The following is a 144,179-nucleotide window of genomic DNA, read 5'->3' as shown; positions in this document are numbered from 1 at the left end:
TTTCGCCGTAAAGCCTTTTTGAAATCGGACAATGTGGTTGGATTAACAAGAAGATCATCTTTAAAATGGGATATAGTAGTTGTATGTTTGAGAAATTTGAATTATGAGATTTTTGTTGTTTTGAATTTGCCGCCCTGCTATTTCACTGGCTGTTGGCTGTGTGTCCCGCGGGTGGGACGCTAGCGTCCCACATGTCCCAGAGAGGTTAATTGAAATGCATTCCAGGTGACTGCCTCATGAAGCTGGTTGAGAGTGTGCAAAGCTGTCATCAAGGTGGCTACTTTGAAAAATCTCAAATATATTTAGAATTGTTTAAACTTTTTTTGGGTTACTACGTGATTCCATATGTGTTCTTTCAGAGTGAGTAGGTGTGTCCAAACGTTTCACTGGTACTGTGCAAACATTTTGCAACCAATATTTATACACTGCTCAAAAAAATAAAGGGAACACTAAAATAACACATCCTAGATCTGAAGGAATGAAATAATCTTATTAAATACTTATTTCTTTACATAGTTGAATGTGCTGACAACAAAATCACACAAAAATAATCAATGGAAATCCAATTTATCAACCCATGGAGGTCTGGATTTGGAGTCACACTCAAAATTAAAGTGGAAAACCACACTACAGGCTGATCCAACTTTAATGTAATGTCCTTAAAACAAGTCAAAATGAGGCTCAGTAGTGTGTGGCCTCCACGTGCCTGTATGACCTCCCTACAACGCCTGGGCATGCTCCTGATGAGGTGGCGGATGGTCTCTCTCAGTATATACACTGCTCAAAAAAATAAAGGGAACACTTAAACAACACAATGTAACTCCAAGTCAATCACACTTCTGTGAAATCAAACTGTCCACTTAGGAAGCAACACTGATTGACATTAAATTTCACATGCTGTTGTGCAAATGGAATAGACAACATGTGGAAATTATAGGCAATTAGCAAGACACCCCCAATAAAGGAGTGGTTCTGCAGGTGGGGACCACAGACCACTTCTCAGTTCCTATGCTTCCTGGCTGATGTTTTGGTCACTTTTGAATGCTGGCGGTGCTTTCACTCTAGTGGTAGCATGAGACGGAGTCTACAACCCACACAAGTGGCTCAGGTAGTGCAGCTCATCCAGGATGGCACATCAATGCGAGCTGTGGCAAAAAGGTTTGCTGTGTCTGTCAACGTAGTGTCCAGAGTATGGAGGCGCTACCAGGAGACAGGCCAGTACATCAGGAGACGTGGAGGAGGCCGTAGGAGGGCAACAACCCAGCAGCAGGACCGCTACCTCCGCCTTTGTGCAAGGAGGAGCAGGAGGAGCACTGCCAGAGCCCTGCAAAATGACATCCAGCAGGCCACAAATGTGCATGTGTCTGCTCAAACGGTCAGAAACAGACTCCATGAGGGTGGTATGAGGGCCCGATGTCCACAGGTGGGGGTTGTGCTTACAGCCCAACACCGTGCAGGACGTTTGGCATTTGCCAGAGAACACCAAGATTGGCAAATTCGCCACTGGCGCCCTGTGCTCTTCACAGATGAAAGCAGGTTCACACTGAGCACATGTGACAGACGTGACAGAGTCTGGAGACGCCGTGGAGAACGTTTTGCTGCCTGCAACATCCTCCAGCATGACCGGTTTGGCGGTGGGTCAGTCATGGTGTGGGGTGGCATTTCTTTGGGGGGCCGCACAGCCCTCCATGTGCTCGCCAGAGGTAGCCTGACTGCCATTAGGTACCGAGATGAGCTCCTCAGACCCCTTGTGAGACCATATGCTGGTGCGGTTGGCCCTGGGTTCCTCCTAATGCAAGACAATGCTAGACCTCATGTGGCTGGAGTGTGTCAGCAGTTCCTGCAAGAGGAAGGCATTGATGCTATGGACTGGCCCGCCCGTTCCCCAGACCTGAATCCAATTGAGCACATCTGGGACATCATGTCTCGCTCCATCCACCAACGCCACATTGCACCACAGACTGTCCAGGAGTTGGCGGATGCTTTAGTCCAGGTCTGGGAGGAGATCCCTCAGGAGACCATCCGCCACCTCATCAGGAGCATGCCCAGGCATTGTAGGGAGGTTATACAGGCACGTGGAGGCCACACACACTACTGAGCCTCATTTTGACTTGTTTTAAGGACATTACATCAAAGTTGGATCAGCCTGTAGTGTGGTTTTCCACTTTAATTTTGAATGTGACTCCAAATCCAGACCTCCATGGGTTGATAAATTGGATTTCCATTGATTATTTTTGTGTGATTTTGTTGTCAACACATTCAACTATGTAAAGAAAAAAGTATTTAATAAGATTATTTCTTTCATTCAGATCTAGGATGTTGTTGTTTAAGTGTTCCCTTTATTTTTTTGAGCAGTATATATATATATATATATATATATATATATGAGGACACAGCCATCCCAGCTCTGCAGATTTTAGATAATTTGTTTGGTACTGTCCATATGTAGCTTGTTTTTGATCGCAGGTCCAGGAATGGCTGAAGAAATGCAACATTTACCTGGAGCACACTCTGCAAATAGCACTGCTGGGTGATTTGAAAAGTTATAGTCAATTGATAATATAATAATAACAATAATAAAGTTGAAAAATATATGGCAAATAGAAGAAAATAAATGGATGATGTTAAGAGATAGATGAGAGGGGTTGTGTGGAGTTGAGAGGTAAAATATAGTTTGTCAATAAAATGTACAGTGCCTTTGGAAAACATTCAGACCCCTTTACTTTTTCCACAATTTGTTACAACCCTATTCTAAAATGGATTAAATTGCATTTTTTTCCTCAATCAACACACAAGGACAAAGCAAAAACATATTTTTAGAAATGTTTACTAATTTAAAATACAACTGAAATATCACATTTACATAAATATTCAGACTCTTTACTCAATACTTTGTCGAAGCACCTTTGGCAGCGATTACAGCAACGAGTATTCTTGGGTATGACACTACAAGCTTGGCACATCTGTATTTCGGGAGTTTCTCCCATTCTTCTCTGCCTTTCCTCTCAAGGTCTCAGCGTTGCTGCACAACTATTTTCAGGACTCTCCAGAGATGTCCCATTGGGTTCAAGTCCGGGCTCTGGCTGGGCCACTCAAGGACACAGTGGCTGGGCCACTCAAGGACTTGTCCCAAAGCCAATCTTGCGTTGTCTTGGCTGTGTGCTTTGGGTTGTTGTCCTGTGTGTAGGTGAACCTTCGCCCCAATCTGAGGTCCTGAGCCCTCTGGAGCAGGTTTTCATCAAGTTTTCATCTATAGTTTGCGCCGTTCATCTTTTCCTCGATCCTGACTAGTCTCCCAGTTCCTGCCGCTGATAAACATCCCCCACCATGCTTCACCGTAGGGATGGTGTCAGATTTCCTCCAGATGTGATGCTTGTCAGTCAGGCCAAAGAGTTCAATCTTGGTTTCATCAGACCCGAGAATCTTTTTTCTTATGGTCAGAGTCCTTTGGGTGACTTTTGGCAAACTCCAAGAGGGCTGTCATGTGCCTTTTACTGAGGAGTGGCTTCTGTCTGGCCACTCTACCATAAAGGCCTGATTGGTGGAGTGCTGCAGAAATGGTTGTCCTTCTGGAAGTTTCTCCCATCTCCACAGAGGAACTTTATCAGAGTGACCATCGAGTTCTTGGTCACCTCCCTGACCAAGACCCTTTTCCCCCGATTGCTCAGTTTTGCCGGGCGGCCAGCTCTAGGAATATTCTTGGGGGTTCCAGACTTCTTCCATTTAAGAATGATGGAACCCACTGTGTTCTTGGGGACCTTCAATACTGCAGAATTATTTTGGTACCCTTCCCCAGATCTGTGCCCCGACACAATCCTGTCTAGGAGCTCTACAGACAATTCCTTCGACCTCATGGCTTGGTTTTTGCTGTGACATGTACTGTCAACTGTGGGACATTATATAGCCAGTTGTGTGCCTTTCCAAATCATGTCCAATCAATTGAATTTACCACAGGTGGACTCCAATCAAGTTGTAGAAACATCTCAAGGATGATCAATGGAAACAGGATGCACCGGAGCTCAATTTCGAGTCTCTTAGAAAAGGGTCTGAATACTTATGTAAATAAGATATATTTCTGGGGTTTTCTTGGGATAAATTAGCAAAAATTTCTAAAAACTGGTTTACGCTTCGTCATTATGGGGAATTGTGAGTAGATTGCTGAGGATTTAGTTTTAATTTCATCCATTTTAGAATAAGGCTGTAACGTAACAAAATTTGGAAAAGTCAAGGGGTCTGAATACTTTCTGAAGGCACTGCATACAGGTTCAGAACTTTTGTGAAACAGCACAGGTAAAAATATATGGCAAATAGAAATCCAACTGCAGGGTTTTCAGAGATAGATGGGGAGGGTTGAGGGTAGTTGAAGGATGGGATTAAAAACAAACAAAAGATAACTATTGTAAAATACATTGTGTCCGTAAAATGTATATAGTATGTATAAACTGGAAGTAGAAGCCTAAGTGTTGTTGTCCATTAGTTTACTCCAATTAGGGGAGGGGTGGTAGTGTTAGGGTAAAATAATAAACAAAAAAAATATTTTTTTAAACAATGGCATATGTGTTTCTTACAATCAATTAATACATTTTTTACGATGGTATTTATTTTGGTTGATAACAACACTGTGCCTAGGCTACAGGTGGTGGCCGAACACACACTCTCGGCTGGTACTTGTAGGTTCTGAAGGCCAGCGGTCCTAGTGTTAAGGTTAGGATTGGGGAAGGGAAGATTCTTAGATCTGTACCTAGGGGAAACTTTGTCCCAAGGCCAATCTGCTACATTGTAGTTCACTGGCACATTGAGTTGAACTTTTCTCTGCACTGTCAGTTCACAGCAGCTGTTTCCTAAAATGTTCATATTGTTTCCAAGAATCAAATGAAACACTCATCCGATCACATTGCCAGTTCACTCAGAATGTTTACAAGACATGTATGGTTTTGCGTCAATATCCAAATACAATGTACATCAGCTCACTACCGGTGGGTGGATAAAAATCACAGTGGAAGCCTAAAAATGCCATATTACAACCTGTGTGTTGTGATAATTGCATTGTTTGCTCTATAACCTGTTAGTTAATATGGCTTGCCACCTTGATATATACAGTAGACCTAAGGCCAACACAATAAGAAGACACTGAATAAATTCAACCACACCTTTGTTTCATCACAAAACCTGAGAGCAACATCTTTTCGGTAAAGTCCACAAAGCATATTGCATATAACAAACAGTTACATGACCTACAGCATGGTCAATCAAGTTAATGTTTCTGACATTTTCAGACTACTAAACAACAACTATTGATTTAGATGTGTGTGTGTGTAAGTAGAAAAAACTGTTGACTCACCCTACTTGTAAAGAAACACCAATACCATCCTCCTCTCTTTCATGTTACCAAAACGGTCTATAACTGTCATATAGTGCACGCTTTTAGTTTTTGTTGTCCTTGGCTACCTGGCTAAAGTTCCTTTCATAACAATGAGCCAGCTAGTTAACATTAGACAACTACATCTAGCTACATATTGAACTTCCATCCTTTCAGGCCATGGGCGCAATGTATGCATTTATGGTTGGATCAGAATCAACGTTACAATCATTGGCTAGCACGGAGAATTATGCCGGGTTTTTTTTGGTCCAAATCCCTATCTCCATCCATGGCTAATTTAGGAAAGGGACAATTTTAGCTAGCTAGCTAGCCCGGAGGACAACAACACAACGAGATGCAACAATTCACGTTTTTTCTATCAATGATGTTTGGCTTTTGATGTGACTGGTGTGAAGCCAAATCCTGGTTTCAAATTACACTTTTTTTTTGTGTGCCAATTGAGTTCACTGAGTTTGGCTCAAAGCTGATTTTTTTATTTTAAAATTATTATCATCATCATCATCATCAAGGGAGGCCAAATGCTCGCTGGCTTCTCTTGCATTCAATGCTATGGGCGGCAAAGACATCATACTCTTTTTAACCAGACAGCATTATATAGATGGGCTACACATACAGAGACAGGGGGGCGCTGTTTTGCTTGTTCAGATGCTTTCTCCAATGAGATACTGTACATTCAGCCTCTTGTGAATTGAAGGAAAATTATGAAACACAGAGAGACATTTGGCCTCCCTTGATAAATAATTGTATATGTTTTTGTTTTTTTATTGGTACATTTTTTGGGGAAGCCTGGCTTTCCTTGGCATCCATCAATACACACCACTGCATCAGCTTGCAATGTATTGCTTTAAATTCATGCCACTGCTTTTTATTTATCCTCATGTTTTATTCTTATGAACAACCAAACTGAGTTTAGAATGGGTTAGTGATGGTCAAGCCATTTGTTTTTTTTATTGAATAGCAAAATGCTCTAATGTCAAACATTTTTTTCATGTTATTTCAATAAACATTGTAGATAGATCTCTGACAAGTTATACATTTTACAAAGGCTATTTTTAGAATTGTATCAAGAAAAAGAAAGAGAGGCGTTACAAAAGTATTAAGACAAGGAATAATCGGTTAATAGCAGTTACAGTCACTGGTCAAAATGAAAGTAATTCAAACTATTGCAGTGAGAAAGCAACCTTGTGGGTGTGGGAGTTTAAGTGGTAATTACACTGAAGGAACAGCATAAACTAGACCAATCTGCAAAATGACAAGCTCCCCCGAGAGGACTTATTTAGAAACAGATGTTCATTGTAAACAGGTCAACTCTACACAATATACACTGAACAAAATTATAAAAGCAACATGCAACAATTTCAAAGATTTAACTGAGTTATAGTTCATAAGTGAATCAGTCAATTTAAATAAATAAATTAGGCCCTAATCTATGGATTTCACATGACTGGGAATACAGATATGCATCTCTTGGTCACAGCTATAGTATCTTAAAAAATAAAAAAGGCAGGGCCTGGATTAGAAAACCAGTCAGTATCTGGTGTGACCACCATTTGCTTCATGCAGCGCAACACATCTCCTTCTAATAGAGTTGATCAGGCTGTTGATTGTCGCCTGTGGAATGTTGTTCCACTCCCCTTAATTATAAAAAAATGTGTAACCTTTATTTAACAAGGCAAGTGAGTTAAGAACAAATTCTCTTCAATGGCTGTGCGATGTTGCTGGATATTGGAGGGTACTGGAACACACTGTCAAACACGTTGATCCAGAGCATCCCAAACATGCTCAATGGGTGACATGTCTGGTGAGTATGCAGGCCATGGAAGAACTGGGACATTTTCAGCTTCCAAGAATTGTTTACAGATCCTTGCGACATGGGGCAATGCATTATCATGCTGAAACATGAGGTGATGGGGTGGATGGCAAGACAATGGGTATCTCTGTGCATTCAAATTTCCATCGATAAAATGCAGTTGTGTTCGTTGTCCGTAGCTTATGCCTGCCAATACCATAACCCCACCATGGGCACTCTGTTCACAACGTTGACATCAGCAACCGCTCGCCCACACGACAACATACACTTCTCCAGTGTGCCAGTGGCCATCGAAGGTGAGCATTTGCCCACTGAAGTCGGTTACGACACTGAACTGCAGTGAGGTCAAGACCCTGGTGAGGACAATGAGCATGCAGATGAGCTTCCCTGAGATGTTTTCTGACAATTTGTGCAGAAATTCTTTGGTTGTGCAAACCCACAGTTTCATCAGCTGTTCCCGGTGGCTGGTCTCAAATGATCCCGCAGGTGAAGAAGATGGATGTGGAGGTCCTGGGCTGGCGTGGTTACACATGGTCTGCGTTTATGAAGCCGGTTGGAGGTACTACCAAATTCTCTAAAATGATGTTGATAGTAGAGAAAGTAACATTCAATTCTCTGACAACAGCTCTGGAGGACATTCTTGCAGTCAGCATGCCAATTGCATGCACACTCAAAACTTGAGACATCTGTGGCATTGTGTTGTGTGACAAAACTGCACATTTTAGAGTAGCCTTTTATTGTCCCCAGCACAAGGTGCACCTCTAATGATCATGCTGTTTAATCAGCTTCTTGATATGACATACCTTTCAGATGGGTGGATTATCTTGGTGAAGGAGAAATGCTCACTAACAGGGATGTAAACAAACGTGTGCACGAAATAAGATTTTTGTCCATATGGAACATTTTTGGGATATTTTATTTCAACTCATGAAATATAGGACCAAAACTTTACATGTTGTGTTTATATTTTTACATGTTGCGTTTATATTTTTTACACGCTTGTTGCATGTAAGCTAAAACAGGAAGAACCCAGTCCAAAACCAGAAAACTCAACAAACAAGTTTGTTCTTCATGTACCACTATAAGAACATACTGTGCTTTGCTTTATTTGCCCACTGATTAAATGCATTTGATAAACAATAAACAATGAACGACATCCAGACACCTGCTTGCCTACAGCTCTTTCCTGCTTTGTGCACGAGTACACATCTCACTATTTATTCTGGCTTTATTTAAACTTCAGGTCTCTACCATTTTCTCACTACAACATGACAACAGTTTCCCAATCGTAGCCTAAATATGAAACACTCGCTATCGTAGTCAGACAGAAGTTGAATGGGTTAAAACATAGCATTCAACAAACAACTCGATATCTTCTCAATCGAAAATAGCACACAGGCAGGGTGGAACAAAATCACAGCATTTCGGGGGGAGCTATCTTTTCAGCACCACAGAAATGACATGCAGAGTAGGCTACATGATCTTTGCAGTGCTGCTATGAGATTTCACTGTTTCCAATGTAAACCCATCGCGACGTTGCAAACGACTAAAACTTTTGCAAATGTCATAAATCAGTACGTTCACTAAATATATTCAATCACGTTTGTCGTGCCAATATTAATTATTTTCAATGGATGTTCATTATACAAGACGAGGAGACGCGTTATTGGCCTACTTACCATCAATCGCCATGATGTTCTGTTTTGGATTCAACCAAAGTGATCGTTGAAGAAGGGGAGAGGCGCAATGTAAGCGAAAGGGAAGGGGGTCACTGGATGGTTGGTGTATCACGAAGCTTACCTTCTGTTGGTCTACTCCTACTCACCGAGACTGAGGCCCAAAATCTGTTTTCTCCAGCAGGTGGCGTTGTTTCGCCCCCAATGCAAGGGTTTTTGAATGGAAGTCAATGAAAGTGTGGAATTTGGTCAACAAAAAATGTAATTTCTTATTTGCTACGTGAGGCTTAGTTGATCGAATATAATTTTCGTAACGCTTAGGTTGTTACACGTGTACTGATATAAGTAGGACACGTGACATCCCGGCAACTTGGAGAAAACTATTTCACATCGGAGCTGTGCCTTTTGTTCACACACGTGTCTACCCTCTCATTGGACCATTTTAGCCAACCTGCTCTCGCCTCGTCCCGAGAGCAGGAGAACATGTATTTATTTAACCTTTATTTAACCAGGTAAGACCCATTGAGGTTAAAAACCTATTTTGCGAGGGCGACCTGGCAAGAAGGCAAAACATGTATACAGTGAGTGGAATTAAATTATAGTGGATCTCAAATACATTTCCAGATAAAAAATAAAGGTTATCTTTTGTATATTCGGCAGCTTAAAAGTCAGCCCATTTAAGCATGCAATAAAAAAATAACATATCAATGTTATGACAATAATTAATACATTCACGATCTAAACAAACCAGCCCACTAAAATAATGTATCACTTTGAAAGCAATATAGATGTTATTGAAAACACAATCAACAGGTTCATAGGCTACCACCATTGTTAATGTAATCCAGTCTGTTTCAGATCTAGTGTTGGCTACTGTGATTCCTACAAATGTGACAAATGATGGTTGCTTTTAGATTACAAATAAATTATAGACACACAGAATGATTCAAATTAAAACTTCACAAAGGTGAAGAATGAAACATTCATTTTCACACACTAGGCATCATTGTTAATGAGAGTAAAAAAAATCTATTAATGAAATAATTTAGCTAGCTACCAAACAAACTTTCCCATACTGATGTACTAAAATACCAGCCTGAAAAGCCCATGGCTTTGTATAGGCATGTTCATTCAACGTTTTGTGTGGTATATCCTAACTGGAAAGAAAGTCACTTTTTATTTTCCCCCATACAATCCTACCCATTAATTTGAGAAAATCCCCCAGCCCAACGTGTTACAACTATCAATGGCAATGATGGTATCGGGACAGACAGTACGTGTTACTATCAGCAAGTTCCCCTCTCCTGATGGGCACTACGGGGGTTCCTGGAGGTTGAGTCGCCGCAAGATATAATATATAAAATGATTAATTAAATGAAAGAATAAAAACAGTCTTACTGCAAATCCTTGTCATTATTCACTGCATAACTTTAGTCAGGGGTTTGCTACATCACTTGCACTTGAACAGGTTTAGAGGAGGGTTAATATATCAGAGGTCACAAAAGTAAAATGCATGCTTTATTCAGATAGATGGTTGTCTCCAACTACAGAGTTGTGCTGTGAACTACAGGTAGCCATTATTCATGGAGGGCAGGGTAACCCTAACACTACTGTGAAGACCAGGGGTACCTACAGGGAAGAAAATACAGACAGAGAAAAGTCAAGTGGTAATAAATTCACGAGTCTTACCAGGTACCATGAGTCTCTCAAAATCCATTCTCTCCTCCATCCTCATCTCTGTGACCAAGAAATCAAAAATCCAAATCCAATTTTATTTGTCACATACACATGGTTAGCAGATGATAATGCGAGTGTAGCGAAATGCTTGTGCTTCTAGTTCCGACCATGCTGTAATATCTAACAAGTAATCTAACAATTTCACAACAACTACCTTATACACACAAGTGTAAAGGAATAAGAATATGTACATAAAAATATATATGGATGAGCGATAGCCGAACGGCATAGGCAAGATGCAGTAGATGGTATAGAGTACAGTACATACACATATGAGCTGAGTAGTGTAGGGTATGTAAACATTATATAAAGTGGCATAGTTTAAAGTGACTAGTGATACATTTATTACATCCAATTTTTTATTATTAAAGTGGCTAGAGATTGAGTCAGTATGTTGGTAGCAGCAACTCAATGTTAGTGATGGCTGTTTAAAATCAATACCTTGACGCAATATGCAATATGTAAGCTAATCAAAATGTTTTTTATAACATAAAGGTATATTTTCTCTGTCAATAATAGAGTATTTATATCAATCAGATTATGAATAACATGACATGTCAGGTTCAGTTGATTGTGGCTGCTTTCACGTTGGCCTCGCGGTACAAAAGCAGACTGACCAACTCTGCCTGGCTCTGGAAGCAGAACAGGGTCAGTGCCTTGTGGCGGTTGGTCTCGATCTGAGCCTTGAGGTCTGAGCCCATGTCCAGTGGCAGCTTGACTGCAGGGACGTGGCCAGTCATGACAGCCAGCCTCAGAGGAGAGATACCCAGTGTATTTCTAGTCCTGAAAGGAAACAAATACAGTGAGAGAGGAACACAAGGAGAAGGGGAAACAAGTGGACAAGGGTAATTATACACAGAGAGACAGGAAACACAGGGATATATACACCAGGAATAACAAGCGACACCTGGAGGGGGAGGAGACAATAACAAGGACAGGTGAAACTGATCAGGGTGTGACAGTACTCCCCCCTAGGGACGCCACCTGGCGTCCTACCTGGGCGCATACCTGGTTGACCGGGGTGTTGGAGGTAGAAGTCGGTGATGAGGGCTGGATCCAGGACATCTCTAGCGGGAACCCAGCACCTCTCCTCCGGGTCGTAACCCTCCCAGTCAACCAGGTATTGGAAACTCGAACACCCAGGAGATGTCTCACCGTGAATGCCGGATGGCCATCAATGACACGGGGAGGGGGGGTGGGCCTGGGGACAGAAGACAAAGGACTGTGAGACACTTGCTTAATCCTAGACACATGGAACATAGGGTGAATACGGAGGGTACTGGGTAACAAGAGACAAACAGCAGTGGAACTAAGGACTCTAGAGATGGGAAACGGACCAATGAAACAGGGGGACAGTTTGCGGGACTCTACACGAAGGGGCAGGTCCCGTGTGGACAGCCATACCCTCTGCCCAATGCGGTAGCAGGGAGCTGGAGTCTGGCAGCGGTCCGCTTGTTGACGATACCTGGAGTTGGTTTTAACCTCTATGGGCTAGGTAGGACGCTTGCGTCCCACCTACTCAACAGCCAGTGTAATCCTGTGGCGCGTTATTCAAATACCTCAAAAATGCAAAAACTTCAATTTTTCAAACATATGACTATAGTAGTGTAGTAGGATTCAATCTTAGTCCTGTATTGATGCTTTGCCTATTTGATGGTTCGTCTGAGGTTATAGCGAAATTTCTTATAAGCGTCCGGATTAGTGTCACGCTCCTTGAAAGGGGCAGCTCTAGCTTTTAGCTCGGTGCGGATGTTGCCAACAATCCATGGCTTCTTGGTTGGGATATGGACGTACGTTCACTCTGGGGGTTATGTCGTCAATGCACTTATTGATGAAGCCGGTGACTGATGTGGTATACTCCTCAATGCTGTTGTATGAATCCCGGGACATATTCCAGTCTGTGCTAGCAAAACAGTCCTGTAGTGTAGCATCCGCGTCATCTGACCTTGCGTCATGCCTATAATTTTGTGAGATTGAAATTCGTCCACGGTCATAATCATAACCAATGTCAACCCTCGTCAATTATGTTACATAAGTAGCTAGTAAAATTATTTACGGTTGCTGAGGTTATAATGTTGGAAAAAAGGTACAAATGTGAGGCTTGGTGCTTAACAAGTTACACAATTTAGCAGGCGCTAGACTAACTAGCTAGCCAACTCCAGTCATGTGCTAATGCTGGTAAACCTAGCTTTAGGTGGCCTGGTTGTAATGTTGTAACTTGCTGTTCAATAGCCGTATCTACGACTAATAAGATAAGAGGTTTTTACAATTGAAATACAAAAGATCTCCGATTGTAAAACCCATTCTATTTTTAGTCATAGATATGGCTGCCAGTAGTTATTTAATTAGTTAACTTAGCACACAGAAAATTTGTTAGATTTCCCCACACTGTAACACAATAGTATGTTAGCCAGCATTACAAAATATGGGTTTAAGTAGATAAACTAAAGTTACTTACTTAGCTAGGTACCGTATTTTTCATCTGCCCTCTTGGTGATGCATTCGGCTGTAGCGTAGCTTCTAACGTTAGCCAAATCCCACTCTTTGTTTCGAATCCTCTTCACTATATTCCGGTTTAAAGATTTATGACTGAATATCACCATCTAGCTAATAGATGCTCCGTTGTCGAATTTGTGGAGATAAGAGGAATCATTTGAAGCCATTGCATCTGGTCAGTTCTTTCAGTTTTGCCCAAAGAATTGTTGTTGGTGTCCACCTCCTTTTCAAAAAAGCCCGCCTTTGGGGAGGGAAAGAGTCCAGAGCACGAAGCATCGCCCAACACAAGTTGTAGTCTTCCAGAGACTGGAAACAATGTGTCCGCTTGTATATTTAGCAATGAATCCGGCGATAGGAACATCAGTGAAAGACGTCCAATGGCTCTATTGAACAAGGACAACCATATCTACACCCACAAAAACATATAGTGCGATCAGTATTACTGAGAGCCTTCGCGAAATGCCACAAACAGGACTACATTCATAAGGTGTATCATTCAGCGAGCGAAGTCCTGACCTGCCTTCCTCCTGGGCAATTATGTATGAAACACATCTCACTGTCCTAGAAATGCCCCAGACATGATGAAAACAAGCTTAGATTCCCCCAGGGTGAAATTCCCCTTTAAGGTTTAAAACATGGCCTTTAATTTCATAATATGGACACAATCTACTTAAATTCTAAATCAAGCAAACAAATGATCTCAAATGAAAAGTCTAATGCAGTGCCAATGCCATTGATTTAATCATGTAATGTCTGATGGCATTTCTCATTGCATTTAATTATTGTATCTATGTTGCTTTATGTGTAGCAGACATGAGTCGTGCTCATGGTTTTGTGATGAGGTAAGGCACGTGCTACTTCCCTTCCCCCGCACCGTCCTTATGATTGTGCCATTGATCTTCTCCCAGGCACCACACCACCTCAGGGTCGTCTATATTCTCTATCCAGGCCGAAGACCAAGGCTATGGAGGAGCATATAGAGGAGTCTCTGGCTACTGGGGCTGTCCGTCCGTCTGCATCTCCTGCCTGCGCAGGGTTTTTCTTTGTGGAGAAGAAGGACAAGACCTTGCGTCTGTGCATTGCCTACCAGGGACTGAATGCCATTACGGTTAAAAATCGGTACCCCCTACCACTCCTCTCTTCGGCTTTTGAACCTCTCCAGGGGGCCACAATTTTTTCCAAGCTGGACCTTAGGAATGTCTACCACCTGGGTCGGATACGCGAAGGGGATGAGTGGAAAACACCCTTCAACACAGCCAGTGGACACTATGAGTACCAGGTCATTCCGTTTGGTCTCACCAACTGGTCAACACTGTCTTCCAGGCTTTGGTAAACGATGTGCTCCGGGACATGCTAAACCATTTTATGTTCGTCTACCTTGACAACATCCTGTTTTTTTCCTGGTTGGCCCAAGAACATGTTCTTCATGTCAGTCAGGTCCTTCAGTGCCTCCTGGAGAACCAATTGTTCGTGAAAGCCGAGAAGTGTGAGTTCCACCACTCTACAATCGCCTTTCTGGGATTTGTCATTGCTGAGGGTAATGTTCAGATGGATCCTGGAAAGGTGAAAGCAGTGGTGGATTGGCCTCAACCTATGTCCAGGGTGCAGTTGCAACGATTCCTAGGCTTTGTAACTTCTACTGCCATTTCATTCGGGGTTACAGCACCCTGGCGGCCCCACTCTCTGCACTCACCTCTCCCAAAGTACCGTTCACATGGTCTCCAGCTGTCGATAAAGCCTTTGTGGACCTGAAGCATCGGTTCACAACAGCACCCATCCTCATCCATCAGAACCGTCTCAGCAATTTGTGGTAGAGGTTGATGCTTCTGACGTTGGATTGGGGGCAATCCTGTCCCAGCAATCTGCCCAGGACCAAAAGCTTCATCCCTGTGCCTTTCTGTCCCATCGTTTCAATCCTGCAGAGAGGAACTACGACGTAGGCAACTGAAATGGCCACCCAGACTATTTGCATTGACACCCCCCCGCCCCCTTGGTTATTACACTGCTGCCACTCACTGTTTATTATCTGTGCATAGTCACTTTACCCCTACCTACATGTACAAATTACCTCAACTAATCTGTACCCCCGCACACTGACTCAGTACCGGTACCCCCTGTATATAGCCTCATTATTGTTATTTTATTTTATTACTTTTAGTAAATATTTTCTTAACTCTATTTTCTTAAAACTGCATTGTTGATTAAGGGCTTGTAAGTAAGCATTTCGTATTTGGCGCATGTGACAAATAAAATTTGATTTGAAATAGGATTCCAAACATGTAAATAACAAGTATTGCATATCCAGCAAGCTAGCTAGCTAAGTTAACTAGCAAACAGTGAGGAGAAACAATACTATAACAATTTACTATTCTAAATCTAAATATTTGCTAGATCGACATCGCTGTAGGTAGATACTGACTGCCTACCTACCTAGGCTCATTTGTATGGTCTGGTCACTGTGCAAAGTTTGATGGTTATGCCCTATTTCACTCTATTAGGCTGACCACCAGTTCTCTTAGCTACAGATTGTTACACCAGATAATGTTGTTTAACCAAAGATTTTTGGTATCCATAGGAGTTACAGGATAGTTACTGTTTGGTGTACCACAGAGAATTTTCAACCAAACTTAGCAATGCCGTCTTTGTCCTTGATTCTGGGTAACAGGAGTCTCATAAAATGTCTGTGTCCAGTTGCAGGGGCTCGGTTTGAATTTAGAAATGTATTAAAATAAATATTTTTTTGCGCAACCATCGTGTCTATTTCAAGTCTGTGTCATCATGACATGCAACACTTTGGGGTGGACACCAACCTGTCTCAAACAATGAGAGAAGGCTTGAAATTGTAACGCCCTGGCCATAGAGAGGGGTTTTTGTTCTTTATTTTTGGTTAGGCCAGGGTGTTACATTGGGTGGGCGTTCTATGTTAATTTTTCTATGTTTTTGTATTTCTTTGTTTTGGGCCGTGTGTGGCTCCCAATCAGGCACAGCTGAAGTTCATTGTTGCTGATTGGGAGTCACACATAAGTAGCCTATTTTGCCTTTGGGTTTTGTGGGTGATTGTTTTCTGTCTCGTTCGTTTTTTGACCAGACAGGACTGTTTGCTATCGTTGCTGGTTTGTTTATAGTGGTTCATTTGATTTAATATTCATTATGAATCCACAACCTCCGCTGCATCTTGGTTTTCTTGCAACGACAGCCCTTACAGAAATAGACAAGATGTCGGGAAAAATCGTGGTGTAAATCACATTATCTGGTGTAACAATCTGTACCTAGTTCCCTGTAATTGTGTGTCTCTACCCCCGAGACCCACTCAGACACTGAACTAGCTAATATTCTTGTTGAATACCCAGTTGTCCTGAATTAGCGTTAAGTAGTGTACACTTCCCTGTATTTTAGAATTTGACAGATAAACAAACATATCTGAAGGTCTAGCATCTGTTTGATGCTACAGAGCCCTGTACATGCTTATAGAAATATTTTCCGTGTATCCATAAGGGCATACACATTTCTATGATTGATAGAAAAGATCCATATTTATTTTATGGTGGTTGTAAATAAGGGCTCTCCTACCCTGTTCCTGGAGAGCTACTGTCCTGTAGGTTTTCATTCCAACCCTAATCTAGCACACCTGATTCTAATAATTAGCTGGTTGATAAACTGAACCAGGTTACTTACAACTGGGGTTGAAGCGAAAACCTACAGGAGGTTAGCTCTCCAGGAATAGGGTTGGAAGCATGATCTCATGCTGACCCACACTGGCAACCCAATTCAGATTTTGTTTCTCACAAATTGTTCTTAATCACATCAGATATTTTTCAGAACTGATCTGACTGGTCAAAAGACCAATTAGTGAAAGAAATATCATAATTGGGCTGCCTGTGTAAACGCAACCATAGTCCTTTATCTGGCTTCGGCAACTGGATTCGGCATGGTAGGCTGGGGAAGCTTAAACTCTTTGTGCTTATGGCGAATGGGCTTGTCCTGTCTGCGGTAAATGGCCAGCTGGATAAGACTGCCGAAAGTGGTGAAAAGTCTTAGGAAGGCAACTCTTACACAGTATGATTTGTTGTGTGTAGGATATTGAGGATAAATGGCATCTCAATTGCTCTCATACAAAACAATACATTTACTGTCTAAGCACAACCCTGCACAACCAAAGAACTGTCTGTAAACCTCCCCCAGCCCATTGACTTTGACAGATCATTTTTGTCAATAGTACCCCTTTGCAGGGTAATTTTGTAGACATGTCTTTGTATTGTGTTTTGAGAATCTGCAGAGAGAAGAATGAGGTGATAGTGCCATTAGTTGTAGTCTTTAGTGTATACCTTTCAGTGTCCCTTGCAGGTTTCTGTCCCACAATCGTGTTGTGCTCCATAGCCGCAAGGTGTGTCCTCTCCCTCATGCTTGAGTACTCAAATTGCCCCCGCTTTGGGGTATTTTTCAGCAGGGCGCTGTCTAATGACTCCAGATATCCAGAGTTGTACAACAAGAAAAGATAAGAAGAGAAGAGGGGTAGACTAAATTGATTACATGTTCTGGAAGGTACTCTGTGGTCCTCAGGCTTCCTCTAACACCTGTAACTCCATAACACAAACCATACAAACACTACCCAATTGAAGTTTATACCATGCTTACTGTAAATGTAGCTATCTTTGCCGTCAACTTGGATTTTTTTTTGCCAACTTACCTTCACCAGAGCTAGGGGTTGGAAGCGCATGTTGGTGTAATCAGATTCGGTACCACGTACAACAAAATACAATTTAACCGCTAATTGTATTGATCTCTATTACACCTGGCTATCTAAGCAGACCTAATTTGGATATTTCAATATTGTCAGCTTGCTGTTAGCTAATTAGCATCACTAAATTTGCAGCAAGATTGCTAGCCAGCTGAGGCTGGCTGAGAACCACCTACCCAACCATAGATGACTTATACACATTCATCATTGCTACCAACAGACAAACAGCTTTATCGGCAACTATATTTTTAGTAACAGAGTGTTTTCCAGACAAGGGTAGAATAGATGGCTACCCAATTGAGATACCAAATAAGAGTAGCATTACCTAGCTTACGTTAGCTAACGTCAGTCAAAGATGTTTACTCTAAAGGTAGCTACCAGTCTAGCAGTAACAACCATGGCATAAGTGAAATTGATTGACAGTGTGTATACCAAAAGATAGCTATACGAGCTGATGGCTTTCAGAGTTCAATTCAGGACTGTAACGTTATCTAGCTGGCTAACTTAGCCAGACAGTCCAACTAGGCTAGCAAGCTAGTTAACCTTAGGTTACCTCTAATTTACTATATTCTGTTTTGCTGTGAAGGAAAAAAATGGTATCGCATCTGTCACGTCCTGACCAGTATAAAGGTTATTTGTTATGGTAGTTTGGTCAGGACGTGGCAGAGGGTATTTGTTTTATGTGGTTCAGGGTGGTGGTTTATTTAGTAGGGCGTTTGATTTATTATTTCCGGGTTTTGGTTTATGTTCTATGTTTTGTACTTCTATGGTCTTTCTGTGTTGGTATATTTCTATGTTTAGGTTAATGGGGGGTTGGACTCTCAATTGGAGGCAGGTGCTTTCTCGTTGCCTCTGATTGAGAGTCCTATATATGGGTAATTGTTTGGTTTAGTGTTTGTGGGAGATTGTTTCTTGTTTTGCCTGTGTGAGCATGACAAGACTGTTTTGTTGTTCGTGAGTTCTTCGTTTTGTTATTTTGGTGTTCGCTTTATTTATAAATAAATACAAGATGAGCATCCACATTCCTGCTGTGTTTTGGTCCTCCATTCCCGACGACAACCGTTACAGAATCTCCCACCACAAATGGACCAAGCAGCGGAGTAAGGAGCAAGGGGAATTCAATATGGACTGGCGGGAGAAGTGGACGTGGGAGCAGATTCTGGCTGGAGAGGGCCCATGGAGGAAGTCTGGTGAGGAGCGATGCCAGTTCTGCGCTCGAGACCGCCAGTACACCTCTACGGTCCAGTGCGTCAGCCCAGTCCGACTCGGCCTGTTCCCACTCCCCGCGCTAGCCCTGAGGTGCGTGTTCCCAGGCTGATACCTCCAGTACCAGCAACACGCATCAGGCTTCTAGTGCGTCAACCCAGTCCGACTCGGCCTGTTCCCGCTCCCCGCACTAGCCCTGAGGTGCGTGTCCCCAGACTGGCACATCCAGTACCAGTACCACGCATCAGGCTTCCAGTGCGTCAGCCCAGCCTCGAGTGTCCGGCACCAGTGTGCGGTCCAGAGTGTCCGGCACCAGTGTGCGGTCCAGAGTGTCCGGCACCAGTGTGCGGTCCAGAGTATCCGGCACCAGTGTGCCTGCGACCCGGAACTGAGTGAGTCAGTTGACGATCCGGAACTAAAAATGATTAACTATGTATTTAATGAGTCTGCCTACAGTGTGGAAAGGAAGAGGTCTGCCTACGATCCGGAACAAGGGGAGTCTGCCTACGGCCCGAAACTAATCAAGTCTGTCTGCATTCGGGAGGACAGTAGGCCGGAGCCAGAACCACCTCCTGTATAGGTGGGTTGGGGAGGGGGGGTGTAGCACAAGTGCCGTCGGTGACGGCAGCCACCCTCCCTTCCCTCTCTTTAGTTTAGGGGGATTTTTGTGTTTTTTTTGTTGTTTTTTGTTTATTTGAGGTGCATCCGGGGTTTGCACCTTTAGGGGGGGTACTGTCCTGACCAGTATAAAGGTTATTTGTTATGGTAGTTTGGTCAGGACATGGCAGAGGGTATTTGTTTTATGTGGTTCGGGGTGGTGGTTTATTTAGTAGGGCGTTTGATTTATTATTTCCGGGTTTTGGTTTATGTTCTATGTTTTGTACTTCTATGGTCTTTCTGTGTTGGTATATTTCTATGTTTAGGTTAATGGGGGGTTGGACTCTCAATTGGAGGCAGGTGCTTTCTCGTTGTCTCTGAGAGTCCTATATATGGGTAATTGTTTGGTTTAGTGTTTGTGGGAGATTGTTTCTTGTTTTGCCTGTGTGAGCATGACAAGACTGTTTTGTTGTTTGTGAGTTCGTTCTTTTGTTGTTTCTGGTGTTCACCTTTATTTAAAATAAACACAAGATGAGCATCCACATTCCTGCTGCGTTTTGGTCCTCCATTCCAGACGACAACCGTGACAGCATCACTTATCAGCTGTTGAAATGGATTCACATTCATTTAGCCTGAAAATCCCTCTGATAATCTTTGGTCACCATATAATTCTTAATATCCTGGAAGGATATTGACCTCATCCCGTCAGTAGAGGATACCTGGTTGCTCTTTAAACGTACTTACCTCACTATCTTAACCTCTATGGGCTAGTCCACCTACTCAACAGCCAGTTGAATCCTGTGGCGCGTTATTCAAATACCTTAGATATGATATTACTTCAATTTTTCAAAAACATGACTATTTTACACCATTCTAAAGATAAGACTCTCGTTAATCTAACCACACTGTCCGATTTCAAAAAGGCTTTACAACAAAAGCAAAACATTAGATTATGTCAGCAGAGTACCGAGCCAGAAATCAATATCAGTGTGGATGACGGATCACCAGCTCAAGCTGAACCTCGGCAAGACGGAGCTGCTCTTCCTCCCGGGGAAGGACTGCCCGTTCCATGATCTCGCCATCACGGTTGACAACTCCCTTGTGTCCTCCTCCCAGAGTGCTAAGAACCTTGGCGTGATCCTGGACAACACCCTGTCGTTCTCCACTAACATCAAGGCGGTGACCCGATCCTGTAGGTTCATGCTCAACAACATTCGCAGAGTACGACCCTGCCTCACACAGGAAGCGGCGCAGGTCCTAATCCAGGCACTTGTCATCTCCTGTCTGGATTACTGCAACTCGCTGTTGGCTGGGCTCCCTGCCTGTGCCATTAAACCCCTACAACTCATCCAGAACGCCGCAGCCCGTCTGGTGTTCAACCTTCCCAAGTTCTCTCACGTCACCCCGCTCCTCCGCTCTCTCCACTGGCTTCCAGTTGAAGCTCGCATCCGCTACAAGACCATGGTGATTGCCTACGGAGCTGTGAAGGGAACGGCACCTCCATACCTTCAGGCTCTGATCAGGCCCTACACCCAAACAAGGGCACTGCGTTCATCCACCACTGGCCTGCTGGCCCCCCTACCTCTGAGGAAGCACAGTTCCCGCTCAGCCCAGTCAAAACTGTTCGCTGCTCTGGCACCCCAATGGTGGAACAAGCTCCCTCACGACGCCAGGACAGCGGAGTCAATCACCACCTTCCGGAGACACCTGAAACCCCACCTCTTTAAGGAATACCTAGGATAGGATAAAGTAATCCTTCTAACCCCCCCCCCCCCCCCCCTTAAAATATTTAGATGCACTATTGTAAAGTGGTTGTTCCACTGGATATCATAAGGTGAATGCACCATTTTGTAAGTCGCTCTGGATAAGAGCGTCTGCTAAATGACTTAAATGTAAATGTAAATGAAATAATCAGACACCCATTTTTCAAGCTAGCATATGTCACATAAACCCAGAAGACAGCTAAATGCAGCACTAACCTTTGATCTTCATCAGATGACACACCTAGGACATTATGTTATACAATACATGCATGTTTTGTTCAATCAAGTTCATATTTATATCAAAAACCAGCTTTTTACATTAGCATGTGACGTTCAGAACTAGCATACCCCCCGCAAACTTCCGGGGAATTTACTAACAATTTACTAAATTACTCACGATAAACGTTCACAAAAAACATAACAATTATTTTAAGAATTATAGATACAGAACTCCTTTGTGCAATCGAGGTGTCCGATTTTTAAAATAGCTTTTCGGTGAAAGCACATTTTGCAATATTCTCAGTAGATAGCCCAGCCATCACGGCTAGCCATTTAGACACCCACCAAGTTTAGCCCTGACCAAAGTCAGATTTACTATTACACAAGTTTGATTACCTTTGTCTTCGTCAGAATGCACTCCCAGGACTGCTACTTCAATAACAAATGTTGGTTTGGTCCAAAATAATACATCGTTATATCCAAATAGCGGCGTTTTGTTCGTGCGTTCCAGACACTATCCGAAATGGTAAATCAGGGTTACGAGCATGGCGCAATTCGTGACAAAAAAATTCTAAATATTCCATTACCGTACTTCGAAGCATGTCAACCGCTGTATAAAATCCATTTTTATGCCATTTTTCTCGTAAAAAAGCGATAATATTCCGACCGGGAATCTCCGTTTAGGTAAACAGAGGAAAGAAAACAAAGCTTTCGGTCGACGCGGGCACGAGCCTGAGTCCCACAGTACTGTAACCAGCCACTAACCAAACGCGGTACTGTTTTTCAACCAGAGCCTGCAAAGCCACGATTCCGCTTTTTGCCGCCTTCTGAGAGCCTATGGCAGCCGTAGGAAGTGTCACGTAACAGCAGAGATCCTTTGTAATGGATAGAGATGGCAAAGAAGGCCAAGAAATGGTCAGACAGGGTACTTCCTGTACAGAATCTTCTCAGGTTTTGACCTGCCATTTGAGTTCTGTTATACTCAGACACCATTCAAACAGTTTTAGAAACTTTGGAGTGTTTTCTATCCAAAGCCAATAATTATATGCATATTCTAGTTACTGGGCAGGAGTAGTAACCAGATTAAATCGGGTACGTTTTTTATCCAGCCGTGTCAATACTGCCCCCTAGCCCTAACAGGGGACTACATGTAGTGTATATACATTTCAAGTTACAGTATTTCATTTATAACACTTTTAATGTCTTCACAAAATAAGGGTACAAATCAATATTAGGGAGGTGTCCTTAATGCTTTATACACTCTGCGTACAAGGTCAGAGTATTTTAAATCTACCAATTGGGGCTGAAAAAGGGCCGAATATGTGTATTTAGCCTACATGGCTTTCTTTCATTGATCCCTAATATTCTGAACTGTTCTCTCCATATATTCTATTGAGTCTGTTGAGAAAATTCTAATTAAAGATACACAATTTTAAGGGAAGTCTTTAGGTAAATATGCTGAAAACCCTATTCCATGAAAACTCCACAAGAAAATCTGCTGGCAAGCAAGTGGGAGGGTTTTCAGCTGTTGAATTAAATGTATTCAACGCATGCAAGGAAACCACACCTGCAAAGCATAAGTCTGAATACCAACACCTGAGAAGTGCATAGGAAAGGCGTACATTTCCTAATTCTGAATCAGACCCTTGGTAAATATTGAAACAAAGGTGCAACCTGAAATTAGACAGCATCAGATGCTGGGTTTGTTCCAGTTTCTACCCTCTCCGTGTTCTCTGTCATATTTGTATTCATAGTCTATCACTAGGAGAAATTAACAATGGATAACAGAAGAAAAAAAAACACGAAGCTATGCTCTCTCGAGTCTCTCTGGCATGTCCAAATTCAAATGGATAACCTTTGTCACAAGGAAACAGAGATTGTACTGCATAGGCTATTAGGTTAATTAATGGGCACATCTCTGAGCAACACTGGCAACCTTAAAAAACATGCCACTTTGAGAGTAAATAAACACTGCAGTCATGTGGTTGTGATTAACTTGAGTGATATGAAAACAAGAACAGAGTCAGATGTAGATATTTTTTATATTGGTGTTTTTGTTGTGTAGATGTAGCAGTTTGCTGTAATTGAAATCAAGAGCAACATCCTTGGGGCAGGGTGAGCCCATTCTTTCTAGAGACACATTTTTGCAACTGATAAGAGTACGCAGATTGGATACAGTGGTATTTCTGGCCTGGCTGTGGCCTGAGGGACAACTTGGACAAAGTCAATGGAAAAATGTATCAGCTATTTACAAGGGGCCTGTCATGCCAAATAATGTCCCCAGGCCAAAAAGTGTCCCCCTCTGCGTCACAATGGGATTCAATAAACTACTGTGTTACCGTCCGTTGCTATATCAACGGTGTGATGACCTAATAATTAGAATTTTGGAGATCATTACAGCCTAAATTATGTTATTTTCATCATCGCTATGCAAACAAGGCTGATTTCCGTGACAATTTCGCTGTTTAAACAAGTTTTGTTTAGCTAATAAAATGAAAATATTACTTCGAACTACTTTTGGGTACCTTGTTAACATTACAACATGAAATCCATGTCTTAAATGATGCTATGTTTCGGGCAAAGACAACGTTATCTACTTGACACACTTGTTACTTACCTTACAGATCAAAAAGTCAGATAATTTCCACTCCGTTCATATGCAAATCCATTTGATTCATACACTGGCTTGTCTGGCTGTCATGTTTTTATTTTAACCTGCCCTTCCATTATCTAAACTGAAATAGTATAATTTCAGTCATACTCTATTAGGATACATTTTTTTTCTATCCCGCATAGCTCATTAGTACACCCTTGTGGTTGAATATATGTGTATCTATTGTAGGTCCCAGGATACAACAATGAATAATTTGGAACAAATAAATACCATCAAAGGAAACCTTACAATTTACAATGAAAACCAACCTGGCAATATTTTATATTTTTTTGGTACAGTTGTGTCATTAATTTATTTTCAGATTTTTTTTGTACATTCACATGGCAATCATAGACTAAAATACTGAATTCTGGAGTGTGGAATATAGAGGAGGTGGTTGCTGTGTGGGTGGGAGGTTCTGCCGGTCACTTCTCAACAGGCAGCCAGTCTTGGAAGGGGGAATTGAAGAGGGAGACGGCAAAGTCTGGGTACTGCTGCTCACTTTGTTCTGAGTGTTTGCAGTGCTAGTATTTTTAGTTAATCTTTCTATCTCATATTACGTGCCCAGTATGATAGAGCCAGAAAAATATCAGTGTTAGGGAAACTAAAACTAGCTTCAGGTTATTTTGTGTGCAAAGCAAATAGTTATTATCTGAGATTTTTTATATTCACTTTAACAGATGGTGACCCCAGCTAGGAGTGAAAGAACAGCGAGGTTCCCAGGTCTCTCCTTCCTTTCGTTCTTCTTCCAAACCAAGTAATTTGATTGGATGTCGTAGCACTTGCTCCTGTTCTGGTACCTCTCCTTCTGTTTCTCCTGCACCTTGTTGATGTTCAGTCCACCTTGACTGATAACAGGAATACATGCAATTATACTTCATATTACAAATACATTTCTTACATATCTCTTGGAGGGCCAGAAAATAAATTAACAGCGGACAATCATTTTAACCTGGTCAAAAACCTCCACATGCTTCTCAGTCCGTGCCTGAAGGTGGTCCTCGAAGTCGTTCTAATCTGATTTGACAACTTCCACCACATCAGCTGGGGTTTCAGTGATCTGAAAGTACATTATACAAAAATAGCAATAGACAAAGAACAACATTAAGTCAATCACAAATTTGAAAGACTATATGTAATAATTGTACATAAAAAATGTAATTGCATTGTTTACCTCAGTCAACAGCTGCGGCTCCTGTCCGTAGAGAATTACCTTCAGGTTGTTTGCCCACCCTTCCTGGTACCAATCATGGGACTTGCCCGTGGCAGTCTTGAGGGTCTGGTTGGTCCATTCACCAAACTTGGAGGGGGTAGGAAAGCAATATCTATTGACAATCTAAGATATTGAAATGTCTGATTATGTACCATGGAAAAATTAAAATAAATTGTAAAAAATAAAACAAACCATTGTTGACAAAATATAACCTATATCATCTGTACCTTGTTCCACACACACACACACACACACACACACACATTATATAATATTGAACACTGCTGTGGTCAAATAAAGCAACCATTACAAAACAACTTATCAAGGCAAAATTTGCATTGGGACACTTACCGATCATGTGCCATGGTGAAACAATTTTGATGGGCTTCAACTCCGGCGCCAGTCTTCACCCTCTCAAACTTCTGGCAGGCTAGATAGGGTAATGACCTTTAAGCAAAAAGTGACAAATTGAAACATTGTGTGCTCTCTGATATGACATTCATTGAAATCATAATCATTCCATTTTGAAAAGAAGGTTGACGATATCCGATCCTCGTTTGCTAAGTCAAACGACACCGCTGGTCCTGCTCACACTGCCCTACCCTGTGCTTTGACCTCTTTCTCCCCTCTCTCTCCAGATGAAATCTCGCGTCTTGTGACGGCCGGCCGCCCAACAACCTGCCCACTTGACCCTATCCCCTTCCTCACCTCGCTCATCAACTCATCCTTGACTGCTGGCTACGTCCCTTCCGTCTTCAAGAGAGCGAGAGTTGCACCCCTTCTGAAAAAACCTACACTCGATCCCTCCGATGTCAACAACTACAGACCAGTATCCCTTCTTTCTTTTCTCTCCAAAACTCTTGAACGTGCCGTCCTTGGCCAGCTCTCCTGCTATCTCTCTCAGAATGACCTTCTTGATCCTAATCAGTCAGGTTTCAAGACTGGGCATTCAACTGAGACTGCTCTTCTCTGTGTCACGGAGGCTCTCCGCACTGCTAAAGCTAACTCTCTCTCCTCTGCTCTCATCCGTCTAGACCTATCTGCTGCCTTTGATACTGTGAACCATCAGATCCTCCTCTCCACCCTCTCCGAGTTGGGCATCTCCGGCGCGGCCCACGCTTGGATTGCGTCCTACCTGACAGGTCGCTCCTACCAGGTGGCGTGGCGAGAATCTGTCTCCGCACCATGCGCTCTCACCACTGGTGTCCCCCAGGGCTCTGTTCTAGGCCCTCTCCTATTCTCGCTATACAGCAAGTCACTTGGCTCTGTCATATCCTCACATGGTCTCTCCTATCATTGCTATGCAGACGACACACAATTAATCTTCTCCTTTCCCCCTTCTGATAACCAGGCGGCGAATCGCATCTCTGCATGTCTGTCAGACATATCAGTGTGGATGACGGATCACCAGCTCAAGCTGAACCTCGGCAAGACGGAGCTGCTCTTCCTCCCGGGGAAGGACTGCCCGTTCCATGATCTCGCCATCACGGTTGACAACTCCCTTGTGTCCTCCTCCCAGAGTGCTAAGAACCTTGGCGTGATCCTGGACAACACCCTGTCGTTCTCCACTAACATCAAGGCGGTGACCCGATCCTGTAGGTTCATGCTCTACAACATTCGCAGAGTACGACCCTGCCTCACACAGGAAGCGGCGCAGGTCCTAATCCAGGCACTTGTCATCTCCCGTCTGGATTACTGCAACTCGCTGTTGGCTGGGCTCCCTGCCTGTGCCATTAAACCCCTACAACTCATCCAGAACGCCGCAGCCCGTCTGGTGTTCAACCTTCCCAAGTTCTCTCACGTCACCCCGCTCCTCCGCTCTCTCCACTGGCTTCCAGTTGAAGCTCGCATCCGCTACAAGACCATGGTGATTGCCTACGGAGCTGTGAAGGGAACGGCACCTCCATACCTTCAGGCTCTGATCAGGCCCTACACCCAAACAAGGGCACTGCGTTCATCCACCACTGGCCTGCTGGCCCCCCTACCTCTGAGGAAGCACAGTTCCCGCTCAGCCCAGTCAAAACTGTTCGCTGCTCTGGCACCCCAATGGTGGAACAAGCTCCCTCACGACGCCAGGACAGCGGAGTCAATCACCACCTTCCGGAGACACCTGAATCCCCACCTCTTTAAGGAATACCTAGGATAGGATAAAGTAATCCTTCTAACCCCCCCCCCCCCCCCCCTTAAAAGATTTAGATGCACTATTGTAAAGTGGTTGTTCCACTGGATATCATAAGGTGAATGCACCATTTTGTAAGTCGCTCTGGATAAGAGCGTCTGCTAAATGACTTAAATGTAATGTAATGTAAATGTAAATTTCAGATATCATAGAATGTGATTGATAAACAAAAGGCAATTTCACTTGCCCAGCTGTCTACCTCCTTGACAATTCTCCGTTGGAAGAAGCGTTGGTTGATTTTGGCAATCATACGCTTCACTCCGAAATGGCCTGCATGCATCCTCCTCCTTAGTAAAAATCACCCTCCTGTGTGGCTGGCCATCCTTCTCCCGTAGGTACATATGATTGCCTAACAAGTTGGAAGAGAATTGTTGAAATACTCTAAGTACATTTGTACTGTTGTCTTTCTCTCCATCTCTCTCGGTCTGTCTGTCTGTCTTCCACTCTCTTCCCACCTCTCTCTACATCTCTCACTTTCATCTCTCTGTGTCTGTCTAGCGAAGACACCTCGTTAAGGGCATGTATAATTACCATAATTGCTTACACCTATCCATTTGATTGATCAGGTTTAATTTATAGCTAGATACCTCAATATGACAGATATATAACTATATCAGTGGACACCACTGAGGGGAGGACGGCTCATAATAATGGCTGGAATGGCGTCAATAGAATGCTATCAACCACATGGAAACCACGTGCTTGATACAATTCCATTTACTCCATTCCAGACATTATGAGCCATCCTCCCCTGAACTATATGTATAGCTAGCACCATTAAGATGACCAACTAGCTAGATGGAAAATGGTTGTTGAAAAATGGTTGTACATAGATAGCTAAATCGGTCCAGTTATCTAATAGAAGTTAACTGCTTAACGTTACCCTGCATTTTGAATTTATCTGAATGGTCCGCCTCTTGTCGAGATCAGTGATGCAGTCATAGTACTTAACCTGGTTGGAAAGATACATTAAACTGTCCTCGAGGGATGCCATTGAAGTGCAAGCTACATACAGAAAGCTACAATAACAGTTACTGTAGTTGGCTAGCTGACTAGGCAGGCTGAGGTAAATAAGTACAGCAGCTAGCAACGTCAATCTAAAAACAGCTTAAATTATTTATTCCTATTTAACAATATTTTCTTATTTAAAGACAAATATATGGTAAAGAAAGTGTTCTATTTCCAGTCTTTTCGGTCCTCTGAAGCAGCAGGTAGACAGGTTGTCGCCGTCAAAAACACCGTCCTTGGAGAGCAATTCTGAGGTATTAATTTTGCGCGGACTGAGCGAGTGTTTATGAAGTGAACTAGAACTGCCCGCGTACTCCTTCCTTCGTGACCGCTACGAGTAAAAATAGAGCCAACCAGCATAGCAACGGACGCTTTGGTTAATGACATAATCCGGTCAGTGTCTTTTGCAAATTCTAGCAACACTCCTAGCAACAGAAGCTAGAACTCATCGAATCCCATTGTGACGCAGGGGGGAACACATTTTGGCATGAAAGGCCCATTAAAAGGTTATTCACGTCGGATAAATGTGGTCTGATATGCAGTGTTGCCAACTCATTTTCAGGGTAAATTGCTAGAGGCAGGTTGATTTGTTGCTAAATGACGTTGTGACGTCATTGCGTGATAACGTAAAACTGCGTCTTTACGTAGAACACAAAATAACGTTACTTAAATTGACTGGCCATCTCAGTGAAAAATATGATTTGACATTTGTTCAGGTACAGACTCCCACTCTTTTCTGTACTTCTGGCTGTACAATTTTGATTGAGACATGTTGATTGATGTTGTAAGTTCTGTTCAAGATCAAACATTCGTAACCAACTATATTCATTGGGTTTGGCTTGACGAACCCGTACTACTGCTGCTGCAGTCATCCAACAATGATTTGCAATTTGCTGAAATTGCTGCTGGCCTGCTGCTGCCTGTGCACGAGCTGAGCGCCTGCTGCTCACTCACAATGGGTCACTTTTCAAAAGTTGCTAAAAGTTAAAAATACATTTTTAAAAGTTGCTAAAAAAGTTGCCAGGGTAGTCTGAAAAGTTGCTAAATATAGCAACAAAATTGCTAAATTGGCATCACTGCTGATAAGTCCTCACTGAGCTCTGCATGCTGTTCTCACTTGTATGCGCACACACATGCACAGAAAATGAAAGGACAAACATCATAGAAGTATATAGTACCCAAATGTTCCTCAACGGCAACAAAGCCATAATGGTAAAATATTAATCTCAAGTAAATCTCACAATTGATTTTATATGTTTATTTCATACACAGAGGTATAATATAAATATAGATATATTATTGTGCTATTTATTTCAAAACTGGCAAGACATCATTTGTGTTGAACAGTTCAGGTCGACCTTGACTGTTTATGCAGTTTTAACAGACACAAAACAGTCAATATTGGGGGCAATTACATTTTCAGTCAGTCCTTTTACTGAACACATCAAATTGAAAAGTGCCTATCGTTTTCCATTGGGATATTTGAATTTGTGAATTTAATTTCAATTAATCTTTTGGACAGACCAGAAGTTAAATGGAATTGACCCCAACCATACATACAGTGCCCCCATAAATATGGTACTGAGAAAAGAAAACACATCTGCACCAATGCAGAAATTGCATAATAGTCCATATTCAAACAGTTATTGTTATTCAAACAAACAAAGTAACAAACCGGACAGTTTCACAGTGTATGAATGAACAGAGTCATGGTGTGTTAATGTTATTCTTTTTCACATGCTCTTGGGTGGCCTCCTTCAATGAGAGTCAGAAAGTAAAGTATTGGGCGAACAGCTCCTTTTGTTCCTCCGATTCATTTGGTTCCATGGTTGCCTTGTCAGTCTCAGGAAGGCTGCATGAGAAGGTTGAAACGACAGCAGTTACACAATGCCAAACACAACAACAAAAAGTTTCAAAGAGCCAACACAGAGTTTAATGAACACACTCAACATACAGTACATTCCAGAATGCAATGCAGCTACGTAAAGAGGCTGCATATAGTCTTCATAACACTAAAAGTGCATTGGCTCAAACCCTTTGGCTTTCTTGATCCAAAAATCACTTACTTCACCTTTCCACAATATTGTCCTTAAGTATTTTCAAAATGTAGTTTCTTATTTCTCAGTGATGGTGCGAATCAAAGCCAGACAGCATTCCCTCTTTTAACAATAGCTATTAGAGTAGTGAGTGAAGTCTAAATATGACGTGTATATGTAACAGTGTAGGTTCCGTCCCTCTCTTCGCCCCAACCTGGGCTCGAACCAGGGACCCTTGCACACATCAACAACTGACACCTCACAAAGCATCGTTACCCATCGCGCCACAAAAGCCACGGCCCTTGCAACGCAAGGGGAAACCCTACTTCAAGTCTCAGAGCGAGTGACGTCACTGATTGAAACGCTATTAGCGCACACCACCGCTAACTAACTAGCCATTTGACATCGGTTACATATACACAAGCAAAGTGTCATAGTTACATTCATATAAACGTAACTATGGCTGAGGCAGAGTGAGTGTGATGCTGCTGAATAAATGTCAGCTAATCAGGCAGCGTACAGCCGTGACGCAAACATCCACTCCCAATGGAAGGCAGACCCATTTAAGCAGCTTATTCATATTCAAAGCAACATGCTAATGCCCATGATAGCGTTCAAAATAAACACTGCCATCCATTTCCTCTGGGTCTGGGTCTCCCCTGACAATGGGCCTAATTGAGCACTAGCATCCATGGTGTCCAGCCGATGTTCTGACCATGGTCCTGAATCCACCTGTTGTGTCTGTACTGTAGATCGCTCCTTTGAGTGGGAGTTGTCGAACTATCTGATAAGTTGCTTATTTCATGAGGTTGGACTGAACACTTAGGTCTCTCTCTCTCTCTCTCATTTTTGTGTGGCTTACTTCGTGTAAAAAGACAGTTTGGTGCAACTTCATTCATAGGAAGAAAGAAAATGTATTAGAGCAATGCATGATGGGCACTGCCTTTTTTTTGTGTCCGACATTTATTTCTATAAAAAATAAAAACATGTTAACAACCCAATATTGATAATCAACCATCATGGACATTTTATTAATTGTTTCATTCTGTGTTGTTACAGGATTCAACCCACATAATGCATAGTACATTTAATAAAAAATAATAATTGACCTCAAAAAGCACAAATCGCTCAGCACTAATTGAAGCTTTGGTTGTTATGTACAGTGTCTTCAGAAAGTATTGAAACCCCTTGACTTATTCCATATTTTGTGTTACTGCATTAAAAAATGTCTTAAAAAAATAATCTTACCCCTCTACACACAATACCCCAAAGTCAAAACATGTTTTTAGAAAACTTTGAAAAGTTATTGAAATTAAAATACAGAAATATCTCATTTATATAAATAGTCACACCCTGAGTAAATACATGTTAGAATCACCTTTTGCAGCGATTACAGCTGTGAGTCTGTCTAGGTTAGTCTCTAAGAGCTTTGCACACCTGGATTGTACAATTATTATTATTTTTTATTCTTCAAGCTCTGTCTAGTTGGTTGTTGAGCATTGCTAGACAGCCATTTTAAAGTCAAAACTGTAACTAGGCAACTCAGGAACATTCAATGTCATCTTGGTAAGCAACTCCAGTGTGTATTTTTCCTTGTGTTTTAGGTAATATTTCTGCTGAAAGATGAATTTGTCTCCCAGTGTCTGGTGGAAAGCAGACTGAACCTGGTTTTTCGCTAGAATTTTGCCTGTGCTTAGCTCTATTCAGTTTCTTTTTATTTAAAAAAAACTCCCTAGTTCTTGCCGATGACTGGAACGAGCAAAATCACTGAAGCTGGAGACTAATATCTCCCTCACTAACTTTAAGCACCAGCTGTCAGAGCAGCTCACAGATCACTGCACCTGTATATAGCCCAAGCATACCCATAACATGATGCAGCCACAACCGTGCTTGAAAATATGGACAACGACCCAACACGTCTTTGGACACTGTGTTAACTAACCGCCAGACGAGCTTCAATGCCATACAACTCTCTTTCCGTGGCCTCCAACTGCTCTTAAATGTAAGTAAAACTAAATGCATGCTCTTCAACCGATCGCTGCCCACACCTGCCCACCCGTCCAGCATCACTACTCTGGACGGTTCTGACTTAGAATATGTGGACAACTACAAATACCTAGGTGTCTGGTTAGACTGTAAACTCTCCTTCCAGACTCACATTAAGCATCTCCAATCCAAAATTAAATCCAGAATCAGCTTCCTATTTTGCAACAAACCATCCTTCACTCATGCTGCCAAACATACCCTCGTAAAACTGACTATCCTACCGATCCTTGACTTCGGCGATGTCATTTACAAAATAGCCTCCAACACTCTACTAAGCAAATTGGATGCAGTCTATCACAGTGCCATACGTTTTGTCACCAAAGCCCCATATACTACCCACCACTGCGACCTGTATGCTCTCGTTGGCTGGCCCTCGCTTCATATTCGTCGCCAAACCCACTGGCTCCAGGTCATCTATAAGTCTTTGCTAGGTAAAGCCCCGCCTTATCTCAGCTTACTGGTCACCATAGCAGCACCTACCCGTAGCACGCGCTCCAGCAGGTATATTTCACTGGTCACCCCCAAAGCCAATTCCTCCTTTGGCCGCCTTTCCTTCCAGTTCTCTGCTGCCAATGACTGGAACGAACTGCAAAATCACTGAAGCTGGAGACTCATATCTCCCTCACTAACTTTAAGCACCAGCTGTCAGAGCAGATCACTGCACCTGTACATAGCCCATCTGTAAATAGCCAATCCAACTACCTCATTCCCATACTGTTATTTATTTCGCTCCTTTGCACCCCAGTATCTCTAATTGCACATTCATCTTCTGCCCATCTATCACTCCAGTGTTTAATTGCTATATTGTATTTATTTCACCACTATGGCCTATTTTATTGCCTTACCTCCCTTATCCTACCTCATTTGCACACACTGTATATAGACTTTTCTATTGTATTATTGTATTATTTGTATTATTATTATTGTATTATTGACTGTATGGTTGTTTATTCCATGTGTAACTCTGTGTTGTTGTTTGTGACGTACTGCTTTGCTTTATCTTGGCCAGGTCGCAGTTGTAAATGAGAACTTGTTCTCAACTAGCCTACCTGTTTAAATAAAGGTGAAATAAATAAATAAATATAAATATATATATATATATATATATATATATATATATATATATATATATATATATATATATATATATATATATATATATATATTAAAACTCCTCCAGGCTGTAAGGGCTATGTAAGGGCTATTTGACCAATAAGGAGAGTGATGGAGTGCTAAATCAGATGACCTGGCCTCAATAATCTCCCGACATCAACCCAATTGAGATGGTTTGGGATGAGTTGGACTGCAGAGTGAAGGAAAAGCAGCCAACAAGTGCTCAGCATATGTGGGAACTCCTTCAAAACTGTTGGAAAATCATTCAGTCGGTGCGCAGTGGGTGAGGATGCTTGTTGGAAAAGAGGGTAGGTGTCAGAAGGATCTGGGATAGGTGACATTAATATATATATATATATATATATATATATGCACATACAGTGCCTTCAGAAAGTATTCAGATCCCTTGACTTTTTCCACATTTTATTACGTTACAGTCTTATTCTAAAATGGATTAAATAAATAAAAATCCTCAGCAATCTACACACAAAACCCAATCATTTCATTTTTTTTTTTACACAAGTATTCAGAGACTCTAAATTGAGCTCAGGTGCATCCTGTTTTCATTGATCATCCTGTTTCTAAAACTTGATTGGAGTCCACCTGTGGTACATTTGATTAATTGGACATGATTTGGAAAGGCACACACCTGTCTATATAAGGTCCCACAATTGACAGGCCATGTCAGAGCAAAAACCAAGCCATGAGGTCGAAGGAATTGTCCGTAGAGCTCCTAGACAGGATTGTGTCGAGACACAGATCTGGGGATGGGTACCAAAAAATGTCTGCAGCATTGAAGTCCCAAAGAACACAGTGGCCTCCATCATTCTTAAATGGAAGAAGTTTGGAACCACCAAGACTCTTCCTAGAGCTGGCCGCCCAGCCAAACTGAGTAATCAGGGGAGAAGGGTCTTGGTCAGGGAAGTGACCAAGAACCCGATGGTCACTCTGACAGAGGTCATGAGTTCCTCTGTGGAGATGGGAGAAACTTCCAGAATGACAACCACCTCTGCAGCACCCCACCAATCAGGCCTTTATGGTACATGGAGTTTGCAATCAGCCCACTTGGAGTTTGCCAAAAGGCACCTAAAGACTCTCAAGACCATGAGAAACAAGATTCTCAGGTCTGATGAAACCAAGATTGAACTCTTTTGGCCTGGAGGAAACCTGGCATCATCCCTACCGTGAAGCATGGTGGTGGCTGGGGGGATGTTTTTCAGCAGCAGGGACTGGGAGACCAGTCCGGATCAAGGGAAAGATGAACGGAGCAAAGTACAGAGAGATCCCTGATTAAAACCTGATCCAGAGTGCTCAGGACCCAGACTGGGGTGACGGTTCACCTTCCAACAGGACAACGACCTGTTTGTGATGTACTGCACACAGCCAAGACTACGCAGCACACAGCCAAGACTACGCAGGAGAGGCTTCGGGACAAGTCTCTCTAGGTCCTTGAGTGGCCCAGCCAGAGTGGCCCAGCCAGAGTCCGGATCCAACCTGACAGAGCTTCTTGAAAGGATCTGCAGAGAAGAATGGGAGAAACCCAAATACAGGTGTGCCAAGCTTGTAGCGTCATATCAAAGAAGACTCAAGGCTATAATCATTGCCAAAGGTGCTTCAACAAAGTACTTAATAGTGAAGACATCAAAACTATGAAATAACACATTTGGAATCATGTAGTAACCAAAAAAGTGTTAAACGAATTAAAATATATTTTAGATTCCTCAAAGTAGGCACCCTTTGTCTTGATGACAGCATTGCACACTCTTGGCATTCTCTCAACCAGCTTCAAGGAGGTAGTCACCTGGAATGTATTTCAATTAACAGGTGGGCCTTGTTAAGTTAATTTGTGGAATTTCTTAATGCGTTTGAGACAATCAGTTGTGTTGTGACAAGGTAGAGATGGTATACAGAAGATAGCCCTATTTGGTAAAAGACCAAGTCCATATTATGGCAAGAACTTCTCAAATAAGCAAAGAGAAACGATAGTCCATCATTACTTTAAGACATGAAGGTCAGTCAATCCGCAAAATTTCAATAACTTTGAACGTTTCTTCAAGTGCAGTCGCAGAAACCATCAAGTGCTATGATGAAATTGGCTCTCATTAGGACCGCCACAGGAAAGGAATACCCAGAGTTACCTCTGCTGCAAAGGATAAGTTCATTAGAGTTACCAGACTCAAGCCCAAATTTGACAAGAAGAAGGAAGGAAGAATCCCATCTCCGACAACCGTTGGTACATCTGAAGTAACTATTCTAACAAACACTTCACTACCAGAGAAGCTTTTACAACAAGGACATTCTGACCTCTGGTGGACAACTAGAGCCTTACACCCATCCAGCCCTTCCTCATAGAAGGATTGATTGGTTTCAACAGAGAGATGACAAAGAAAGACATCTCCGTGTAAATATATATATTGCATTTCTTATCTGAATGAGCGGTGGTTCATGTGCGAAGTATTACTATTCGTAGGTTCTAAATGTATCCAAGTGTTCTCGCTTTGTCTCGCCCTCTCTTTACCTACCCCTCCCTCTCCATATGTGTAACAAGCGTCATATATTGTCAGTCCACTACAGACCTGTTTCATTGTATTACGTTTCTAACCAATAATCTATACCTTGTGTGTGTGTTTATGTACTCTGTGTTATTATTTAGTTAGTAAATAAATAATTAAGCCAGTTTGTGTATTGCTGATTCATCAATCAATCAAATGTATTCATAAAGCCCTTTTTACATCAGCCGATGTCACAAAGTGCTATATAGAAACCCAGCCTAAAACCCCAAACAGCAAGGAAAAACTCCCAAGAAAGGCAGGAACCTAGGAAGACACCTGGGGAGGAACCAGGCTCTGAGGGGTGGTTTGTCCTCCTCTGGCTGTGCCTGGGTGGAGATTATAACAGTACATGGCCAAGATGTTCATAGATGACCAATAAGGTAAGGGTTCTTGCAGATATAAAGGATGTGACGTTCAGAATGAGACTAACAGTCATCACATTAGCCATAGTCACATCACGACACGTGACATTAAAACTTGAAACAGCCAAGCTTCCTAACTCCTGATTGGTCAGTTCAGTGGAGCCAGATCCTTATCATTCTTTCTGGCTGTTGGAGAGGTGGAGGGGTAGTTGAGTGAGATGGGGCCTTTGATGGCATTGCCTCTGGGAGCCTGTCAGTCTTTTGCCTGTCAGCTTTTGACATTATGAGAAAGAGTGAGAAGTCCTACCTGCAAGATATTTTGTGAATAGTGCTATAAAAGTATTTGAAGAGGTCCTAATCTCAAACACTGATAAAAACATGACAACATTATTGTCTACACTAAAGAATGGGATTTTGGTCATAAAAATGCATATGCATGAAAATAAAGACTTTTCATTTTGAAGAGAATGCTGGACACTAGGGGACACCTAGGCCTTGTTATGGATAAACGTCTATAAAGATAGATTGGTATAAGATATCTGCTCCATTTTTAGGGCACATGTTGGCAAGATGTTGGGGAATCACTTGAGGGAATTATTGACCCACCTCAGTGTACAGGTCAATAAACATACTAGTTGTTTTGTTATGTTTCAGTCTTCTGTGATGTGTAATATTGTGATGCAAACTCAAAATTCAATACATTTTAACTCTATATCTGATATGGTACAGGTGTCTTCTTTAATTAAGCCGGCTCTGTATGACCCTGATTTAGCCCTCTGCAGTAAAAGGTTAATGGAAGGGTGATCCTTGTTACAATTGCTGTTACCGGGTCAAAGCCTTTTTATCAACCCTGGCATTATGTGGATTCAATGGTAGTGGCAGCTTGTGGTTACATATAACAGGGTCATATTTTAGTTTGATTTATTAACCTGGTAATTCACAGGTGACTTTAAAATGTGTAATTACATTAGTTACATAGTGAAACAAGAGAATCTGTAATAATATCAGTAGTTACACATGTGGGATAACATTAAGCAAGTGAATGTGTAATTACACAATCCTAGTTCCAATTGTGCAATAACTGATTCCACAACAACCCCATTACCATGTAGTTACATAGTAAAATCGATGTAACTACTATGTTGTTTACACAGTTATTACTGTGTTACTTACATAGTAATAGTGGCAGCTTAATGTAAAGTTTTACCAAATATGGTGGTGTATCTTTGATGTGATGGGGCTGTTTTGCTTCCGCTGGTTCTGGAACCATGTTAAGGTCAATGGCATCATGAACTTTACCCAGTACCAGGACATTTTTATTTATTTTTTTACATTGGATAAAAGTAGAGACTCAGAGCTAGAAAACTGTATAATATACACTACAATTGAGGAACAATGGGAAAGTAATTTTTCTTTGAAAATCGATAAACTTGTAACCTCACTTTTGAGAAAATGGCACTTGAATGTTTCGGTACACCTACTGGAGACCTCTTCTTTGTCTACACCTATTCAGCATCGTTCACACCCTCTTAAGCCTTAGACCCACACATCTCTTTATTAAGGATTCACATGTGAGGCCATGTGCTAAACAGTGAGTATGGTAGTGTACTAAACAACCAAAGATTTCAAGACTCAAGGCTGGTTTATTCTACATCTATCGACATGTCTATACAGTTGTGAAATATAGCTTATGGTTGTGAGTGTGATGAAGTAAAAGCAGATCATTCTACCGGAAAATGTTAGAACTTGGACACTGTCTCGTTGGCCTAACGTTATATCCTAATTTGGCTTAGGTGCAGGTCATGTTGTTCGTTATATTACACTATATAAATTAAAATCTAACTTATTTGTCACATGCACAGAATACACAAGGTGTAAACGGTACAATGAAATGGTTACTTGCATAGTGGAGTCTTTTGTTTACATTTACATTTTAAATTTGTGTCATTTAGCAGACGCTCTTATCCAGAGCGACTTACATACATTACTTACATACTTGCATACATTTCATACATTTTTTTCTCCGTACTGGTCCCCCGTGGGAATCGAACCCACAACCCTGGCGTTGCAAACACCATGCTCTACCAACTGAGCTACACGGGACATGTAGACATGTAGCTAGCTAGCACAACAATTAACCATAATCCCAACTCATAACGTTACTACCCTGCATGAATCTACAGGTAGCTAACACTAACCAAGTAGGTTCAATGTTAGCTAGCTAGCTAACATTAGGCAATAACTAGCAATGCAAATGGCTCTGAGATACGAACAATATTACTACACGGATCATACATGTAATGTCAGCTAGCGAGCCAGCCAGCCAGCCAGCTAACATTAGCTAGGTCGCTAACAGTATGCTTTAACAAAATTACAAATGTATATCAGAAAATGTTGCTAGCTAGACTCTCCTACCCGTACACATGGATGAACGCTTCTCCCTCTCTGTCACATATGCCATGGTTGCCCTTAGTTTGAAGATATCATCTGGAGACAGGTGTTTTATATAACAGCCTTCTGTGTTCTCTTTTTGATTCCCTCCGCATTTGCAATCAAACGCCTGAATTTTCTCTCCTTAGCTATCATACTCTGCTTCCACCGGGCATTCCACTGATTTCAAAACTCGGTCCTCCAAAAAGTGGAGCGCCTTAGCAACACTTTTGCAGTTCTTCGTGATATCTTAAAAAAAAAGCTGTGTTAGAAAGGATTACCTACACATACTGAGCAGCTCATGTTATAGACAGAAGCGTGATACATGGCAGACCAATCCGAACTGATCTCTCGGCATGTCCAGCCCAACCATTATCTCAGCCAATCATAGCTAGGGAAGGTTCCTTCCTTTTTCCGTGGCTAAACCAAATAGGCTTGTAATTTAACAATTTCATTCATATTTACAGATGGCATACACGTTTGTTATTAAGGCACAAGAAAATTCACCTGCTCCAGAAGGCATTTCTGCCAAAACAATATATATGTATGATCAAATGACTCTCTTGTGAAGTAGTGATGGGAACCATCTGCTTAGTTTCCTGAAACAAGTTATAAAAAAAGCTCAGTGCCGTTATCCTTGCAAGGGGAGGGTGCCGGAGTACTGAAAAAAGGGGTGCCAATAATTTGGATCCCTATCTTTTTGAGAGAACAAAAATATGACTCTCTTTCTCTAAGCAACTGTATTAGTATAATATAATCTAACCCCCCCTTTTTTATATACATAGAATATAGGTATTTTTTGTTCATTTTTATCAAGGGTGCCAATAATTTTGGACCTGACTGTATATTATGTACCTATGTACATTATATTAAATATCAACCTTAAAGCAAAAAACGTATCAGTTGTGGATCAGTTGTGTACAACTATTTTATGTATGCCTTTTGGTATCCATACCAGATTCAATCAGTATATTGTTGATCAAGTTGATCAGTATATTGGTGTATCTAATTGAATTAGTATAAACTGAGCAGGTGGATAACTAACCTTGATGAGAGGGTTAATGACTCCAACATTAGGACTAGTGTTGAACACTTTGTTGAAGCCAGTCTCTCTGTTGACCAGCTCCAGCTGATAAAACTTCTTGTCATCCTACAAAAAAAACAGGAAAGACTGGTCAGTTCATGTCTGTAACAGAAGGACCACTTTGGAAACAAGTGTTTAAATTACTGCTTTGAAGTGGGGAACCAATGGACATCTTGTTGTATTATTTCATACCCAAATAAATCAAATTCAACATGTGAGTCAGAGGACTGACATGGATAGAATGGGACCACACTTAGAGCCACACTAAGGTACCAATTTAAGTCAATAAAATAAATGCCAACTGTAGGTTCACTTAGATTGTTTCTGCTGTATTTTATGGTAAAGCTGTTCCTCTGGCACATAATGTATTGGATATTGACAGGAATCCATGCCACACCTATCCTTAAAATACAGTGTTAATATTCTGAGTTAACCCTCAGTGATGATTTCCTTTATCTGCAACTGATTGAATTGAGTTAGGTCCCTTAAGTGTTTGCATCAGTACAATGTGTTGTATCATTCACAGGGAATAAAACCTTGAAGTTGGAATGTTGGTAAAATCATTAGAAGTTGTAAGAAGGTAAAATAAAGTCCACTAAAAGGAGGAAATCTTAAGGTAAAGTGTATATAAACTTAAAGAGAGTTTAATGATTTCAGCTTTCTTTTTTGTTTATTTTATTCCCTTATGACCATAGAAGGTGCAAACTCTTAAAACAATACCCTCTGATTTGTAGCTTGATCGTAGATATTCAAATTCTAAAACTTTAGTCAAGAAATCCTATAGTCACATCTTGGCCACAAATGCTGAGTGGGTATTTTTCTATTTGTTTGATGTGTACTTGAAGCATGAAATTCAGATATTACATACATTGAAATAAATCACAAGGGTTAATAAAAATCAATGAATCATGGCATACAATCAAAGAATGTCAGTGCTTGATCATGGTTTGAAGGTCTCATTATGAGTGTCAGTGAGAGGGCATTTGTTTAGTGAGTGATGGAGCTAGCTGGGGGGATTCATGTTGGTGCCTCTTTGGCTTTTGCGCTATCCGTAGTTGGTTCTCAAAATGTTTCTGGTAGGTTCAGAAACTAGCGCTGCAGTCCAATTCTCTCCCTTTCTCAATGAAGTGTGCACCCATTCACTCTCCCTCATGGACTCAATAGCATTGGATAAGTGTGTACATGGGCTAGATACATTTGAAGTCAGAAGTTCACATACACCTTAGCCAAATACATTTAAACTCGGTTTTTCACAATTCCTGACATTAAATCCTAGTAAAAATTCCCTGTCTTAGGTCAGTTAGCATCACCACTTTATTTTAAGAATGTGAAATGTCAGAATAATAGTAGAGTGAATTATTTATTTCAGCTTTTATTTCTTTCATCACATTCCCAGTGGGACAGAAGTTTACATACACTCAATTAGTATTTGGTAGCATTGCCTTTAAATTGTTTAACTTTGGTCAAACATTTCAGGTAGCCTTCCACAAGCTTCCCACAATAAGTTGGGTGAATTTTGGCCCATTCCTCCTGACAGAGCTGGTGTAACTGAGTCAGGTTTGTAGGCCTCCTTGCTCACACATGCTTTTTCATTTCTTCCCACAGATTTTCAATAGGATTGAGGTCAGGGCTTTGTGATGACCACTCCAATACCTTGACTTAGTTGTCCTTAAGCCATTTTGCCACATCTTTGGAAGTATGCTTGGGGTCATTGTCCATTTGGAAGACCCATTTGCGACCAAGCTTCAACTTCCTGACTGATGTCTGGAGATGTTGCTTCAATACAACCACACAATTTTCCCACCTCATGATGCCATCTATTTTGTGAAGTGCACCAGTCCCTCCTGCAGCAAAGCACCCCCAAAACATGTTGCTGCCACCCCCGTGCTTCACGGTTGGGATGGTTTTCTTCGGCTTGCAAGACTCCCCCTTTTTCCTCCAAACATAACAATGGTCATTACTGCCAAACAGTTCTATTTTTGTTATATCAGACCAGAGGACATTTCTCCAAAAAGTACGACCTTTGACCCATGTGCAGTTGCAAACCGTAGTCTGGCTTTTTCATGGCGGTTTTGGAGCAGTGGCTTCTTCCTTGCTGAGCAGCCTTTCAGGTTATGTCGATATAGGACTCGTTTTACTGTGGATATAGATACTTTTGTACCTGTTTCTTCCAGCATCTTCACAAGGTCCTTTGCTGTTGTTCTGGGATTGATTTGCACATTTCGCACCAAAGTATGTCCATCTTTAGGAGACAGAATGCGTCTCCTTCCTGAGTGGTATGACAGCTGCGTGGTCCATGGTGTTTATACTTGCTTACTATTGTTTGTACAGATGAACGTGGTACTTTCAGGCGTTTGGAAATTGCTCCCAGGGATGAAACAGACTTCTGGAGGTCTATAATTTTTTTTCTGAGGTCTTGACTGATTTCTTTAGATTTTCCCATGATGTCAAGCAAAGAAGCACTGAGTTTGAAGGTAGGCCTTGAAATACATCCACAGGTACACCTCCAATTGACTCAAATGATGTCAATTAGCCTATCAGAAGCTTCTTTAGCCATGACATCATTTTCTGGAATTTTCCAAGCTGTTTAAAGGCACAGTCAACTTAGTGTATGTAAACTTCTGACCCACTTGAATTGTGATACAGTGAATTATAAGTGAAATAATCTGTCTGTAAACACTTCTTGGATAAATTATTTGTGTCATGCACAAAGTAGATGTCCTAATCGACTTGCCAAAACTATAGTTTGTTAACACGAAATTTGTGGAGTGGTTGAAAAACGAGTTTTAATGACTCCAACCTAAATGTATGTAAACATCTGACTTCAACTGTATTTATTTCTTACACCATGCTTTTAAATCCATGTGGGGGAGTGAACGAGGGTGAGAACTGCCAAGTAAAGATTTATAAAGATTCTGTCATATACGATTTCAGGACCATTCATGACTACGGACATTTGTTTTTCCAGACCATGTGATCTAACCAGGGACCTAGTTATTGCTATAGTTGACTATTTAAGCTATAAGGCATGAGGGGGTGTGGTATATGGCCAATATACCACGGCTAAGGGCTGTTCTTAACCACGACGCAACGCGGAGTGCCTGGATACAGGCCTTAACCGTGTTATATTGGCCGTATACCACACACCCCCGAGGTGCCTTATTGCAATTATAAACTGGTTATCAACGTAATTAGAGCAGTAAAAATCGATGTTTTGTCATACCCGTGGTATACAGTCTGATATACCACGGCTGCCAGCCAATCAAATCAGCATTCAGGGCTCGAACCACCATGTTTATGAAACAGTATATACAACTTAGAGCCTATCAGGACATATTTCATTGTGGACAATTAGGTCATATTTGGTTGAGACCTTGATCAATGAAATATTCACCCACTCAAGTAAACAGGGAAAAGTTTGTTGAATTCCCAATATGTTTTCACAATGCTTTCAAACCATCTAAAAGCACAACCAAATTCCAATGGAAAAACAATGTCTGCTCCTGTAAGTCTCTTTGGATAAGAGTGTCTGCTAAATGACTAAAATGAATGGTTTAGTTGTCACCTAAATGTGTTATCACTGCGCTTTCAACCATTTAAAAGCACAAAGTTCAAATGGGAAAACAATGTCAGATATTTGATTTACTTATACAACAACTGAATGTGTTAACACTGTTCTTCATCTAATAGCACAACCAAATGACCTGTACGACCTGTAAGTGATGAATCTACTGCTTGGATAGTTCGATCTGTGCCACTGGCTTAATCCTATTCTTTAACTTCGATTTTTGGTTGAGTTAGAGATGTGAATCCAACACATTATTTGTTGACCTGTCGTCAAGTTAGTAGACTATTCACTGTATTGCAAAAGTTATACTGAATTGTGTTTGGTTGTCAACAAACCAAATATCAACATTTGAAGGAGATGTACTGTATCTACTGATTGGATAGTTCCATCTATGCCACTCACGTGGTCCTATTCTTTAACCTTCAAGAGTTAGAGACATGAATCCAACATGTTAATTGTTAACTGCTATTTAGGCCGGGACTCAATCTGATACGCATTATAGCGCCCTTGACATTTAAAGGTAATTTCCATTGCATTTACCGTGAATGCGATCTCCATGAATGTCAGGGAAAATGCCTTTAAAATCCGAATTGTCAACTGTACAACATGCTGTGCTATAAATTAAAATTGTGGCCTGACTGCATTTGTTACGGACCATGCGCCCCTCACGTGGATGGCTGGTAAGAGAAACAATAACAACCGAATAGCCAGATGGTTTCTTGCTTTACAACCGTTCTCTTTCCATGTCATCCACAGGGCCGGATCGAGGAACGGGAATGCAGACGCGCTGTCCCGACGCGACCAAGACGGTGCGTCTGGCGCCCGACCCTCCGGTCCAGTCCTGAGGGGGGAGGTATGTGGAAGGACCACCAGAGGGCAGGCTGGGCTCACGGATAGTAGCCCAACAAGGCATGTGAGACAAGGTAACCAGAGTCAATTAAGCACAGCTGACGGTACTAATGAGATATTCTCTTTCCCCTACGAGAGAGGAGGGAACCAGCAAGAAGGGGGGAAGATAAACTATCTCTGGAGAATGGCTACGGAGAGAGAGGTGCTATCCAAGAAGATCCATTAAGACGGTGACGAATATGTGATTGTTGTTATAGTTTAAAGATAACCGTCTTGTGTTCCTGTGTCATCTAAAGAAGAAGATGTATGTTGTTCCTTGGGAGATTCTCATTGATTGTGTTGGAGTGTTTGTATTGTCAGAAATCCCTCAATAGAGAACTGTGTTGAATCAAGAAAACCTACTCTGGACTCGTTTATTCCACTTTTCCGCTTTAGAGTGACACCAAATGACTTGGTCCGATCACATTAATCTGATTCTTAATTAATTTACATTTGTCACTCAAGATGTAATCCGCAGTAAGGGGAATCAGTGCCATTGGCCGCCATAGTTGTTTTTGTTGCCGAGCTGAGGAGCGTCACGCAGCATGGCAAAATAAATTGCAGTACATATCTTTTCTTCTATCACGGGTGATTCAATGATGTCCGAGGGGAAAAAAACGTGTTTGTTGTTGTAATATCGCAAATGGACGTGGCAGTTTCACCATTAAGGGGATACCGAGTCAGTTCCATAACTGTAACTGGGCCCATCTAGCATTACACGTCAACGCTGTTGCCCATAGATAGATAAGCTAGAAATGTTTTAATAATTTCAATAACAAAGGGCACACAACAACTTTATATTTCCTTTGTCACAAGGGGAGATGAAATCTAACATAAAAATCGTCAACCCTGTCAGTTGAAGTCACTTTTTTAAAATGTATTTTTTATTTTACCTCTTGAGATGGGAAAATATGTTTGTTATGAAGTTGAACATGTGCTCTTTGTGACAGAATGTTAAAATTAGGTGAAATTTTTATTTTTGACAAAATTAAAGGACCCAAAAGTTACTTGTGGAATAACTCAATAATGTAAAAATAATGTCCAGGGAACATACTTCCACAACCGCGCCCAACCAAATGGAAATTACTTTATGTTCCGTGAAGGTTTCTTGTTAGTTGACCAACCACCACCCATTCCCTGAGAATTACTTTTCTACTGAATTCTACTGTGTCAGGGGCAGATCTGAAAAATGGAATTGTGTAATTGCATGCAACTATAATAGGATTAACTGGATGGTAGCAATGTCAATGTCTCCCCTAGTCAAATGCATTTAAAGTCACCATGAAGTGAATTTGCTGTTTATTTTGACCCAATGTTCAAGTGAAACCTACGCCCTTGAGTTGACCACCCACCACCAGTTTCTTGACAAGGGCCTCTCGCTCTGTCACCATGTCCTTGAGCTCAGCAATGACCTGTAGGTCCTCATGACGACTCTCTCTGTTCCGAAACTTATCTTCTGTCCCCTCCAATCTAGACCAGGGTGACACATCAAAACATAAAATCTGCATTAGATAACCATAAAAGTATCAAATTGCCTGGTAGACGCCACACAGTACCTTGTATGGCATCTAGATGGCGCACACATTGAAGTTATCTAAATCAAATCAAATGTGTTTATATAGCCCTTCATACATCAGCTGATATCTCAAAGTGCTGTACAGAAACCCAGCCTAAAACCCCAAACAGCAAGCAATGCAGGTGTAGAAGCACGCAGGTGTGTAGGTGTAGAAACATCTAAATTAGGTCACTATAGATGGCATTAAGTATGTAAGCAGAACAATGGGGGAGGATCTGTGTATCAACATTTCAAGAGTGGCATAACATTCTAGCACGCGTCATCGGATAAAAATTTAATTTGAGGTGAGATCCCTGGCTTTTGATTGCTCACACACACACACACACACACACACACACACACACACACAGTGCCCTTACAGTATCTGGAGGGCAGAGATCTTGTCCTTCAGTAGCTCCTGGGCTTTGTTGAAGTCTGAGAGCATGATCTGAGTCTCTCTATGGTGAACAGCATTCAGCTCCCCCAGCTCTCTCTCATGTCTCTTTGTCAGGTCCTGTTCATGAGCCCTGAGGCACAGAGAGAGAGACAGAGGTCAGTCACATATCCCCAGTGGCTGAATGTAAACAAAGCTTGGCAGCCAAACTATGTTAAAATGAGTCTCTGTACATTCTCCAGTCAATAATGATGAGTAAATAATTAAAGCAAGCTAAAAATAACAATAATGCATTTATATAACAGGCACTCACTCCTGTGAGATTTTTACCTCTCTTCCCATATCTAATCATGGAATTTATCCAAACACAACCTTTCCCCAAATCCAAACTGCAATACAGTCTCTGCTTAACTGGTTGTGGATGTTGTAGAATTCAAGTGGAATAAAAGAGGGATGTGTATGTTAGTCACCTCCAAAAGATACACCTGCCATGTCCTGGGAAATTGGACTTTATTTATATCTTGAGAGGAGGGTGTCCTAATACTGTAGGATTGCCACAATCACGTCAATCATTCTAGCCACAGAGCATAGCATTATGCCAGAGATAGAGATCTTCAGTTATCTCCGGGTACATACAGTGCATTTGGAAAGTATTCAATCCCCTTTCCTTTTTCCACATTTTGTTACCTTACAGCCTAAAAATGATTAAATTGTTTTTTTCCCTCATCAATCTACACACAATACCCCATAATGACAAAGCAAAAACAGGTTTTTAGAATGTTTAAAAACAATGTAACCGTATCGCCTAACGTGAAAACTGTGTACTTTCAGCACATCTAAGGGTTATTTGAAACACATATCTTGCATTGTTTGCTATTGGATTAACTGGTAGTTAAAACGACTAAATTGAAAAGATATCATTGTGTTGTGGTGATTAAACCAATGTTCTCATTACATTTCACAATAAACATATTTTGAATCAATGGTTGTGTGGTGAGAGATGTTTACTATTCAAATTAACGCACAATGACAGGCTTTCAATGAAAGACTGGCTGTGTTACAAGTGTGATCAGTTTAGAGTTTTGTACTACGAGTTAGGAAAATGTACCACATATTGAAAATAGTACCAAAGCCATGATCCCTTATTGATGTCATCTGTTAAATCCACTTCAATCAGTGTAGATGAAGGGGAGGAGACAGGTTAAAGGAGGACTTTAAAACCTTGAGACAATTGAGACATGGATTGTGTATGTGTGCCATTCAGAGGGTGAATGGGCAAGACAAAACATTGAAGTGCCTTTGAACGGGGTATGGTAGTAGGTGCCAGGTGCACCGGTTTGAGTGTCTGAAGAACTGCAACGCTGCTGGGTTATTCACGCTCAACAGTTTCCCATGTGTATCAACAATGGTCCACCACCCAAAGGACATCTAGCCAACTTGACAACTGTGGGAAGCATTGGAGTCACCATGGGCCAGCATCCCTGTGGAATGCTTTCGAAATCCTGTAGAGTCCATGTCTGACAAATTGAGACTGTTCTGAGTGCAAAAGGGGTGCAACTCAATATTAGGAAGGTGTTCCTAATGTTTTGTACACTGTGTGTACGTTAACTAGGCACTACATAATTTTGGTTCAGTAGTTATCAGTTTTGAGCAGTTTGATAAAGTCATAGTTAACAGTATTGTTGACAAATGACAAGAAAATCATATCAAAAGTAAAGTGAATATTGCATTTTGAAAAAAGCAGATCCAAATTGAAAGAGTGATTTGGTGCAGTGAACAAGTGACTTTGTGAATTTGTTTGTTGTACTCACTCAATTGAAAATGTGCTTAGAATTTTGAATCATGAGCCATTTTGATTATCTGTTTAGATTTTTGTGCTTAGAGTTTTAAAAATATACCACTTAAGCACCAAAGTGATTGGGGAAAAAACAGTAAATCACACCTCACATGATAATGTGGGCTCTTGAAAAATATAATACTATTTTTCATGTCAATCTAGCATTTCTAAGACCATGAGGGTCCACATATACTGAGAGGTTTGGAAGACCTGGGTACTCCCTCACTCCCTCAGGAGTCACTATAAATAGATGCCAGTTAATGGGTCTCAGTACCTGATCTGCTGGTTGGCCTCGCTGCGGACTCGGAGAACCTCTTTTCCCTTGAGCTCCAGCTCTCTGGTGAGGGTGCTGATGGTCTCATTGAGGGAGTGGATCTCGTGGTCCAGGTCTGTGATACGATTGGTTCTGCAGGACACCTCCTGCTGCAGGTCTGATATACTACCCAACAGGTCCTCCTCCTGGTTTTAAGTCAGACAAGATAATGCAGACAATCATAATTGTTGGGGTGACAATTCCAATCTAATTCAGTCAATTCAGGACTAGAATTGAAATTCCAATTCAAGAATGAAAAAAATGCCACACTTTCAGGTACTTTTTTAGGATCCCAACTCTAGGGATAGCTATCAAAGCGAATTAATCCTATTGGTACAGAGCTTAGGTACGTCTGCTCTAAAAAAAAAAATAGGGGGGCTGGTTTGATTCCATCCATAAATAGTTCCACAACTTTGCTACAGCCAATTCAATAGTAATTGTCAGTATACCTTTTACCAGCAGCTATACAATAATCTGCATCATCACATCCACTATCCACTATGAGTGTGTGTAAATTTAGGGTTGCACCAAGAAACAAACTTGTTTCCCCTCTTTCTCTTCATTGATGTGAGTTTGTGACACCCAGGTATTATACAAAACAATATGGTTACAACAATACTTCAACATTTCTAAAGTGGTTTAAAGACTGTGTCCCCCAATATAGAAATATTTGATTTGGGACCCTATATCTAATTAGTTTAATTTGGAAGAGATGTTGTAGAAGCTGCTTGGAAGAGGCATGGGTAGATGTCAGCCCTAAGGCGCAGTCTACATTTTTAAGTGGGTCATGTTAAAAGATATAGCACTACAATTAACTGAAATGAGTTGTCCTTGTATTTCTGAGAAATAAAAAGAGAGCAAGGGAAGGAAAGAGAGAGAGGCAGGGAAAGAGAGAGTGTGGTCCAACATTGGAAAATTATGCAACCAAAGTGCTCAGAAACATATACAGAAATGTGTACACACATGGAACGTTTCAGATTCTTTGTTGTTCTTCACTTATGTATTATGATTCACCCTAACGATTAAAGCACAGACTATGAGAAAATGGGTAATCTTGGACCTCTGGGCAGTTTGCTTATCTGTAGGACTTAGTATCATCCTGCCCTATTATGTTTGTGTTACTGCATACCTCAGTTTGCCAATGCAAAAAGCAACACTGAAAGCAGCATTTATTTTTCAAAATGCAGTCTCAGTCTGTATATGAGATGCACACGATGTGATCGCAAGCTGTTGTATTTCAAATATAATTATAATATTGTTTTGGCTACATCACAGATGCTTGGCAAACAGTGAGCTTCAACTCCCAAGGGATGAGTCCCAAATAACAATTTATTTTTAAAAGATTATAAAAAAAATTGCACAAACACACCCTAAAAGTCCTCCTCTGGTCCTTTCTAGCCACTGATAGAAAGTCAGGGGCTATGTGTATCAAACATCTCAGAGTAAGTGTACTAATCTAGGATCAGGCTAAACTTATCCCAGATCAGAACTCCTACTATGAGACGTGTAATACATACACCCCCAGATATAATTTCACCACCCCAAATTGTCATGGTTATGATTAAGAGTGTGGTTAGGGGCAACTTCTACCTCAAGCAGCAAAAAGTGTCAACTCTGTACTGACCTGTTGCTGACTCTGCTCCAGAGCACCCTGTAGCTCCAGTTTGGCAGCAGTGTTATCCTTCAGGTGGATCTGGCGCAGATGCTCTATGGCTGTTGCATGGAGGTGGTTCAGCTCAGAGCGCAGGGAGGCTACAGGTGAGGAAGAGGAGGAGGGGAACATGAAAGTCCCGTGAGGCTCAATTGGTAGAGCATTGCGTTGAAAATACACATTTTACTTTGAAACAACGTCTTTTTTGGTCATCGTTTCGATGGCTAAATTTCAACCGTACATACAGTTGAAGTCGGAAGTCTACATACACCTTAGCCAAATACCTTTAAACTCAGTTTTTCACAATTCCTGACATTTAATCAGAGTAAAAATTCCATGTCTTAGGTCAGTTAGGATCACCATTTTATTTTAAAAATGTGAAATGTCAGAATAATAGTAGAGAGAATGATTTATTTCAGCACATTCCCAGTGGGACAGAAGTTTACATGCACTCAATTAGTATTTGGAAGCATTGCCTTTAAATTGTTTAACTTGGTCAAACATTTCGGGTAGCCTTCCACAAGCTTCCCACAATAAGTTTGGTGAATTTTGGCACTTTCCACCTGACAGAGAAGGTGTAACTGAGTCAGGTTTGTAGGCCTCCTTACTCTCACACGCTTTTTCAGTTCTGCACACAAATTTTCTATAGGATTGAGGTCAGGGCTTTGTGATGGCCACTCCAATACCTTGACGTTGTTGTCCTTAAGCCATTTTGCTTTGCTGCAGGAGGGACTGGTGCACTTCACAAAATAGATGGCATCATGACGGAAAATTATGTGGATATATTGAAGCAACATCAAGACATTTTTATTTATTTATTTTTTATTTCACCTTTATTTAACCAGGTAGGCAAGTTGAGAACAAGTTCTCATTTACAATTGCGACCTGGCCAAGATAAAGCAAAGCAGTTCGACACATACAACAACACAGAGTTACACATGGAGTAAAACAAACATACAGTCAATAATACAGTAGAAAAATAAGTCTATATACAATGTGAGCAAATGAGGTGAGATAACCCGATATGGATAGGGGGCAGTATTTTCACAGCCGGATGAAAAAACGTACCCGATTTAAACTGGTTACTACTCTTGCCAAGAAACGAGAATATGCACATTATTAGTAGATTTGGAAAGAAAACACTCTGAAGTTTCTAAAACTGTTTGAATGGTGTCTGTGAGTATAACATAACTCATATGGCAGGCAAAAACCTGAGAAAAAGTCAACCAGGAAGTGTAGGATCTGAGAAATGTAGTTCTTTCTAGTCCCTTTCGAAACTACAGTATCTGTGCTGTTATGTTGCACTTTCTAAGGCTTCCATTGGCTGTCTAAAGCCTTCAGAAAGTGGATTGAGCCTTCTCCTGTCTCTGGGCAGAGTATAGGAGCTCAGTTACTGAGTGGTCTGCCTGAGGACAAAGAGATTGGATATGCGCGTTCCCGCGAGCACGCTGTTTTTTATTTTTCTCCTTGAATGAATACACTATTGTCCGGTTGGAATATTATCGCAATTTTACGTTAAAAATACCATAAAAATTGATTTTTAACAGCGTTTGACATGCTTCTAAGTACGGTAATGGAACATTTTTACTTTTTGTGTCTCGAATTGCGCTTGCGCGTTACCCTTTGGATAGTGACCTGAACGCACGAACAAAATGGAGGTATTTGCACATAACTATGGATTGTTGGGAACAAAAACAAAATTTATTCTGGAAGTAGCAGTCCTGGGAGTGCATTCTGACGAAGATCAGCAAAGGTAATACAATATTTCTAATACTAATTCTGAGTTAAGGTTTCCCCGGACTTGGAGGGTGTCAAAATAGCTAGCCGTGATGGCGAGCTATGTACTCAGAATATTGAAAAATGTGCTTTCGCCGAAAAGCTATTTTAAAATCTGAAACAGCGATTGCATAATGGAGTTCTGTATCTATAATTCATAAAATAATTGTTATGTATTTTGTCAACGTTTATGATGAGTATTTTTGCAAATTCACCGGAGGTTTTTGGTGGGAATACATTTTCTGAACATCACGCGCCAATGTAAAAAGCTGTTTTTTTATATAAATATGAACTTGATTGAACAAAACATACATGTATTGTATAACATAATGTCCTAGGAGTGTCATCTGATGAAGATCATCATAGGTTAGTGCTTCATTTAGCTGTGTTTTGGGTTTTATTGACATATATGCTTGCTTGGAAAATGGCTGTGTGGTTATTTTGGTCTACGTACTCTCCTAACATAATCTAATGTTTTGCTTTCGCTGTAAAGCCTTTTTGAAATCGGACAACGTGGTTGGATTCAGGAGAGGTTTATCTTTCAAATGGTGTAAAATAGTCGAATGTTTGAGAAAATTGAATTGTGGTATTTTAGTTGTTTTTGTATTTCGCGCCATGCGATCCCATTGGCTGTTGGCTAGGGGTTCCACGGGCGGAACGGGGTTCCGCTGTCGGAATGGGGTTCCGCTAGCGGAATGCCTAGATGTAAGAGGATAAGGGAGGTAAAGGCAAAAAAGGCCATGGTGGCAAAGTAAATACAATATAGCAAGTAAAACACTGGAATGGTAGAAATAGAAATAATGGGGTGCAAAGGAGCAAAATAAATAAATACAGTAGGGGAAGAGGTAGTTGTTTAAGCTAAATTATAGATGGGCTAAGTACAGGTGCAGTGATCTGTGAGCTGCTCTGACAGCTGGTGCTTAAAGCGAGTGAAGGAGATAAGTGTTTCCAGCTTCAGAGATTTTTGTAGTTCGTTCCAGTCATTGGCAGCAGAGAACTGGAAAGAGAGACGGACAAAGGAGGAATTGGCTTTGGGGGTGACCAGAGAGATATACCTGCTGGAGCGCATGCTACAGGTGGGTGCTGCTATGGTGACCAGTGAGCTGAGATAAGGGGGGACTTTACCTAGCAGAGTCTTGTAGATGACCTAGAGCCAGTGGGTTTGTCGACGAGTATGAAGCGAGGGCCAGCCAACGAGAGCATACAGGTCGCAGTGGAAGGTAGTATATGGGGCTTTGGTGACAAAACGGATGGCACTGTGATAGACTGCATCCAGTTTATTGAGTAGGGTATTGGAGGCAATTTTAAAAATGACATCGCCGAAGTCGAGGATCGGTAGGATGGTCAGTTTTACGAGGGTATGTTTGGCAGCATGAGTGAAGGATGCTTTTTTGCGAAATAGGAAGCCGATTCTAGATTTAACTTTGGATTGGAGATGTTTGATGTGAGTCTGGAAGGAGAGTTTACAGTCTAACCAGACACCTAGGTATTTGTAGTTGTCCACATATTCTAAGTCAGAACCGTCCAGAGTAGTGATGCTGGACGGGCGGGCAGGTGCGGGCAGCGATCGGTTGAAGAGCATGCATTTAGTTTTACTTGTATTTAAGAGCAGTTGGAGGCCACGGAAAGAGAGCTGTATGGCATTGAAGCTCGTCTGGAGGGTTGTTAACACAGTGTCCAAAGAAGGGCCAGAAGTATACAGAATGGTATCGTCTGCGTAGAGGTGGATCAGAGACTCACCAGCAGCAAGAGCGACATCATTGATGTATCCAGAGAAAAGAGTTGGCCAAAGAATTGAACCCTGTGGCACCCCCATAGAGACTGCCAGAGGCAGGGCTATTGAGTCAAAAGCCTTGGCTAGGTCAATGAATACGGCAGCACAGTATTGTTTCTTATCGATGGCGGTTACGATATCGTTTAGGAACTTGAGCGTGGCTGAGGTGCACCCATGACCAGCTCTGAAACCAGATTGCATAGCGGAGAAGGTGCGGTGGGATTCGAAATGGTCGAGAATCTGTTTGTTGACTTGGCTTTCGAAGACCTTAGAAAGGCAGGGTAGGATAGATATAGGTCTGTAGCAGTTTGGGTCAAGAGTGTCCCCCCCTTTGAAGAGGGGGATAACCGCAGCTGCTTTCCAATCTTTGGGAATCTCAGACGACACGAAAGAGAGGTTGAACAGGCTAGTAATAGGGCTTGCAACAATTTCGGCAGATAATTTTTGAAAGGATGGGTCTAGATTGTCTAGCCCGGCTGATTTGTAGGGGTCCAGATTTTTCAGCTCTTTCAGAACATCAGCTGACTGGATTTGGGAGAAGGAGGAATTGGGAAGGCTTGGGCAAGTAGCTGTGGGGGGTGCTGTGCTGTTGACCACGGTAGGGGTAGCCAGGTGGAAAGCATGGCCAGCCGTAGAAAAATGCTTATTGAAATTCTCAATTATAGTGGATTTATCGGTGGTGACAGAGTTTCCTATCCTCAGTGCAGTGGGCAGCTGGGAGGAGGTGTTCTTATTCTCCATGGACAAGAAGGTTTGCTGTGTCTGTCAGCGTAGTGTCCAGAGCATGGAGGCGCTACCAGGAGACAGGCCAGTACATCAGGAGATGTGGAGGAGGCCGTAGGAGGGCAACAACCCAGCAGCAGGACCGCTACCTCCGCCTTTGTGCAAGGAGGAGCAGGAGAAGCACTGCCAGAGCCCTGCAAAATGACCTCTAGCAGGCCACAAATGTGCATGTGTCTGCTCAAACGGTCAGAAACAGACTCCATGAGGGTGGTATGAGGGCCCGACGTCCACAGGTGGGGGTTGTGCTTACAGCCCAACACCGTGCAGGACGTTTGGCATTTGCCAGAGAACACCAAGATTGGCAAATTCGCCACTGGCGCGCCCTTTGCTCTTCACAGATGAAAGCAGGTTCACACTGAGCACGTGACAGACGTGACAGAGTCTGGAGACGCCGTGGAGAACGTTCTGCTGCCTGCAACATCCTCCAGCATGACCGGTTTGGCGGTGGGTCAGTCATGGTGTGGGGTGGCATTTCTTTGGGGGGCAGCACAGCCCTCCATGTGCTCGCCAGAGTAGCCTGACTGCCATTAGGTACCGAGATGAGATCCTCAGACCCCTTGTGAGACCATATGCTGGTGCGGTTGGCCCTGGGTTCCTCCTAATGCAAGACAATGCTAGACCTCATGTGGCTGGAGTGTGTCAGCAGTTCCTGCAAGACGAAGGCATTGATGCTATGGACTGGCCCGCCCGTTCCCCAGACCTGAATCCAATTGAGCACATCTGGGACATTATGTCTCGCTCCATCTACCAACCCCACGTTGCACCACAGACTGTCCAGGAGTTGGCGGATGCTTTAGTCCAGGTCTGGGAGGAGATCCCTCAGGAGACCATCCGCCACCTCATCAGGAGCATACCCAGGCGTTGTAGGGAGATCATACAGGCACGTGGAGGCCACACACACTACTGAGCCTCATTTTGACTTGTTTTAAGGACATTACATCAAAGTTGGATCAGCCTGTAGTGTGGTTTTCCACTTTAATTTTGAGTGTGACTCCAAATCCAGACCTCCATGGGTTGATAAATTGGATTTCCATGGATTATTTTTGTGTGATTTTGTTGTCAGCACATTCAACTATGTAAAGAAAAAAGTATTTAATAAGATTATTTCTTTCATTCAGATCAAGGATGTGTTGTTTAAGTGTTCCCTTTATTTTTTTGAGCAGTATACTTTACTTTACTGTGCTGTGTTGTGCAAACAATGTTTCCAAACTTGTCAAACGTCTATGATTGGTTCAGATTTTGTCCGGACCGGACCAAATCGGAAACAATCATAGACATCTACAGTGGTTCCATCTTTAAATATTGCAGCGCACTGCAGCACAGCTTGCATGATCCCGCAGAATTCTATGGCACATTATTTAAGTGCCAACCACTGGTACCATTAATGCTAGTTAGTGCTAGTTTGACCACCAGAGGGCTACTTTGAGAAGCATTGATAGCCTTCAATAGTGGCTGTACGAGAGAATTGAAAACCTTTTTTTGTAAGAACACAGTACAGTCGTGGCCAAAAGTCTTGAGAATGACACAAATATTGATTTTCACAAAGTCTGCTGCCTCAGGTTGTATGACGGCAATTTGCATATACTCCAGAATGTTATGAATCAGTTATGTTATCAATTAATTGCAAAGTCCCTCTTTGCCATGCAAATGAACTGAATCCCCCCAAAAAACATTTCCAATGCATTTCAGCCCTGCCACAAAAGGACCAGCTGACTAGCAGTCATGTCAGAGATTCTCTCGTTAACACAGGTGTGAGTGTTGACGAGGACAAGGCTGGAGATCACTCTGTCATGCTGATTGAGTTTGAATAACAGACTGGAAGCTTCAAAAGGAGGGTGGTGCTTGGAACCATTGTTCTTCCTCTGTCAACCATGGTTACCGGCAAGGAAACACGTGCCATCATCATTGCTTTTCACAAAAAGGGCTTGACAGGCAAGGATATTGCTGCCAGTGAGATTGCACCTAAATAAACCATTTATCAGATCATCAGGAACTTCAAGGAGTGCTGTTCAATTGTTGTGAAGAAGGCTTCAGGGCGCCCAAGAAAGTCCAGCAAGCCCCAGGACCGTCTCCTAAAGTTAATTCAGCTGCGGGATCGGGACACCACCAGTACAGAGCTTGCTCAGGAATGGCAGCAGGCAGGTGTGAGTGCATCTGCATGCACAGTGAGGCGAAGACTTTTGGAGGATGGCCTGGTGTCAAGAAGGGCAGCAAAGAAGCCACTTCTCTCCAGGAAAAACATCAGGGACAGACTGATATTCTGCAAAAGGTACAGGGATTGGACTGCTGAGGACTGGGGTAAAGTCATTTTCTATGATGAATCCCCTTTCCGATTGTTTGGGACATCTGGAAAAAAGCTTGTCCGGAGAAGACAAGGTGAGCGCTAGCATCAGTCCTGTGTCATGCCAACAGTAAAGCATCCTGAGACCATTCATGTGTGGGGTTCCTTCTCAGCCAAGGGAGTGGGCTCACTCACACTTTTGCCGAAGAACACAGTCATGAATAAAGAATGGTACCAACACATCCTCCGAGAGCAACTTCCCCCAACCATCCAGGAACAGTTTGGTGACGAACAATGCCTTTTCCAGCATGATGGAGCACCTTGCCATAAGGCAAAAGTGATAACTAAGTGGCTCGGGGAACAAAACATTGATATTTTGGGTCCATGGCCAGGAAACTCCCCAGACCTTAATCCCATTGAGAACTTGTGGTCAATCCTCAAGAGGCGGGTGGACAAACAAAAACCCACAAATTCTGACAAACTCCAAGCATTGATTATGCAAGAATGGGCTGCCATCAGTCGGGATGTGGCCCAGAAGTTAATTGACAGCATGCCAGGGCAGATTCCAGAGGTCTTGAAAAACTCTTTGCGTCAACTTCATGTAACTGTCAATAAAATAATTGACACTTATGAAATGCTTGTAATTATACTTCAGTATCCATAGTAACATCTGACAAAAAAATTCTAAAGACACTGAAGCAGCAAACTTTGTGGAAATTAATATTTGTGTCATTCTCAAAACTTTTAGCCACGACTGTACATGGGACTGATTTTAAGAAATTTAGCTTAATTGATTTCATTAATATTATGGTGTTTCTATTCCAAGAAAATCGAAAAACCCTTTTCGTTAGGATGGGTTTACGTTAGGATGGAATGGAAAATATGGCACTGTACAACGTGACGGTCAGGAGTAGGCTACAGTTCTTGGCTATTTAGCTAAATAATCTCTGTGTTGTGCGGGCACACGGGAGACCGGGGTTCAATTCACTGACGGGGAGGAAGGAGAAGGCTGTCCTTGTAAATAAGAATTTGTTCTTAACTGACTTGCCTAGTTATATAAAGGTTACACTAAGAGCATAACATTTCTACACCAAAATTATAGTCTAACCAATACCCAAATGGAGATTCAGTCAAAATAACAATCTCATTGTTTTATCAAGACCAGTCCCCATGCTTGTCTCAGAGCAGCGAGAAACGGTGCTAAAATAGTTGTAGGCTATTGCTTCAAATCCTATTTCTTTTCACTTCAATATGCTCTCTAAATAAATAAGACCTACACCACTTAACAGCACATTACTCAACACTTTTGAGACTCATGTCGCCTACGGTAGACCTACAGAATATCGAAAAATATGACGTGACTCTCCGCCAATAATTACATATAGAGGATTGGAGGATATTTCTGTAATTCAGTGATATTTATTCCCATAGTAATTCATTATGGATCCATAACTAAATAAACATTGGCATTTTGAAAAAGTATTTTTTTATCATAATTTTATTAACAAAAGCATAAAGATGCCATTATTAGTTACATTGTTTTAGTCTGAACGTGCAGACTGGCACTAAGAACAGCGGGAACGTTTCCCCTTAAAGTGTTGCTCTGTGCTACCCAGTGTGGCAGGGTGGGGGTCAACCCCCCCCTCTCCCTTCCCCATGGGCTAGGTCAGTCTTCTGTGCGCTGCTCTGCGGACCATCCCGTGCCCCATGCCCTCGTGCCTTGCACCTTACACACTTTCAGTGGATACAGCTGGAGAACTGTAAGGCAATCCCATTGTGCGCCATGACCAATATACTGTCCTGCTAATAACAGGGTTAATAATATATCTGAGAATATCCAAGGGGCTTTTATATCATTCTAAATTAATAATAAATCGCTTTGTTTAAAAAATAACAACATATTGATAATGATTTCATTTTCAAATAACGTAAAATGAGCGAGAAAAAGACCATTCTTGAACACGGACTGAGACCTTGTTACTAATTTCTAAATAAAGCCAGTTTGTAATTTAGAATTATTTATATATGTTTTTAGACAGAGGGAAACAAAAACCTACAGTCATCTCATAGGTCTCCCAGTCGAGGCCAGCACGGGTATTGAACAATCTAGAAAAAAGAAACGCACACCTATAAAGGCGAGGTGCTGGCCAGCGGAGCAGAACACTAGAAAACAAAGGAAAGCCGCACACTCTAAGAGCTCAGATGCAAAAATGTAATAACCAACATTTCGACAGCAAACGCTGTCGAAACGTTGGTTATTACATTTTTGCATCTGAGCTCTTAGAGTGTGCGGCTTTCCTTTGTTTTCCAGCACGGGTATTGAACCAGCATCTGTAGCAACACAGTTTGCACTGCTATGCAGTGTCTTAGACCGTTGCGCCACTCAGGCGCTGTAGAACATGACCGGTCGGGAGTGGGCTACACTACTACAGTAAGAGCAAAATAATCCTAACAAAATAAAATAATAAAAACCTTAGTGTAACAACAGTTTTAGTAAGTAATACTGAAGTCGTGCACAATTATCAGTTTCTATTTAGGTTTATGTCACCCATTCATTGTCAGAGACACAGTAGGACCCAAAAACATAATCAGTGCTCTAACTCCCCCTTGCACTGGTCTGGAGCAATGAAGTGGTGACGCAGGGTACCGTACTAAACCACAAATTACCTCTAAGTACCGCAGCATAATCACAAAACTTTTAGTGGAGCAACCACTGTTATGTTTGGGCCAAATCGATGCTGGTCCAGACATCTGTGGACGTTGAAATCAAGGCTAGTCTGGACCAAATCTGAACCAAACATAGACCTATAATTGGTTCAGATTTGGTCCGGACAGGATAATATATAACTTTATTTATTAAAGGAATTATTTTAGAAGAAATGTCCTAAATTAAAGTCAGTACTAGCTGTATTCCTAGTGTTTTTATTTGTCCAACATAAATTGTGCAAATAAAATCACTTGTGAGCCAAATTGAGCCCCCTGTTGCTGACACCTGATTATTGATAGGTAGTACACCCCTACATTGATAATAAACTGTTAGACATTTACAATTAGGTATCTCTCACTCGTCATTCATTATCGCTATGAATATTATGCCTTGGCTCATTAAAAAGAGCTTTGGAGAGTGTGTCTGTGTGTGTGGGGGGGGGGGGTGTGTGTGTGTGTGTTCTTTCAAAGGTGGCTTTTGTGATCAAATAGTCCAGCGCGGTGGCTTAGGGTTGTCTTGTGGTTTAAGCTGTTGCCTCTGGATCACATATACCACTGCTGCATGGGTTCTACCTCTACCTCCATCCTATCCAATAAAAAAAAAATATGTGGAGAGTGGTACTGCCCCACTTCTTTAAAAAATATTAAGAAAAAAATTGTCCAGTGTGTGAGGCTCTTACCCAGCATGGCCTTCCCTTCGTCCTCCAATTCAAAGCGCAAAGTCTGCAGCTCCTGTTCTGACTGCTGTCTGAGGATGTCCAGTGTGCGTCTGTGGGCATCCTTCAGCGCCAGCACCTCCTCCCTCTGCTCCTGCTTCAAACGCTCCTCCAAAGCCTAGACCCCTCCCCACCACACACACACACACACACACACACACACTGTGTTTAATCATTCAACAAATCATTGTACAAATGGTAGCAACATATACAGTATATCACCTAAAATTACATAATATATACTGCTCAAAAAAATAAAGGGAACACTAAAATAACACATCTGAATGAATGAAATAATCTTATTAACTACTTTTTTCTTTACATAGTTGACTGTGCTGACAACAAAATCACACAAAAATAATCAATGGAAATCCAATTTATCAACCCATGGAGGTCTGGATTTGGAGTCACACTCAAAATTAAAGCGGAAAACCACACTACAGGCTGATCCAACTTTGATGTAATGTCCTTAAAACAAGTCAAAATGAGGCTCAGTAGTGTGTGTGGCCTCCACGTGGCTGTATGACCTCCCTACAATGCCTGGGCATGCTCCTGATGAGGTGGCGGATGGTCTCCTGAGGGATCTCCTCCCAGACCTGGACTAAAGCATCCGCCAACTCCTGGACAGTCTGTGGTGCAACGTGGCGTTGGTGGATGGAGCGAGACATGATGTCCCAGATGTGCTCAATTGGATTCAGGTCTGGGGAACGGGTTGGCCAGTCCATAGCATCAATGCCTTCCTCTTGCAGGAACTGCTGACACACTCCAGCCACATGAGGTCTAGCATTGTCTTGCATTAGGAGGAACCCAGGGCCAACCGCACCAGCATATGGTCTCACAAGGGGTCTGAGGAGCTCATCTCGGTACCTAATGGCAGTCAGGCTACCTCTGGCGAGCACATGGAGGGCTGTGCGGCCCCCCAAAGAAATGCCACCCCACACCATGACTGACCCACCGCCAAACCGGTCATGCTGGAGGATGTTGCAGGCAGCAGAACGTTCTCCACGGCGTCTCCAGACTCTGTCACGTCTGTCACATGTGCTCAGTGTGAACCTGCTTTCATCTGTGAAGAGCACAGGGCGCCAGTGGCGAATTTGTCAATCTTGGTGTTCTCTGGCAAATGCCAAACGTCCTGCACGGTGTTGGGCTGTAAGCACAACCCCCACCTGTGGACGTCGGGCCCTCATACCACCCTCATGGAGTCTGTTTCTGACCGTTTGAGCAGACACATGCACATTTGTGGCCTGCTGGAGGTCATTTTGCAGGGCTCTGGCAGTGCTCCTCCTGCTCCTCCTTGCACAAAGGCGGAGGTAGCGGTCCTGCTGCTGGGTTGTTGCCCTCCTACGGCCTCCTCCACTTCTCCTGATGTACTGGCCTGTCTCCTGGTAGCGCCTCCATGCTCTGGACACTACGCTGACAGACACAGCAAACCTTCTTGCCACAGCTCGCATTGATGTGCCATCCTGGATGAGCTGCACTACCTGAGCCACTTGTGTGGGTTGTAGACTCCGTCTCATGCTACCACTAGAGTGAAAGCACCACCAGCATTCAAAAGTGACCAAAACATCAGCCAGGAAGCATAGGAACTGAGAAGTGGTCTGTGGTCCCCACCTGCAGAACCACTCCTTTATTGGGGGTGTCTTGCTAATTGCCTATAATTTCCACCTGTTGTCTATTCCATTTGCACAACAGCATGTGAAATTTATTGTCAATCAGTGTTGCTTCCTAAGTGGACAGTTTGATTTCACAGAAGTGTGATTGACTTGGAGTTACATTGTGTTGTTAGTGTTCCCTTTATTTTTTTGAGCAGTGTATTTTCAAACAAATGTAAATGCATATACGCGCACACACAGCAAGAATGTTTTCTAGAATGTGCATAATATCTAACAAGCAGAGCGAGGGGAGGAAAAAACATGAAAAGCGTATGCGCGTTCTGACTGAGTGACAGCAAACTCATCTGCCTGCAAATTTTCAGAACAAACACACAGACACACAAGTCCGCTGCTGCTTCTGATCTGCAGCTTCATCTGCAGGGAGATGATTATGTATTGCCATCCTCTATTTAGGCATTTGAAAACACTTCTGTTATTCCGATTATGAGTATTATCTGATCCGACTAATAACTGTCAATTTACGGATACGATTATGAATATGGCCAGATGGGCACACCCCTAATAGGCACACATACACACTAGGGTTGGGCGATATTTGGAGAGTGTGGTGGAATTATTGTAATCAAAAGGAGAGAGTTAGATTTCTTCATAACAAATCAAACTTTATTATTTAATTACTGCAGTAATGGAGCTGGTTGGTAATCACCCCTGGAGTTGATCACTGAGAACTCAACGAGCTGTTTTGAGCCACAGCATTTTATAGCAAAGTCCATCCTCCTTCAGTCTACATGACAAACAACAGATGTATGTAACGGGTCACAAGGTTAAGAGTTGTATGAAAGATACTTCTAATTCACAGCAGACAGTATCTCATTATGGAGACCAGGGTCTGGCCCTGGAGTCATCTCTCCCTGGTACCTTACAGAACAGAAACATTAACTCATGCTCTGGAATGCAGTATCACCCAAACACATCGTAAATCTTCCAGAGGCCCATCCTCAGTAGAACACACACAGATGAGCGTTCTAACAAACCCTTATTCTGTTGCATAAAACAACCATTTGATGCAATAACAGCATTATAACATCATCTTGTAATTTCTGTTCTGACAGGAGACCTGTTCTATGATATGCTTCTCCAAATATTGTGATATCCAATATAATCCTTTTTGCGCCATTAATGACTAGATCATTCCAGACTGTGCCATTTTATGTGCTTGTTTACAATATTAGTCATATTCTCATTAAATAATCTTAGCATGGCAAAAAATAAGCCTTAGTTCATTAATTTAGACTTAATTTTCAACATATTGATACAGCCTAACTGAGAAAACTGCACAGTCTCTCAAATTATAGTCTTGCACATCACAATGTTAAGTATCGTCACGTACTTGAAGATATATAATTGATGTCAAATATCACAATAAGATGTGACAAAGGCTGACATTACAGATGGATGAGCTGACGGACAGAGCAGCCCACTACCATGAGGTAAACAACTGCCCAACATTTTAGTGTCTCAAATTATACTGAACAAAAATAAGCGCAACATGCAACAATTTCAAAGATTTATTGAGTTACAGTTCATATCAAATCAAATTTTGTTGGTCACACACATGGTTAGCAGATGTTAATGTTAGTGTAGCAAAATGCTTGTGCTTCTAGTTCTGACAGTGCAGTAATATCTAACAAGTAATCTAACAAATTCACAATGACTACCTTATCCACACAAATGTAAAGGGATGAATAAGAATATGTACATATAAATATATGGATGAGCGATGGCCGTGCGGCATAGGCAAGATGCAGTAGGTGGTATAGAATACATATGAGATGCATATATACATATGAGATGAGTAATGTAGGATCTGTAGACCTTATTAAAGTGTCGTTATTTAAAGTGACTAGTGATACCTTTATTAAATACATTTATTACATTTATTAAAGTGGCAAGAGATTTGAGTCTGTATATTGGCAGCAGCCACTCAATGTTAGTGATGGCTGTTTAACAGTCTGATGGCCTTGAGATAGAAGCTGTTTTTCAGTCTCTCGGTCCCAGCTTTGATGCACCTGTACTGACCTCGCCTTCTGGGTGATAGCGGAGTGGACAGGCAGTGGCTCGGGTGGTTGTTGTCCTTGATGATATTTTTGTCCTTCCTGTGACATCGGGTGCTGTAGGTGTCCTGGAGGGCTGGTAGTTTGCCCCCGGTGATGCATTGTGCTCCCTCTGCTGTTTCCTGAAGTCCATGATCATCTCCTTTGTTTTGTTGACGTTGAGTGAGAGGTTATTTTCCTGACACCACACTCCGAGGGCCCTCACCTCCTCTCCGTAGGCCGTCTCATTGTTGTTGGTAATCAAGCCTACCACTGTGGTGTCGTCTGCAATCTTAATGATTGAGTTGGAGGCGTGCATGGCCATGCAGTCATATAAGGAAATCAGTCAATTGAAATAAATTCATTAAGCCCTAATCTATGGATTTCACATGACTGGGAATACAGATATGCATCTGTTGGTCACAGAAACAGTACCTTTAAAAATAAGGTAGGGGTGTGGATCAGAAAACCAGTCGGTACCTGGTGTGACAACCATTTGCCTCTTGCAGCGCGACACATCAGGCTGTTGATTGTGGCCTGTGGAATGTTGTCCCATTCCTCTTCAATGACTGTGCAAAGTTTCTGGTTATTGGCATGAACTGGAATACACTGTTGTACACATTGATCCAGAGCATACCAAACATGCTCAATCGGTGACTTCTGGTGAGTATGCAGGCCATGGAAGAAATGGGACATTTTCCGTTTTCAGGAATTGTGTACAGATCCTTGCGACATGGGGGTGTGCATTATCATGCTGAAACATGAGGTGATGACAGTGGATGAATGGTATGACAATAGGCCTCCGGATCAATTTAAATTGCCATTGATAAAATGCAATTGTGTTCGTTGTCCGTAGCTTATGCCTGCCCATACCATAACCCCACCGCCATCATGGGGCACTATTTTCACAACGTTGACATCAGCAAACCGCTCGCCCACACGAGCCCATACTGTCTGCCATCTGCCCTGTACAGTTGAAACCGTGATTCATCCGTGAAGAGCACACTTCTTCAGCATGCCAGTGGCCATCGAAGGGGAGCATTTTCCAAACTGCAGTCAGGTCAAGACCCTGTTGAGGATAACGAGCATGCAGATGAGCTTCCTGAGACAGTTTCTGACAGTTTGTGCAGAAATTCTTAGGTTGAGCAAACCCACAGTTTTATCAGCTGTCCGGTTGGCTCGTCTCAGACTATCCCGCAGGTGAAGAAGTCAGATGTGGAGGGCTGGCGTGGTTGGCCGTGGTCTGCTGTTGTGCGGCCGGTTGGACGTAATGCCAAATTCTCTACAATGACATTGGATGCGACTTATGGTAGAGAAACTAACATTACATTCTATGGCAACAGCTGTGGTGGACATACCTACAGTCAGCATGCCAACTGCACGCTCCGTCAAAACTTGAGACATCTGTGGCATTGTGTTGTGTGACAAAACTGCACATTTTAGAGTGGCCTATTATTGTCCCCAGCACACGGTGTACCAATGTAATGATCACGCTGTTTAATCAGCTTGTTGATATGCCACACCTGTCATTGTGGATGGATTCTCTTGGCAAAGAAGAAATGCTCACCAACAGGGATATAAAGAAATTAGTGCACCAAAATAAGATTTTTGTGCATATGGAAAATTTGTTGCATTTATATTTTTGTTCAGTGAAATATGTGCTGTTTTTTATGACCAAGCGCTGCACTGTGACTATGAAGAACAAACTTTTTTTTCTTCTCCAGATACATTTTAATATAAAAGCAGCTGCCTGTTGTTTTAAAAAAAAATGTTTTTGTTAATCCTATGGAACAGTACCTTAAGAGGTATAGCTTTCAAGGCCCCAGCATGGGTGTGAGGCAAATATAGAGCCAGTATGTATGCCCCTTTTTCTACATCAAAGGTTTTCTCCTGGGTTCAATCAAATTTACTGGAGGTTAGTCCTGATAACACTGCTCTATTGCAACAGGGACCTACCCTCTTTACAATTGCAACAAATTTGGCCTTCGGAAACAGGTGCTGGTAGATACGGTATATTGTATTCACAAATGAAATGGATTGATATGTTAGGTAAGAGGCCAGTAGAGTTATTAAGGTCCCAATTCAATCAAAGTTAGTAACTGGGTTACCAACAAAAACAATATCCTTACTGCGCAAACACAGAATATTATCTGAATTATTATGCAGACTAACTTCCTTTTGTTTCACACTACAATATAAATACTGCTTTGATGCATACTTGAAATCCAATTACTATACCTGCAACTCCATGATTTTTCTTTAGAGCCTGAAGTCTTTCTTGAAGAAGACCACATTCTTGTAACGGGCAACAATTCAGCAGTGGTTTTCAATTGGGATTATTTGCCATTACATCAGCAGGTCTGGTAGCAGCAGCACTGCAGTTTTTCCAACTCACTGCTCTGTGGTTTGGTGACTGAGGCTTAAGGTCAGAGGACACATCCAGATGGTGACATGGACACAAGGGTGGGAATGGGAATGAATCCAACTGGACACGGACTAATGGAGAGAGGGAGCGAGGAAGGGGGCTGAGTGGAAGAAAGGAAAGGGAGCAGGGGTATAGATAAATTAGGAGAAGAGAGGGGCAGAAAAAGAGAGAGAAGGAGCCAGCTGGAGGAAATGGAGAGGTATAAGAAAGAGAAGAGAAATACACTCAGTGTTTCTGTTTATTAGGTACACCCATCTAGAACTGGGTTGGACACCCCTTTGCCTCCAGAACAGCCTGAATTCTTCGGGTTGCGGTTTCTACAAGGTGTGGTGTTCAAACATTGCTCAAATGGTATCAAGGGACCCAACATTCCCCACACCATTATACCACCGCCACCAGCCTGTACCGTTGACACCAGGCAGGACGGGGCCGTGGACTCCTGCTGCTTACGCCAAATGCTGACTCTTTCATCAGCATGACGCAACAGGAACCGGGATTTTTCAGGCAATGTTTTTCCAGTCCTCAATTGTCCAGTGTTGGTGACCACGTGGCCACTGGACCTCTCTCATCAATGAGCTGTTTTCGCCCACAGGACTGCCGCTGACTGGATGTTTCTCGGTACACCCTAGACACTGTCATGCATGGAAAAGCCCAAGAGGCCGGCCGCTTCTGAGATACTGAAACCGGCGCGCCTGGCACTGACGATCATACCAAGCTCAAAGTCCCTTAGGTCACTCGTTTTGCCTATTCCAACGTTCAATCGATCAGTAACTGAATGCCTCGATGCCTGTCTGTCTGTTTTATATTGCGGTCCCATGACTCACTGTCTGTAGGAACAAAGCATTTTCATGAATGGGGTGGTGTACCTAATAAACTGGCTAAAAGTGCCTTTACTGTAGGTACTAGAGGCAGATAAAAAGGGAGGGGAGAGAGTGAGGGAGGGAGGGAGAGAGGGAGAGTGAGACAGACAGTGACCATTTCAGATGAGTGACAATGACAATGTATATCTCCTGTGTAGCTCAGTTGGTAGAGCATGGCGCTTGCAACGCCAGGGTTGTGGGTTTGGTTCCCATGGGGGACCAGTACAACAACAAAAAAATTATAAAAATGTACGCACTCACTACTCTCTGGAGCGTCTACTAAATGACTAAAATGTAAAACATTTAAGTATCTGATAGGTTATGGAGACACAGAGTAGGGGATGGTTAACAGTACATGCTGTCTTATACCACAAAAACTATTGGAGAAACAATGGTCAATGAGTGAGGTGTATGGAGCATGTGTATGGGTACAAAGTATTTACAATGCCTTCAGAAAGTATACACACCCCTTGACAAAAACATTTACCAATTAATTAAACATGAAAATCTGAAATGTCTTTTGTCATAAGTATTCAACCCATTTGTTATGGAAAGCCTAAATAAGTTCTGGAGTAAAAATGTGCTTAAGAAGTCACATATTAAGTTGCATGGAATAATAGTGTTTAACATTATTGACATTGAATGACAACCTCATCTCTGTACCCCAAACATACAAATGTCTGTAAGGTCCCTAAATTGAGCAGTGAATTTCAAACACAGATTCCACCACAAAGACCAGGGAGGTTTTTCATTGCCTCTCAAAGAAAGGCACCTACTGGTAGATGGGAAAAAAATGTCAAAAGCTGACATTGAATATCCCTTTGAGCATGGTGAAGTTATTAATTACACTTTGGATGGCCTATCAATACACCCAGTCACTACAAAGATACTTTCCTAACACAGATGTCGGAGAGGAAGGAAACCTATCTGGGAACACACCATGAGGCCAATGGTGACTTCAAAAAGAGAAGAGTGAGGATGGATCAACAACATTGTAGTTAGTTCACGATACTAACCTAAATGACAGACTGAAATGAAGGAAGCCTGTACAGAATAAAAAATATTCCAAAACATGCATCCTGTTAGCAATAAGGAACTAAAGTAAAACTGCAAAAAATGTGGCAAAGAAATGAACTTATGTCCTAAATACAAATCGTTATGTTTGGGGCAAATCCAACACAACACATCACTGAGTACCACTCTTCATATTTTCAAGCATGGTGGTGGCTGCATCATGTTATGGGTATGCTTGTCATCAGCAAGGACTAGGGATTTTTTTTAGGATAAAAAGAAACGAAACAGAGCTAAACACAGGCAAAATTATAGAGGAAAACCTGGTTTAGTCTGCTTTCCAACAGACACTGGGAGATAAATTCACATTTCAGAAGAACAATGACATAAAGCAGAAGACCAAATATACACTGGAGTTGCTTACCAAGACAATATTGATGTTCCTGAGTGGCCTAGTTACAGTTTTGACTTTAATCAGCTTGAAAATCTATGGCAAGACTTGAAAATGGCTGTGTAGCAATGCTCAACAACCAACTTGACAAAATAATTTCAAAAAGAAGAATGTGCAAATGTTGTACAGTCCAGGTGTGCAAAGCTCTTAGAGACTTATGCAAGGACTCACAGCTGTAATCGCTGCCAAAGGTGATTCTAACATGTATTGACTCAGGGGTGTGAATACTTATGTAAATTAGATATTTCTGTTTTCATTTTCAATAAATTAGCAAAACAAAATTTGAAACATGTTTTCATTTTGTCATGATGGTGTAATAGGTGTAAAATGTTGAGATAAAATAAAGTAAAATTGTCATCAATTTTGAATTAAGGCTGTAACACAAAAACATGTGGAATAAGTCAAGGGGTATGAATACCTTCTGAATGCACAATATATATGAGGGGTGTGTGTATTATTCTCTCACCCTGAGCTGGTGCTGGCGGGCGTCTTCCAGTGTGCCATGGGCGCAGCGTTGAGCCTCCTGTAGCCGGTGCTCCCTGCGCTGGTGCTCCAGCTGCAGCTCCTGGAGTTGCTGGCTCAGGTGCTCTCTCTCCTGGCTGAACTGGGCCTGCAGCTGCTGCAGCGCGCCCTGGGACTGGGAGAGCTGTAGCTCCAGACTCTGCTTCAGCAGCGAGATCTGGAGAGAAAGGGATGAGAGGGAGGGGTGTGTATTATGCTATGTGTCCCTAATGGCACGCTATTCCCTGTATTGCATTACTTTGGGCCCTGGTCAGAAGGTAGTGCACTATATAGGAAATAGGGTGACATTTGGGACACATCCATGATCAATGTGCACTTCGTCTTCATTTTTCCCCTGCAGTGTATTAATAATAAAAAACAATAAAAAAAAAACATATACAATTATTATTATATTTGTATATAGCACTTTTCATTACAAAGTCATCTTAACACTCTACCTAGGGGAGGAATAAAATATACAGTTCAAGTCAGAAGTTTACATACACCTTAGTCAAATACACTAAAACTCAGTTTTTCACAATTCCTGACATTTAATCCTTGTAAAAATTCCGTCTTAGGTCAGTTAAGATCACCACTTTATTTTAAGAATGTGAAATGTAAGAATAATAGTAGAGAATTATTTATTTCAGCTTTTATTTCTTTCATCACATTCCCAGTGGGTCAGAGGTTTACATACACTCAATTAGTATTTGGTAGCATTGCCTTTAAATTGTTTAACTTGGGTCAAACATTTCAGGTAGCCTTCCACAAGCTTCCCACAATTAGTTGGGTGAATTTTGGCCCATTCCTCCTGACAGAGCTGGTGTCAGGAGGTGTCAGAGCTGAAACTAATTGCAGCTCTTTGTTAAGTGTTTAAGTCATTTCAGTTGGTGTAGTAGCTGACGTGTATAGGGTTGAGTCATCCGCATACATAGACACACTGGCCTTACTCAAAGCCAGTGGCATGTCATTAGTAAAGATTGAAAAAAGCAAGCTACCCTGGGGAATTCCTGTTTCTACCTGGATTATGTTTGAGAGGCTTCCATTAACTTCTATGGGATCAGTGTCCACCAGCGGGACAGTTGTGCTAACATAGGTTAATGTGATTAGCATGAGGTTGTAAGTAACAAGAACATTTCCCAGGACATAGACATATCTGATATGGGCAGAAAGCTTAAATTCTTGTTAATCTAACTGCACTGTCCAAATTACAGTAGCTATTACAGTGAAAAAATACCAAGCTATTGTTTGAGGAGAGTGCACAGTTATGAACTTGGAAATGTATTAATCAACCAATTAGGCACATTTGGGTAGTCCTGATACAACATTTTGAGCAGAAATGCAATGGTTCATTGAATCAGTCTAAAACTTTGCACACACACTGCTGCCATCTAGTGGCCAAAATCTAAATTGCGCCTAACCTGGAATAGTACACTATGGCCTTTCTCTTGCATTTCAAAGATGATGAAAAAAATGTTTTAATTGTATTATCTTTTACCAGATCTAATGTGTTACATTCCCCTACATTCATTTCACATTTCCACAAACTTCAAAGTGTTTCCTTTTAAATGGTATCAAGAATATGCGTATCCTTGCTTCAGGTCCAGAACTACACGCAGTTAGATTTGGGTATGTCATTTTAGGCGAAAATTTGAAAAAAAGGGTCCGATCCTTAAGAGGTTTTAAAGAACAGCCTCTGTGTTCTATTAGACAAGTAACTCTTTATTCACATTATAGCAGGGGGTGTAAAGCCATAACACATACAGTACGTTTTGCCAGCAGCAGACTATGATTGATAATGTGAAAAGCTGCACTGAAGTCGAACAAGCCAGCCCCACAATAATTTGATCATCAATTTCTCTCAGCCAATCATCAGTAATTTGTGTAAGTGCTGTGCTTGTTGAGTGGCCTTCCCTCTTATACACTATATTAGGCCCAGACTTTGGAACTTTGGTTTTCCTAGATATGGCTATTATACTGTGATCACTACATCTTATGTATTTGGATACTGCTTTAAAGCAAATGTATGCAGCATTAGAAAAGATGTGATCAATACATGTTGATAATTTCTTTCCTGTGCTGTTTGTAAATACCCTGGTAGGTTGACTGACAACATGAGCCAGGTTGCAGGCACTGGTTACAGTTTTAAGTTTTTTCTTGAGTGGGCAGCTTGATGAGAGCCAGTCAATATTTAAAATCACCCCAGAAAATATACTTCTCTGTTGATATCACATACATTATCAAGCATTTCACACATTATACAGATACTGACTGTTAGTACTTGGCGGTCTACAGCAGCTTCCCACAAGAATGCGCTTTAGGTAAGGCAGATGAACCTGTAGCCATATTACTTCAACAGTATTTAACATTAGATCATCACTCAGCTTTACAGGAATGTGTTTCTTTATATACAGTGGCAAGAAAAAGTATGTGAACCCTTTGGAATTACCTGGGCTTCTGCATAAATTGGTCATAAAATGTGATCCGATCTTCATCTAAGTCACAACAATAGACAGTCTGCTTAAACTCATAACACACAAACAATGTCTTTATTGAACACCGTGTAAACATTCACAGTGCAAGGTGGGAAAAGTATGTGAACCCTTGGATTTAATAACTGGTTGAACCTTCTTTGGCAGCAATAACCTCAACCAAATGTTTTCTGTAGTTGCGGTTAAGACTTGCACCACGGTCAGGAGGAATTTTGGACCATTCCTCTTTACAAAACTGTTTCAGTTCAGCAATATTCTTGGGATGTCTGGTGTGAACTGCTCTCGAGGTCATGCTACAGCATCTCAATCGGATTGAGGTCAGGACTCTGACTGGGCCATTACAGAAGGCATATTTTCTTCTGTTGAAGCCATTCTGTTGTTGATTTACTTCTGTGTTTTGGGTCGTTGTCCTGTTGCATCACCCAACTTCTGTTGAGCTTCAATTGGCGGACAGATAGCCTTACATACTCCTGCAAAATGTCTTGATTAACTTGGGAATTAATTTTTCCGTCGATGATAGCCAGCTGTCCAGGCCCTGAGGCAGCAAAGCAGCTCCAAACCATGATGCTCCCTTCACCATACTTTACAGTTGGGACAAGGTTGATGTTGGTGTGCTGTGCCTTTTTTTTCTCCACATATAATGTTGTGTGTTCCTTCCAAACTCCACTTTGGTTTCATCTGCCCACAGAATATTTTGCTAGTTGCGCTGTGGAACATCCAGATGCTCTTTTGCGAACTTCAGACGTGCAGCAATGTTTTATTTGGACAGCAGTGGCTTCTTCCGTGGTGTCCTACCATGAACACCATGTTGTTTTGTGTTTTACGTACCGTAGACTTGTCAACAGAGATGTTAGCATCTTCCAGAGATTTCTGTAAGTCTTTAGCTGACACTCTAGGATTCTTCCTAACCTCATTGAGCATTCTGCGCTGTGCTCTTGCAGTCATCTTTCCAGGACGGCCACTCTTAGCGAGAGTAACAACAGTGCTGAACTTTCTCCATTTGTCTTAACGTGGACTGATGAACATCAATGCTTTTAGAGATACTTTTGTAACCCTTTCCAGCTTCATGCAAGTCAACAATTCTGAATCTTGGGTCTTCTGAGCTCTTTTTTGTTCGTGGCATATTTCACATCAGGCAATGCTTCTTGTGAATAGCAAACTCACATTTTGCGAGTGTTTTTTTATAGGGCAGGGCAGCTCTAACTAACATCTCCAATCTCGTCTCAATGATTGTACTCCAGGTTAGCTGACTCCTGACTCCAATTAGCTTTTGGAGAAGCTAGCCTAGGGGTTCACATACTTCTTCCAACCTACACTGTGAATGTTTAACCTGTTGGGGCTAGGGGGCAGTATTTGCACGGCCGGATAAAGAAACTTACCCGATTTAAACTGGTTACTACTCTTGCCCAGAAACGAGAATATGCATATAATTAGTAGATTTGGATAGAAAACACTAACGTTTCTAAAACTGTTTAAATGCGGTCTGTGAGTATAACAGAACTCATATGGCAGGCCAAAACCTGAGAAGATTCCATACAGGAAGTGCCCTGTCTGACAATTTGTTCTCCTTCTGTGGCATCTCTATCGAAAATACAGCATCTGTGCTGTAACGTGACATTTTCTAAGGCTTCCATTGGCTCTCAGAAGGCGCCAGAAACTGGAATGACGTCTCTCCTGTCTATGGGCGAAAAACAGCAGGAGATTTTGTGAGTGGTCAGGCTGAGAACAATGACACTGGAGATGCGCGTTCATGAGAATTCTCAATTTTTTTCTTTCAGCCTTTGAATGAATACAACGTCGCCCGGTTGGAATATTATCGCTATTTTACGAGAAAAATTGCATAAAAATGTATTTTAAACAGTGTTTGACATGCTTCTAAGTACGGTAATGGAATATTTTGACATTTTTTGGTCACGAAATGTACTCGCGCGTCACCCTTCGGATACTGACCTGAACGCACGAACAAAACGGAGGCATTTGAATATAACTATGGATTATTTGGAACCAAAACAACATTTGTTGTTGAAGTAGAAGTCCTGGGAGTGCATTCTGACGAAGAACAGCAAAGGTAATCCAATTTTTCTTATAGTAAATCTGAGTTTGGTGAGGGCCAAACTTGGTGGGTGTCAAATTAGCTAGCCGTGATGGCCGGGCTATATACTCAGAATATTGCAAAATGTGCTTTCGCCGAAAAGCTATTTTAAATTCTTACACCGCGATTGCATAAAGGAGTTCTGTATCTATAATTCTTAAAATAATGTATTTTGTGAACGTTAATCGTGAGTAATTTAGTAAATTCACCGGAAGTTTTCGGTGGGTATGCTAGTTCTGAAGATCACATGCTAATGTAAAAAGCTGGTTGTTGATATAAATATGAACTTGATTGAACAAAACATGCATGTGCTGTATAACATCATGTCCTAGTAGTGTCATCTGATGAACATCAAAGGTTAGTGCTGCATTTAGCTGTGGTTTTGGTTTTTGTGACATATGCTTGCTTTGAAAATGGCTGTGTGATTATTTTTGGCAGGGTACTCTCCTGACATAATCTAATGTTTTGCTTTCGCTGTAAAGCCTTTTTGAAATCGGACAATGTGGTTAGATTAACGAGAGTCTTATCTTTCAAATGGTGTAAAATAGTCCTATGTTTGAGAACTTTGAATTATGACATTTGTGGTTTTAAATTTGGCGCTCTGATTTGTCACTGGCTGTTGAATAGTGTGGGACGATTTCGTCCCACATACCCTAGAGAGGTTTTAAATTATGTATTCAATATAGACAAGAAAAATACAATAATTTGTGTGTTATTAGTTTAAGCAGACTGTGTTTGTCTGTTGTTGTGACTTAGATGAAGATCAGATCAAATTTTATGACCAATTTATGCAGAAATCCAGATAATTCCAAGGGGTTCACACAATATGTCTTGCCACTGTAGACCGCAACACCGCCCTTGTTGGCATTTCTGTATTTTCGGTAAAGGTTATAACCATGTATTGCTACCACTGTATCAAAGGTATTATATAAGTGAGTTTCAGAGATAGTCAGAATATGAATGTCATCTGTTACAAGCAAGTTGTTGACTTCATGGACCTTGTTTCTCAGGCTGCATATGTTAATATGGGATATTTTTTGCACTTTTCTGGGATGCTTGATTGTTTTAATGCTTTACTGGGAAGCGTATCAGAAGTAGACTTGATAGGGCAGGGTGAGCTGCACAAAGTGGGATTCCTACTAGGACACACTGCCTCAGTGCTAACATTAACTGTGTTTCATAGGCTCATGATTACTGCATCCAATAGCTGTACGATTAACAAAGCCATTCAGGGCAATTAGGGGGACATAAATTAAGTTACTTACATTGTGTCTGCCAAACCCCCTAGGATAATGTACAGTCAATGCAACATTATGATGACTCATTATCAAAGGTAGGGAATAGCTCATCTTGATAAGTCATTGTTTCAACGCAGCCTTAAAATGTGTGGACAGAGTCCAGGAGCTATTTTGTGACATTAACAGTAACTGAGAACTCGAAAAACAAGTATAGCCACACAATGTTAGTTCTCCTACAAAATGTGGTTTTGGCTGTTATGTCGTTACTCATTTGTTTGAATGAGAAATGCTGACCACCCCCACTCTGCTCGTGACTCACTTGAGATAAGTCATCGAACCAGAAACGGGCAGAGGTAAACATTGTGTTTCTGTGAGGGATTGCTAATTTCAGTGTGTGCAGGGTGCAAGATTTGTGGATCTCTGCAGCACCTACTCTGAGATTATATATCCATGGACCAGCAGTCTTAACAGGTGCTGATCTGTGACTGTACAGTCAAGAGTTGAATTATTGGCACCATTGATAAAGATTCGCAAAAATACTGTATAAAACACTACTAAGATGTATTGTATACTTAATTTAAAAAAAAAAATTATGCTATACAATTGCTCAGAGAAAGATGTTTTGTTTAACAAGTAATACTTTAATTCACAAAAAGTTAGTGCTCAAAATTACCCCAAAGTATTAGTATCCGGAATCTAGGTAAGACCCAAGTGCAGACTGTGTGATGTAACAATGTTTATTGTAACCACAGGGGCAGGCAAACAACAGGTCAAGGCAGGCAGGGGTTGATAATCCAAGGCAGAGACCAAGGTACAGGACGGCAGGCAGGCTCAGGGACTGGTCAGGCAGAGGTCGGTAATACAGAGGTGGAGCAAAGGTACAGGACGGCAGGCAGGCTCAAGGTCAGAGACAGGCAGTGGTCAGGCGGGCGGGTCAGGACAGGCAAAAGTCAAAAACCAGGAGTACGAGAAAAAGAGACTAGAGAAAAACAGGAGCTGAGACAAAACGATGGTAGGCTTGAACTGGCAACAGACAGAAAACACAGGTATAAATACACAGGGGATGATGGGCAACACCTGGAGGGGGATGGAGACAAGCACAAGGACAGGTGAAACAGATCAGGGCGTGACAATTAGTTCATTTTGGGAAATATATGAATTGCCATTGTTAGCATCACAAAATTGTATCTATGCCTTATACACCTGAGTAAGGAAGAAGAGACAACTAGTAGACAATTGGCTCTTAATGATGAAGACCTCATTCTAGATTGAAGATTGGCGTGCACATCTGAGGACTTGTCATGGACCAACAACACCACCACTTTTGTCAAGAGGACGCAACAGCATCTCTACCGCCTAAGGCGGCTGAAGAAATTCATCGTGCAACCCCAGGTCCTCTTCAAATACTACCGCTACACCTTGCATCACGTCCTGTATGGGAATTGCTCCGTCCACTACCGCAAGGCCTTCCAGTGGGTGGTGAAGACGGCCTAGTACATCACTGGGACCGTGCTCCCACCCATCCAGGACATCTTCTTGAAACGGTGCCTAAGGAAGGCCCGTAGCGTCAAGGACCCCACACATCACAGCCACGAGCTGTTTACTCCCTCACCGTCGAGCAGACAGTATCAGAGCATGAGGTCTGACACCAAAAATCTCAGAGACTTTCTATTTACAAGCCATCAGATTGCTGAACACTTGAACTGAACTGACCATCTGCTCTGATTCTCCGCACACATGCACTCACTCGCACCACACAGATACAGTGGGGGAAAAAAGTATTTGATCCCCTGCTGATTTTGTACGTTTGCTCACTGACAAAGAAAGGATCAGTCTATAATTTTAATGGTAGGTTTATTTGAACAGTGAGAGACAGAACAACAAAAATCCAGAAAAACGCATGTCAAAAATGTTAGAAATTGATTTGCATTTTAATGAGGGAAATAAGTATTTGACCCCCCTCTCAATCAGAAAGATTTCTGGCTCCCAGGTCTCTTTTATACAGGTAACGAGCTGAGATTAGGAGCACACTCTTAAAGGGAGTGCTCCTAACCGCAGCTTGTTACCTGTCCACAGAAGCAATCAATCAGATTCCAAACTCTCCACCATGGCCAAGACCAAAGAGCTCTCCAAGGATGTCAGGGACAAGATTGTAGACCTACACAAGGCTGGAATGGGCTACAAGACCATCGCCAAGCAGCTTGGTGAGAAGGTGACAACATTTGGTGCGATTATTCGCAAATGGAGGAAACACAAAAGAACTGTCAATATGCCTCGGCCTGGGGCTCCATGCAAGATCTCACCTCGTGGAGTTGCAATGGTCATGAGAACAGTGAGGAATCAGCCCAGAACTACACGGGAGGATCTTGTCAATGATCTCAAGGCAGCTGGGACCATAGTCACCATGAAAACAAATGGTAACACACTACGCCGTGAAGGACTGAAATCCTGCAGTGCCCGCAAGGTCCCCCTGCTCAAGAATACATAGAGGCCCGTCTGAAGTTTGCCAATGAACATCTGAATGATTCAGAGGACAACTGGTGAAAGTGTTGTGGTCAGATGAGACAAATGGAGCTCTTTGACATCAACTCAACTCGCCGTGTTTGGAGGAGGAGGAATGCTGCCTATGACCAAGAACACCATCTCCACCGTCAAACATGGCAGTGGAAACATTATGCTTTGGGGGTGTTTTTCTGCTAAGGGGACAGGACAACTTCACCGCATCAAAGGGACGATGGACAGGGCCATGTACCGTCAAATCTTGGGTGAGAACCTCCCCTCAGCCAGGCTCATTGAAAATGGGTCGTGGATGGGTATTCCAGCATGACAATGATCCAAAACACACGGCCAAGGCAACAAAGGAGTGGCTCAAGAAGAAGCACATTAAGGTCCTGGAGTGGCCTAGCCAGACTCCAGACCTTAATCCCATAGAAAATCTGTGCAGGAAGCTGAAGGTTCGAGTTGCCAAACGTCAGCCTCGAAACCTTAATGACTTGGAGAAGATCTGCAAAGAAGAGTGGGACAAAAATCCCTCCTGAGATGTGTGCAGACCTGGTGGCCAACTACAAGAAACGTCTGACCTCTGATTGCCAACAAGGGTTTTGCCACCAAGTACTAAGTCATGTTTTGCAGAGGGGTCAAATACTTATTTCCCTCATTAAAATGCAAATCATTTTATAACATTTTTGACATGCGTTTTTCTGGATTTTTGTTGTTGTTATTCTGTCTCTCACTGTTCAAATAAACCTACTATTAAAATTATAGACTGATCATTTCTTTGTAAGTGGGCAAACGTACAAAATCAGCAGGGGATCAAATACTTCCCCCCCCCCACAGTACACACACACACCAGCTGCTACCAGACTGTTATTATTATTGCTCTTAAAATACTGCACAATTTAAATACTTGCCCCCAAATCCACCCTTCCCCAAAACACAAATTTTGCCTTACCGTATTATACTTATGCTAAAATGTTTATTCTATTCTACTGAGCCATTTACTTGATGTTCGTATTCTTATCTTTTATTATTTCTTATTGTTGTTGCATTGTCAAGATGGAACCGTCAAGTAAGCATATTGTTGGACCATGTACATAGGACTAATAAAACTTGAAACGAATTAGTTGATTCATTTGAATAATTTGTGTTGTGGCTTGGCTGGAGAAAATTTTTTGTATACTGTGGCTCTCTTGAAACAGTTGGCCACACATTTAAAAAGTAGATTTAGTAGGCCTAAGTCCGAGTTTATGCTAGCTACATCATTTTTTTATATAGCATTTATACAAGGTAGAAACATTGTTTTTTTTGCAGAAAAATATAAAGAATGGCAGTTTCAGTGAGAAGCATAGCAACATCAAGCTTTGTAAGAGCTGACCCCGTTTTTTAAAGCCAAATCCACCCATTAGCCGCAGAGTCTACCTTTAAAAGTGCCATAATTGAAAATGTTTCCCATCATTTTTCAGTATTCTAATGTTTTTTGTTGTTGTGCGTTTTAGGATTGGCAATAAAGCTCTTTGGCCAAGCACACGAGTGATGGCTTTGGCATTGAAAGAAGGATGTGATAAGCGGAAAAGAACCCCATACCTACTGCAAAATAAAGTGGTGGATCATTGATGTTATGGGCTTATATTGCTTCCACTGCTCCTGGGACTTTAAGGTCAACAGCATCCTGAACTTTAAGTGGATCGTCCAACAAGACCATATCACCAAGCACATGTAAAATTTCACAAAGAAATGGTTAACTGACGACAAAAATCAACATTTTACAATAGCCATCTCAGTCTCGCTTTTCACACAGTGCAATGGCAACATAAGTGACATAGTATTCAGTGACATTAAAGGAATCAAACATTGAAACATTGTAAATATAAAAAAATGAACTAAATCAAGAACAAAAGAAGCATGCAGATAAAAGAAAATAAGAAACAAAAAAAATAAGATCACATGAAAATATCCGATAGGACTTTGTTTGCCCATGTGAGTGGAATAACTACAGTGCAGTGCTGTCATGCCCTGATCCGTTTCACCCATCTTGTGCTTGTTTCCACCCCCCACCAGGTGTCTCCAATTTGTCCCCATTATCCCGTGTATTTATACCAGTGTTTTCTGTTTGTCTGTTGCCAGTTCGTCTTGTCCCGTCAAGTCTTACCAGTGTGTTTTCCCATTTGAGTCTGTCTATTCGCTGTTTTCTAGTCTTTGACCATTCTGCCTGCCTGCCGTTCTATATCTCATTGACTCTGCCCTGGATTACTGACCTCTGCCTGCCCTCGACCTGCCCTGGCCTGTCCCCTTGTATAATAAATATGATGAGAACTGTACTATCCGCCTCCTGTGTCAGATCCTGAGTCGTAAGTGCATAAATGCATTCGGAAAGTATTCAGACCCCTTCACTTTTTCCACATTGTTATGTTACAGCCTTATTCTAAAATGTATTCTATACATTTTTTCCTCATCAATCTATACACAAGCGAAAACAGGTTTTTAGCCAATTTTGCAACAACAACAAAAAATATTTAAAATAATTTATTCAGAGCCTTTGCTATGAAACTTGAAATTGAGCTCAGGTGAATCCTGTTTACATTGATCATCTTTGAGAGATGTTTCTACAACTTGGAGTCTACCTGTGGTAAATTCAATTGATTGGACATGATTTGAAAAGGCACACAACTGTCTATATTAGGTCCACAGTCGACAGTGCATGTCAGAGAAAAAAACAAAGCCATGAGGTCGAAGGAATTGTCCGTAGAGCTCCTAGACAGGATTGTGTCGAGGCACAGATCTGGAGACGGGTACCAAAACATTTCTGCAGCTTTGAAGGTCCCAAAGAACACAGTGGCCTCCATCATTCAAAAACAGAAGAAGTTTGGAACCACCACGACTCTTCCTCGAGATGGCCGCCCGGCCAAACTGAGCAGTCGGGGGGAGAAGGGCCAATCGGGGGAGAAGGGCCTTGGTCAGGGAGGTGACCCAGAACCCGATGGTCACTCTGACAGAGCCCCAGAGTTCCTTTGTGGAGATGAGAGAACCTTCCAGAAGGACAACTATCTCAAATCAAATTATATTTGTCACACGCATTTAGCAGATGTTATTGTGGGTGTAGCGAAATGCTTGTGTTTCTAGTTCTAACAGTGCAGTAATATCTAATAAGTAATATCTAACAATTTCACAACAATACACAAATCTAAAGTAATGGAATTAAGAAGAAATAAATATTTGGGCGAGCAATATCAGAGCGGCATAGACTAAGATATAGTAGAATACAGTATATACAGTTGAAGTCGGAAGTTTACATACACCTTAGCCAACTACATTTAAACTCTGTTTTTCACAATTCCTGACATTTTATCCTAGTACAAATTCCCTGTCTTAGGTCACTTAGGATCACCATATTTTGGCAAGAACAGCTCAAATCAGCAAAGAGAAATCCATCAGTCCATCATTAAATGAAGACATGGTCAGTCAATACGCAAAATGTCAAGAACTTTGAAAGTGCAGTTGATAAACCATCAAGCGCTATGATGAAACTGGCTCTCATGAGGACCGCCACAGGAAAGGAAGACCCAGAGTGATGGAGTGCTGCATCAAATGACCTGGCCTCCACAAATCACCCGACTTTAACCTAATTGAGATGGTGTGGGATGAGTTGGACTGCAGAAAGAAGGAAAAGCAGCCAACAAGTGCTCAGCATGTCAGAACTCCTTCAAGACTGTTGGAAAATAATTCCAGGTGAAGCTGGATGAGAGAATTGTAAGAGTGTGCAAAGCTGTTATCAAGGCCAAGGGTGGCTACTTCGAAGAATCTAAAATATTAAATATATTTTGATTTGTTTTACACTTTTTTGCTAACTAAATGATTCCATATGTGTTACTTCATCGTTTTGATGTCTTCACTATTATTCTACAATGTAGAAAATAGTAAAAATAAAGAAAAACCTTTGAATGAGTAGGTGTCCAAACTTTTGACTGGTACTGTAGATATATCAAAAGCATTTGATAAAATATAGATTTTGGCCTTCACTACAGAAGCCCATAGAAATGCGTTGAATAACAAATTCATTTAAAAAAAATTGGTAGGCACAAAACTACCTTCATACTTCTATTAGTTTTTTTAAACCGGTACCAGTTACCTTCAGATGAGTCCCGTGACACTTGTGAGGGTCCTAGAGCAAAACGCACCCTTGAGAATATCCCCTTTCCACAGTGGAGTCCCATTAGTTTGTAACCAAAATGGTTTGGGCGCTACCAAACAGAAGTTGGCACATCGGCAGTACTTCAGACAAGTCTTTCTGACACTTGTGGGGGTTGTGAGAGTCTCCCCTTTCCAAAGAGTGGTCACGGATATTGCTGGGTATTTTTTTGTTATTTCCTAGTTGATAAAATTCTAATAGTTTGCCTATTTTCAGTTTTATTTGAATTACACAACTTTCCCAGGCCTTTATATCCTATAACACAGAAAATAATATGTTTTGTCATAACTGCACTGTGATTTTAATTAAGTGAAGAAAAAAAAAAATGTATATATAGAGTAGGGGTGTGAACGTTTAAATGTTAAAACGTTTAAACTAAGTTGGGATCCTTAATGTTAAGAAAAATCCATATCCGAAAGACTGTGTGTATATGTGTATATATATATATATATATATATATATATATATATATATATATATATATATATATATATATATATATATATATACACACAGTCTTTCGGATATGGATTTTTCTTAACATTAAGGATCCCAACTTAGTTTAAACGTTTTAACATTTAAACGTTCACACCCCTACTCTATATAATAATGTAAGTTTTCTTGAATTTGTTCTGGATTTGAGGACTGTGAAATGTGGCATGTCTAGTGGGGTAAGTGTGTGTGTCAGTGCTGTGTGTAAGTTGACTATGCAAACAATTTGGAATGAAGTGATGCATTCAGTCTCTCCTCTACCTTTAGCCAAGAGAGACCGTCATGCATACTTTAGCCCTCTGAAGAGCAAGACTCTTCTGGGCCAGCTGAAGTGTTTCTATGTCCTTCTTTGCAGCACCAGACCATATGACTGGGCAATAATCAAGATAATATAAAACTGGCATGTCTCAGGCTGGATACATTGCCATTCAGGTCTCCACCGAGTGTGGTTAACACCTCATGTTCCTTTTATCCTACAGTCGGTAGAGAAAGCAACTTGAGTGTTCCGAGATAAAACACTTAAGTTCTTCCGACTGGCATGGAAGTGGCTAGAATATTATGAAGTGTAAGGATAATTAGGAGTCTGAAACTAGTGTGTGAGATGTTCAACATGCTGTAGTGTTGTCACAATCCCAATATCATGATATGATACATTTTCCATGGCAAAAAAAGACAGACTAAACTCTATGGTCATTGACAAACCTGATTCAAGTAAAATGGTGAGCTATAGCTTGAAAAATTAACAAATGTGACAACATAAATCCACATTTTAACATTAAAACCATTTTCCTCAGGAAATTCAGTCTGCTTCATGTTTTCTTTCCTTACTTATTCAAAAGTACTGTGAAACTGAAAATCGTGACAATGCGAAAGGGAGTGTGTTACACTACCTGTTCCAGCAGGTCCTCCACTTTCCTCTGCCAGCCCTCCCTGGCCGCCATCAACTCCAGCTCCTTCTGCTGAGACAGCTGGGACAGGGAGGCTTGTCTGTCGGCCTCATATTCCTCCGTCAATTCCTCCTTCAGCAACCTCAACTCCTCCCTATAGAGTGGGTAAGGGGAAGGAAGGGGTAGAGAGAGAGAAAGAGAGACATTGATGATCCTGAAGCCTGAAACACTACATCTCAGATTCTGGGTTGCACAGCCATACTGGGTAATCTCATTCACCAGACACTTCAGCCCAATGCTTGAAAGGTCTACTGGATCAACAAGTCAAACATAGCCTTTGTAAACCCAATAGAAAGAGTGGGTAAAAGTCCTGGTCCAATAGAAAAAGAACCAATCTATAAATGTGTTCAACCAAAATGTGTCTTGCACATTTAACCCAACTCCTCTGATAAAAGAGGTGTAGGGGGCTGCCTTAAATCGATGTCATCATGCCCGGGGAGCAGTTGTTGTTGTGGGTTAACTGCATTGCAGGCTCGGGGATTCGAACCAGCGACCTTTCGGTTACTGGCCCAACGCTATTAACTGTGCTTCTACACCTGCATTGCTTGCTGTTTGGGGTTTTAGGCTGGGTTTCTGTACAGCACTTTGTGACATCAGCTGATGTAAGAAGGGCTTCATAAATACATTTGATTGATTTGATTGAACCGCTAGGCTACCTGCTGTAGCCATTGCCCCTAATCAATCATCTCCCTCCAAACCCCTCCCCCTTGGCTTTCTCTCTAATAAATAATCTCCCTCCGAACCTCATAACCCATTCCCCTATCTTGTGTACCTCTGATTCGGAGCCACGCCTTACAGTCATGTGATTCGCTAAAATCAAATTCTGCCAAACAATTTTTATTTATTTAGTCACTACCACATAGGCCATATTTGAGTTGTTATTCCAGGCTTATCTGCACTATGCACAATAGCTTAGGGACAATGTTACCTACTGGCTGACATAAAGGCCTACCTCAGAGCATAAGTCCATTTTTGGTCCAGGTCTTCAGCCATTTTGTCAATTTTCTGCTTCTCCTCTGTCCTTATTGACATTACCCTGGCTTCATGCTGCTGTTTCTGGGTTTCAATCTCCTCCTGGACACGTGGACAAACCAGAGACAAGTTCAGGGAAGTTGAGGCATGATACAATATCAGTTATGAGTACAGAAAAGGGCAATGGAGTTAAACATTTGGTTAAAAAAATATATACTGCTCAAAAAAAATAAAGGGAACACTAAAATAACACATCCTAGATCTGAATGAATGAAATAATCTTATTAAATACTTTTTTCTTTACATAGTTGAATGTGCTGACAACAAAATCACACAAAAATAAATGGAAATCCAATTTATCAACCCATGGAGGTCTGGATTTGGAGTCACACTCACAATTAAAGTGGAAAACCACACTACAGGCTGATCCAACTTTGATGTAATGTCCTTAAAACCCAGGGCCAACCGCACCAGCATATAGTCTCACAAGGGGTCTGAGGATCTCATCTCGGTACCTAATGGCAGTCAGGCTACCTCTGGCGAGCACATGGAGGGCTGTGCGGCCCCCCAAAGAAATGCCACCCCACACCATGACTGACCCACCGCCAAACCGGTCATGCTGGAGGATGTTGCAGGCAGCAGAACGTTCTCCACGGCGTCTCCAGACTCTGTCACATGTGCTCAGTGTGAACCTGCTTTCATCTGTGAAGAGCACAGGGCACCAGTGGCGAATTTGCCAATCTTGGTGTTCTCTGGCAAATGCAAAACGTCCTGCACGGTGTTGGGCTGTAAGCACAACCCCCACCTGTGGACGTCGGGCCCTCATACCACCCTCATGGAGTCTGTTTCTGACACATGCACATTTGTGGCCTGCTGGAGGTCATTTTGCAGGGCTCTGGCAGTGCTCCTCCTGCTCCTCCTTGCACAAAGGCGGAGGTAGCGGTCCTGCTGCTGGGTTGTTGCCCTCCTACGGCCTCCTCCACGTCTCCTGATGTACTGGCCTGTCTCCTGGTAGCGCCTCCATGCTCTGGACACTACGCTGACAGACACAGCAAACCTTCTTGCCACAGCTCGCATTGATGTGCCATCCTGGATGAGCTGCACTACCTGAGCCACTTGTGTGGGTTTTAGACTCCGTCTCATGCTACCACTAGAGTGAAAGCACCGCCAGCATTCAAGTGACCAAAACATCAGCCAGGAAGCATAGGAACTGAGAAGTGGTCTGTGGTCACCACCTGCAGAACCACTCCTTTATTGGGGGTGTCTTGCTAATTGTCTATAATTGCCACCTGTTGTCTATTCCATTTGCACAACAGCATGTGAAATGTATTGTCAGTGTTGCTTCCTAAGTGGATAGTTTGATTTCACAGAAGCGTGATTGACTTGGAGTTACATTGTGTTGTTTAAGTGTTCCCTTTATTTTTTTGAGCAGTGTATATTATTTGCTTCTCAATGAGGAGAATCTGCAGTTTAGACTGACAACAAAAGCAAGATTATAATGATAAATGTTCCACTTTGTTTTTCTTTGGATATACTCTGTAATTACACATCAACCCAAGCTATTAACCAGGGACAGGTTTGCCAAAAGCATCTTAAGGCTAAGTTAATCGTTAGAATCTCCGTTGAAGCGTCGCAAAGTTTCAGAGCCGTTTCCCAAAACTATTGTAACTAACGTTGCACTTGAAAATGCTTGTAAGCTAACGACTGCCTCAGATCACTCATAGACCTAAGTGCATCATTACTTTACACAGAAGATCTCCACTAAAAACAGAATCAAAATGTTTGTCTCGCTGTGTCCACCAATGACTTTGTTGAATACAGGAACTCGCTCTGCCATTTCCTGTTTACTCAAATTTGAATAGTTCGCTGAACTCCAGTTTATAGGACAAAACAAGCAATGTATAGTGTAGAGAATCACTGCACCATTTAAACCGTTGTAAAATATATTTTTAATAACCCCCAAAATTGTGTTTTTAGCTGTTTGAAACTGGTGTACAAAACCAAAAGTAAAAGACACAAAAAAACGTATGAATGGGAAGCATAGAAAGAGCGAGAATAGAACAGATCAACCACTTCTTAGAATTGCTTTCAATGGGAATGACAGGTCTATAACTCACATTTCTATGTGAAATTGGTTGGGTCTCCCAAAAAATGACATATTGCAGCATTAATCAATTTAGTTATTTTGCCAACTGTAGGCTACTGTGATGTGCACAATGATGTACCAACTGTGATTTTTGTCAATTATTATAAGCCAAACTGCCTAAATAATGGTAGCCATACACTCTTAGAAAAATTTATTCCTAAAGAGTTATTTACAGAGGGATAGGGTGTACCCAAGAACCGTTTCCATTTTAAGATAGTAGCCAAACCTCAAAAAGGTCTTCAGTTTTGGAGATACCCCTACCTGAGCTAGAACAAAACACAACCATGTCTATTATGTATCCCATATTTTAAAAGTATGGTTGTGTAAAAATATTTTATGGCAAATTTAAATTTATAGATATTGTAAACTCAAAAAGTACAGAACATGCCTGGCTGGAGGGTGAATCGGCCACCTTGAGTATCCAAGATGGCGTAGCAGTGCAGACGTAGTTTGTCGTTCTCCCGTGTAAATTTTGTATTTTTTCAATCTCTTTTTCCATTTTTAAATTAAATATACCTTCCGGCAACCCTTATAGCCAGAACCTCCATCAGGAGCTAGCCATCAGGAGCTAACCAGCTAATTAGCTACTAGCTATTTAGTCATGGTTAGCCACTGCTAGTGGCCTTTACCTTTTGCACAGACACCAGCCGCTTTTAGCCTGGATAATGCTTGCCAGCCAGCCAGCATCGGGACTGTTTTTCTCCACTACAACACCAGATTCCTGCCGTAAGCCCTGGACCATTACTCCTGATCATCACAGCTAGCTAGCTGCCCGAGTGTCCCAGCCCCGAAGCTAGCTTTGAGCCAGGCCCACCTCCCGGCCTGCTCAGTGGACCCTATGATCACTCGGCTACACTGCTGATGCCTCCCGGACTATTCACTAACACGACAAGAATCCACTACACAACCGTATTCTTGCCGTAAGCTCTGGATCTTTGCATCAGATCATCGCTGCTAGCTAGCTGCTACCGAGTGGCTATAGTGGCTAATGCCCTTGTCCCGAAGCTAGCACCAGTTAGCCACGAGCCAGGCGCATCTCCCGGCTAGCAAACAAAATTACTCCAGATACAATACCTCCTTTGCCAACGGGCCTGGACCCTTTGTCGACACGGCCTTTATCGGACGTCGGAGCAGACGCTTCTACTAGCCCCGGCCTGCTAACTTTTTTTTTTTTTTTTTGGAATGCCGTGTCTCCCGCTTGCTAGCATAGTAACAACTACCTAGCGGCTTCCCCGTTTCATCTATTGCTGTTCACTGGACCCTATGATCACTTGGCTACATAGCTGATGCCTGCTGGACTGTTCATTAAATCATGGTACTCCATTTTGTTTATGTCGGCACCAGCCTCGAACTCAGGCCCTGTGTGTAGTTAACTGACCCTTTCTGCCCATTCATCGACATTTTACCTGTTGTTGTTGTTGTCTTAGCTGATCAGCTGTTGTTGTCTTACCCGTTGTCTTAGCTAGCTCTCCCAATCAACACCTGTGATTGCTTTATGCCTCTCTCTAATGTCAATATGCCTTGTATACTGTGGTTTTGGATAGCTATCATTGTTTTAGTTCACTGCGGAGCCCCTAGTCTCACTCAACATGCCTAAGATACCTCTTTTGTCCCACCAACACATGTGGTGACCTCACCCAGCATAACTAGTACATCCAGAGATGCAACCTCTCTTATCATCACTCAATGCCTAGGTTTACCTCCACTGTACCCGCACCCTACCCCTGTCTGTATGCCCTGAATCTATCCTACAACGCCCAGAAATCTGCTCTTTTTATTCTCTGTCCAACGCACTAGACGACCAGTCTTGATAGCCTTTAGCCGTACCCTCATCCTACTCTGTTCCTCGGGTGATGTGGAGGTTAACCCAGGCCCTGCATGTCCCCAGGCGCTCTCATTTGTTGACTTCTGTAACCGTAAAAGCCTTGGTTTCATGCATGTTAACATCAGAAGCCTCCTCCCCAAGTTTGTTTTACCCACTGCTTTAGCACACTCCGCCAACCCTGATGTTCTTGCCGTGTCTGAATCCTGGCTTAGGAAGGCCACCAAAAATTCTGAGATTTCCATCCCCAACTACAACATTTTCTATCAAGATATAACTGCCAAAGGGGGAGAAGTTGCAATCTACTGCAGAGATAGCCTGCAAAGTTCTGTCATACATTCTAGGTCTATGCCCAAACAGTTCGAGTTTCTAATTTTTTAAATGAATCTCTCCAGAATTAAGTCTCTCACTGTTGCCACCTGTTATAGACCCCCCTCAGCTTCAGATTGATTGCCCCCCATCTATCTTCAGAGTTCGTTCTGTTAGGTGACCTAAACTGGGACATGCTTAACACCCCGGCCGTCCTACAATCTAAACTAGATGCCCTCAATCTCACACAAATTATCAAGGAACCCAACAGGTACAACCCTAAATCTGAAAACAGATATTATCCTGACCAACTTGCCCTACAAATACACCTCTGCTGTTTTCAATCAGGATCTCAGCGATCACTGCCTCATTGCCTGCATCCGTAATGGGTCCGCGGTCAAACGACCACCCCTCATCACTGTCAAACGCTCCCTAAAACACTTTTTCGAGCAGGCCTTTCTAATTGACCTGGCCTGGGTATCCTGGAAGGATATTGCCCTCATCCCGTCAGTAGAGGATGACTGGTCGTTCTTTAAAAGTAATTTCCTCACCATTAAATAAGCATGCCCCCTTCAAAAAATGTAGAACTAAGAACAGCTATTGCCCTTGGTTCACTCCAGACCTGACTGCCCTCGACCAGCACAAAAACATCCTGTGGCGGACTGCACTAGCGTCGAATAGTCCCCGCGATATGCAACTTTTCAGTAACCAATACACGCAGTCAGTTAGGAAAGCAAAGGCTAGCTTTTTCAAACAGAAATGTGCATCCTGAAGCTCTAACTCCAAAACGTTTTGGGACACTAAAGTCCATGGAGAATAAGAGCACCTCCTCCCAGCTGCCCACTGCACTGAGGCTAGGAAACACTGTCACCACCGATAAATCCACGATAATCGAGAATTTCAATAAGCATTCTCTACGGCTGGCCATGCTTTCCTCCTGGCCACCCCAACCCCGGCCAACAGCTCCGCAGCTACTTGCCCAAGCCTTCCCAGCTTCTCCTTGACCCAAATCCAGAGAGCAGATGTTCTGAAAGAGCTGCAAAACCTGGACCCGTACAAATCAGCTGGGCTAGACAATCTTGACCCTCTCTTTATAAAATTATCCGCCGCCATTGTTGCAACCCCTATTACCAGTCTGTTCAACCTCTCTTTCGTATCATCCGAGATCCCTAAAGATCCCCCTCTTCAAAGGGGGGGTGACACTAGACCCAAACTGTTACAGACCTATATCCATCCTGCCCTGCATTTTCTAAAGTCCTAGAAAGCCAAGTTAACAAACAGATCACCGACCATTTCGAATCCCACCGTACCATCTCCGCTGTGCAATCCGGTTTCCGAGCTGGTCATGGGTGCACCTCAGCCACGCTCAAGGAACTAAACAAAATTATAACCGCCATCGATAAGAGACAGTACTGTGCAGCTGTCTTCATCGACCTGGCCAAGGCTTTCGACTCTGTCAATCAACATATTCTTATCGGCAGACTCAATAGCATTGGTTTCTCAAATGACTGCCTCCCCTGGTTCACCAACTACTTCTCTGATAGAGTTCAGTGTGTCAAATCAGAGGGCCTGTTGTCCGGTCCTCTGGCAGTCTCTGGGGGTACCACAGGGTTCAATTCTTGGGCCGACTCTTCTCTGAATATACCAACGATGTCGCTCTTGCTGCAGGTGATTCCCTGATCCACCTCTACGCAGACGACACCATTCTGTATACATCTGGCCCTTCTTTGGACACTGTTAACAAACCTACAAAGGAGCTTCAATGCCATACAACACTCCTTCCATGGCCTCCAACTGCTCTTAAACGCTAGTAAAACTAAATGCATGCTTTTCAACCGATTGCTGCCCGTACCCGCCCGCCCGACTAGCATCACTACTCTGGACGGTTCTGACTTAGACAACTATAAATACCTAGGTGTCTGGCTAGACTGTAAACTCTTTCCAGACTCATATTAAACATCTCCAATCCAAAATTTAGTCTAGAATCGGCTTCCAATTTCGCAATAAAGCTACCTTCACTCACGCCGCCAAACATACCCTCGTAAAACTGACTATCCTACCAATCATCGACTTCGGCGTTGTCATTTACAAAATAGCCTCCAACACTCTACTCAACAAAGTGGATGTAGTCTATCGCAGTGCCATCCGTTTTGTCACCAAAGCCCCATATACCACCCACCACTGTGACCTGTATGCTCTCGTCGGCTGGCCCTCGCTACATATTCATCGCCAGACCCACTAGCTCATCTATAAGTCTTTGCTAGGTAAAGCTCCGTCGTATCTCAGCTCACTGGTCACGATAACAACACCCACCCGTAGCATGCGCTCCAGCAGGTATATCTCACTGGTCATCCCTAAATCCAACACCTCTTTTGGCCGCCTTTCCTTCCAGTTCTCTGCTGCCAATGACTGGAACGAATTGCAAAAATGGCTGAAGTTGGAGACTTTTATCTCCCTCACTAACTTTAAACATCAGCTATCTGAGCAGCTTACCGATCGCTGCAGCTGTAAATAGCCCATCCAATCTACTTACCTCATCCCCATATTGTTTTTAGCACACCAGTATTTCTACTTGCACATCATCATCTGCACATCTATCACTCCAGTGTTAATTTGCTAAATTGTAATTACTTTGCTACTGTGGCCTATTTATTGCCTTACCACTTCACGCCATTTGCACACACTGTATATAGACTTATTTTTTTTTTTATTGTGTTATTGACTGTACGTTTGTTTATTCCATGTGTAACTCTGTGTTGTTGTTTGTGTCGCACTGCTTTGCTTTATTTTTGACCAGGTCGCAGTTGTAAATGTTCTCAACTGGCCTACCTGGTGAAATAAAACAAATGTTAAAAATCTGGAGCATCAGCATTTGTGGGTTCGTTACAGGCTCAAAATGGCCGGCAACAAAGAACTTTCTTCTGAAACTCGTCAGTCTATTCTTGTTCTGAGAAACGAAGGCTATTCCATGCCAGAAATTGCCAATAAACTGAAGATCTCGTACAACACTGTGTACTACTCCATTCACAGAACTGCGCAACCTGGCTCTAACCAGAATAGAAAGAGGAGTGGGAGGCCCCGGTGCACAACTGAGCAAGAGGACAAGTACATTAGTGTCCAGTTTGATAAACAGACACCTCACAAGTCCTCAACTGGCAGCTTTATTAAATAGTACCCGCAAAATACCAGTCTCAACGTCAACAGTGAAGAGGCAACTCTGGGATGCTGGCCTTCTAGGCAGAGTTCCTCTGACCAGTATCTGTGTTCTTTTTCCCATCTTAATCTTTCATTTTTATTGGCCAGTCTGAGATATGGCTTTTTCTTTGCAACTCTACCTAGAAGGCCAGCGTCCCGGAGTCGCCTCTTCACTATTCATCTGTAGAGATGGGAGAACCTTCCAGAAGGAAAACCATCTCTGCAGCACTCCACCAATCAGGCCTTTATGGTAGAGTGGCCAGACGGAACCCTCTCCTCAGTAGAAGGCACATGACAGCCCACTTAGAGTTTTCCTAAAGGCACCTAAAAGACTCTCAGACCATGAGAAAAAAAGATTGTCTGGTCTGATGAAACCAAGATTGAACTTTTTGGCTTGAATGCCAAGCGTCACGTCTGGAGGAAACCAGCCACAACTCATCACCTGGGTTCTAAACAGCTTCTACCCCCAAGCCATAAGACTCCTGAACATCTAATCAAATGGCTACCCAGACTATTTGCATTGCGCCCCCCCCCCCCCCCTTTTACACCACTTCTACTCTCTGTTATCATCTATGCATAGTCACTTTAATAACTCTACCTACATGTACATATTACCACAACTAACCGGTGCCCCCACACATTGACTCTGTACCAGTACCCCCTGTATATAGTCTCGCTATTGTTATTTTTCTGCTGCTCTTTAATTACTTGCTACTTTTATTTCTTATTCTTATCTGTATTTTTTTAAACTGCATTGTTGGTCAGGGACTCGTAAGTAAGCATTTCACTGTAAGGTCTACACCTGTTGTATTCGGCGCATGTGACTAATACGATTTGATTAGATTTTTGATACCATCCCTACAGTGAAGCATGGTGGTGGCAGCATCATGCTGTGGGGATGTTTTTCACCGGCAGGGACTGGGAGACTAGTCAGAATCGAGGGAAAGATGAACAGAGCAAAGCACAGAGATCCTTGATGAAAACCTGCTCCAGAACGTTCAGGACCTGTCTGGGGCGAAAGTTTTCGTTCTAACAGGACAATAACCATAAGCACACAACCAAGACAACGCAGGAGTGGATTCGGGACAAGTCTCTGAATGTCCTTGAGTGGCCCAACCAGAGCCCGGACATCTCTGGAAAGTCCTGAAAATAGCTGTGCAGCGACGCTCCCCATACAACCTGAAAGAGCTTGAGGATCTGCAGAGGAGAATAGGACAAACTCTCCAAATACAGGTGTGCCAAGCTTGTAGCGTCATAACCAAGAAAACGCAAGGCTGTAATCGCTGCCAAAGGTGCTTCAACAATAACTTAGCAAAAATGCCTAAAAAACTGTTTTTGCTTTGTCATTATGGGGTTGTGTGTGTAGATTGAGAGAAAACATTTTGAAAAAATGAAGGGTTCTGAATATTTTCCTAATGGACTGTAAATATTAACACACATTGAAAAGCTACTTCTCTTCACGTATTCAAAAACAGAGGCATGGCAGTGCCACTCGTAGTCCTAGATATACCAAGTGCCTTATGAAACCCTTTTAAAAAGACAGAATAACACATTCAATACAATATAAACATGGGCAACTTATATGCAGGCAAAGGTGTGAGTGTAATCATGCTGGCCATTTAGGATTCAAAATAAAATGGATTTACAACAAAATAGTATTTTTGGGCATGAGTTATACACAATCCTGAAAAAAATGCCTCTTTTATTCAAAATGCATATTTACACATGATTTAACCTCCATCAAAATGGTATTATGACAGCCATATGGGATTTTGGATACCATATTGGATTTGAGACAAAATCCATGGTGGCCCCAAAGATCATCTGTGGCGGCTCCCAACTTAATTACAAGAGTAGGCTCTAAAAATACAAAATCCAACAAGGTTCCTTGGACCTCAAAAAAAAAAAGAAATCTCGAATTCCGATGTCTGAACCCACTTGTTTTCCTCAGAGCAGATTATACTAGCCATAACACACACAACATGTGGAACTATATGTATTTTGTCAGGCAGAATTTGACTTGGAAAGTTGTCTATTAAATCAGCTACCAAAAAGTAAAGCTTACATTCATCATAAATATTAATAGTTGACATTTCTGCCTATGGTATATCTGTGTTAACAGGTCTATATTTCCAAGATGCATTAAGACTTCCTGATGCTGTTTGTTTTTTTGTGTATGTAGGGCAGACAACTGACTACTTGTATTCCACATTTTTGTCCATCCCCCTTCCAAACAGGCATTATTCTGCACTTTTTGAGTTTAGGGTGTGTCACAATATCTATACATTTACCTACTTTTGCAGTAAAATATTTTTACACAGCCATCCATTTCATATACAAATAGCATGGAGGTGTATTTCGTCATTGTCCTGTTGAAAAACAAATGATAGTGGGACTAAGCGCAAACCAAATGGGATGGCGTATTGCTGCAGAATGCTGTGGCAGCAATGCTGGTTAAGTGTACCTTGAATTCGAAATAAATCACTGACAGTGTCACCAGCAAAGCACCCCCACACCATCACACCTCCATGCTTCACGGTGGGAACCACACATGCGGAGATCATCCGGTCACCTACTCTGCGTCTCACAAAGACACAGCGGTTGCAACCAAAAATCTCAAATTTGGACTCATCTGACCAAAGGACAGATTTCCACCAGTTTAATGTCCATTGCTTGAGTTTCTTGGCCCAAGCAAGTATCTTCTTATTGGTGTGCTTTAGTAGTGGTTTCTTTGCAGCAATTCCACCATGAAGGCCTGATTCACGCAGTCTCCTCTAAACAGTTGATGTTGAGATGTGTCTGTTACTTGAACTCTGAAGCATTTATTTGGGATGCAATTTCTGAGGCTGGTAACTCTAATGAACTTATCCTCTGCTGCAGATGTAACTCTGGGTCTTCCTTTCCTGTGGCGGTCCTCATGAGAGCCAATTTCATCGTAGCGCTTAATTGTTATTTGCAACTGCAATTTTCCGGATTGACTGACCTTCATGTCTTAAAATAATGATGGACTGTCGTTTCTCTTTACATATTTGTGCTGCTCTTGCCACAATATGGACTTGGTCTATTACCAAATAGGGCCATCTTCTGTATACCCCTCTTACCTTGTCACAACACAACTGATTGGCTCAAAAGCATTAAGAAGGGAAGAAATTCCACAATTTAACTTTTAACAAGGCACACCTGGTAATTGAAACTCATTCCAGGTGACTACCTCATGAAGCTGGTTGAGAGAATGCCAAGAGTGTGCAAAGCTGTCATCAAGGCAAAGGGTGGCTTCATTGAAGAATCTCAAATATAAAATAGATTTTGATTTGTTAACACTTGTGGTTACTACATGATTACATATGTGTTATTTCATAATAGTGAAGACATCAACTATTCTACAATGTAGAGAATAGTAAAAATAAAGAAAAATCCAAGAATGAGTAGGTGTGTCCAAACTTTTGACTGGTACTGTTTATAGGAATATGTGTGCATGTATCTGGTATTCCCTTAATCCTTTTACATATACAGTAGTGACATATTTGAGATCTTGCCAAGATTTCTGTATTTCAAATTATTATTTAATTGAGCAGAGAATACAAGGGAGTATGAGTAAAGCAGCAGTTACCTAGTGTTTATTTTCAGTGTACTAGTGTTGATTTAGGAATTAAATTAACTGGAAGTAAATTAAATCAAACCTTTTGTAATATAATTTGACGGTATGCACAAAATAGTGTGTGAGGATTTGGTGAGGCAAGCTGATCCTAGATCTGAGCATAAGGCACATCTTCTCAAAAGTCTTACCTGCAGGTCAGTGAGCAGGTTGCTGGTCTCTCTCACTCTGGCTCTGGTGGTGTCCAGCTCAATGCATAGTTTCTCCTGGGTGTCCTTCAGACTGGAGATGTGGCTGTGTGCAGAGTCAAGGTTTTGCTCCCCTTCCTTCACCAACTCCTGAAGGTGAGACACCTGCAGTGGACGGGAAATGAGGTCAGATGTCGTGCAACTCAAGGACCAAATCAGGTAGTAGTGGCAGAGAGGAATGGGCATGCCTAAGGTTGCAAAAGGGAAGGGTATATATTACTGTAAATGTTCTAAGTTTACCAGAAAACTACCAGAATGTTGGTATCTTTTAAGGATTTTATGTAATCTATCACAGGACATTTAGTGGCTGTTTTGGGTACTTCTGTGATAATCTGCTGTCTGTAATTCAAATCAAATGTTATTTGTCACATGAGCCGAATACAACAGCTGTAGACCTTACCGTGAAATCCTTACTAGCAAGCTATTAACCAACAACGCAGTTCAAGAAATAGAGTTGAGAAAGTATTTACTAAATAAACAAATAAATGTAATAAAAAGTAACAATAACGAGGCTATATACAGGGGGTACCGGTACCGAGTCAATGTGCGGGGGTACAGGTTAGTCGAGGTAATTTGTACATGTAGGTAAGGTTGAAGTGACTATGCATAGATAATAAACAGTGAGTAGCAGCAGTGTAAAAACAAAAAGGGTGGTCAATGAAAATAGTGTCCATTTGATCAATTGTTCAGCAGTCTTATGGCTTGGGGGTAGAAACTGTTAAGGAGCCTGTTGTACCGGTACCGCTTGCCGTGTGGGAGCAGAGAAAACAGTCTATGACTTGGGTGACTGGAGTCTGACAATTTTTTGGGCCTTCCTCTGACACTGCCTAGTGTATAGGTCCTGGATGGCAGGAACCTTGGCCCCCGTGATGTACTGGGCTGTACGCACTACCCTCTGTAGCGCCTTACGGTCAGATGCCGAGCAGTTGCCATAGCAGGCAGTGATGCAACCGGTCAGGATGCTCAATGGTGCAGCTGTAGAACTTTGAGGATCTGGGGACCCAAGCCAAATCTTTTCAGTCTCCTGAGGGGGAAAAGGCATTGTCGTCCCCTCTTCACAACTTTCTTGGTGTGTTTGGAGCATGCTAGTTTGTTGGTGATGTGGACAGCAAGGAACTTGAAACTCTTGAACTGCTCCACTACAGCCCCATCGATGTGAATGGGAGCGTGGTCGGCCCTCCTTTTTCCTGTAGTCCACGATCAGCTCCTTAGTCTTGCTCAATTTCAGGCCTACCACCGTTGTGTTGTCAGCAAACTTAATGACGGTTTTGTAGTCATGCTTGGCCACGCTGTCGTGGGTGAACAGGGAGTACAGGAGGTGACGAAGCACACAACCCTGAGGGTTACCCGTGTTGAGGATCAGCATGGCGGATGTGTTGTTGCCTACCCTTACCACCTGGGGGCGGACCGTCAGGAAATCCGGGATCCAGTTGCAGAGGGAGGTGTTTAGTCCCAGGGTCCTTAGCTTAGTGATGATCTTGGAGGGCACTATGGTGTTGAACGCTGAGCTGTAGTCAATGAACAGCATTCTCACATAGGTGTTCCTTTTGTCCAGGTGGGAAAGGGCAGTGTGGATTGCGATTGAAATCTGTTGGAGCGGTATGCAAATTGAAGTGGTTCTAGGGTTTCCGGGATGATGGTGTTGATGTGAGCCATGACCAGCCTTTCAAAGCACTTCATGGTTTCCGACGTGAGCGCTACGGGGCAGTAGTCATTTAGGCAGGTTACTTTCGCTTTCATGGGTACAGGGGCTATGGTGGTCTGCTTGAAACATGTTGGCATTACAGACTCGGTCAGCAAGAATTTGAAGACACTTGCCAGTTGGTCCGTGCATGCTCTGAGTACACGTCCTGGTAATCGGTCTGGCCCCACAGCCTTGTGAATGTTGACCTGTTTAAAAAGGTCTTGCTCACATCGGCTACGGAGAGTGTGATCAACAGCGTAATTATCTCTGGCCTCCTGTGTGGCCTTATCACAAAATATATTACATTATTAAATAAGATGACTTAAAAATAAATAGAATGACAAACTGCTAATAAGGACTTTTAAAGAAATCAGCCATCAATTTGTGTAACGATTTTCAAAATTTTAGTCTGCACAAATTAATATACACATGTTACCAGCAGCAGTGCATTTCCATCAAACTGGCTTCTTGCAAATCAAAGGCTGTGCATAATGATGTAGCGAGCACAAAAATCACTTTGTCATATAACTTTTCATTCACAGAATAAAAAAACTGAAATTCTATGCGTTTCCATCCCACTTTTAACTCCATTGATGGTTTTGGTACAAAAAGTCTGTGATAAACAGCAAACGTGCTGACTCTGGTCTTGACATGCGCTTTAGCCAACAGCTCGCAGAGGGAGGCCTACACAAGAACGAGATCATTTGTATTTATCAATTGGCAGGCAAGCATCGATCATAATGTCACCAGTTTACCAATTAACTCTCAATCTACTGGTGCACTTTCACCACCCTGTGAAGTTCATCATAACTTATTTTATCTGAAGCCTAATAAACTGTGCATGCTTCTTCAAGTCGAGGTAGTGGGAAGACCACATAACATAGCATCGTATGACTGCAAATTTAACTCAATATGGTGTTAATTATATCAGCAATTGGCCAAGAAATAGTTTCCACTGCAATTTGTCGCATTATCTAATCACCGACAAAAAAATGATTGGCCCTTCTCTAGCCAATTTTGTTTTGTCGACGTTTAGGAAATGTACTGCCAATTTGAGAGTTGTAATCTGGCCTATCATGAGTTTTTTTATCTGACAGGTACGTTAATTGCATAATTGGATGGAAACCTGGTTTATGTCAGACTTTCCTTACCTCTTGATTGGCTATATTGAGCTTGGCAGAAAGCTCCTTCTTCAGGTTGTCCAGTTGCTGTTGGAGACAATTCTTCTGCTCCTCCAATGAGAGTCGCCGAATCTCAAACTCCTGGCCCATTTCCTAAAGTGACGGTCAATACCCAGATGAGTTTGAGATGCAACAAAGAAGCTGAACTTCGCATGGAGCACTGTGTCACGGTTATCGATGGTGAAGGAGGACCAAAATGCAGCAGGACTGTGTTGGTTCATCTTGAACATTTATTAAACTCAAAATGAACTCCAAAACAACCTCATGATCACCGAACAGTCTTCTCAGGCTCATACACGCTAGACAAGAAACAATCTCCCACAAAAACCTACACCAAACAATTACCCATATATAGGACTCTCAATCAGAGGCAACGAGGAAGCACCTGCCTCCAATTGAGTCCCAAACCCCAATCAACCTAACATAGAAATACATTAACCAGACTACACATAGAAATACATAAACATAGACCATAAACCAAAAACCCAGAAATAATAAATCGAACGCCCTTTTACCAAAACACCACCCCGAACCACATAAAACAAATACCCTCTGCCACGTCCTGACCAAACTACAATAACAATTAACCCTTATACTGGCCAGGACGTGACACACTGGTTTTCGTAAAAGGATACTGAAGGGAGATTAAATGCATCATCGTCCTAAAATAAGCAGGATTGCAATGCAAAACCCACAAGAACAAACCTGTGATTTAGCTGATCTCACATTGATAACGAACAGCTGCAACTTTCTTTGTCTAGGTTTTCTATTCCCGCCCCCAATGCAATAACGACCTATCAAGAGCACCGGAAATCATAAGGCTGATGAATGTAAAATAATTCAAGAATATATGTGCAATTTTAAATATATATATATATATATATATATATATATATATAAAATAACTTTATTAGACTACATTTTCATTTAATAAAAATGATAGATTATATAACTCAATCACGCACAGAGACTGCTGTTTAAATAAAACTCATTGACATTTCTGTGCTTAACTTGAGGGACAGAGCTTTGGTGAACAATAGAGATGTGATCGATGGCTTTACATAACGCAGTGAGCCTCGTGTCTAGTCATCTTTTATATTAAGTATGCTTTTATCGGGGAAGAAATAAAATCCTCAGTGAGGACTACTTTATTGAGCACTGGGTTGAATCAAGGCTTCACGTCAACCTAATTGAAAACAATGTATTCAGTGAGAGGAGCTTTGCTATTAATTTCTTAGATATACACTACCATTCAAAAGTTTGGGGTCACTTAGAAATGTCCTTGTTTTCCATGAAAACATACATGAAATGGAGCTGCAAAATGAATAGTAAATATAGACAAAATGTTGACAAGGTTATAAATAATGATTTTTAATTAAAATAATTGTGTCCTTCAAACTTGGCTTTCAATCAAAGAATCCTCCATTTGCAGCAATTACAGCCTTGCCGACCTTTGACATTCTAGTTAGTCAATTTGTTGAGGTAATCTGAAGACATTTCACCCCATGCTTTCTGAAGCACGTCCCACAAGTTAGATTGGCTTGATGGACACTTCTTCTGTACCATACAGTCAAGCTGCTGAATAGGGTTGAGATCCGGTGACTACGATGGCCACTCCATTATAGACAGAATACCAGCTGACTGCTTCTTCCCTAAATAGTTATTGCATAGTTTGGAGCGGTGGTTAGGGTCATTGTCCTGCTGTAGGAGGAAATTGGCTCCAATTTAGCACCGTCCACAGCAAAATGAAGTGATAGCCTTCCTTCTTCAAGATCCCTTTTACCCTGTACAAATCTCCCACTTTACCACCACCAAAATACCTCCAGACCATCACATTGCCTCCACCATGCTTGACAGATGGCGTCAAGCACTCCTCCAGCATCTTTTCATTTTTTCTGCGTCTCACGAATGTTCTTCTTTGTGATCCAAACACCTCAAACTTTGATTTGTGTGTCCATAACACTTTTTTCCAATCTTCCTCTGTCCAGTGTCTATTATTTTGCCCATCTGGTGTTTTGCGGGTACTATTTAATGAAGCTGCCAGTTGAGGACTTGTGAGGCGTCTGTTTCTCAAACTGGACACTAATGTACTTGTCCTCTTGCTCAGTTGTGCACTGGGGCCTTCCACTCTTTCCATTCTGGTTAGAGCCAGTTTGCGCTGTAATGCGAAAGGAGTAGTACACAGCGTTGTACGAGATCTTCAGTTTCTTGGCTATTTCTGGCATGGAATAGCCTTCATTTCTCAGAACAAGAATAGACTGCCGAGTTTCAGAAGAAAGGTTTTTGTTTCTGGCCATTTTGAGCCTGTAATCAAACCCACAAAAGCTGATGCTCCAGATACTCAACTAGTCTAAAGAAGGCCAGTTGTATTGCTTCTTTAATCAGGACAACAGTTTTCAGCTGTGCTAACATAATTGCAAAAGGGTTTTCTAAAGATCAATTAGCCTTTTAAAATGACAAACTTGGATTAGCTAACAACGTGCAATTGGAACACAGGAGTGATGGTTGCTGATAATGGGCCTCTGTACGCCTATGTAGATATTCCATTTTTTTTTTTTTTTTATCTGCCGTTTCGAGCTACAATAGTCATTTACAACATTAACAATGTCTACAGTGTATTTCTGAACAATTTTATGTTATTTTAATGGACAATTTTTTTAAACTTTTCTTTAAAAAACAAGGACATATCTAAATGACCCCAAACTTTGAACGGTAGTGTATATTTTTCTTGAACATGACAAGTTGAGCTCAATTGGACACTGAATTGTAACATTGGCTTACTGTTCATGTGCTGCTTAAAAATCTTTTGTATTCATGAAAATAACAGACGTCTTATAAAAAGGATGACAAATTCCAATCCCCACACGACGAAGTAAACGTAGAGACAAGCTATGATTCCCATCTGTGTCTAATTCTAAATATATGATATACAATTAAGCACAAGGAATAAAAAGTTAGTTGGATTATAGCATGTACATTGCCTTCAGAAGGTATTCATACCTCTTGATTTATTCCACATTTTGTTGTTATAGCCTAAATTCAAAATTGATGAAAAAATTATTCTCACCCATCCACACACAATAACAAATGTGAAAACATGTATTTAGACAATTTTGCAAATGTATAGAAAATAAAATACAGAAATATCTAATTTAAATAAGTATTCACACCCGAGTCAATACTTTGTAGAAGTACCTTTGTCAGCGATTACAGCTGTACATTTTTTAAACATAATTTCACTTTGACATTATGGGGTATTGGCCAGTGACAAAAAAAAGACAACATTTAATCAATTTTAAATTCAGACTAACAACAAAATGTGGAAAAAGTCAAGGTTTGTGAATACTTTCTGAAGGCACTGTATGTAGGCTTGTGGGTGTCTACCAAGTTCATTGTATATGAATACATGAATAAATACTGGGCTTGAGTGTGGTTGTGTGTGTGTGTGTGCGTGTGTGTGTGTGTACAGAGTGTAGCATAAATAGAGTATATTAAATAGTGTGTATACAACAGTGTGTAGGGCAGTGTGTGTGCACTATACTCACAGCCATCAATAGATTATTCTCCTTCTCTGCAGCGTTCTGTGCACTCTCCTGCGTTGCCCTGTGTTTCTCCGACAGCTCCTCTAGTGCCTGTGCCTGGGCCTCTTTGAATCTCACACCCTCCTCTTCGTATTTGCCCCTCAGCCTCGCTAGCTCCTTCTCATAGCCCTGCCTCTCCTCACGAAGGGACTTTGGGGGGGGGGGGGGGGGGGGGGGGAATAGCCAAGATTTATTTCACACCCTGGCAGATCCGAAGGGCCATAGATACATTAAACATTTACATGTGATGGCTGTAATGAAACAAACCACAGCTGAAATCTAATAGATGAATGTACCCTCACCTTAGAGAGCAGATGGGCTACTTTCATCTTAGCACAGCAGTTTCTGCAGTGTTACTAATGGAACCCAATGCTTCTTAAAATCAATGTTAATGTTTTAAAATCCACTAAAGAAATGATAAACTATGTATACTACATGACCAAAAGTCTGGACACCTGCACTAGGCAGTCCCCTTCTGTAAGCTTGTGTGGCCTACCACTTCGCGGCTGAGCCATTGTTTCTCCTTGCACTTACAGTTGACCGGGAAGCTCTAGAAGGGCAGAAATTCAACAAACTGACTTGTTGCCACGTTGAAAGTCACTGAGCTCTTCAGTAAGGCCTTTCTACTACCAGTGTTTGTCTATGAAGTTGGCATGGCTGTGTGCTCGATTTTATACACCTGTCAGCAACGGGTGTGGTGTAGCCGAAATAGCTGAATCCACTAATTTGAAGGGGTGTCCACATACATTTGCAAATATACTAAGCTATATGGAAGGTTAAGGTTATACCAAGGATCATTTAACTATTTGGTTTTACATTTTAAGATCCCTTGAAGTCAAAAAAAAATATCAAAAACAAATTACATTTGGTCATAAGCCCATACAAACGCATTGAATAACAGATTCACTACATAGTATAACTGATCGTCCCCCAAACAATCTAAAGGACGTTTTTTCTGAAGAGTCTGTCCAATATCAGAGATATAAGAAAGATCAGGAAACATTTATTTGTATTGAATGTACAGTATTTAACTGCTTAGTTTTTGGCAGTAAACAGTCTCCATACACAGTATACGTTACGTCCATTCATTTCTTTCAACTGGTACCGGGGGGACGAGTCTCACCTTTCCATATTAGTGTGTAGCCCAAACTGTTCGGACACTACAGACAGAAGTTGGCAGATCGGCTGTACCAACTTCAGACAAGTACCAAGACGCTTGTGGTGGTCGTACATCAAAACAGAGAACATGATCGTGTTTGTGAGAGTCTCATCTTTCCATATAGGGGTCATAATAGGCCAAACCGTTCGGACACGACAAACGATTTTGTGAGAAGACCGATATTCAGGATGTCTGATGGTCTGACTAACACTGCTCTAGCTCTGTCACCTTTAAACACAGATGCGTAAGTGCGGCAATTGTTATCTCTAGCTTAAACTGAAAAAAGTGTATTATGTTAATTAGATTTCCACGGGGCCGCGGAAATCGACTCTATGGGGTTTTAAACATAAAATAGAAGGGCTAAGCTTCTTCACTAAACTTCCCCCGTTGTTTGGATCTACTGTGAAGCTTGAGATGTTTCAGTGTATTTGGCACAGCATCAATATCTACAATGCGTATTACATAATAAGAGAAGGGTTGAGATACAGAACTCTTCTGTTTTGTACCAGCTCCCTGGCGGGTACCTGCCTGAGAGAACAGCTAACCTAGAAAGCATGCATACGTTCTGAAAACATTGGCATCATCGAAAACAGAATTGCACAGTTGTATAAATATGGGCAGCTAACAACCTTTTCCAATGCCATGCCAATCAATATACAGTACCAGTCAAAATGTTGGACACAAAAACTCATTCAAGGGTATTTCTTTATTTTTATTATTTTCTACATTGTAGAATAATAGTGAAGACATCAAAACTATGAAATAACACATTTGGAATCATGTAGTAACTAAAAAAAAAGTGTTAAACAAAACAAAATATATTTTATATTTGAGATTCTTCAAAGTAGCCAACCTTTGCCTTGATGACAGCTTTGCACACTCTTGGCATTCCCTCAACCAGCTTCATGAGTTAGTCCCCTGGAATGCATTTCAATTAACAGGTGTGCCTTGTTAACTTCTTTGGGAAAGGGGGCAGTATTTTCAAGGCCGGATAAAAAACGTACCTGATTTAATCTGGATACTACTCCTGCCCAGAAACTAGAATATGCATATTATAAATAAGTAGATTTGGATAGAAAACACTCCAAAGTTTCTAAAACTGTTTGAATGGTGTCTGTGAGTATAACAGAACTCATATGGCAGGCCAAAACCTGAGAAGATTCCATACAGGAAGTGCCCTGTCTGACAATTTGTTGTCCTTCTGTTGCATCTCTATCAAAAATACAGCATCTGTGCTGTAACGTGACATTTTCTAAGGCTTCCATTGGCTCTCTAAAGCCACCAGAAAGTGGAATGGGGTGTCTGCTGTCTCTGGGCGAAGAACAGCAGCAGAATTTGTGAGTGGTCAGCCTGGGGACAGTGACACTGGAGATGCGCGGTCACGAGACTACTCCATTTTTTTCTTTCAGCCTTTGAATGAATACAACGTTGCCCGGTTGGAATATTATCGCTATTTTACGAGAAAAATAGCATAAAAATTGATTTTAAACAGCGTTTGACATGCTTCTAAGTACGGTAATGGAATATTTTGACATTTTTTTGTCACGAAATGCGCTCGCGCGTCACCCTTCGGATAGTGACCTGAACGCACGAACAAAACGGAGCTATTTGAATATAACTATTGATTATTTGGAACCAAAACAACATTTGTTGTTGAAGTAGAAGTCCTGGGAGTGCATTCTGACGAAGAACAGCAAAGGTAATCCAATTTTTCTAATAGTAATTCTGAGTTTAGGTTGTCCCAAACTTGGTGGGTGTCAAAATAGCTAGCCGTGATGGCCGAGCTATGTACTCAGAATATTGCAAAATGTGCTTCGCCGAAAAGCTATTTTAAAATCTGACACCGCGATTGCATAAAGGAGTTCTGTATCTATAATTCTTAAAATAATTGTTATGTATTTTGTGAACGTTTATCATGAGTAATTTAGTAAATTCACCGGAAGTTTGCGGTGGGTATGCTAGTTCTGAACGTCACATGCTAATGTAAAAAGCTGTTTTTTGATATAAATATGAACTTGATTGAACAAAACATGCATGTATTGTATAACATCATGTCCTAGGAGTGTCATCTGATGAAGATCATCAAAGGTTAGTGCTGCATTTAGCTGTGGTTTGGGTTTTTGTGACATATATGCTTGCTTTGAAAATGGCTTTGTGATAATTATTTGGGCTGGGTACTCTCCTGACATAATCTAATGTTTTGCTTTCGCTGTAAAGCCTTTTTGAAATCGGACAATGTGGTTAGATTAACGAGAGTCTTATCTTTAAAATGGTGTAAAATAGTTGATTGTTTGAGAAAATTGAATTGTGATATTTTAGTTGGTTTTGTATTTCGCGCCGTGCGATGCCATTGGCTGTTGGCTAGGGGTTCCGCAGGCGGAACGGGGTTCCTCTAGCGGAACGTCTGTCCTCAACAGGTTAAAAGTTAATTTGTGGAATTTCTTTCCTTCTTAATGTGTTTCAGCCAATCAATTGTGTTGTGACAAGGTAAGGGTAGTATACAGAAGATAGCCCTATTTGGTAAAAGACCAAGTCCATATTATGACAAGAACCGCTCAAATAAGCAAAGAGAAACAGTTCATCATTACTTTAAAACATGAAGATCAGTCAATCCGCTAAATATCAAGAACTTTTCAAGTTTTGACTGGTACTGTACATAATGTTTTTTGCCAAATATGTTGGCCAAACAAATGCTTGCTATCTGCGAAACTTCCCACTGTTTTCCCAGTGTCCGGATCTACTAAACACTGAGACACTAGGAGAAGCTAAAGATAATATTCAGCACATCTTACAAACTGAGAGAAGTTGAATACCTGCTCCAGGGAGAGGACCTGATGTTTGTGCTGCTCGTCAGTGGCCTGGCTCTGGTTGAGCACCCTCTCCCTCTCCTCCTCCAGCCTGAGGATCTTCTCCCTCAGGCGGCTCTGCTCCAAGTCCAGGTCCCTGATAGTGGCCTCGTGGCTCATATGGGTGGCCTGTAGCGAGCCTATCTGACCTGGAGGCACACATGCAAAACAAGCAGATGGTGAGGGTGTGAAGGGCAATGGCAGAAAGGCAATTTAAATGGGCAATGCTTTCATATCAGACACTGAACATCTGTTCTGTCAGAATATTCAAGTGGGATGAACACTCAGCCAGCACTCAAAAGTCCATGAAGTGCCCTTGTGGTTAAAATCTCACTGTAAAGTGCTAAGTTAGCTTAAAAGTAAAATAAAATAATGAATTTTTTCCAACAATATCTTACTGCTTTTATTGCATGAGTTATTCATATAACTGCAAAGGGAAGTACAAAATGAGGAACACTTGGCACTGAGGGAGAATATAAAAGGATGATCAAACTAGCCTCGAATAACCCTCATTAATCTGCAAAACAATTTTTTCTCAAAAAGGTAAAAGCACATAGCCCTACTTCAATAAAAAAAATTTTTTTATCTCTCTTTTAAAAAAAAAAAAAACATACATACATAGGCCTAATTCTCTTTGGTAAAATTTTTTTTTTAAAAGATACGTTCTCTTATCTGACCAGACAAGCTTAGCCCTATTCGCAGGAGATGAGTTTAATGGGGGAGATGGGCTTAGGTAATTATGTACACCAGCACAAATCACCACATCCGTAATTTAAATCCCATCTGAATCTGCCATGTCGGTCATTTTTAGATAGCAGGAGAGTCATAATTCTAAACGAAAAAAACAACTCCAAGGTCCTCTGATAAAAGGTCCTCTAAAATTGATTAAATCGTTTTTTCCCCCTCATCAATCTCCACACAATACCCCATTAAGACAAAGCAAAAACAGGCTTTTAGATTTTTTGCAAACTGAAAAAAAAGCACATTTACATAAGTATTCAGACCGTTTACTCAGTACTTTTTGGGTTTCTCCCATTCTTCTCTGCAGATCCTCTGAAGCTCTATCAGGTTGGATGGCGAGCGTCGCTGCAAAGCTATTTTCGAGTCTCTCAAAAGATGTTCGATCGGGTTCAAGTCCGGGCTCTGGTTGGGCCATTCAAGGATATTTAGAGACTTGTCCCAAAGCCACTCCTGCATTGTCTTGGCTGTGTGCTTAGGGTTGTTGTCCTGTTGGAAGGTGAACCATTGCCCCAGTCTGAGGTCCTGAGCACTCTGGAGCAGGATTTCATCAAGGATCTCTCTGTACTTTGCTCCGTTCATCTTTCCCTCGATCCTGACTAGTCTCCCAGTCCCTGAAAAACATCCCCACAGCATGATGCTGCCACCACCATGCTTCACCGTAGGGATGGTTCCAGGTTTCCTCCAGACGTGACGCTTGGCATTCAGGCCTAAAAGTTCAAACTTGGTTTCATCAGACCAGACATTCTTGTTTCACATGGTCTGACAGTGCTTTAGGTGCCTTTTGGCAAACTCCAAGCGGGCTGTCATGTGCCTTTTACTGAGTGGCGGCTTCCGTCTGGCCACTCTACCATAAAAACCTGATTGGTGGAGTGCTGCAGAGATGGGAGAACCTTCCAGATGGACAACCATCTCCACAGAGGAACTCTGGTCACTCTGATAGAGCTCCATCGGGTTCTTGGTCACCTCCCTGACCAAGGCCCTTCTCCCCCGATTGCTCAGTTTGGCCGGGTGGCCAGCTCAAGAAAGAGTCTTGCTGGTTCCAAACTTCTTCCATTTAAGAATGATGGAGGCCACTGTGTTCTTGGGGACCTTCAATACCGCAGACATTTTTTGCTACCCTTCCCCAGAATCTGTGCCTCCACACAATCCTGTCTCAGAGCTCTATGGACTAATGCAACACTTGCTGTTAATAGATTGCAAAGCAGCATTCCAACTGTGCTAAACTTAAATAACAAGTTCAAGTTCTCATCCATAGCCTAAAAACACATCTCCAGTGACCCAAGTTATATACTGTTCTCTCTGCTACCGCACGGCAAATGGTACCGGAGCGCCAAGTCTAGATCCAAAAGGCTCCTTAACAGCTTCTATCCCCAAGTCATAAGACTGCTGAACAACTAATAAAATGGCCACCCAGACTATTTACATTGATCCCCCCCCCTCTTTTTGTTTTTACACTGCTGCTACTCGCTGTTTATTATCTATGCATAGTCACTTTACCCCTACCTACATGTAGAAATTACCTCGACTATCCTGTACCCCCGCACATTGACTCAGTACCAGTACCCCCTATACATAGCCTCATTATTGTTATTTTATTGTGTTACTTTTTATTTTAAAAATGACTTTAGTTTATTGGTAAATATTTTCTTAACTCTTCTTGAACTGCACTGTTGGTTAAGGGCTTGTAAATAAGCATTTCACGGTAAGGTTGTATTTGGCGCATGTGACAAATACAATTTGATTTGAAGTGCAAGTGCTCTGTTTAGCTCACATCTGCAGGCTGGGGGGCAATTAGGATGTCTACCTCGGATCGCTGAAATAATGATTATGATCACACTTTCTCAATTCAAATAGACAAAGATGGTTTTGTATGGTTTAGAAACTTGGGAGCCAAGCTTGAGTTATCAGTGTAGACTTATCGCCAGGACATGTTCAAATATCTTCACGCCTGGAATAAAAAAATCTCCAGGCAATTTATTGAAAAAAATATAGAATTACAAAAGGGGCAGTTTGGAAAAAATGAATCCCGTACAAATCGTCTTCTGGAATAACAGACATTTTGGGGGTAATAATTAGTCCTGTGCGAATATGGAAAACAATAAGCACACAAAAAAAAACTGTGTGTTTTTTCTTTAATAGGCCTACCCCTCTTTCATCAAAAAAGAACATGTTCTCTTATCTGGCCAGACAACCTTATATTTCACTCTCACCCCATATACCAGGAAAACGTAGTTACAAACCTACAGGCAGCATCCCGCCAATTACTAATACATATTGAACATATTTAAAACAATTCAAAATACCAGAGATTAGTATTCTCTATCCAAACTCTCAAGCTAAATGGAGGTTTAATATCTCACTGGCTTTGTGGAGGATCTCAGTAGCCTGCTGCTGCACTCGATCTCGGCTCCCCTCCAGCTCATACTCCGTGTCCTTCAGCTGCATCACCCAGATCTCCCCATCTTGGATGGCTTCCTCCAGCTGCTTGTGCAAGTTCTGAGATATCAGGTCAAGGAACAGCAACAAGAACGCATTAAAACTGTAGTTTAGATTTTTAGTACTGTAGTTTAGTTTGTAGCCCCTTTTTTCAAATCTCGACTTTCAGGTCAAAAGTATTGCTGATTTTCATCCTTCCCATATAAATCAGTGATTATTTCACAGCTGGTAAATTGAAGATCTGGCCAATCAGTGACATGAATCAATCAACAAACTACCAGGGATAAAAGAGAACCATCAGTACTCCGGACTCCAGATAGAGCTGCATTCCCGCGGATCCCGCAGGCCCAGACAGTCATCATTGCGGCACAATCTGCATTTTTCATGCTGCAGGCAGGAGCTGGTGGTCAGACCGATCTAAACTCATTATTCGATGCTTGAAGTTCAGTACCCTACTCTCCTCTCCTAGTCGGGCATGCGAGATCAAGTGTGCCTATATGCGTGGTCTCAATTAAATAGAGTACGCTATATGCATGGGTGGAGAAGCACAGGGCAGTTTAGTTCATTCCAAGGAAATTAACCTCTTATATATGATTTGGCTATAGTTTATTACATTGTCTGGAAATAAATATTGATAATCCATTTATTTGTCTCTGCCTGCAAATCCTGCCGCTTCTACGTGTAGGCATTTATAAACATGTACAATGAAACATACCGGAAACATACACAAACAGGGTTGCAGACACAAAAGGCACACATGAATATGCATGAGAATTTTACCTTAATGGTGCCCTCTGCATTGGTGAGGGAAGCCTGCAGCCTGTTGGTCTTGTCCCTGCTTTCTCTCGCCTCCTCCTGCGCCCTCTGCAGCTCAGCCCGGAGCTTTCCCAGTGTCCTCTGCAGCACTCCCTCCTGCACCTGGAACTCCTTCCTCAGCTCCACCTCCGTCCTCTTCCAGGCCAGCAGTTTCTCGGCGGTCAGCTGCTGTGTGCGCCTCATGGCTTCCAGTTCGCGTTCGTAGTAGCCCTGAGCCTTGGTGAGCTTGGCTTCGTATTCCTCCACCAGATGTACTTTGCCCTTGGTCAGCTCCTCCACTCGCTCCATGAGGGCCTCCACCTCAGCCCTGTGCAGCTCAGCCAGCTTCTCCTGATCCACGGTGGAGTTGGCGCTCTGGTTCTGCTGGCTGTGGAGCAGCTCCTGGACCTCTTGCCGGTGGGTGGCGCGTAGTTCGTCAATTGCCCTCCGCTTGTCCTGCTCGAACTGGGCCTGCGCCTGGCCAAAGGAGCGCAGCTTCTCCTCAAAGTCGCGGCGCATCTCCTCCACCTCTCGTGACATGGAGACCACGCGCTGCGTGTGTTGCGCCTCAGTACACAGCTGCGAGTCCTCCATGCGCTGACGGTACATTTCAAACTCAGCCAGTGCCTGCCGCTTCATGTGCTCGTGCAGCTCCACCGACTCCTCCAACGATTGCAGATGGCGCTTCAGGTCAACCTCGTCGACCATCTTGCTCTTATACTGCATGATCTTGTCATGCGTCTCTGTCACAATGTGCTGCACTTCGTCCTCGTGGGCCTCCCGCAGTGACTCCATCTCGTCCTCATGCTCGTCGTTTTTCGTGTTGAGGGCATAGATAACCTAGAGCAAAAAGACAAGGAAGAGGAAAATGATGAGGATTGACAGGATTAGTGAGGATATAGTTAAGGATCCTCACAGCGTCAAAAATATTATAATGAATATCTAATCAGTTAGTAAATAGATGACGCATAACTAACAAATTAGGAAATTGTTCATTAAAAGCAAAAGCTTTAGATACATTAGGTAGTTCTGGTGGAATTGGAATTGTTAGATTACATGTTAGATATTGCTGCACTGTTGGAACTAGAAGCACAAGCATTTCGCTACACTCGCAATAACATCTGCATGTGACCAATAAAATTTGATTTACAACAATGAACACACCCTCGTCTCTGCCTGTTTACCTCGTCTAAGATGTTGCTGGTGTGTGCAACATTCCTCAGATGCACAACTTAAACTTGACAATAGTTTTACCAGACATACACTACATAACCAAAAGTATTTAGACACCTGATCGTCGAACATCTCATTCCAGAATCATGGGCATTAATAGGCAGTTGGTCACCCCTTTGCTGCTATACCAGCCTCCAATTTTCTGGGAAGGCTTTCCACTAGATGTTGGAACATTGCTGTGGGGACTTGCTTCAGCCACAAGAGCATTAGTGAGGTCGGGCGCTGATGTTGGGTGATTAGGCCTGGCTCTCAGTCGACATTCCAATTCATCCCAATGGTGTTTGATTGGGTTGAGGAACCCAACCTCACCAAGATCAGTACCCAACCTCACTAATGAGCAGGTGTCCAAATACTTTAGTTTATGTAGTGTGTCTGGTAAAACTAGTGTCAAGTTTTTGAATACAAGCCAAATATGGAAAGACTAGGAAAAGATTATTCCCCTGTTTCAGCAGCTAAAGCAGTTGGAGTGGAGGGTTTCCACAATAACCAAACCCAACTTCTCTATTATGTAATATCTCAATGGTCAGTACTAACAAGGAAGCATGATTTTTCAGATGGCGTCATTTGTATTCTTTCTGCAGAACAGTAAGGGATATAATTATCTGTACTGATTACCGTCACCAGGGTGGTATTTACAACACCAAACAAAAGAAAATGTACGGAAAATGGGAGGGACTACATGAACTTGTTCTTGTTTCAAAACGTTTTCTGTTCCAAAATGGTTTGTTGTGAACTAATGAATATGGCAATGCCCTTCCTCTATACAACCACAGAATGTCATATAACGTATACCCACCGGCACTAGTTGTATAGCATCAGAACAATTGTCCTCATGATGCATTTAGAGAATTTGATCAGTAAAGATTGAGGACATGAAATTATATATTGTTACATAAATGTTTGCTTTAGTTGAATGCTTAGTCATAAAGGCTACACAACATTATTTTAACAATGAAACAGAAAACAGCCGTGATAGCTGGTGTCAACTTGCCAAAGTCAGTCATGACATATGGGTATGAGGATGTGCGGAGGAGGATACACCTCTTAATCCTTTCTACGCTGGCTCAGGACATTCCCACTAGCCAAGCAAGCAGCTTGTTGGTGGGTGCTGCATCAAAAAACACTGTAAAGGGGTTACCAGGAATTTGACAGTAGTTTACAGGCAGCAAGTCTGTATTTCATATTACAGTACACTTACTGTAATATAAATACAGTATCAAAACAAGTACTGTGTAATGACAGCCAGTACAATACTGTAAAATGTACTGTATTATACTGTAAAAAAAAGTTAATGCTTTCGGAATGAAGGAATGAAAAAAATGAATGAATAAATGAATGAAATTTGTTGAGGGGAGGGGTTTATATTTCATAGTATTTTACTGTGCCGTAAATTCCGGACTATAAGTCGCAACTTTTTTACCACGCTTTGAACCTCGCAGCTTAAACAATGACGCAGCTAATATATGGATTTTTCCAGCTTTCCATTTTTTTTTCCAAAAAAAAAACACATTCTGTGATGTGCTCAGTTTTTTGGCGGCATGAAGCTTTCATTAGCCCAATGAAATTGCCGAACGGGTTAAGGTCAAACAACTTTTTGGTTTAAAAAAGACACGGAGAAATGCATATGATGCAGCTTTCAAGCTGAAGGCGATTGATCTGGCTGTTGGAAAAGGAAATAGAGCTGCTGCACGGGAGCTTGGTCTTAATGAGTCGATGATAAGGCGTTGGAAACAGCAGCGTGAGGAATTGACTCAGTGCAAAAAGACAACTAAAGCTGACTAATCATTTTTTATTACAAGCCATGTTTCGTTAAAGCCTATTTATTTTTGTTACAAGCCATGTTTCGTTAAAGCCTGTGTAAAGTTAATTTGTTTCAATGTACCGGTAGGCACCTGCGGCTTATAGACATGTGCGGCTTATTTATGTTTAAAAAAATAATTAAAAAATGTAATTCAGTGGGTGCGGCTTATATTCAGGTGCGCTTAATAGTCCGGAAATTAAAAGGGATTGGTGCAAGCAGTTTGGTTGGCTGCTAGGTAAAGTGTTATAAAAATATTCTGTAATGTTTGTTATCACTTGCACTTCTAGAGGCCTTAACAAACGCTTCCAAACAAGCAGCAACTACTGGGCAAAACAGACCAAAAGGACATGGCAAAATGCTAAACCATTTAAGGTTTAAGTCTTGCTGCCACTCCAATCTGTCCCCTACACAATTTAAATTGATGGAGAACTATAATCACATAGCAGTTAAATTGGTATAGCATTCTCACTCACAGGTGTAACAAATATAGCCTCTTACAAGGCACACCCTAAAATATTTTTATGAGCCAGAAACAACAATACCATGCACCCACTAGTGGTGCTCCAAAAAAATACAGTAAGGTACTGTATTCTGTGGGGTTGAATTACAGTACCATTCAAAATACAGCAAGCATTTTCCCAGCCACAAAATGTTCCAATAATACACCATAATTTACAGTATGCTGCAGTAAAACATTTCAGGGTATTTTACTTTTGATAATACAAAAAATGACTGCATAATTCACAATTTTCATTACAATGAAGATACCAATAATGACCAATATTTACACCAAATATTCTCCTGTTTTTACAGTACTTCAAGTAGGTATTAGACTCAAAAGTTCTGTATATATGATGGAATTCCATATCGGTCTGTACTATGTGAAAATCTTTACAGTGTCTTCAGAAAGTATTTACACCCCTCAACTTTTTTTTTTTACATATTTTGTTATACAAAGTGTGATTAAACTTTATTTCACTGTCATTTTTTGTCAACAATCGACACAATACTCTAATGTCAAAGTGGGGGAAACAAGCATACTCATAACATGATGCAGCCACCACTATGCTTGAAAATATGAAGAGTGGTACTCAGTGATGTGTTGTGTATGCCCGAAATGTTGTTAAACTACTCAGTTTTCTCCTATCACACCCATTTAACTCTGCAACTGTTTTAAAATCAATATTGGTCTCATGGTGAAATCCCTGAGAGGTTTCCTCCCTTTCCAGCAACTAAGTTAGGAAGGACTCAAGTAATTTTAGCTTTTCATGTTTAATTAATGTTTTTTCTAGTCTATAAACAAATTTTCCCTTTGACATTATGGGGTAGTGTGTAGATCAGTTACACAAAATCTCCATTTAATCAATTTTAAATTCAGGCTATAACACAACACATTTTGAAAAGTGTAAATACTTTGAAGGCTAGTAACAGAAAATCTCAATTCAAAAGTAATATACTGTCAGTTAAATGTTTTTTATGGCCTTCTGTAGCTGACATTGAATGACTATATAAACAATACAGTATATAATAACATACCATCTTTCAGGAATTATGTAAAACAATACATTTCCTGCTGTTCACAAATGTATCAGGCCTCAACAGAATTGCAGTATTCCTAGGTGGCACAATAACATTGAATTGTATATTTCCTTAGCGATGAGTGACCACTCCAACAGGGGCATTTAAATGCTTTTCTTCAGCATCAGAGTGTGATTTCCACTATAACAACGTAGCTTTTACTAAATTATTCTAATCATATCACAAAGACACTAGCCTAGGTGAATTTATAATGAATTACATAATTTCCATTGCCAGCAGGACAAATAAATGCATTGGCCTGTACTGTGACAGTTTGCAAGAAAACGTGCGCATCAACAAACCTTTGTCAGCTGTGCTATTTTCTTACTCATTTTCAGATGCAGGTCTTGAGTATATTCCATCGTTAAACCTGCTTCGTAAAACATGTTCGACGAATTATATTTCCCTGTACTAGTAATAATACATGGATTGCCAGACGCGGTATTGTACGGTTGCTGCCAACCCGTTCCAGTCGCCATCTTCAGACACACGCTACTGTCACGACGGTCCAGCCAGAAAACGGTTCAAGTGAACCAGGTTAACTAATGTTTAGTAGTGGTTGTAGCATTCTCTTTTGCTGTTTACCGGTGTGATAGTAGTCGCAACCGCAGAATAGGGGTATACCTAGTGCAGATTGCAAAGAGCGCCAGATGGTCGTCGCTGCAGACCGCGGAACGGGGCGAGGTTAAATGTGGGCCGGGTTAACATTTACCCCGGCCCGTCACAGCTGTTGTCATTGGTCAAACGATCGTCTTCGTCACCATAACGGAATAACACGACGGCATGCCCTGCTAGGGTGAAGGAATGTTCACGGGTATGATACATTCACCGTTGACGGAGGGTGTTCACTAGCAAACGGTGCCCGGAGGTTGTTCATTAGCAAGCAGTGGCGCGCGGTGATGTTCAATGGAGGGAAGGGAAGCGGAGAGGGCGGGGAAAAATATACATTTTCCCAACTTTATGTAAATCACCAGCGGCAACCGCTGGGTGATGACCAATCATATCAAGTTCCCATGACGAAGGCTGGAGACTTTTTCAGCAAAGATGACTGACAAAAATACTAGGATGGAAGCAAATGTAAGTGACTATAACGTCATAACGAATCATGCCACAAATGTACAGTTGAGAGGAATATGTTAGTTCATGTAGAGACAAACAGTAATGCATCTTCTTTTGTCATGAAGTTAATTTACAAAAATCACGATTTAGCAAGCTAGCTGACTAGCTAACATTAGCCTGCTAACTTTATGGGTGTTGTGACATGAGTATGTACTTTAAAAAAAAATGAGTATGAAATTCTAATTCTGGTTGTTTCATGTTTTATGGACTCCTGAAACAACCAGCAAACCAGGCAGTCGTCTTGTTTAACAGTGGATTTAAAGAATCTAGTTAGCTAAAGCATTTACTGCAAATTGAATGTACAATTTTGTAAGTTTGCCTTGCTGATATTTGCCATGCAATGCAGATAGATGAAGTAACGTAGCTAGCTAACTATTTTCTTGCTTATTGTGCAGTGGAGGATAACAGTAACTGTATGCCTATGGATGTGTAGCTAGCGTAGCGGCTCTACTATGCACCACGGGAGAACCAAGAAATGAAGAGCGACACCACGGCTGTCTTTTAAGCTTTTATGTTGATCTGCAATAGTATTGTGAAAAGACAGGACAGGAACACATCAGTCTCCAATGCACCACCTGACAAGCTGTTCTTTCTCTCTCAGTGTTTTCTCAGACTCTCACAATCACAAACATACATAAAGCCATAATGTATAGTATAAAATAATAACCAGTCCTTAATACAAAGAATGTATAATCTTAATTCTTAGACAATAGAACCATACCTGCAATAGTATTGTGAAAAGACAGGACAGGAACACATCAGTCTCCAATGCACCACCTGACAAGCTGTTCTACACAGGAGCATGAAGAAAGGTAAAACACATATCCTGTCTCACATCCCCAATACATTGCTAGGTGCTTTCAGTATTGACAGTACCAAAATACAACAACTCATGTACAAAAACACTGCAACACAAACAAGTTACAATGTCAAATCGCCTTTATCCCATTCAGACCTTAGAGGGCCAAAACTACATCTCCCATAATGCAACACCATCACTAGTCTGTAGCTCAGCTAGCCGTCTGCATCACAGAAAGGCATGCTAGCTAGCAACACGTTTAGCACTCTGTAAACTATATTAATAACAACAATAAAACTCTGAAAGTTAGGTGTGTCAATAGTCTCACACTCCCTTATAACAATATCTACAGCATTAACCTTGGGACGTTTTATTTATTTCACGTTACGGACTTCTACAAAGGAGTAATCTGCAACCCATACCTTTCTCTCTGTGTTTTCTCAGACTGAGGAGAGCGGGAGCTATGGGTAGTACCAGGGTGTTAGTAGGTGACATAAGCACCCAGATAAAATAAAATACATTTAATGAAATAAAACCCGAAGATGTTAACATCATTCAGCTACTGATACTGCCCACCTAACAGGCATCACCAGTAGCGCAACAATTAAAATTAGAAACCAAAAGCAAAGTTCCTGGCGATCATAGCGATCTGACTCCCCCCTTCTGTCTGAACTTGGAACATTCCTGATCGCGGGCTTTGGCCACTGACCCTCAATCTGATTGTTCTGCTCTGCGTTGTGTACTACTCCAATAATCTGAAGTTTGCTGGAATAACCATTTTAACTCTACTACACTAGCTATGTAGCCGATCTGTGTATAGACCCTAAAACATTTGGTATACATATTAGTTCAGAACCTAGCTATGAACCTCAGCTATCATAGCCAATTGAATCAATTTCAAAACTGTTTGAATGACATTAATGAAGCCAATGGATTGAGTAGAATATAACTTTGTGCCAAGGATGCAAGTCGTATATACATGTAGTTATTACCATGCATAAGATCCCCACATTGTAGCCTGTACATTTAACATATTCACTGATCATGTACTCTACCTTTGCAAATAAATGTGTAGTTCAGGTATGAATGTCTGAGATTCTTTTTCAGTCATATCCAATACCAGGAGTATCAAATTCCAGTCTTTGAATGATGATGTGTCTGCATTGTATGTATTACAATTATACACTTGAACAGTGTTTACCAATCTTGACCCTGGGACATCAATGGTTACACATTGTAACTATACAATAGACTAGAAACATGATTTAACTAGTTAAAGGCTGATCTGTAATTCATATACAGTGGGGGGGGGAAAGTATTTGATCCCCTGCTGATTTTGTACGTTTGCCCACTGATAAAGAAAGGATCAGTCTATAATTTTTATGTTAGGTTTATTTGAACAGTGAGAGACAGAATAACAACAACAAAAATCCAGAAAAAAAATGTCTAAAATGTTATAAATTGATTTGCATTTTAATGAGGGAAATAAGTATTTGACCCCCTCTCAATCAGAAAGATTTCTGGCTCCCAGGTGTATTTTATACAGGTAACGAGCTGAGATTAGGAGTACACTGTTAAAGGCAGTGCTCCTAACCGCAGCTTGTTAACTGTAAAACAGACATCTGTCCACAGAAGCAATCAATCAATCAGATTCCAAACTCTCCACCATGGCCAAGACCAAAGATCTCTCCAAGGATGTCAGGGACAGGATTGTAGACCTACACAAGGCTGGAATGGGCTACAAGACCATCGCCAAGCAGCTTGGTGAGAAGGTGACAACATTTGGTGCGAAAAAAACACAAAAGAACTGTCAATATCCCTCGGCCTGGGGCTCCATGCAAGATCTCACCTCGTGGGGTTGCAATGATCATGAGAATGGTGAGGAATCAGCCCAGAACTACACGGGAGGATCTTGTCAATGATCTCAAGGCAGCTGGGACCATAGTCACCAAGAAAACAATTGGTAAAACACTACGCCGTGAAGGACTGAAATCCTGCAGCGCCCGCAAGGTCCCCCTGCTCAAGAATACATATACATGCCCGTCTGAAGTTTGCCAATGAACATCTGAATGATTCAGAAGACAACTGGTGAAAGTGTTGTGGTCAGATGAGACCAAAATGGAGCTCTTTGGCATCAACTCAACTCGCCGTGTTTGGAGGAGGAGGAATGCTGCCTATGACCCCAAGAACACCATCTCCACCGTCAAACATGGAGGTGGAAACATTATGCTTTGGCTGTGTTTTTCTGCTAAGGGGACAGGACAACTTCACCGCATTAAAGGGACGATGGACGGGGCCATGTACCGTCAAATCTTGGGTGAGAACATCCTTCCCTCAGCCAGGCTCATTGAAAATGGGTCGTGGATGGGTATTCCAGCATGACAATGATCCAAAACACTCGGCCAAGGCAACAAAGGAGTGGCTCAAGAAGAAGCACATTAAGGTCCTGGAGTGGCCTAGCCAGTCTCCAGACCTTAATCCCATAGAAAATCTGTGAAGGGAGCTGAAGGTTCGAGTTGCCAAACGTCAGCCTCGAAACCTTAATGACTTGGAGAAGATCTGCAAAGAGGAGTGGGACAAAATCCCTCCTGAGATGTGTGCAAACCTGGTGGCTAACTACAAAAAACATCTGACCTCTGTGATTGCCAACAAGGGTTTTGCCACCAAGTACTAAGTCATGTTTTGCAAAGGGGTCAAAGACTTATTTCCCTCATTAAAATGCAAATCATTTTATAACATTTTTGACATGTGTTTTTCTGGATTTTTTTGTTGTTATTCTGTCTCTCACTGTTCAAATAAACCTACCATTAAAATGATAGACTGATCATTTCTTTGTAAGTGGGCAAACGTACAAAATCAGCAGGGGATCAAATACTTTCCCCCCCCACTTTATTCAGAAATATATATATTTTTTAAAACAGTACACTACACTTCCTACGCTTCATTTCATGTCAATACTCTAAAACCGGTTCATCTCAATATCTAATTTCCTTCATCTGGATTGATCTGATAAACACAGGATAGGTAGGATATTTCATCAAATGAAAGACTTCATTTTTGTATTTATTTAACCTTTATTTAACTAGGCAAGTCAGTTAAGAAATTCGTATTTACAATGACGGCTTACCCCGGCCAAATCCAGACGAAGCTGGGCCAATTGTGCACCGAGCTATGGGACTCCCAATCACGGCCGGATGTGATACAGCCTGGATCCAAACCAGGGACTGTAGTGACGCCTCCTGCACTGAGATGCAGTGCCTTAGACTGCTGCGCCACTTGGTAGCCCAACCAGTAGAGAATGTGAAACGCTTTATTGAAAGAACTTCATTATCCAAGTGTTATAAATACATAACACATGCATTATAAATATTATACAGTTTAAGTCGGAAGTTTACCTACACCTTAGCCAAGTACATTTAAACTCAGTTTTTCACAATTCCTGACATTTAATCCTAGTACCAATTCCCTGTCTTAGGTCATTTAGGATCACCACTTTATTTTAAGAATGTGAAATGTCAGAAAAATAGTAAAAGTTGAGAGAATGATTTATTTCAGCTTTTATTTCTTTCATCACATACCCAGAAGTTTACATACACTCAATAAGTATTTGGTAGCATTGCCTTTAAATTGTTTAACTTTGGTCAAACATTTCAGGTAGCCTTCCACAAGCTTCCCACAATAAGTTGGGTGAATTTTGGCCCATTCCTCCTTGCAGAGCTGGTGTAACTGAGTCAGGTTTGTAGGCCTCTTTGCTCGCACACGCTTTTTCAGTTCTGCCCACAAATGTTCTATAGGATTGTGGTCAGGGCTTTGTGATGGCCACTCCAATACCTTGACTTTGTTGTCCTTATGCCATAACTTTGGAAGTATGCTTGGGGTCATTGTCCATTTGGAAGACCCATTTGCGACCAAGCTTTAACTTCCTGACTGATGTCTTGATGTTGCTTCAATATATCCACATAATGTTCCTGCTCATGACGCCATCTATTTCTTAAAGTGCACCAGTCCCTCCTGCAGCAAAGCACCCCCACAACATGATGCTGCCACCCCCATGCTTCACGGTTGGGATGGTGTTCTTCGGCTTGCAAGGCTCCCCCTTTTTCCTCCAAACATAACGATGGTCATTATGGCCAAACAGTTCTATTTTTGTTTCATCAGACTAGAGGACATTTCTCCAAAAAGTACGATCTTTGTCCACATGTGCAGTTGAAAACTGTAGTCTGGCTTTTTATGCCGGTTTTGGAGTAGTGGCTTATTCCTTGCAGAGTGGCCTTTCAGGTTATGTCGATATAGGACTCGTTTTACTGTGGATAAAGATACTTTTGTACCTGTTTCCTCCAGCATCTTCACAAGGTCCTTTGCTGTTGTTCTGGGATTGATTTGCACTTTTCACACCAAAGTACGTTAACCTCTAGGAGACAGAATGCGTCTCCTTCCTGGTGTTTATCCCATGGTGTTTATACATGCGTACTATTGTTTGTACAGATGAACGTGGTACCTTCAGGCATTTAGAAATTGTGGAGGTCTACAATTTTTTTCTGAGGTCTTGGCTGATTTCTTTTGATTTTCCCATGATGTCGAGCAAAGAGGCACTGAGTTTGAAGGTAGGCCTTGAAATACATCCACAGGTACACCTCCAATTGACTCAAATGATGTCAATTAGCCTATCAGAAGCTTCTAAAGCCATGACATAATTGTTTTGAATTTTACAACTTGTTTAAAGGCACAGTCAACTTAGTGTATGTAAAATTCTGACCCACTGGAATTGTGATACAGTGAATTATAAGTGAAATAATCTGTCTGTAAACAATTGTTGGAAAAATGACTTGTGTCATGCACAAAGTAGATGTCCTAACCGACTTGCCAACACTGTAGTTTGTTAACCTCTCTAGGCTAGGTGACACCAAATCGTCCCACCTACGTAACAGCCAGTGTAATCCCGTGGCGCGTTATTCAAAAACCTCAGAAATGCAAAAACGTCAATTTTTCAAACATATGACTATTTTACACCATTTTAAAGACAAGACTTTCGTTAATCTAACCACACTGTCCGATTTCAAAAAGGCTTTACAACGAAAGCAAAACATTAGATTATGTCAGCAGAGTACCCAGCCAGAAATAATCAGACACCCATTTTTCAAGCTAGCATATAATGTCACATGAACCCAAACCACAGCTAAATGCAGCAGTAACCTTTGATGATCTTCATCAGATGACAACCCTAGGACATTATGTTATACAATACATGCATGTTTTGTTCAATCAAGTTCATATTTATATCAAAAAACAGCTTTTTACATTAGCATGTGACGTTCAGAACTAGCATACCCCCCTGCAAACTTCCGGGGAATTTGCTAACAATTTACTAAATTACTCACGATACCGTAAGTTTTTGTATTTTTGAGGAATTTGTCATTCGCGCCACGCCTATCATTGGATATTGGAGCAGGTGTTCCGCTAGCGGAACGTCTAGATGTAAGAGGTTAAAACTAGAGGTTGGCCGATTAATCGGAATGGCCGATTAATTAGGGCCGATTTCAAGTTTTCATAACAATCGGTAATCGGTATTTTTGGCCACCGATTTGCCCATTTAAAAAAATTATTATATATATTTTTTAAACCTTTATTTAACTAGGCAAGTCAGTTAAAGAGCACATTCTTACTTTCAATGACGGCCTAGGAACGGTGGGTTAACTGCCTTGTTCAAGGGCAGAACGACAGATTTTTACCTTGTCAGCTTGGGGATGCAACCTTACGTTAACTAGCCCAACGCTCTAACCACCTGCTTTACGTTGCCAAGGGAAGTTGCTAGCTAGCATTAAACTTATCTTGTAAAAAAACAATCAATCAATCATAAACACTAGTTAACTACACATGGTTGATGATATTACTAGTTTATCTAGCCTGTCCTGCTTTGCATATAATCGATGCGGTGCGCATTCGCGAAAAAGAACTGTCTTTGCTCCGACGTGTACCTAACCATAAACATCAATGTCTTTTTTAAAATCAATACACAAGTATATATTTTTAAACCTTCATATTTAGTTAATATTGCCTGCTAACATGAATTTCTGCATATACCCTGACTCTGTTTGCAAGAGTTAAAAGAAGGGTGACGCGCTAGCGCATTTCGTGACAAAAAAATTAAAAATATTCCATTACCGTACTTAGAAGCATGTCAAACGCTGTTTAAAGCCGCCAGAAAGTGGAATGGGGTGTCTGCTGTCTCTGGGCAAAGTATAGGAGCAGAGTTTGTAAGTGGTCAGCCTGGGGACAATGAGACTGGAGATGTGCGGTCACAAGAACTCGCCATGTTTTTCTTTCTCTCTTTGAATGAATACAACGTCGCCCGGTTGGAATATTATCGCTATTTTACGAGAAAAATAGCATAAAAATTTATTTTAAACAGCGTTTGACATGCTTCTAAGTACGGTAATGGAATATTTTGACATTTTTTGTCACGAAATGTGCTCGCGCATTACCCTTTGGATAGTGACCTGAACGCACGAACAAAACGAAGGTATTTGGATATAACTATGGATTATTTGGAACCAAAACAACATTTGTTGTTGAAGTAGAAGTCCTGGGAGTGCATTCTGACGAAGAACAGCAAAGGTAATCCAATTTTTCTAATAGTAATTCTGAGTTTAGGTGACCCCGAAGTTGGCGGATGTCAAAATAGCTAGCCGTGATGGCCTCAGAATATTGCAAAATGTGCTTTCGCCGAAAAGCTATTTTAAAATCGTACATAGCGATTGCATAAAGGAGTTCTGGATCTATAATTCTTAAAATAATTGTTATGTATTTTGTGAACGTTTATCATGAGTAATTTAGTAAATTCACCGGAGGTTTTCGGTGGGTATGCTAGTTCTGAACATCACATGCTAATGTAAAAAGCAGTTTTTTGATATAAATATGAACTTGATTGAACAAAACATGCATGTATTGTATAACATAATGTCCTAGGAGTGTCATCTGATGAAGATCATCAAAGGTTAGTGCTGCATTTAGCTGTGGTTTGGGTTTATGTGACATATATGCTTGCTTGGAAAATGGCTGTGTGATTATTTGTGTCTATGTACTCTCCTAACATAATCTAATGTTTTGCTTTCGCTGTAAAGCCTTTTTGAAATCGGACAATGTGGTTAGATTAACGAGAGTCTTATCTTTAAAATGGTGTAAAATAGTTGATTGTTTGAGAAAATTGAATTGTGGTATTTTAGTTGGTTTTGTATTTCGCGCCGTGCGATGCCATTGGCTGTTGGCTAGGGGTTCCGCAGGCGGAACGGGGTTCCGCTAGCGGAACGTCTGTCCTCAACAGGTTAAGAATTGACTGATTTACACAGGGTTGTATTGAGTGATTTTCACAATCTGCAGGTTGGTTATATCAAAACACCTTTAGGGTGTTTTGAACAACTTCTGGTTGCTCCAGGAAGCTTAGAATCGACACAGGTAGACCTCACAGTAGCCTGATGGATTGTCATCGAAGACAGGTTCATAAGGCATTTACCATCACGAGTTTGACATGCTCAAAAATACTGCAGAAATGCATAATTGACTGGCCCGATGAACTCGGGATGGCCGGGCAGTGACTCTGGTTCGTTCGAGCTGCGGGTCCAGCTCTGACATTATGTGTAGGCCTATGTGAGGCGACCCCGAATCCCAAGTTTCGGCTCGATAGGTCATTCGGTGCCCGAGCAACGACCTTAATTGGTGCTGAAAATCCATTTTTTCCAGGCATTGCTACGGGGTCCTTGAATGAGCTATCGGACAGAAACGTTGGGGTCCGTCTCTATGGGCCGAGGCAGTTTCAATGCACCTAGTCTTGCGACTTTGGGACATTTCTAAACGTCGCCATTTTCGTGATTGTCAAATTGAATTGAACATATTGCAAATGTACGAGGCTGTTTCTCGGTCTGAGAACCTACAGCGACATAACTCACCGTGCACTATCGACTTGAGCTCTACAACAGGTTTCTAAAGTTTCAGAGCTCTAGGTCTGACGGTTCTTTGATCGTTCGAACGAAGGTAACTATTGTCTCTAAGCCCCACACTGTCACTATGTCCTAGCTGTGTGTGTGTGTTATTTTTTTTGAACATCTGATGGGATAAAGGACTGATTTACAGTTCATGAGGGTTACCTAGTCACACATATGAAGTTTTGAAATGATCTGACTTTTTTAACCCTTCGAAATAGCCTCTGTGACCCATATTTAAGACACTTCCGGTTGGCACAGGAAGCTATAAGTAAACACATATCCTGATTGGGGTATGCTATTACAGAATCCTGAGTTTTAAGTCTTTATGTTAATAATTGACTGATCTACATAGGGTTGAATGCAGTGATTTTCACAATCTGCAGGCTGGTTATAGAAAAACACTTTTAGGGTGTTTTTAACCACTTCCGGTTGCTCCAGGAAGCTTAGAATCGACATAGGTAGACCTCATAGTGGCCTGATGGTATGTCATCGAAGACAGGTTCATAAGGCATTCATAACCCACATAGGCTTCAGGTTGAATTTAGGGGAATAGGCAATGTATTCCTATGGGGAGAAAAGTCATTGCAAACTTTTAGATGTAAACACCTTCTTTTAACTGTTAAGAGTTAATGCCACATGGTCAAGGTTAGGCTGGCACAGATCGGGAGGACCTCAGGAACATTCCTGAGGTTGAATTGTGCTTCTAACCCTAACGGTTCCGCCGCTGTCACCCAAAAGCACTTGAAATTTAGGGCCAGGCTTCATTTTAGGTTTAATTTTTCTCATGGTCGCTGCGCTTGGACCGAGCGAGCTACGGTCAAGCGGGGCATCTCGTTGAACTCGGCACAGCCTAGAGATAATGGTAATGCCATTGCAGGCTCTGTGTGTCTTTAAGCACCGCACTCTGTCACTCCATCCTTGCTGTGTGTGTGTGTGTATGTGTGTATGTATGTATGTGTGTGTGTGTCTGTGTGTGTGTGTGTGTGTGTGTGTGTGTGTGAGAGAGCTTTTCTTTGACATCTGAAGAAATGACTGATTTACAGTTCATGAGGGTTGCCTAATCACACATATGAAGTTGTGGAAAGATCTGACCTTTTTAACCCTTCGAAACAGCCCCTATGACACCATTTTAAGGCACTTCTGGTTGAGACAGGAAGCTGAAAGTGAACACATATCCTCCTTAGGTTAGGCTCTTATAGAATATTGAGTTTTAAGTCTTTACGTTAACCTGTTATGGCTAGGGGGCAGTATTTTCACGGCCGGATAAAAAACATACCAGATTTAATCTGATTATTACTCCTGCCCAGAAACTAGAATATGCATATAATTATTAGCTTTGGATAGAAAACACTCCAAAGTTTCTAAAACTGTTTGAATGGTGTCTGTGAGTATAACAGAACTCATTTGGCAGGCCAAAACCTGAGAAGATTCTGTACAGGAAGTACCCTGTCTGACCATTTCTTGGCCTTCTTGATTATCTCTATCCAATACAGGGGATCTCTGCTGTTACGTGACACTTCCTACGGCTCCCATGGGCTCTCAGAAGGCGGCAAAAAGCTGAATGATATCGAGGCAGCCCCTGGCTGAAAAACATTTGCACGTTTGGATAGTGGCCGGTTACAGTACTATGAGACTCGGGCTCGTGCACGAGGGGATCCCATGCTTTTATTTTCTCTCTCTTTGTACGTAAACACGCTTTCCCGGTCGGAATATTATCGCTTTTTTACGAGAAAAATGGCATAAAAATTTATTTTAAACAGCGGTTGACATGCTTCGAAATACGGTAATGGAATATTTAGAATTTTTTTGTCACGAAATGCGTCGTGCGCTTGACCCTTATTTACACTTCGGATAGTGTCTTGAACGCACGAACAAAACGCCGCTATTTGGATATAACTATGGATTATTTTGAACCAAACCAACATTTGTTATTGAAGTAGCAGTCCTGGGAGTGCATTCTGACAAAGAACACCAAAGATAATCAAACTTTTCTAATAGTAAATTGGAGTTTGGTCAGGGCTAAACTTGGTGGGTGTCTAAATAGCTAGCCGTGATGGCTGGGCTATCTACTCAGAATATTGCAAAATGTGCTTTCACCGAAAAGCTATTTGAAAATCGGACACCTCGATTGCACAAAGGAGTTCTGTATCTATAATTCTTAAAATAATTATGTTTTTTGTGAACGTTTATCGTGAGTAATTTAGTAAATTCACCGGAAGTGTTCGGTGGGAATGCTAATTCTGAACGTCACATACTAATGTAAAAAGCTGTTTTTTTTATATAAATATGAACTTGATTGAACAACACATGCATGTATTGTATAACATAATGTCCTAGGCGTGTCATCTGATGAAGATCATCAAAGGTTAGTGCTGCATTTAGCTGTGGTTTTGTTTTTTGTGACATTATATGCTAGCTTGAAAAATGGGTGTCTGATTATTTCTGGCTTGGTACTCTGCTGACATAATCTAATGTTTTGCTTTTGCTGTAAAGCCTTTTTGAAATCGGACAGTGTGGTTAGATAAAGGAGAGTCTTGTCTTTAAAATGCTGTAAAATAGTCATATGTTTGAAAAATGGAAGTTTTTGTATTTTTGAGGAATTTGTAATTCGCGCCACGCCTATCATTGGATATTGGAGCAGGTGTTCCGCTAGCGGAACGTCTAGATGTAAGAGGTTAAGAACTGACTTATGTACAGAGGGTTGAACGAGTGTGTGTTGTTTCAGAAAATCACAGAAATCTCACAGAGCTCTGAAACCCGCCTTAACCTCTTGACGGTCGCCTATGATAGGGGGCGCTACAGCGATTTTAGAAAATAATTCGGCCCTTTTTAAACGGCCTCCTACTCAAACTCAGAAGCTAGGATATGCATATAATTAATACTTGTGGATAGAAAACACCCTAAAGTTTCTAAAACTGTTTGAATGGTGTCTGTGAGTATAACAGAACTCATATGGCAGTCAAAACCCCGAGACAGATCGTAACAGGATGTGGAATTCTGAATTGCGGACTCAACTTCATCACTTTGCCTATAAATCACACCGTGAGCTATGGTTCATTGAGCACTTCCTATTGCTTCCACTAGATGTCTCCAGTCTTTACAAAGTGGTTTGAGCCTTCTACTGTGAAAACTGACAGAATGAGAGTCTGTGGAACGTGGTCACATGGGGAGGGCCATCACCATTATGACACCGGCGCCCCTGGCTACCCTCCCCTTTCGAAACGTTTTGAAAGACAATGCAATCGTCCCCCTTGAATGTTATTGGAGCTCTGGTTGAAAAAGGCCCTAAAGATTTATGTTATACAACGTCTGACATGTTTGAACGAACTTAAATTAAAAAAAATCAATTTTGGTAAGAGAGGAGTCCCGCGCACGACGGTACTTTTGGTGCAGCCTTCTGAACGCGCTAACAAGAAGACATAAAGGATTAACTTTTTCGAACGAAAATACATTTGTTGTGGACCTGGGATCCCTGGAAGTGCCTTCTGATGAAGATAATCAAAGGTAAGGGATTATTGACAATAGTATACAAGAGTAGATTTGATATGCGATTGTTCCAAAATGGCGCTGACCTGTATTGCTAGCCTATTTTTCTGAGTATCGCATCCCCTTTTATCGCAAAGTGTGATTACCCAGTAAAGTTATTTTTAAATCTGGCATTGCAGGTGCTTTCAAGAGATGCTAATCTATAAATCTTAGAATGACAATATTACATTTTAAAATGTTTCGAATATTAATTAGTAAATTGTAGCGTTGTTTCACCGGACGCATTTGAGGGAAAATAGTTAGTCAACGTCACGTGCCGATGTAAAATGCTGTTTTTATATATAAATTTGAACTTTATCGAACAAAAGAATGCATGTATTGTGTAACATGATGTCCTAGGAGTGTCATCTGATGAAGATTGTCAAAGGTTAGTGCTGCATTTAGCTGTTTTTTGGTTATTTGTGATGCATGTGGTTGGTCGGAAAATGGCTATGTGGCTACTTTTACGATATACTCCTCTAACATAATCTAATGTTTTGCTTTTGCTGTAAAGCCTTGTTGAAATCGGACAACGTGGTTCGATTCAGGAGAGGTGTATCTATAAAACGATATAAAATAGTCCTATATTTGAAAAAAATAAAAAAGAATTGTTATGCAAATGGCGATAGGATTTTTCGCTGGATGTCCGTCCCGCGTATGGGACGGAGCCCGTCCAGAGGTTAACGGATTCATCTGAACACGCTGCAACTGGATCTGTAAATTTTTTGGAAAAAAAACTTGTTTTTTTGAATATCACCAATTTGACATTGTACGATTTCTCTTAAATGACAATAGATAAATGTCTGGTTCTTTTTTTTCCTGACACCGTAGGCTCATGTACTTTGACGTGAAGCGGTCAAATTAGCGCTCTATTTTAATTTTTGACTTTTAATCCCAGAAAAATGGCCTTAACTCAAAAAGCATTGAGGCCTCGACTCCATCTTGTTCGGGGCCAACTGCCCATTATGCCAAACCAATGCTCACCAAGTTTCGTCTTCGAAGTTTTTTCCGTTTAGGAGAAAAGGCCACGTCGTGATTGGTGATGTTTGTTACATTTGCAATATGATTCCATTCACCCTCCTGTGGTATAACCCGGGACAGGTGAGAAATTACCACAATTTGAAAATTTTATAAAACGGAAACCGAATGTCCGAGAGACTCCGTTCAATGACTTCCCGGAAGATCCGGCCGCAGTGCATGGCCCGACGCCATCCGCAAATTGTACAAATGTTCGCGGACGTCTAGTAAGGGACCGTACATTTGCAATATGGACTTTCTCACTAAACATACAGCAAATGCCGAAATGTTCCCTTCATGTAAGAAAGGGTAAACACAAAACGAGTGAAAAACATGGCCCACCTTGCCTGGCGAGGGTTCAGTCTCCTTGCTGCCCGGATGTACTCCAGATTGCAGTGGTCAGTCCAGATTAGAAAAGGGTGTCTAGCCCCCTCAAGCCAATGTCTCCACACCTTCAAGGCCTTGACGACAGCCAACAACTCCCGGTCCCCCACGTCATAGTTTCGCTCTGCCAGGCTGAGTTTCTTCGAGAAGAAGGCACAGGGACAGAGCTTCGGTGGCATACCCGAGCGCTGAGAGAGCACAGCTTCTATCCCAGCCTCGGACGTGTCCACCTCCACTATGAACGCCAAAGAGGGATCCAGATGGGCCAGCATGGGAGCCGAGGTAAACAGAGCCCTCAGGTGACTAAAAACCCTGTCCGTCTCAGTTGTCCACTGCAAGCGCACTGGGGCCCCCTTCAGCAGTGAGGTAATGGGAGCCGCTACCTGACCAAAACCCCGGATAAACCTCCGGTAGTTGTTGGCAAACCCTAAGAACCGCTGCACCTCCTTTACTGTGGTGGGAGTCGGCCAATTACGCACAGCTGCAATGCGGTCACTCTCCATCTCCACCCCTGAGGTGGAAATGCGATACCCTAGGAAGGAGACGGACTGTTGGAGGAACAGGCATTTCTCAGCCTTGACATACAGGTCATGCTCCAACAGGCGACCAAGCACTCTGCGCACCAGGGACACATGCTCGGCGTGTGTAGCGGAGTATATCAAAATGTCATCAAAATACACCACTACACCCTGCCCGTGCAGTTCCCTGAAAATCTTGTCTACAAAGGCTTGGAAGACTGATGGTGCATTCATCAACCCGTACGGCATGACGAGGTACTCATAGTGCCCAGAGGTGGTACTGAAAGCCGTCTTCCACTCGTCTCCCTCTCGGATACGCACCAGGTTGTAAGCGCTCCTGAGATCTAATTTGGTGAAGATGCGCGCCCCTGTGCATTGACTCTATTGCTGTGGCTATGAGCAGTAGCGGGTAACTATACCTCACAGTGATCTGATTCAGACCCCGATAGTCAATACACAGTCGCAGACCTCCCTCCTTCTTCTCCACAAAAAAGAAACTCGAGGAGACGGGTGAAGTGGAGGACCGAATGTACCCCGGACGCAGGGATTCGGAGACATATATTTCTATAGCCTCCGTCTCCGCCTGTGAGGGGATACACGTGACTCCTGGGAAGTGCAGCGTCTACCAGGAGATCTATCGCCCCGTCGATGAGGTGGTAATTGAGTTGCCTTCTTTTTGGAGAAGGCGAGAGCCAAATCGGCATATTCAGGAGGAATGCGCACGATGGAGACCTGGTCTGGACTCTCCACCGTAGTAGCACCAACGGAAACCCCTAAACACCTACCTGAGCACTCTCGCGACCACCCCGGGAGAGTCCTCTGTGGCCAAGAAACAGTGGGGTTATGACAAGCTAATCCACCCTGACCCTAATGGTCGACTATCTAAGGCGTGAATGGGGAAAGGCACATCCACGGGAACGATGGGGATCCCTAAACTATGGGCTAAAGCTCTGTCAATAAAATTCCCAGCCGCGCCTGAATTGACAAGCGCCTTATGCTGGGAATGCGGGGAAAACTCAGGGAAAGTGACAAACACAAACATATGTGCAACAGAGGGCTCTGGGTGAGAATGGTGCCGGCTCACCTGGGGTGACGCCAGAGCGCCCTGCCTGCTGCCTCGATCCCCAGAGGAACCAACCCGGCACCGACCGGCAGTGTGACTTCTGCGGCCACAGATGGTGCATGAGCAGGAACCCCCTCTGGATTCCTTGCGCACAGCCCCTCCCAGCTCCATGGGTATCGGAGATGGGGTGCGGGAGGATGGAACCACTGGACGAACAGAACGTCCGCGGGTAGCCAACAGGTTTTCCAGCCGGATGGACAAGTCCACCAGCTGGTCGAACGTGAGGGTGGTGTCTCTGCAGGCCAACTCCCGACGGACGTCCTCGCGCAGACTGCAGTGGTAATGGTCGATCAGGGCCCTGTCGCTCCATCACGCGTTGGCAGCCAGGGTCCTAAACTCCAGGGCGAACTCCTGGGCACTCCTCATCTCCTGCCTCAGATGGAAGAGGCGCTCACCAAACTCAGATTTACTATAAGAAAAATTGGTTTACCTTTGCTGTTCTTCGTCAGAATGCACTCCCAGGACTTCTACTTCAACAACAAATGTTGGTTTGGTTCCAAATAATCCATAGTTATATCCAAATAGCGGCGTTTTGTTTGTGCGTTCAAGACACTATCCGAAGGGTAACGAAGGGTGACGCGCGGACGCGTATCGTGACAAAAAAAATCAAAATATTACATTACCGTACTTCGAAGCATGTCAAACGCTGTTTAAAATCAATTTTTTTGTGATTTTTCTCGTAAAAAAGCGTCGTCTCGTGCACGCGCGCACCAGTCTCATTGTTCTCAGATCGACCACTTACCAAATGCGCTACTGTTTTTCAGCCATGGCCTGCAAAGTCATCATTCAACGTTCTGGCGCCTTCTGAGAGCCTATGGGAGCGTTAGAAAATGTCACGTTACAGCAGAGATCCCCTGTTTTGGATAGAGATGATCAAGAAGGCCAAGAAATAGTCAGAGAGGGTACTTCCTGTACAGAATCTTCTCAGGTTTTGGCCTGCCATTTGAGTTCTGTTATACTCACCGACACCATTCAAACAGTTTTAGAAACTTTGGAGTGTTTTCTATCCAAAGCTACTAATTATATGCATATTCTAGTTTCTGGGCATGAGTAATAACCAGATTAAATCGGGCACGTTTTTTATCCGGCCATGAAAATACTGCCCCCTATCCATAACAAGTTATTTTACCACCATCTCTTGCGCATGTCATTTTCCATATGGATCCATAACGAATTACTTTGGGAATAAATATCACTGAATGACAGAAATATTGGAACAAAGTAGGCTAATGAAGGTAAACAAATTGTTGCTTATGGGAAAATACAGCATTCAGAGGTCAAGACAGCGCTACTCTGAGGCAACCTTTTGGACTGGTCTTGATAAATCAACAAGATTTTTATTTTCACTGAATCTCTGTTTGGGTATTTGTTAGACTACAGTTAGGGTGTGGAAATGTTAGGGTTATTTTGCTCTTACTGTAGTACTGTATCCTACTCCCGACCGGTCACGTTGTACAGCGCCATTATGGGCTATTAGCAGGACAATAGACTCTTGCCAACACCTCTCTGTCGTTTGATACTTTGTGCTAGGAAATTGATCAGCATTAAAACTTTGTGGATGGGGACTCCCGAGTGACGCAGCGGTCTAAGACACTGCATTGCTACAGATGCTGGTTCGATACCTGTGCCGGCCGTGACCGAGAGACCTATGAGACGCACAATTGGCCCAGCGTCGTCCGGGTTAGGGGAGGGTTTGGCCGGCTGGGGATGTCCTTGTCCAAAAAATATGCACGGTGGGATTTTGGTTTCTCTCCCTCTAAAAACAGAAATCAATATTTTGGCCTTTATAAATCTTTTTTTGGCCTTTATTCAGTTTACAATCGCTCACTTTCGGTTATTTGAAAACAAAATCATCTCCAAAATATCGTTATTTTTTTAAACAAACAATTTAGAATCCTCCAATCCTCTAAATGTTATTATTGGCGGAGAGCCATATAGATTGCAAAATAGTTGGGAAGAGATTTTCGATGTCACATGGTTTATGAATTGACATGCAATTTTCCATTACTCCTGAACAATAGTGTAATAATTGCTATTCCTCTGTCCTGCACGCACACTCCAAAAAAAGACTGGACTGTAGCATATTACTTACTAAAAATGACATGAAAAGGGCACATTTGTAAACCCCAAACTCTAAAAGGAATTGGAAAGGTAGATACAAATTATTTGTGACATGGGGGTTACAATAAAGAACGTAACCAAGATGTAAACAAGATGCTGGGTTTTATTTACAGTAGTGATGGAAAGCTGGAGGCGTTTTGAAAACAGGTTTTCAAACACTTGTTTTTCACTGTAGTACTGTAGCAGGTGTAGCCTATCATGCAAACAATGTTTCCTATCAGCAGAACAATAGACTCTTCACAGCCCGGCCACTGTAGATGTGAAAATCCCTCAATTTGCAATGTATTCGATGCTTAAGTACTATAAAGTGTTATATTTCTAACTCAGTGTCTGTATGTAGCCTCGCTACTTTTATAGCCTCGCTACTGTATATAGCCTGTCTTTTTACTGTTGTTTTATTTCTTTACTTACCTATTGTTCACCTATACCTTTTTTGCTCTATTGGTTAGAGCCTGTAAGTAAACATTTCACTGTTGTATTCGGCGCACGTGACAAATACACTTTGATTTGATTTGAAGACCTCATGCAACTGCAAAATGTCGGAGAGCCATATAGATTGCAAAATAGTTGGGAAGACATTCCATGGCACATGGTTTATGAATTGACACGCAACTCTTCATAACCCGGCTGCTGTAGGTGTGAAAATCCCCCCAATTTGGCCCTAACAGTTCTTCATCAACATCTTTATGCTTTCATCAATAAAATAACGAGATAAAAGACATTCAAAATGCAGATGTTTATTTAAACTACATTTCAGTTGCACTTCCCCCCCAGCTGGTCTATTAGTAGGACAATAGACTCTTGCCAAGAAAGAGGGTAGGGGGAGAATTTGTATTGTCAAATTTATTTCTTAGTTAGGTTGGCTGTATCACAACCGGCCGTGATTGGGAGTCCCTTAGGGTGACGCACAATTGGCCCAGCGTTTTCCAGGTTTGGCTGGTGTAGGCAGTCATTGTAAATAAGAATTTGCTCTTAACTGACAGTGGCACACTGGGCCAGTGCAGACAAAGCTACTGGCACAAATAAAAATAAGATCTGACGCAACAACCAGCTGTTTGAGAGCTGCGCACTCTCTCTGTCCGCCAGATTATCTATAGGCTATACTGTATGTGTGCAGCATGCATGATACATTTTTTTTTTTTACTTAACAAACTGCTTTGTGAATCCATCTGTTTTTTAATCAATTATATAGCCTAGACTAAAAATAGCATTATTACAATATTATTTTCACTGGACCAAGCAAGCTGTGAATTCTGCAAACAACATTTCTAGGATGGGCTATTAGCAGGACAATATATATTGGTCATATTGGTCATGGCTCCCGAGTGGCGCAGTGGTCTAAGGCAAAAGGCATCACTAGAGTCCCTAGTTGAAATCAAGGCTGTATTACATCTGACTGTGATTGGGAGTCCCATAGGGTGGTGCACAATTGGACCAGCATCTTATGGGTTAGGGAAGTGTTTGGCCAGTCGGATGTCCTTGGCCAAAAAATAGGCATGGTGGGCTTTTGGTTTCTCTCCTTCTTAAAACATAAATAAATATTTTGGCCTTTTATAAATATTATTTTGGCCTTTATTCAGATTACAATCACTCACTTTCAGTTATTTGAAAATGAAATATTCTCAAAAATATTGTTATTTTTTAAACAAAGCAATAATAATAATAATAATAATAATAATAAATTAATTTAGAATTATATAAAAGCCCCTTAGATATTCTCACAGATCAGATTTTCCCTGACGAAAAATGCCCCTTAGATATTCATTTAGAATTCTCCAATCCTCTAAATGTATTTATTGGCAGAGAGTCACATCCTTGAAAAAAATATTTTTTAGATATACTGTAGACCAAGCATGGGGACTGGTCTTGATAAATCAATGGCATTTTTATTTTCACTGAATCTCCGTTTGGGTATTGGTTAGACTACAATTAGGCTGTGGAAATGTTGGGATTATTTTGCTCTTATGTTATGCTCTTAGTACTGTAGCCTACTCCTGACCGTCATGCTGTATAGCGATTTGTATAGCGTTAAACCCCGAGGGTTTCGTTTTAAATTTTTCTTGGAATAGAAACACCATAATATTAATCAAATTAATTAAGTTAAATATCTTAAAATGAATCCCATATACTATGTTCTTACAAAAAGGTTTTAAATTCTCAAGTACAGCCAATATTGAAGACTATCAAATGCTTCTCAAAGATGCCCTCTGGTGGTCAAACTAGCACTAACTAGCATTAATGACAACAGTGGCTGACAATTAAATAACGTGACATAGAATTCTGCGGCAGCCCGCAAGGAGGGCTGCAGTATGACGCAACTTTTACAGGAAAACCACTGTATACACACATGCATACTCTCACTCACTTACTCACACTCTGTTAAGTTGTGTGATTATTGTCTCTCTCTTTTAGATCTGACACCCCCAGCACTTCAGCTGCAGTCACAGCTGTGTTATTTCATTTACTGGATGCATCAGTTCCTGCTACACTGGCCTTGAAGTGTAAACTTGTAATGGATACAGGTAATTAAGAACTATATTACTCACTCACTCACTCACTCACTCACTCACTCACTCACTCACTCACTCACTCACTCACTCACTCACTCACTCACTCACTCACTCACTCACTCACTCCAACAGACGTGCACACACAAACATGTTGCTGAGCTGTATACTTACTACCACTTTGTGTATCTCTCTTTCAGATCTGCCATGCACTCCACCACCGCACCGATAGCTACATAATTACTCTAAATATTAAAATGTGATTGATAATATTGTAATACAGTATTGTTTGTTAATGTGTACAGTTGTGGGGAAATTCTGTGTGAGTTTAAAAACATGCCTCTTTTTGCAATTAAGTACATGCACAATTAAAGCGACGTCGTTGGTTGATTTGATATTGCTCTAATTAAAATGTGTGAATAAGTAAGACTGATGAAAACACTGGTCTGATATTGCTGCAGTTCTAGTGTAACTCTCTAGACTGCAGTTAAAATTATAAAATGACTACATATTAGAATAATAATACATAATGAAGTGACCAATAGTTACTGTATTGTGATAATTGACCCAGGGTGGGATTGAAACATGTCTCAAAAGCAGACAGAAAAGGTCAAATAAGGTCCCAAAAATTCAGTGTGGTATGGCCGTAAGTGAAGGAAAATAGCCCTCTTATGAATCTCGTCGGTCCCCTTCTTCAAAGTGATGACGTCGTCCTGATTTAACCACCAAACGACTCAATCGATTTTTATTTAATTATGTTTATTTGTCACTTTCAGAGGTTCGGGGAGGGCCTTTGTCATCACACCCTCCCACACAACGGTACTGCAGTGGTCCCATGGCCGGAATGACACTCATGGAATGGGTGGTGGTTGGGCTTGGCCCTATTCCAACTCATACTTACCTGGCAGGGGAGACACCTTGATCACGAAGGAGGTTGACCCATGGTGCGGCTCGGCCATTGCACTCCGGCCATCGACTGTATAATTTGTGGTACTGGGGGACCTCGTCCGCACTCTCCCTTGATCTTCTGTGTTAAAGGAATGAAAGGACAGGAACTGGAGTAAAAGCGGGGAGGAGGCTGATCTCTTCGGTCACCCTCCCACAGCAGCATCACGCATGAGCATTGTGTGTCCACACTGTGGCGCTGTGGATTGATGGCCTTGGGCCCTCCACAGGAAGGAGTGCCTAGCAAAACGATGTGGCTTTATTTGAATCTTATTTCAGAGCTTTAGCTGGAGTACCAGTGGGGTTCCAGTGGCCCCTGCTGGAGAAAGGGAGAACAACAGAGAAAAAAGGCTTACAGCACCTGGTATTCCCAGGCGGTCTCTGATCCAAGCCCTAACCAGGCCTGACCCTGCTTAGCTTCCAAGATCAAATAAGATTGGCCGTGTTGTGGGTGGTATGGCCATAAGCAACGGCACTCGTGGAAAAGAAGCCGCTTGTGGCTGGCGTCAGCCCCCTCCTTCAAAGCAGTGTCACCTTTTTAATGTTTTTATTTTTTTCCAGTCACAACATCACAATTAAAACATAAAACTCAGATGAAATTTGACACAACAGAGAGAAAAAGCTTAAAGCATCTGGTATTCCCAGGCAGTCTCCCATCCAAGTACTAAGTATGCCCGACCCTGCTTAGCTTCCAATATCAGATTAGATCAATTTCCGTCCATTTCCGCCAATGCCAACCGATGCTTGTATCTGTGCAGATGTGTATGTCTGAGCATTGTTAATGTTGGTGACACCCCTCTGCCTAGGGAGAACACGACATGTCTTTTATCGTGGGTGTTTTTATCAGATAACTGTCCTACTCTAGTTAGAGCCCTATGGTACTGTGACGTGAAAAATAAATATTGCCACGTGATTATATTATTGATTGATCAGAGTTCAACATCAAATGTCAGACCATTGGACAAAGAGGAATAACAATTCATGATTTACAAGAATGAGCCACATCAGATTATCGTCTTCTCATTTGTTTTGGTTGGGGGACTGTTTGAAATGGATAGAAATTCTTATCAACCTATAACATAACATTTTATATTTCTTCCATATATTACAGCCTAGTGATGTGTTGTTCTCACATGGAGATATATTTTTCAACCACGTTTCAAGTTTGATCATTTGCTTGTCAAATTAGATTACATTTTTTATTCCATTTAACCTTTATTTTACCAGAAAGTCTATTGATGCTTGTTCCTGCTTTTCAAAAATAGATCTAGACGACTGATCTGTTCAATGAATTGAGGATATACCAACCATGCCAGTGAATCTGTATGCCAGATCACAGGAGGTTTGTGGCACCTTAATTGGGGAGGACGGGCTCCAAAAGGTATTTCCCCTACAAACACAGACACACAAATAATCTAATGAAGCTAACCTCACCATTATGATGAATCTCCACAGCAAATTGCTAGATGATATGTTAGCTTTGGCTACTGCTCATTGCCTGTGATTTCTCATTCTACTTATTAATGTCAGACTTCCGCTGTCCATCACACCTGAGCTTAATTTTCCTGTCCACTTTACACAAGTCAAGGTTGTAATTTGTGGGGTGGAACGGGGGAGACATCAATATTTAAACAGTTACATTTGTCACCCCCACATTCAAGTACATTTTTTAAAGATATATGTAACAGGGTTAAGTTCAATTAGAATAAAGTCACTCAATTTAGGAAGTGATTTTTATTTGAAATTCAGAAATGTTTATATAATAGCTTTTCCTTTTCAGTTTATAGTGAAATCATTGAACATGAAGGTGCATAAAGATGTTGCAATACAGAAAAGAATTGGAATGTATTTACAACTACAATTATTTGAAGTGGCTTCCTCTTCTCGTCTCTTTCCTAGTAACCATTTAGGTACAGTTTACTCTAAATTATCCATATACCGGTGTATTCTTAATGGCATAACTACAATAATAACATTCTATTGCTATAATTATATAGCACTCAACTCCATTATTACGCAATCCAAATGCACTTAGTGTGATGGTGTGTTTCAGGTCAAATGAGTGCATAGCGAATCAATTAGGCCCCTAAACCTAGACAGTGCTCTACATGATAATCCAAAAACATGGGAGAGCCCTTGCAATCTCTCATATGTGACCCGTTTCAGGAAGCTAGGCGTATGTCGCACGTCACAACTTCACAGGAGAGACATTTGAGCGGCACCTAATTCCTGCTGGAACATGTGAACTTTCATGTGCCTTAATAAAAAACTTGTATGCCGTCTATAAATAGAACAACATTGTTAATTTACGAGCCTAGTTCATTTAGCCACGGAAAAAGGCAGGAACCTTCTCATTAGCCAGGATTAACTGCGATAATGGATGGGTTGGACATGCCGATAGATGAGTTCGGATTGGTCTACCATGTAGCCTGCTTCTGTCTATAACATGAGCTTCTCAGTATGTGTAGATAATCCTTGCTACCACCGCTTTTTTTTAAGTTATGGAGAACTGCAAAAGTGTTGCTACTGCTCTCAACAACATTGCTGCCCTGAATTTAGTAGGTGCTATCAACAAAGTTCAGTGGGAAAAGTTTGTTCTTAACTGACTTGCCTAGTTCAATAAAGGTTGATTCAAAATAAAATAAAAGCAGAGTATGATAGCTAAGGAGATAATTCTGGCATTTCATTGCAAACGTGAAGGGTGTCGAAAAGAGAACACAGAAGGCTGTTGTATAAAACACCTGACTCCGGATTACATCTTAAAACTAAGGGCAACCATGGCATCTGTGACAGACAGGGAGAAGCGTTCATCCATGTATATAGGTAAGAGTCTAGCTAGCTACATTTTCAGATATTATACATTTCTAATTGTGTCAGAAAGTTGCTTTCATTGCAAGTTAAAGCGTGCTGTTAGCTAGCTAGCTAATGTTAGCTGGCTGGCTCGCTAGCAAACGTTACGTGTATGATCTGTGTAGTAATATTATTTGTATCTCAGAAACCCATTTGCATTGCTAGTTATAGCCTAATATTAGCTAGCTACTAACATTGAACCTAGTTGGTTAGCTTTAGCTACTTCCCAGGTTGAACAAACATCTAGCCTGATTCTGGCATGCCAGATCTAAAACTGCTCGCCCGGGTCTGGCAGCTGGATCCGTCCTGAGTTCAAAATGAATGATGGTACAGACTAGGCCCGAGTCATTCGGCGGCTAGATCGGATAGCCTGAACTGAGCCAAAGCTGCCATTTTAGGGCCATAAACGACCCAGCAATGGCCCAAATCCACTCGATTCTACTGTATCCCCTGCCCAGTATTCATGGATACAGCTCTCAGATGATAAACATATGGTCCGTGCTACTTAGAATACTTTGGACATCCCTACCCAATTGAAGTTGACATATAAAATGGTTAAGGTTAGGTAAGGGATTTGGTTATGTGTAAGGTAAGGTAAGGGTTAAGGTTAAGGTTATGGTTTATGGTATGGAAGTTCCAAGGATCCCAGATAACCCTCACCATAAACATATAGGAGCTATGTATGCAAGGACTGGCCATTCATTATATACAAATTATAGTTTGGACCATGTTTTGAGGCTATACAGTGTTTGTTTTCAGTTAAACAGGCCTATGTTCGGATCTGATGCGGAAGAACAGTTCAACTAAGCTCAACAACCATTTATAACTTATTTTCTTCAAGAATCAATGGGTATACAATGCCTAGTGAAAGTCTACACACCCTTGAAAAGTTTTCACATTTGAGATTGACTCCTTTACTGTCCACACTTGCCACACCAGCTCAGGCTCAAGATGCCAGCCTTCAGATTCACATGTTGAGTATTTGGCGCACGGTGGTGGAAGGTGGAGACAGTCCATCAGAGAGACAAATAAGAAGACATGTATTGTAGAGCACATCACTGTACATGTGGTTCAAGTGAGGAAGGGGGTAAACTAGAAATACTCATCATTCAACCTATAGAATGTTGCTTTACATTATACTTATAGTTATTATTAGTGGAAAGTTAAAATGTATTGTAAACCAGAATCGATGGACTGTAATTGTTGTTCAACAAATAATATGTTATTATGAGTGATAACTGTTGTGTCACACATATGCTTCTAGCTGTGAACAGTCTGAGTATTTGGCGCATTGTGGTGGAAGGTGGAGACCAGTGGCGACCTGTCATTCAGGGCAGCTGGGGCAGAGCCTCACCTGTTTTGAGCCCCACCTGTTTATTTATTTTAGACTGTTTTGCATTTTATTTTGGCATTAATACGTGTCACATATCAGTTTGCAAACAATGTAAAAAAATATATAATTGAGTTAATAAAGCTGCATATAAATATGGTCTCTTTTTTTCTTTCTTGAGTAAGGCAGCTCCACAATGCAGATGTTTCAGCCTAGCTCAGTGCTTTCTGTCTCTAGTTGCGCTGTGAATTGCCTCAGTGTTCTGTCACTCATGGGGACACTACTTCACTGCAAAATCTACGGGGAGAGCTCGAAAATTCAAGTCCCTTGGGTGCTGCCATAGAGTTACATTAGAAGTGCCCATCCAAGAAGGCTCAAGGTCATTGGCCACAGATAAAATGACGTCAAATCACGTTATATCTCCCGTAGCTTTGATTGGACTGATCATGTCAATATCATACTTTCAAAATCTTAGCTAGCAATCGAGACAAGCAGTCATCTTCATGAATCAAGTTGACAATCTACTGGCAAATCCTTTTCAATCCTTGTCATATGAAGAGACATTATAGAAAAAAATATCAGTGCTCATCGCCCATTGGACATGAACATTACACAACAAGTTGGAAATCGCAAATTCAACAATGAGTGCTTTGGTAGGAATCAGTGGCTAAGCGCAAGCATTGCAAAGCGATCACTAGCCTGTTATTCAGCGGAGTGGGTGTGTGGTCCAAGTCTGGGTTTAAGGGTCTCTTTTCCAAGCTTAAAAGGATAAACATTCACATGCCATGGGCCAGAAAAGGTTGAATACATTGGCAATGCTGTCAATCCAGCATGACTTCTGCATCGTTCAAAACAACTGGAAACTCAGAACTGGGAAATCTCAGACTTCAGTGAGTTCAAGACAACTGGGAAACTAGCTCCGACTGGGAAAATACGTTTTGAGCGGTCATTCAACTCGGAATTCCAAGTCGGGAACTCGGGTCATTTTCTAGAGCTCCGACCTGAATATCATTGACGTTATGATTTGACCTTTTTTTTCATATTTCCAGTTGTATTGAAAGCACCATAAATCTAGAGAATGCCAGACATCGATGGCAAAACATCCACACAAGACTGACCGACTGTAACGTGGGAGTCGGGAAGCAAGTATAGGGAATGCAAATGTAATAATTAATAGAACATAGTACAAAACAAGAAATACGAAATACGAAAAGCGTACAGACATGAAACAGAAACGCTGTCAATAATGCCTGAGGAAAGAACCAAGGTGAGTGACAGATATAGGGGAGGAAATCAGGAAGGTGATGGAGTCCATGAGTGTCATGAGGCACAGGTGCGCCTGTGGTGGCAGGCGGCAGGTTTGGTGGCAGGTTTGCATAATGATGAGACAACTGACGACGTCGAGCGCCGGAAAGGGGGAGTAAACGTGACACCGACAAGCCACCTTCCTGTTCAAGTGAGCACAGCACAACAAGGTGAGTCCAACAATGTCTTGTATGCTGCTGCATAAATGATGTAATATGCCAGGGAGATATGTATACTGTAGCTAAGAAAGTAATACTAAGTGTATGTTGTGTAGTAAGCTGTTAGTAGCCCGTGTGCCTCACCATAATAATTTGGTCTATTTACCACTCTCAATTTCGCCTAATGTTCTGACTTGGTGGTGCACATGTAGCCTGTAACCTGTTTTAGAGAAATGTAATTATCGAATTTTGTAAGAGCTTTCATTGTCTGCTCATATGCCCCCTTTATTTAACCTACGGTTCTGACTTGGTGTACAGGGAGAATACTGTAAGAATGGCCCATGTTCTGAATTCTGTCGCTGTACATTTCAAAGCGCTGAACAAATAGGTATACTGACTTCGTCCATCCTAGCTCGCTCATTAATGTCTCAATCGAAATGATGATTTCCTCTTATCCGCTTATCGTTCCCTTATGTCACAGTTTGTAGATCTCAATTGTCAGTAGTAACCACATTTGTTTAAGCAAGTCAGCCATATCAACTATGTTTTTTAAAAAGGCAGTAAATGAGGCTAAATTTACTTTTTCGTTGCCAGACAAGGCTCCGCTGATAGCCAGGTGTAGCGGTGGTAAGGGTTCACTCCGTGGTCCTGAAAAGAAAGCTATGCTGTTGAGACAGCTTTCTGTAGGGCCTAACTGTTTGTGGGCACCGTTTGTAACGGAGGCTTTCCGCACTGCTAAAGCTAACTCTCTCTCCTCTGCTCTCATCCTTCTAGACCTATCTGCTGCCTTTGATACTGTGAACCATCAGATCCTCCTCTCCACCCTCTCTGAGTTGGGCATCTCCGGCGCGGCTCACTCTTGGATTGCATTCTACCTGTCAGGTCGCTCCTACCAGGTGGCGTGGCGAGAATCCGTCTCCGCACCACGTGCTCTCACCACTGGTGTCCCCCAGGGCTCAGTTCTAGGCCCTCTCCTATTCTCGCTATACACCAAGTCACTTGGCTCTGTCATATCCTCACATGGTCTCTCCTATCATTGCTACGCAGACGACACACAATTTATCTTCTCCTTTCCCCCTTCTGATAACCAGGTGGCGAATCGCATCTCTGCATGTCTGGCAGACATATCAGTGTGGATGACGGATCAGCACCTCAAGCTGAACCTCGGCAAGACGGAGCTGCTCTTCCTCCTGGGGAAGGACTGCTCGTTCCATGATCTCGCCATCACGGTTGACAACTCCATTGTGTCCTCCTCCCAGAGTGCTAAGAGCCTTGGCGTGACCCTGGACAACACCCTGTCGTTCTCCGCTAACATCAAGGTGGTGACCCGATCCTGTAGGTTCATACTCTACAACATTCGCAGAGTACGACCCTGCCTTACACAGGAAGCGGCGCAGGTCCTAATCCAGGCACTTGTTATCTCCCGTCTGGATTACTGCAATTCGCTGCTGGCGGGGCTCCCTGCCTGTGCCATTAAACCCCTACAACTCATCCAGAACGCCGCAGCCCGTCTGGTGTTCAACCTTCCCAAGTTCTCTCACGTCACCCCTCTCCTCCGCACACTCCACTGGCTTCCAGTTGAAGCTCGCATCTGCTACAAGACCATGGTGCTTGCCTACAGAGCTGTGAGGGGAACGGCACCTCATCAGTTTAATCCAAATCCACAGTATGCATGCATTCATTTTTCGTTCGTGGCCCCGGGAATTGAACCCAAAATCATGACGTTTTGAGCACCAT

At 41.9% G+C, this 144,179-nt stretch overlaps 1 protein-coding gene, 2 long non-coding RNA genes and 1 pseudogene across 7 annotated transcripts; 2 read left to right on the top strand and 2 right to left on the bottom strand.

Annotated features, from left to right (window-relative positions):
• Window positions 1-24,553: 24,553 nt before the first annotated feature.
• Window positions 24,554-29,258, bottom strand: LOC106561889 (uncharacterized). Of its 3 annotated transcripts, none has more exons than XR_014379335.1 (6): window positions 28,551-29,258; window positions 27,855-28,016; window positions 25,840-25,935; window positions 25,450-25,575; window positions 25,228-25,335; window positions 24,554-25,123 (listed from the first exon to the last, which is right to left on the bottom strand). It is a non-coding gene; the product is annotated as an uncharacterized LOC106561889 (long non-coding RNA). The 3 variants fall into 3 exon arrangements; XR_001318931.3 differs by having other exon boundaries at window positions 25,450-25,611; window positions 27,867-28,016; XR_001318930.3 differs by having other exon boundaries at window positions 27,867-28,016.
• A 660-nt stretch (window positions 29,259-29,918) lies between these two features.
• Window positions 29,919-115,437, bottom strand: fam184aa (family with sequence similarity 184 member Aa). 2 transcript variants are annotated; one of them, XM_014126183.3, is made up of 17 exons: window positions 115,065-115,437; window positions 110,136-110,990; window positions 109,280-109,415; window positions 106,146-106,327; window positions 102,138-102,323; window positions 98,563-98,685; window positions 95,671-95,832; window positions 84,393-84,514; window positions 83,384-83,534; window positions 69,460-69,672; window positions 60,505-60,658; window positions 50,478-50,605; window positions 48,815-48,999; window positions 46,690-46,836; window positions 46,086-46,224; window positions 40,260-40,364; window positions 29,919-30,527 (listed from the first exon to the last, which is right to left on the bottom strand). In XM_014126183.3, the coding sequence occupies exons 1-17, from the start codon at window positions 115,239-115,241 to the stop codon at window positions 30,519-30,521; spliced, it is 3,174 nt and encodes a 1,057-aa protein (XP_013981658.1). In that variant the 5' UTR covers window positions 115,242-115,437; the 3' UTR covers window positions 29,919-30,518. The 2 variants fall into 2 exon arrangements, with proteins under 2 accessions (XP_013981658.1, XP_013981659.1); XM_014126184.3 differs by having other exon boundaries at window positions 46,107-46,224; window positions 115,065-115,436.
• A 146-nt stretch (window positions 115,438-115,583) lies between these two features.
• On the top strand, window positions 115,584-141,121 carry LOC106561888 (uncharacterized). Of its 2 annotated transcripts, none has more exons than XR_001318928.3 (3): window positions 115,584-115,839; window positions 135,760-135,869; window positions 136,631-141,121. It is a non-coding gene; the product is annotated as an uncharacterized LOC106561888 (long non-coding RNA). The 2 variants fall into 2 exon arrangements; XR_001318929.3 differs by lacking the exon at window positions 136,631-141,121 and adding an exon at window positions 136,055-136,090.
• LOC123725288 (uncharacterized) lies at window positions 136,748-136,876 on the top strand (annotated as a pseudogene).
• Window positions 141,122-144,179: the final 3,058 nt, after the last annotated feature.

Source organism: Salmo salar, chromosome 11, assembly GCF_965601325.2.
Source record: "Salmo salar chromosome 11, fSalSal1, whole genome shotgun sequence".
Taxonomy (NCBI): Eukaryota; Metazoa; Chordata; class Actinopteri; order Salmoniformes; family Salmonidae; genus Salmo; species Salmo salar.
This window is presented reverse-complemented; position numbering and strand designations above follow the sequence as displayed.

What these genes read in the sequence shown, in the direction of transcription:
- fam184aa (XM_014126183.3), bottom strand. Translation starts at nt 115,241, where the DNA reads ATGGCGACTGGAACGGGTTGGCAGCAACCGTACAATACCGCGTCTGGC. An exon ending in ACCTGCTCACTGACCTGCAG is followed by an intron (nt 84,515 to 95,670) that starts GTAAGACTTTTG and finishes CCACGTGTCCAG; the next exon opens with GAGGAGATTGAAACCCAGAA. An exon ending in TGGGTGGTCAACTCAAGGGC is followed by an intron (nt 40,365 to 46,085) that starts GTAGGTTTCACT and finishes TTTTTTTTGTAG; the next exon opens with GATGACAAGAAGTTTTATCA.